General features: G+C 43.0%; 4 protein-coding genes across 6 annotated transcripts in view; 1 reads left to right on the top strand and 3 right to left on the bottom strand.

Moving 5' to 3' along the window:
- Window positions 1-55,893, bottom strand: part of FOXO1 (forkhead box O1) — a 61,573-nt gene extending 5,680 nt beyond the window's left edge. Inside the window, exons 1-2 of the mRNA XM_036379835.2 lie at window positions 55,098-55,893; window positions 1-311 (exon numbers count right to left, since the gene is read on the bottom strand). The exon at window positions 1-311 is cut by the window's left edge and continues 1,040 nt beyond it. Of these exons, the coding sequence (XP_036235728.1) occupies window positions 1-311; window positions 55,098-55,703 (917 nt within the window). The 5' untranslated portion in view covers window positions 55,704-55,893. The remainder of the gene's footprint in view (window positions 312-55,097) is intronic.
- A 26,574-nt stretch (window positions 55,894-82,467) lies between these two features.
- Window positions 82,468-102,351, bottom strand: MRPS31 (mitochondrial ribosomal protein S31). Its single transcript, XM_036386789.2, has 7 exons — window positions 102,228-102,351; window positions 99,747-100,034; window positions 98,924-99,073; window positions 94,369-94,512; window positions 92,080-92,153; window positions 87,702-87,845; window positions 82,468-82,792 (listed from the first exon to the last, which is right to left on the bottom strand). The coding sequence occupies exons 1-7, from the start codon at window positions 102,302-102,304 to the stop codon at window positions 82,581-82,583; spliced, it is 1,089 nt and encodes a 362-aa protein (XP_036242682.2). The 5' UTR covers window positions 102,305-102,351; the 3' UTR covers window positions 82,468-82,580.
- A 3,654-nt stretch (window positions 102,352-106,005) lies between these two features.
- Window positions 106,006-119,084, top strand: SLC25A15 (solute carrier family 25 member 15). 2 transcript variants are annotated; one of them, XM_036383508.2, is made up of 8 exons: window positions 106,006-106,087; window positions 106,635-106,740; window positions 108,429-108,556; window positions 111,463-111,721; window positions 114,003-114,140; window positions 114,468-114,637; window positions 115,682-115,840; window positions 116,740-119,084. In XM_036383508.2, exons 3-8 carry the CDS (start codon window positions 108,502-108,504, stop codon window positions 116,862-116,864), a joined length of 906 nt encoding a protein of 301 aa, XP_036239401.1. In that variant the 5' UTR covers window positions 106,006-106,087; window positions 106,635-106,740; window positions 108,429-108,501; the 3' UTR covers window positions 116,865-119,084. The 2 variants fall into 2 exon arrangements, with proteins under 2 accessions (XP_036239401.1, XP_036239392.1); XM_036383499.2 differs by lacking the exon at window positions 106,006-106,087 and having other exon boundaries at window positions 106,265-106,740.
- A 1,698-nt stretch (window positions 119,085-120,782) lies between these two features.
- Window positions 120,783-140,699, bottom strand: LOC118686929 (phosphatidylinositol 3,4,5-trisphosphate 3-phosphatase TPTE2-like). Of its 2 annotated transcripts, none has more exons than XM_036383483.1 (19): window positions 140,614-140,699; window positions 139,917-139,996; window positions 137,778-137,855; window positions 135,600-135,647; window positions 134,729-134,887; window positions 134,203-134,322; window positions 131,322-131,421; window positions 130,457-130,520; window positions 129,864-129,928; window positions 129,240-129,300; window positions 128,900-128,981; window positions 128,729-128,817; window positions 126,164-126,225; window positions 125,144-125,224; window positions 124,078-124,183; window positions 123,329-123,426; window positions 122,857-122,952; window positions 122,316-122,386; window positions 120,783-121,052 (listed from the first exon to the last, which is right to left on the bottom strand). In XM_036383483.1, the coding sequence occupies exons 2-19, from the start codon at window positions 139,964-139,966 to the stop codon at window positions 120,950-120,952; spliced, it is 1,533 nt and encodes a 510-aa protein (XP_036239376.1). In that variant the 5' UTR covers window positions 139,967-139,996; window positions 140,614-140,699; the 3' UTR covers window positions 120,783-120,949. The 2 variants fall into 2 exon arrangements, with proteins under 2 accessions (XP_036239376.1, XP_054369972.1); XM_054513997.1 differs by lacking the exon at window positions 140,614-140,699 and adding an exon at window positions 140,448-140,542.
- Between the last annotated feature and the right edge of the window lie 3,480 nt (window positions 140,700-144,179).

Below are 144,179 nucleotides of genomic sequence, written 5' to 3'. Positions count from 1 at the left end.
CGAAATGTACTCCAGTTATCAAAGTCATCGTTACTGTGAGAGCTGGGACTTGCAGGCCACTTTGAGAACTGTGATCCGGGGCTGTCACCATTTCCTTCTTGACCAGACTGAAGGGATGCTTTTTTCTTGGCAGCTCTGCCTCTGCTTTTGGCAAACTTGCTGTTGTTATCCATGGATGCTGCTCGCCTCCTAGGAGATTTGCCACTCTTCCCTCCTTCAGGATTGAGCATCCACCAGGAACTCTTCCCTGTTCCTTCATTCTGCACTCTGATGAACTTGCTGTGCAGAGACAGGTTGTGACGGATTGAATTCTGAAAAACAGAATAGCATGTAAGAAATGGAGAAGACATGCATCTTTTATGGCATACTAACACCTGCTTTTGTAAGCATACTCTCATTTTGTTAGAAAACACAGGGGTAATCATTAAATAAGAAAACATGCCAGCCTGGAAACCTCTTTTATCTCCTCATCGCTCTGAACTGGCTGAAACAAGCTTGCAAAGAGTCGCCATGTCAATTTGTCTGTCATCTGCCTCCATCGCATCTGACATTATAAAAGGTTCAATAAAACTGCAGGAACCATTCTGAAATAAAAATTCCACATAAAGGAGAAAAAATAAGCCAGAAGATCAAGAAGATGACTGAAGTGAGTCATCTAATGAGTGAACTTAACTGTATTTATGGATTTTTTTTAATTATTATTTTATGCAAAGTTCAGGAATGTTAGATCCTGTTGTATGGTCCTTGTAATGGATTTTCATCCTGCACATCCTGAAACCCTACAGAGATGAAACACACAAACTGTCACTATTGCCACTGAGCATTAGTGAGGTTTATATAGCTTGTGTTATATAGGAAAATACATATAGAAAACCAGTTGAGGATTAAGTTCTAATTTTTATAAGTAAACATCATTAATTACCTAAGAAATCATAGAAGATAAAGGCATGTAAAGAACATAGACGAATTTGTAATGAAACCCTTAGTCTTAAAATCATCGTTCTCTTTCAAAATCCACATTTTAATATGGAAAATTGACTCTTCAAATACCTGAGGGCATCAAATATCTTGCGCCAAGAATGGCTGGAGGTACTGGACCTTTTTTTGACCTCCTCAGCCATGAGTAATGTTTCATGTTTTGTTCTTAAATACAGACAAATAAAATTTTAAAAAATCCAAAATGGAAGGCCACAGGCTGACCTGTTAACAAGAGACTAATCTTTGCACTACCAAGCTGTAAAAAAACCTATTTTGCTCCTATAATTTTCTGCTGAGCACATGTAAAAAACATTGTATCAACAGAAAAGTTTTCCTGCATCTTGACACAATTGCTAACAAAAGGCCACAAGTTCAAAGAGTGCTGAAATAGGCAGCCATCGATGTTAATAGAAGGGTAAGACAGTACCATGGTCTATGCAAGGACTGCAATTCATCCAGAACAAGGAGAAGGGAACCACAAAACAACACATGAAATAAATGTTTAAAACCAGAATAGACCTCAGTGGTAGAGAAATCAGTAATTCACTATCTGCCTTCCATTCAGAGTAATTTTCAGCAACTTGTCTAAAGATCTTAAGTAGGCATTTCACGCACGAACAGTCATCTCACGGCTTAAACCAGAGACAACAGGTCAAATTCCCTGCAAGAGCCATGATATGCTTTGGACCATGGAAAGCAGAACAGACAAAGCAGGACTGGCTTTCTGCTGAGCTCAGCAGAAGTGGTTACTCTGGGATCACAGAGGAGACTTTCAGTAGATGAGGGCAGCAAGGAGGTGTTACAGTCCTCCAACACCTTACAGATGCTACTGATTTGAGACTATGCCCCCATAGCACAGCTTCACCCCAAACAGGGGCACAAGTCACTCCCTAACACCAGAAGATGGCAGAGCATGGCCTCAAGGCACTGACTGTTCAACCAGCACAGCGCTGAGTCAAACTACATGCCTGAACTCAGAAGCCTTTCCAACCTCTCCTCCAAAGAACCATCTTTACAAGTTATCCCAGTTAAACAGACACCATCAAAAACTCCCCATCCCTGGCAGTATTTGAGGCCAGGCTGGATGGGGCTTGGAGCCAGCTGGTCTAGTAGAAGGTACCCTGCCCATGGCAGGAGGGTTGGAATTAGATGGTCTTTAAGGCCTCCTTCAACCCAAAGCATTCTATGACGACTCTGATTTGAGTGTTTCCTTACTCAATTTCAAAAGGAAGCCCTTCTAGAAACTGTAAAGACCATATTTCTTCACTTCAGGTCATCTTACAACCAAAATACTATCTCTGATCTAGCAACAGGGTACTAGGGAAGGCCTTGGAATTTTATTTGCACCAGGTGCAGCTAACACATAGGGAGGGAAAGCCTGAAAGTCCATCTTTGGACTTGCCCGCACCCCAGGGGCTGGCCGGGAAGCCTTGTGAGGCCGGCCTGGCGCAGCCCCTTGTTTTCACTCAAGGGCCACAGACCAATCTGTGGCTGACACAAGTCCAGCTCTACAAATGTCGCAAGAAAGTTGCTCTGTTGATTAAAAAACCTCCTGCACCAGTTCATTTTTTTTTACTGTATTTTGTAAACATACCCAGTTGGCTCAGGATCACTGTTTACTATCAAAATAGTCATACCAAACACACAAAACATCGGGCAGGGAAAACACCGTGATAAGTCTCAGTTCCCTCTTCTCTGCTACACAAGTGTTAAATATTTAAGAAATCGCTGCTATTCCTTAGTCATCAAAAATGTTATAATCTGGTATTATTATACCGAGGACATTTGAGGTCGCTCTTTGAGTAACAGAGCTGTCTCCTAACTCTGCCAGCAATGAAAAAAAAATTTTCCTAACAGGAAAAGGTTTGCGGCCCAGAGCTTGTTACATAAATTCCTGTTTTTCACGCAGCCAGCAGGACATTAAAGAAGCTATGATTTACTAACTTGGAAAAAGTGTTGAAGAGGTAATTCTTGTGAAAATATGCACTGCTGTTAATGATGTTGTGTCTACAAATCCTTGCCAGATGCAAACATGACCTGATAAAAAAGTATAGTTTCAGCAGTGGATCTTGGCTGCTGGAGGAATGGCGCAGCTGTTAGTGGCTGGGGCATGTGGCGGCACCACCAGCTCCAGCACGCAGGGGAGATGCCTTCAGCCATGGGCTTCACCTGGACGTTGAAGCAAAGCCTCCGAAAACCTGGCCTGAATGACTTCAAAAGCAAGTGTCTGCATTTTGAAGCGGGTCTTTGCGCAGCAGCAGTTCACGCCAGATCGCGCTGAGCGTAACTGCACTGGAATTTTATCAAAATCTGGGTCAGGATGGCAGCAGGGCTGCTGCCACCTGTGGAGAGCTTCCTGGGATTGAGTTTTTGCCTCTGAGACAAAGTAAACTTACTTCAGCATTCAGACCAGGAACTGTGGATATGCTTATTGCTACTTTCTGATTTAAGACTCAAAATATGCAAAACCAGTATCAGCTACATGCCATGTGAAGAGCACATCCCAGCTAATAAAACTCATGAAGCCCAAGATAATTATTCCCTTGAATCTACATATTTATATAATTCAGCTGTACTTCTGACATTTCCAACAGCACTACCAATATCCAATACTGCATTTAAACACAAGATATAAATAGCAAAACATGCAACTTAAGTTAAACTTGACTAATTGCTGAGAAAAATTATGTCCCTATCCCAACTGAAGTTGAGGTATTTAATTAAATTTTTCAGTAAATTGTGTTGGTGTTTCACTAAATACCTGAAAACTCAGCTGCTCTGTTAAACTTGACAACATTGTGCTTACTGAAGTGAGATCATATAGTGACTATTGGCCATCTTTCTTCCACCCCAGACCTTGGAGCACCAAAAGCAGAGGGAAGCAGAGCTCCTCTTTAACCCAGCTGCAAACCTCTGCAAGCAGGACCTAGCTGTGGATTTGTGATTATCTGGGGTGCTTCAAGACCCCAAATTTGTAAAAGCACCTACAAGTGATCAAGGTCTCTCCCGCCCTCATACTTTCATCCATGGGCACAGGCAGCTCACATCCCACCAGAGTGCCATGAGAGCGACCAAAAGGGAGAGTGAGGAATGGAGAGTCAATACACTTTACAAAAACAAGCGCATTGGCTATCAAAGTGCATATGCTGACAGCACTGCGACAAGGCATGACATGGCATCTCAGGGAGATGTAACAACATGCAACAAAGGGAGGAAGGAGTTGGCCTCTGGAAGATGCAATCATAACAAACTGGGAGGCCACAGGAGCAGCACTGCTTCTATCACACATAGGTCTAGGATTTCCATTAAAATTAACAGTCTAATGACTGCCCACTAAGTTTTCATTCAGACGACATCCCAGGAGTCCACTGCTTTCTACACTTCTTCCAAGGGGATGGTCTGCACCAGTTGCCAGCTTGTTCTACCATCAGCTGTGGTACCACATCCTATTAATGACAGCTTACAGCAGGTTTCTGAGCCAGCACAATCTCCTTGTGGTGACAACACCACAGCAAAAGTTTTGCAGCAAAGAAGTGGAGAACCCCTCCCCCCAGGATTTCCATATGCTTTTACAGAAGACATTCAACCTGTCTCTCTAGGTCTTTGTATAGGAGCTCTACAGCAGGTCCAGATGTTCACATCACCCTCCTCCTGGAGCCTCAGTGGCAAGCGCCACTCTAGGAAGAAGTCATTAACTCTCCTACAAAAGTGTGCAGAGGCCAGGAAGTTCTCCAGCACACTTGCTCACAGCTCAGCCAGCATTAACAGCTGGACAGCAGCAGCAGGGGCTGACCATGGCAAGTGGCACCATGTGGCATCTCTCCAAGGCTAAGTTAGATCATGCCTGGCAAAACAGGCAGGTTTGCCTGCAATAGCTACACCACCTGCACCCATTTTTCTGTGGTTTCCAACTGCGCTGCCAGGCTTATGGCACTTGGATGAAGAGCCCAAGGAGGAAAGAAAACATTGGTAACTCCAGACCTACCAGAATTTCCTTTGGTACAACAGTCTGGTGTAAGGCAATCCTGTTTGTCTTACCTAGTAACTATGAGATACACAAAGTTCAGATGATGATGCTACACATGGAACTTGGATTTGCCTCAAGAGCTAGTGCTGGACAGTCTTAAGCACTTGGTCTACAGACAGCAGACATTTTCTGACCCTACAATGTTCACCAACACAACCACACTGCAGTGTCAGAGGCCTCAAACACTAATGAAACAGCTAATTTTGCCACCCAATTGTGGTATTTTTTTTATTACAGCTCAGAAACCTTTTCTGGTGTCCAATAAAAGTATGGACAGAAAGCATGTCACTTAGCCTCAGGTCAAAGAGTCATATTTAGAAGATGCTGGAAACTTGCCACCTGCAGCTGCATGAAGGTGGAAGGGCAGGATTTCCTCCCAAACAGGTTATGCTTTTTTGGATCCTTTGTTCCTGGGGAGGTGCTTTTGTTTGACTTCATTTTTCCTCCTGCACTGTTAAACAGTTAAGAAATATCAGCTGGAAAAAGTGAGGAAATACTTCTCTCTTCCTAGGGGGACCTTGCACTGTTTCTCTGTGCTTTCCATTACATGTGGTGGCATAGTGAGAGTCTTTCCCAGACCCCTACCTATGAAAAACACCACCTCCAAACACGGAGACACTTCCATAAACTGTTCCATGTGGTAAGATTTCAGCAATGCATCCCTTTTTCCATGAATGAATGTACAAGAACAGGAGGGAGTGTGTGTTACTGCTATATGGTTGTTATCCATGTGTCCTGAACACAAAGGGGCTTCCTGTGACCACATGTCAGTGGCATTAATCTAAGTCCTGCACATTCTGCATTCAAGTTCACAGATTTATACTATCCTGTGATTCCTTCTCATAGCTGTCAACGACTAAAAAACTTTGAACACTGAAGGTGGTTGCATCCTGCTGCCACCGGGGACTGGAGGGGATTTCTCAACCACTAGAGTGTTCTTCTCTGGATCATGGTAACATGTAGGAACAGAAAATGCATACCCAGCTTCAGACATTGATGTTTAAGACTCGGCTGTCCATGCCTACATGTCAGAGCAGGCAACTCTGTTGACACATATTTGAGTATTTCCCAATACACCCTATATCCTCTTCCTCATCCTAGGTAGACTCCTTGAAAGCACTTTACCATAATGGCAGCTTGGACATTTATAATGAGGTGATAACACTGCCTACTCTCCCTACACAGGCATTTAGGAAGAATGAAAGTAAAAACCACAAGCAAGGTTCACATTATGCCAAGTGTGCACACAGGGCAAGCACACACCTGGATACTGTTCCACACATGATGACCCCAACCAAAACTTTTAATCACTCCTATGTTTTCTGTACCTCCAAGAGAGAGAAAAGTACAGAAAATGAGATTTTAAAATGAATTTTGTTGAATGCACCTTCATCCCTCTGGTAAAATCAGCTGGGGAACCAAGACAGCCGACAGGTTTGTCTAAAATCTATCCACTTTCAAAGATGAAAGAAAAGCAACAATAAGAAGGCACTACAGTGTCATTACAAAAAAAAAAAAAAAAAAAAACAAAAAAAAACAAATAGCCATCAGGATAAATGATGGCTTCATTTATCAATTTCATTTATCATAGCATTAAAAGTTGTGAAGTGTAGAAAAATAAATATCAGATTAAAAAATGCAAAGATAGCAAGGATAACTATTTTTCGTGATTCAGATAAATTTTAATACTGCCTTTACAAAACTGATGCTGCAAGCTTTCTATTCCAACAGATGGAAAACAAGTGTTTGACAAATATAAGGGTTCCATATTTGTAAATAAACATTTCTATTTTTCCACAAATATGAAACATATATATGGATATATACAGCTCATGATGAAGCAAGTTCACCAGTGAGACAGGAGGCCAACAAGGAGACCTCACTGAAGAGGAATATTTCAAAGTCAGAATGCCCATCAAACTAGAGCTTCTTCTCTGCTCTCCTTAAGCACTCTCAGGCCTTCACAAGCAGCCTGTGCAATTACATCAGTAACACAAAACCAGCAAAGCAGGAGGACTTGTGAATAACCTGAGAGACCAGGCTCTATCACACAAAAGCTGGTAAAGGACTCAATAAAACATCAGAGGTCAGGGAAATAATCAGTCTTTCAAACCAGTCCCACAAAATATTGCCATTGCACGTACAAAAGCCTGCATCTTTTGTTCAGGAAAGGTGAGGGAACGAACACCTGCATTATGCCAACACCAGATGGAATGAACAACAGTGCAGTCTAGGTGAGCACCATGCACCACTGCTAAGGTGTGGCCTGCCCTTCAAAGGGGTTAAAAGCATTGGAATCACCTGTAGTCCATCAAGCCCTGAGGAAGGCTGCTGTGATCCGTGGTGGGCAGATAGCCCTTTCACAATTATTCACTGTGGGCTCTAATGCAGTGACCAGGAATGTGACTCTGCAGGGACACAGGCAACACACAGCCATAGCGGTCTGAGGAAAAGCTGTCCTCAAATGCAGAGTAAAAGCAGGTTATTGAAAGGCAAACATGAAATCACAGTTATAGGCAAAGTTCACTGAACTAAAAAAAAAAAAAAAGTAATAATGTAGTAGTTCATCCATACAATGTCAGAATGACTAATAGCTCAAAATTTTGATCTGCAGCTATAGTAAAGAGAGACTAAGCAGTGTTTATTTTTTTTTCAGCCAGTGGGAATAATTATGATCAGTAGGACAAAAAATGTTAATCACTCGTTTCCTGTTTAACAGACAGCCTGTTTCACCTCTGCCACTCTCCACTGTTATACCCAATTCATCACAAAGACTACAGCACTCTTTATAGAAATCTTTCCCCCCAGCTCTTTTTCTTTCTCAAACTAAAGTGTCTTTTATTGACATTTGTTAGCTCTAATGAAGAGGTACAAAAGTGTATACATGCTAAATATATCAATGCTAATTAGACTAGCAGATCATCTTAAAAGCAACACTGGAAATATGCTCTCACCAATTAGAAGCAATAAGGTCAGAAGTAGGCCAAGGTCTTAAATGCAAACTACAGAGGTGAAAACACGTTGTAGTAGAAAATAGGGTTGATTTTTTGCATTGGCCTTTGAGAGGACACAGAGAACTTCCAAGAAAAAAAGCACAGTCAAAAACCCCAGATAGGACTACTCAAAGAGCTTTAACTGGTTAAGTGAAACAACTGTAAAGATCCCTGCTTGAGAAGCCACATAAGTTTTACAGACTAAAATCTCTTCATTATTAAAGCAGATCTCTGCCAGTTGTCTAGGTAAAGGCACAAGCAAACCTAGACCTGTATGTTTGGTTTCAGCTGGATACTTTGCTAGGGAGCCACAGATCTTCATTTTCATTAATTAAGGCTATTTGCTTCCACAAAACCACTGAGAGCCTAAAAGGTTGGAATTATTGTCAAGACCTGATGGATTTACAAGCAAACAGTTGAAAATGTGTTAAAATTGAGGCAGGTAACACAAAGCAGGATGTACTGGGGACACGGGCTAAGTTCAGGACATTTGCCCCATCCACAGTGCTGCCCATGGGCTGGCCATGCCTGGAGAAGCTCGAGGGCTGTCTGTATTTCTTACCTTGAGAAGCAACATATTAAAGGGATGTAGAGATCCAAGAGTATAAAAAGTTCTGTTGACTGAGCCTTTGCGTAGAATACAAAAAATTAAATATATCTCCTAATTATACTTGCATTAGCATAGCAGAGGCAGTCTTTTCATTTAGCAAGCAAAGGACTACAGGACTCACATTCTGTGGTCATGGATGTCACTGAGTATCAGTTTTTCAGAAACAGAGTCAATGAAAGCAGCAAGCTTCCTCTGCAGCAGGGTTAGCTGTGCCCCACAGGAAATCCCTGGCTTGAGGAAGCAGCAAGGCTTGTGAAAAGAAGGGCCAAACCTTTTATTTACAGGCTGAATGATATCTTAGGCTACATCTCACCATGCATTTGATCTTTATTTTGACTATAACAAGTGCAAGGATATACTAGCAAAATTTTATACAGTCCCTATACAGACTTATACAGTCCCTTACAGACTACTAAAAGAAAACTAAAAGTTAAGTGGAATTTTTTGTTTGGCTTAGGTCATCTTTAGAAACTATTTAGTGCATCTAATGGTTAAGATGCTGAATTTGTAAGGGGACAGTGTCAGCTTAAAAACAGCAACCACACCATGAATTTCACCTAGTGCTGTAAATATCTGATGCTGATGTAGTAAACAGGAGAAACTGAGGAAAGAAGAAAGTGACATTTATCTTTCCCTTAGTTTCTTTTGCATCTGAATGCAGTCAAGTACATAGTCACTGTTTTACTATTTATGTTTCCTCTAGTCAATTTACCCTTTATCTGTCTTATACATGAAAATATAATACAATTTTCCTGATAACAAAGCAGTAGCAGAAAAGAATTTATTTCTTACATTTTTGTTAATAGCTTAAATAGGATCATATTTAAGTTCTCTTTAAACTCCAGCATATCTGCAAATATGTAAAGGATATTGCTTTATACAGTCAATATTTGTTCATTTCTCTTTGTGTTTTGATACCCCAAATACACAAGAAGCAATTATATATCTTCAACTACTCCTCTTTCTACATCCCAAAGAGGCACCATATGAACTAGGTATTATGTTTCTCCTCAGCTTCTTAGAACACAGTTTGCCTTGATACTTATTTTCCCCCACCACAGAAGCAGGTCAGACCACCAGCACACTCTCTACAGGAGAGCTCTTTGCAATTGAAGTTTGCTCCCACAGCCTAGCAGATTTTATAAAACACAATTTACTACTCCAAAGCCAGCAAAACGCTCTCATCCGAATTTCAGGGCAGCCTTTTGGCTATAATCCAGCGTGCACTGCCCCCCTCCACTGTCTGGCCACTTGCAGCCACCCTCTTGCAAAAGGTGAGGTTAATACTTCAAAGAGATTTTAGCTGATTTCCTTGGGACACAGAGGACTCCTGCTGGGTGGCTGCACTGTTCATGCCAGTGTCTTCCTCTCAGATGCTGCTTTCTGTGATGTTCTTTGGGCTGCAGTTCAAGAATCGCTGGCACTCCTCACTGGGTTTTATGACATCTGCTCAGTATTATAAAGCCAGAGTCGTCCAATCTTGCAAAACATGTACCACCAACTCTGAACAGTTACCCCCAGACAGGCTCAAAATTTTCAGTGGGCTATGGGAGAGCAGTATTTCTCAGACAAGATGGGCACTCAGAGGAGAGAAATCTAAAGGCCAATTTCTTCCCTCACACCCATTTTGGAAGCATTCCTAGTCCCTCACTACAGTAGGCTGTGCTCTGTACTTAAGAGACCCTTATTAAATCAAAGAACTATTTACAATCTACATACTGGCAAGTCCACATTCCCATAGAATGTCATCTGGCAACAGTGACTTAAATCATCAGCTCTGTATTTATTTGCCTTCCTCCTTCACAAACAAGAAAAGTAAAAAGGCTAAGAAAAAGCCATGTTTTAAATGACAAGAATGGAATTAACAGAGTAAAGCCCAAGAGCTCTGAAGCACCAGCACTCATCGCTATACCCAAACATCCTTTCTTTCTTTTTTTTTAAGCAGTAAAATATTACAGTGAGGACAATGAAAAGGAAGATTAGCAGCACCATTGTGGCTTGAGATCTTTTACGTACACACCTGCTGCTAGAGGTGCAGGACCCCAAATAAGAGGTGGACACAAAATAAGACAGCTTCCAGAGTGGGACACTTGTGCAAAAACGAGCTTTGTTAGACATTTTGGGTGCTAGATTTCTACTACCAACTAGGTCTAATAAATTACCCCTCATTACTATATCTTTCCATTTGAAATACACAAGGAAACTGGCCTTACCACAGCTGCTCAGAGATGAGACCTCATTCAGTCTCCCATTCCCCTGGACAGAGCCTGACACAGGGCAGCTCTGGGCACAAGGTGCCTTTTACCAGGTGGAACAGGAGATGTCCCAGGGAGGACATTGTATCACTCTTATCAGTTCAGAAAAGAAAACATTAAGCCTCCTCTCCTCTGTGGTAATCCCTCAAACCCAAAAAGCTCTTATCAACTTCCAGATTAAGCTTCCTTCTCCTAGAGGTCACAGTCTTCACATGGTGCAAGCTTCACCATCATCACCACAATCACCCTCAAAGAAAAGCCCACGTGTAACTGGGCGGCCCGAGCCTGCCAGCCTCGATATTCAGATTTAAGGACTGCAACAGTCACATTCCCAATCACACAGCCTGCCAGGGGCCTCCCATCCTTTTGCCCAAAGATGAAGAAAGCAGTGGAACTTCCCTCCAGCTTTCCCCACACATGTGTTGAAGCATATTAAGGCAAAAGCACAGCTGACCCTGGGAGCTAAAACGCCATAAATCAATTCAAAGGGGTGCAAGAAAGAAGTTTTAAGTTACTCTAGAGGGACTTGCTCAGTATTTGTATCCTGACAGCTTTTGCTTCTTTCAAGTACTTCTGCCTCTTGCAGACAGAGAAGCAACACAGCCCCCTGTGCAGCTCCAAAGATGTGCAAACTCTTTAACTGAGCTCGTCAGAATGGGACACTTGTTTCAAATAAATAAATAAATAAATAAATAAAATTTACAGGACATTAACTTACATCTGATTAAAAATAGCAGGAATGTCAGCAGAAGGAGCTGTCATTTGTAATAGCTATCAAGAAACAGGAAGTTATTTATTCTGCAGGTCACAAAATGCCCTCTTTAAAAACAAGGATGAAACAAGAAAAAAAGAAAACATGTTTACTGAAGCCTGTTTTCCAATATTAGCTAGCCAACGTTGTTTATGAAATTTTATAATGATTTGTCATTGATATATATTTGGGTTTATGTCCACAGATCTGTTAAACTGCTGGCCACTGCAGGAAACACTGAAGTTCTTGCTGCTCATGCTTAATTTTTGGATATTTTTCAGTTTTGAAGATATTGCAGGGAATTTTTGCACATTTTCATTTGGTTTTAAAAAGAAATTAAGGTCTTCCCCCAGAAAGTCAGGCGTTATCAAGTATTCTGTTCATTGATTATTCATGCAATCATAAATTACGCAGAGTATTTGGCAGGCCATGCCTTTCTCTGTTAAAACATTTGTTTTTACTTTTTCAGTTGTTGTTTAGATCCCGGTCATAACATGCTCCAGGTTGTTTTGAACAGCAAAGAGGAAATAAGCAATATTTTAACTTATATCACACTGTAACAACATTAAATGCCTACGCAGCAATATGCTGCCTATTCAGTATTTTCCACTTTCTTCCTGTCCGCTGCCGCCTTACAACAGCAAGATAATTCACAATTTTACAGTTTTGCAACCTGTAAAACACAAGGCTCACAAGCATGCTCAGAGCAAAACACAAAAAGGAGCAAGAAATAGGACGTAAAGAAAAGAAAAAAAGAAAAAGAAAAAAAGAGGGGCAGAATATAAAGCAAACATATTTGCTGAAGGCTGGTTTTGAAATCATAGGAAAGCCAACAAAGCTCTTCTGAAGTCAGCTCACATGTACCCAGGTGACACAGTTGGACGAGGCAGAGCCCCAGCAAGGCACTGTTTGCCTACATTCACCCTGACACCAAGGCAGAGAGTTGGGAAAGAGACTTTGAACTACGTGCCATCACTGCTGCTCAGCAGGATCACGGCCCGCAGTGGATGTGATTACCAAACTCATCGTGACCCCTAGAAAATGCCCTATGGATTAGAAAAGAGAGAGGCAACGTTCCAAACACCACACAGTTCACACAAAACAGTCTATGTGACAAAGTAGAAATAACAGAGCTACATATCAAAAGTTTCTCAAGGATTTTTTTCTATGGTTTAAGTTGAACATTGTATTTCAAGTAGTCAGTTATCATGGAGAAGATTTCCATCTCTCCTCTGTTAGCTAAGTCTTAAGAATTTGTCGTTTACCTAAGAAGGAGAGGGAGATGAAGAACAGAACATTTCTTCCAAGACTGGCTTTGTAAAAAATACTTCAAAACTCAGTTTTGGAGCAATGAGTGAAGGATCTGGATGTAGTACCTTGAAGATATCTACATACCAACTACAACTTTAAGAAAGTTTATCAGCTCTTGGACACTCTTTTTAATACAATTCTCAAGGCATCAGAGAAGTTTAGGACCTACCATTTCAAAACACATTCCTCAAATAATGGAATCCGGCAAAGCAGCCATGGGCTTAATCCTCCTTTTTCCTCCTCTGTCAATTATTCAAGGACCCCACATTCACTCATCCACTGCTGTCTACTTCCTTCACTGCCAAGCATTTCTGGGGCATCTGATAAGGAAGTGCAGCATTATCTTGCTCAAAGTTTTTGTAACAACAGCAGCTATCCCACACACACACATTAATATATTCAACATATTTGACTCATTTTTCAAGGAGAGTAGTAGCTAATTTTGACAAAAAAAAAGTAAAAATCTCTGTGTTCCACAGCTCCTTAAAAAAAAGAAGTAATATTTCAAACTTGAAAGATTGGGGCTTTTCCTAATTCTTACCTCTTTCTATTTTTGTGTTAAGTTTTTAAGCATGAAAACATTCAAGAAAAAACATTATCAAGCAAAATATTAAGATACATATTCACCTCTAAGGAGAACTGAAGAGAAGCCTGTGATTTGTACAAATCCCCTGGCTGCAGTGTTTTCTGTGCAGTATAGTTGGCTAACAAACACCAGAGAAATCTGTGAAAAGCAGATTTAAAGGCATTTTTACCTTAAGAAAGAACTTGCCAGAGAGCAGCAGTGAGTGACAAGGCACTTGCTTCCTGGCACAGCTAAGGGCACACCACAACTTTTGCATCAGCTTGCTTGATTCCTCTACACTGCCACAGAGGCTGCCCACAACTCAAATAGCCCTAACCATGTGGATTTCTAATTTTTTTTAATCAAAGTCTATTGATAAACTCACAGCCTTTCTATTGTAGCTGTTTTCAGCTTGTAGCCCACATACTCTTAGGGGCTCCAAAATACTTCGAAAATCCCTCAGAAGGCAGCCAGGGGAGGTAGTGGCAGTCAAATGTCCTCTGTCTGTTTGCACTGGGCTTTCCTGTAATCCTGGCTTAAACACACGTGCACCACAGGAAGAAAACAGACAATTTTAAGTTGCTGACTCTAGAAAAAAGAGCAAGAACCATCTAAGATTAAACCTGGCCCCCAGACTTCGTCAAAAGGCTGACTTAAAGGATAAGGCTAAAGAAGATTAACTCAAGTACGATGTCAAAGTACACTCAAACAGCAACAACTTCTTGACAAACACTGAGGGGTTGTAAAAACCAGAACATTTAAGAGGAGGATTCATAACCCTGCAGTCTGTGCCTGAAGGAAAGTTCTCCCAGTCCAAGTTCTGGCTCCTGGTAAACTCCAGCAAATGGTTCTGGCTGTAATGATGCAGCACAACTCACTGAGTCCATATCCAGAAATACAGACAACCCAGACTACTTCAGAGTACAAAAATCCTCTGAAAGAGACACACTGTCCAAGGGAGAAGGTGACACGGCCATTCTTCCCGGCCCTATGGGACCAGCCAGTTTTCCTTTCATCTGACAGCAGTCAGTGAGAGATGCAGTAGCAAAGAAGTGCACAGTTCTTCCATTAGCAATATTAGCAAGGTACAGGGGAAAGAGACAGATGCTTTGGCTGCCTCCTCTCACTCCTGCTATGAGGGGCAAAAGGCTTTTGGAATTACTTCTATAAAAAACCTATCAGCTCCTCACACTGAGGGACAAAACAAGAACAGGTCACAGGTCTAGAAGATCTACCAGTTTGTGGTTGTCTTTCCAAAAGACTGAAAAGACATGATGAAAATAGTCTCCACTAACACTGTCAACAGAGAAGAGCAGGGCTTTAAAGACCATGGCTTGTGTTGTGCAGCGGTTTCACCACAGCTGCTTGACAAGCCACAGCAGATACCAGTCACTCTTGGTGGGAAGGAGTATTGGCTGCCAGACCTGGAAATGCTTCCCTGAGCACTCTGGGTCATCCAGCTCCTCTGAGGCAGTCATAGGTTTACAGGGTGATAGGAGCACCTGCCTCTAGTAGGGGGTCTGTTGCTCAAGTTAAGCTGCTTCTGCTCCAGATGCAATAAGGAACTTGTAACCTCAGGAGCTGCTTGAAAATAGGAAAGCTACAGCTTCCAACAGATGACCAGAGAGTAGCCCATGAGTACTTCAGCCCTACACAACCCCAATTCCCAAGCACCACCCACTAAGGAACTCAGCCAATGCAAGGACAGTTTCCCCATACACAAGATACTGCCCCACACCACAGAGGCCATCCCCTGAATCTGCACACTACTTGACTCAATCTCATCACTGACAAAAATTTTCCTCCTCTTTCTCCTCCTGCCCATACCAAATTTACCTTATTTCTACTGGAATGATGACAGCCCCAACATGAAGAGTGAACACTGGCACTTTCCTCAGTGAAAGAACAAATTTCCCGCACCAAAAAGCTACCAGTAAACAGGTTTCAATGACACAATATACAGACAAAACTTCCCCGACTCAAGTCAAAAGAAACTTAACATTTCTCTATGTTTGACACACATTTTTCTATTGATGGCATTAAAATACTAAAATTACACTGCTAGTTAGAAAAGGCTCTAGGGAGGCCTCACTGAAGCCTTTTAGTACTTAAAGGGAGCTTTTAAAAAAATGTGTAGAGTGACATTCTACGCAAGCAGATAGTGGTAAAACAAGGGGGAACAGTTTTAAACTAAGAGGAGAGATTTAGATTAGATGTTAGGAAGAAATTCTTTACCCAGAGGGTGGTAAGGCTCTAGAACAGGTAGCTCAGGAAAATTGTGGATGCCCATCCCTGAAGTGTTCAAGGCCAGACTGAATGGTGTCCTGGGCAACCTGATCCAGTGAGAAGCACTCCTGCTGATGGCAGGGGTGGCTGGAACTATAGGATCATTAAGGTCCCTGCCAACCATTCTATGACAGCTCTTCCATACGAAGATCTTCTCTGCTTTGGTGCAATTTTTCCTTTGTCTACATTATGTTGAAATCTTCTTGTTTCCTTTTTTTTTTCCTGAAAATTAGTTTATTATCCATTCTACAAACCCCAAGGTAAGAGAAAAGGCAGTAAAAGCAATATAAAGAGTACCTGTGAAGATTAAAGACCATAATGACAATGGGAAGTCACACACACAGAGGAGGCTGACACCCTCACTGGTGTTTTGGTTTCCCTCCCAGCTGCAGCTCACCACGATGAGTCGAAACACAAAAACCTGTGAGAAAAAGTAAGTTGCCCTCTCTTATCTACAGCACCACTAGAAACAGGCAGTCCCACCAGCCTGGTGCCTGCTTGAGGCTGGAAAGCTTGAAGGAGAAGAGGAGGGAGACAATGGTGCATGGCACCTTCGTTTGAGGTTGGGAAAGCCCCGTTTTCTCTGGGGCAGAGAAGGAAGCAAACAGCAAGCGCCATCCCTCAGCCATGGCAGCACGCACGCACATGCACACGCATTTCCTGCGGCTTGGCGAAAACAATGAAGTGTGGGGAGCCTGGCTCTCATATGAAGCACACACTGGCTATATATAAAGTAAGGAAAGCAGCTGCTTCAAAAGCTCAGTCACGCTTTTATCAACAAGGCTTTAATTAGTACCCATCTGCTTCCTGTTTTATACTACAGAACTGACTTTCACCTGTTTCAGCAAAACACCCCTTCCCCCAAATGGAAGTGTGCACACACACACACATGAACACACACAAAAAGTTCACAAACACTTTATGCTTAAGTAGTTAACATCTGAAATCCTTGTTCTGAGTGTGTGGGCTATGTAATTGCTTTTAAAAAAAATTAGGCTTTGTCAGAGCTATCAGATTTCACAGTCAACACCTTTAAATCACACACCTTACCAATGTTTCACCATTGATTTCACTGGCACTTGGGGACCAAAGAACTCTGGAGCCCTGTTGTACTGGCACTGCACTACAGAGAGGCTGTCCAGAGGGCTCACAGTGGAAGTGTGGGCTTTTCCTGAGGTCCGTCACACACATGAAAGGCTTTAAATAAACAATGGCAAGGCTGATAGTTTGAATCCATTCTTAACTCACCCCATTGTTTGAAGAGAAGAAACAACACGTAGAAGAAAAATATTACTGAGGGAGGAAATAGCTTCACCTTTGAATTTCCTGACATTTTTCCTCCCACGCTTTTCCCGTTCACTCGTCAATTATTTATTTCTTTTGCAAGGAGAAGACAAGTGAAAGTTAAGCACACCAGCAGAGCTACGTGCGGTCAGACCTGCCCACCTCTCCTGCACAAAGCAGCTACAAGCACTCGAAAGCTCGCCAGGAGCAAGGTATCCAGAGAGCAAAACAAGAGGAAGCAAAGCACTAGGAGAATTAATTCCTTGCCAGTGACTGCGACAGGAGCACCACTTGCCCTGCTCCTAGGCAGAGTTAGAGGAATGGGAAGAGGGGCAAGTGCCAAAAGGAGCACTGTTCATAAGGTCTCCACGTGAATTTTTTTGGTTATGCAAAGCCTTCTCAAGCTCAAAGTTGCTCATCACAGGAAAGTGCTTTTCTTAACACACCTTTAGCATCAGCCACCACCTACAATGCTTATTTTGCCAAAATAAACCTGGCAACCACACGACTCATGCTCCAGTTTTGGAGTGGGAGGAGATTATTCTCTCTTTACAGTTAGAAGCCTCATCTGCAACAGCTTTCCCAGGTGCACAAAGCTGACCTAACTCAATTACAGTTTTCTCCCATAGTATCTTGGAGCTGCTTCCAGTTTTTGGATCCATCTGTAAGCAGGGTTCATGAGATTCACCAAAGACTGAAAAGCAAGACAAAAAGTAATTCCAGTAAACGGAATTACAGCAGTTACCCCTTTGATGTAGTTACTCATGGTGGTAGCAAGAGCAACCAGTCTACAACATCCTCCTGTGCCTCCTATATCATCACCCACAGGGATATCACAGTGCTGGCAACACCAGAAGGGGAAAATACCAACACCAAATACTTGACTGTAAGACTCAGTATTCATGGGAGCCTACAAGAAAGATGGGGAAAGTTGATTTACAAGGCTATGTAGTGACAGGACAAAGGGGAATAGCTTCAAATTGACTAAAAGTAGGTTTACATTAGTTATTAGGAAGAAATTCCTTACTGTGATGGTGGTGTGGCACTGGAACACATTGCTCAGAGGAGTTGTAGAAGCCTCATCCCTGGCAGTGCTCAAGGCCAGGTTGGATGAGGCTCTCAGCAACTTGGTCTTGTGGAAAGTGTCCATGACCATGGCAAGTGCTTTGGAACTGGATGATCTTTATGGTCCTTCCAACGCAAACCATTCTATGACTCTGAATGGGTAACCTAGGAAACATGTGTAGCATACTGCCATTTGTTATTGACACAGCACACCAAAGTACCATCTATCTCTGTATACATTAAGAGATTTGTGCAGCATCACACAAATCTGATAAAGAATAAGAACTGCCATTAAAAAGTAAAGATCAAACTTTGTTTTCAAATCTCCAACATCTAGAAGTTCCAACAACTCTTCTGCTATCTCACTGTCTAGCGAAAAGCAGGATTTTTTACACACACTAAAGGAGATATTAGTGAAGGGAAGGAGCTCTGTTGCTAGAGGAAAAAAATCAAATGAAAACACACAGGCATCCAAGCACAATGAATGCTCTGAGTATGTGAAATAGGTGAGAAGGGATGGAGCCAAATGAGCCTCAAATGTGAGAACGCCAAATATTTCTCAGAAAAGTAAAGATGGCTCACTTCTAACTCAATCGCTTCATAGACAGAAAAAATAGATGCACTAATCTCTTGGGTTGTGTTTTATTTTGTTGTTTCATTTACAGACTTTATGAATTGATAAACCTGAATAATCAATTTTTTCCTTAAAAAAAGGAAAAAATTCTTAACCTTGTGTTTTCACCTAGAAGATTACACCACCACTTAGATATTTTTCCATGGTATCTCAAGCAACATATTACAAAACTTCATCCAGGACTGAAACAACAGATTGTCTCAAGAGCAAATGACAAAATATTTGTACCAGAAATCCTGGCAATGTTGCATGCAGATGGGTTTCTGAAAAATGGGGTTCCAAGAATAAGTCACCCATGGTTCCAAAAATAAGAGTTAAATTCAAACAAAAACTGGATGTTCACTTTGCAGGGTACTGCAGGCCCTCTCCAGGGTCCCACCCTTGCCACACACTAGACACTTGTTAACCACAAGCCTCTGAAGTCTGAACTTCAGCTAAACACACGAGGCTGGGGAAACGCAACCAAGGCCAACGTCCTGGATGCACAACCCAGAAATTACACGGTCAGCCACCCCACTGCCAAAGGACTTTGACCAGAGTACTGGGGCAGCCCCGAAATCCATGGCCACCATCCGTGGGTGTCTGAGCTACAGCAGGAGAAGGATCATCTGATCATGCAGGGCCAGGAACATCTCTGCCTGCAGCTGGAATGTGGGCACGCTGGTTGGGTCTCTCGGGCTGCCAAGGCACAGCTCAGACGTGACCCTCCCCGGGGGGAGCCCATGTGTGCGGAGGCACAGAGACGCGTCAAGCTTCAGCGGGGGGCACCGGAGCATGACCATACCACAGCAGAAACAGATGTCTGACACTGCTCCCATAAACAGCGATGGAGAAACTTGAAACCTGCACGCTATTGCTCCACCTCGCCTTTTATAAGGGGAATCAAAAGCAAAGTTCATTGGACGGTAGTGACCTTTTTTAAAGTGATTCCTGGGCTTTGGGACACACTGCTTCCACACTGCTTTTTTTTTTTATTTTGATAATCTTACTCAGCTAGACATCCATGTTTACTGTATTTTTTTGTTGTTTTTATGGTCAATACATACTGACCTGACAGGGAATCCCAGGATATTCTGCACTGAGAAAGAAAACAGGTCCTTGATTTAAAAGACATATTTAGTCAATATATTTCCAATCCCTGCAATCTAGAGCCTTCAACAAACTTTTCACCATAACTCATCTTCCCTAGCAATGGCCAACTTCATACAGATTAACTGCTGTTCATAAAGGCTATGCAAAACTAGTGGTGTTTGGCAGGAGACAGGCACACATTAACAGTTCTAGCCTGAGAAGAAAAAGCTAATATAATTTTTTTGAAATTTGGCACTCATCTGAGACCAAACTTTTCCGTTAAGGTGACTAAATAACTGGTTTGAAGTGATTTGCATAAAAGGCTTTAAAAAATGTAATATGGATATGGTGGAAGGAGAAGTGAAACAAGAATGGGATAATGACATTTCATGATAACAGAGAGCATTACAGTCCAGTGCATGTAAGAAAACAGTGTCCTTCCTTTCCTTTCTTCCCTTCCGCATTTCTCTCTATGTATGAAATTAACGAAACTTTCTTTAAGCATAAAAATCAGAGCTTAAACTTAAAGCTCAGTCAATCACAATAGTCCAAAGGAATAGAAAACAAACTCAGAACCTCATAACATCAGCAGATACAGTACACATATATATTTTTAATAATTACAAAGCCACACATTGAACTTTGTTCATTCTCTGACATAGCATAAACTTCCAACTGACAATCTTGAGTTTTCCAGAAAAATCAAAGCTGGTGATGTTACCAGAGCAGCTATATAGAGTATACACAGTTCTCAACCTATAATTAGTTGAAATGGCAATTACACCAAAACTTGTTTGCTTTTTGGGGTTCAGAAAGTAAGCCATCAAGCTGATGACTTTCGAAATTCAATCACTTTCCCGCATTTAACTTGCCCTCCATCATATTCGTCTTACTTCAACTAAATACGTTTACTTGTGTTGGACAGTCATGTGCCATTTTTGTTGCTTCAACACATTTAAGACTTTTCTAAGCCATGGTGAAAATGTGTCTTTAAAAAAGACACACACAAGAAGGCTTGAATTAATACTCATCCAATATATATTTGTTTTGAGTAGGCCAAATCATGGGGCACCTAGGCATTGTAATAAGAATAAAAAAGAATAAGAACAAACACAGTTCTCAGAAATTCCAGCTTTTTAAAAATACTAAATATATTAAAACTAGAATTTCAGAGCCATCAGTGTAACAGTAATCTCAATTATGAAATACTACTAATTGTCAGTTCAGTTATTCCATTTTGGAGAACACCCCTTAAAAAAGGGCTCAGATATTCAAAGCCAGCATTTAACTGTCGCTGTGTCCCTATGACTGCTAATGTATCCAAAAGTTTGATTTACTGTTTGTAAAAATCAAGCACAGCTGTGATGAGACAACTTTCTGCATCCAATTATAAAGATAAGATTATTTTTAAATGGATTCATTTAACTTCGGTGTCATTTACTTCTCTACTATCTTAATCGTGGCAAAAACATGCTTCTGCTTTAGGCCACAGACAGATGTCACATTATAAGAACGAAAAGTAATCTTCTGTATTAATGCATCAAGACCTCTCACTTTTTTCTATGTAGTGATGTTACCTATATAACATATATAACATCTCAAAAGGGGGAAAAAGCATGTTCTAGAAACTTTATAACAGCAGTCACTGGACTTACAGCCACCAAATCTTGCCCACTGGTGGCTTCTTTGCATTACAAACACAACCACAAACAGGACAGGGTAACAGCAGTGGTGCCCAGATTAGGCTGGTCATGTCACCAAAGCCAACAGGACCACACCAACCCACCAGCAACTACATCACTTCTCTCTGCCTCCAACCCAACCACCAGCAGCTTCTTGCCACCACAAGCACAAGGATGATTTGGGCAGTGTATTGCCCAAAAACCAGGGATGGAGTACACTGGAATAGAGACACGGGGAGTTACGCCAAAATTCTCAGGAACCAAACTTGTTCCAGTTTATTTTCTTTGGGCTTCATCTGGTGCTGATCTTTCTCAATAACCCTGCCTAAAGTGATGCACAGCAGCTTTGCAAAAAAGAAATTGCCACCCAATCATTATCCCCACACACAAACCAAGCCCAAGCTATTTAAGAGTTCAGACCTCTTCATCTAACAAAGCTCATCTTACAAGACTACTTAAGATTTTTCTGTTATCTCCTTTTATGTTTTCATTTTAGTACTTAAACCTGACTGCACCTTTTGGACCACAGAGTTCCCTGTACAAGGGAGCTGTTCATCCAAGTTCACCCACATAACAAATCAGATCTCAACCTCATAGATCCACTATCATTTTCTTGTGTTGTGGATTATCCTGTCAACCCAGGGATTGCATCCCATTCTAGTAGGCCTTCTGCAGAGGGGGAAAACCAGCAGCCTCTCAGTCATGATGCTACAATCTAACAGAGCAGAATAAAGGAACAGACAAGCAGTGATATGGGAGAAGTATAACACTGAACCAGTAAGGGAACATCCATCTGCAATGGAATAGCTTGAGCACATAAGCAGCCCTGCCCATCACCAAGGTCTTTAAAACACTACAAAGAGCTGAAATAGGCTTTTGAATGAGGATAATGAAGCAGTGTTGTAGAAGGTTTCTCTCCAACAGGAGACCACTGAAATAGGTTTTGTACAGGTGCATCAAGTAGGCAATGGAAACGGATAATTGCAGGCACACTAGAGGCTGGTGTGAACATTACAGGAGTGAGTAAAAGTGGAAAGGAAAACAACAGTAGGTTTAATGAGGCCCTGAAAGTGAATATGAACCATTGAGATCAGATGTGACAGGGGAGGGTGGAGGAGGTGGTTACGAAGGATGTGGCCCAGTTAGGGATATGGGGTGTTAACTCTGCAACCACACTGTGAATGGATACAAGCATGGTGCTTTTCTCATGGTCAGAGGCAGAGTTCAAACAAAAAACAGCTTCTTACTTCTCAACAGTGATCTCCAATTTGATTGAAATATGCTTCATATCCCTTAGCAAAATAGAAAGCAGTCATCTGCTTTCATAACAGCACCTCACCAGGTCTCCAGCAGTATCTCCAATTTTCCCTAGGGATGATCATTTCCATGCTGTAAGAAACACCTTTACTGTGATGGTGGTCAAGCAGTGGCAAAAGTTGCTCAGAGAGGCTGTGGAGCCTCCACCCTTGGAGATATTCAGAACCCAGCTGGATCTGGTCCTGAGCACAGCCTTGGCAGATCCAGTTGTGGACAAGGGCCTGAACTAGACAATCTTCCAGAGGTACCTTCCTGCCTCCACTACCCTTTAATTCTTTGCTCTCTCTCTTAGCCTGTTTCCACTGCTGGTCATCTTATACAGCCTGGAGGCCCTACACTGCCACAGGAGGGAGGGCCATTTCCCCTGTCTTACACATCACTTGGATCCACACTGCCTTTCTGCTCTTTTGACAACTTGGTCCACAGCAATTCCAAAGGAGTTGCACTCAATATGCACTCAAAAGCATAAAATATTTTCAAATATTAAATGGAAGATTACAAGCAGCCTCATGTTCCCAAACCACCTTGGACACTGACTCATCACTGCTGGAGGTTTCCAAAACCATGTCACTGTTGCTCCAATGTACTCTATCCATCCCTTGAAACAGAGCTGGCACAGCAAAACTTTGGTTTACACTGCTCTGGAGCAGTGGAGATTTTGGTGAGACAGTGGAATTTCCCTGTAGAATATAGTATAGAAATAATGATTTCTCTTCATTATAGAAATAAAGAAATAGAAATAATGAATGTCTCTCTAGAGAACAGGATGGATGGAAGAACAGATGGATTAAGGAGATATCAGTGCTTCTCTGCTTTGGAGAACAAAGTTCAGACGCAGTCACTGCAAGCTGTATTTCAGCTGCTGTATGTTTAAATCACCCTTAGCACGCCCAGAGCACGCATCTGAGGAGCTCTGCTCCAACCAGCAGCAAGCCTCTCCTCACTGCCTTGGTGCCCCAGGGATAGCCATCAGCTCTAAGGCTACTCTGAAAGGATCTGTGGCGTCCAACTCTTCCAGCTTCAGCCTGCAAGAATGGTGTTGGGAGGTACCTGGAGGCTGGGTGACAATGCTCATGGTACTCTGGAGCTGCAGGGCAGCTTTATGGTCAGAGGCTCTCATTCTGGCAAAAAAAGGCTGCAGAGAAAGGAATACTCAGGTCAAAGAGATTTTTAAGTCATTGGCAAAGCAACTAGTGCTTTGAGTAAGGGAAGGTCACCTTAAACTGCATCAAAGATTGCAAGTATTAATTTTCTTGATATCTATACTTTTAAACTTCTATTGGCCTGTGAAATTCTCTCTCCTGAAAAAATTACACAGGCAGAACAAACACAATTATTACAAAGTAATATCCATCAATAAAGACAGCTAAGCAGTTTTCTTGAAATTTATTTGCATTAAGCATTCCAAAAGCATTTCTTTTACTGAAGAAAATGTTCAGTATAAATTCTAATTCATTTTCAGCTCATTACCTCCTGATGCATCCAAATGCCATCGACAAATAAAGACGTAAGAGAAGAAATATCATCTCTCTCTTCTCTCATTTATCATTATGGAAGTTTGGTACAAAGTCTGTCCTTACAGAAATAAAAAAAAAAAGGAGGGGGGAAGAAAAAAGGGGAATCAAACTCCACAAGCTGTAGCAGTCCCCCAGAACATAATACAATTCTTAATGAAAAGAATACAAATAGCTGCCCTAGTGGACAGCTTTCACAGGGGACTAATTTATTAATTTATTCTTAAAACAAGAGCATAGGAGAGGAAAAAAATTCAGCCATGAAATGAATCTATATATCATTTTGATGAACCACGGCTAAGACTGTGCAGTATTGCTGCAGATATTCTGAAATAAAATTCCAAGCATGTACACAAAAATCAGACTATTTTGATTTTTTGCCAAACAGGCTACCTTCCAAGAATAAAAGTCTGGGAAAAAATGCTAGTACAGTAATAGAAAAACATCCTTACTTCTCATTCCCGAAAAAGAGACAATCTGAAGACAAAATGAAAAGATTGACAACTACTTGGTGGATCTTAAAGCTCAAGTATTCCAGGAACCAAGGTGTGATAGTAAGTGATGTCATCTGGAGAAAGAGGACGAAAAGATGAAAAAAAATGCCTAAAAAAGCACCAGGATTTTCCTGAGTGTGTATCAGTGGCAAATACTAGAAGTAGTCAAATTTATTGGTAAAGGCATTTTTCTGTTAATTACTGAGAGAAAAAGTACTGATAAACTTTAAACCATCGTTTTGTTGCCAAGCATTTTTTTTTTGTTGTGGGGAGGCTCTGATAAGTTTACTTCTCCCATATTGTTTTTTCCCCATGGTCAATGCAGAGACATCTTTAATATGCAAACTATGCAGGTTCCACTGACCTACACGAAACGTTTTTAAGTGTAATCAAATTAACACGGTCTCAAGCATATCAAGTCCATAAATTTTGATTCTGCTATAAAGCAAGAGGCACTTAATGCAAGTTTCTGTTTGTAAGGAACCGGGCAGTGCTCGATGGTGCAAACACAGCCACCTGTCTCTCCCCAGAGCCTTCACGCACCGCGCGAGAGCCAGCGCGAACATTTGTTCGCCTAAAACGCTCGGCATATGGTTGAGCTGACAATTTAATAATATCTTGATAAGGACACTGCCAGATTTTTGGCGGGAGATAAGCATGTTTTATCATTAAATATTTGTACTGCAGTAGCACCCGGAGACCTTGAGCAGAAAGGGCCTCATTGTGCCAGGAGCAGAGGTAACCGAGTCAGTGACCCACAGAGCTGACAACCCAGCACAACCAGGCTGCAAAAAGAGACTGAGCAGAGCATGTGCCACATGTACTACGCTGGAAACAAGTCCTCCCAAATTCACCTACACCTCCTTGCTAATGCTTCTCCCACAAGTCATAATTGAGCCTCCTCAAATTGGGAAGATCTTCTCTGCAGCAACTTCCCACCATGCTGGGAAACCACAGTGACATTCATAGGGGAGAGGACTTGTTTATTTGCAAAAACCAGGATTTTGAGGCAAAATCCAAGTGTGCATTAGTTTTCTGGACATAACAGCTAAAGACTTCATTAACAGCACTGCACACTGAAGTTTTGCTCCCCACATAGTTTCCTTCAAAGAGCAGCATGTAAACATTGCTGTCCTATTGCAGATGATTCCATCTGCAAAATTTATAGCTTACTCTTACCTGTCATCCAGCTAAAATCCTCTTCCTACCTACAATTCCATGTATGCTTTTTTTGTTGTTTTCAGAATATCTTCTATCCTTAACAACCAAGTGAATAGAGGAAATGGATTATGCACAAAATCAGGTCTTGGGATACCTTCACTCCATTCACTGCTAAAGTTGAGATAGTTATGCAGACATTACCAGAAGAAGTTTCTGCAGGGTGCACATTAAACCTAGTGGTAAAAACAAAAGAAATCCCCTGTATGCCACAGCTGTTTAAATCTTATCCTTCAACCAGTATTTCCTACGCAGTTACTTCCTATACTAAATGGGCTTTATGTGCCATGTATGTGCTGGGAGAATCAAAATGACTATGACCCGTGGTACAGAGAAAATGAGAGAAACAGAAGTTTCTTTTAAAAAATAAACTGTATATAGAAACCAAGCAGGCCAATTCAAGTAAGACTACAACAATGGAAGACCTCATTACAATCAGAAATGTCTCATGTCTGAGTCACCTTAATCTTTGGACAATGGCACAACACATTTGCTTCAGCTTCCAAACCACCTCATGAAAACAACTGCTGCAGAAATAGGATTTGAGCACATAGGTGCATCTTCCTTTGCAGCAGCAGCATTATTTGTGTTTTGGCCATTTTACATGGTTCTGTTTTTTTAAATATAGACACATCATACATAAGACAGCAACAGAAACACTACTTTTAAAATAGCTAATTTTATAGGTAGGTATAATATATATATATATATGTATATATATATATATATATATTCATATATTTATAATCCTTACATGTTAAGATGAGGCAACCCTCATGTAAATGTAATGTAAGATGAGGCAGTCTTACGTTGCACAACAGCTGGTAACACCTCCTTTTCCACAGCTCCACTCCCAAAGGAATAAGCGAGGCAGGCTCACATAACTTTCATTCAAGGCTCATACCAACACACAGATTCTTGAATATTTTTGCCGGGCATGTGTTTTCAATTGCTTTTTGTGTATCACATTTGCCCTGACTTCAGATTTAACCAGAGGTTTAACTTAAATAACCCCTAGTATTTTAATGTGTCTTTACAAGCCCCATTCACAGCTGACAGTGAACTCTGTCCTAACTGCTATTTTCAGACATGTCTGTACATGCCAGGCAGCCTCACTCTGCCTTCTTACTTCTAGGACTTGGGGTAGTATGCAAAAGACATTTCCAAGAAGGCTCACAATGATTTTAATGAAAGTTGTTCAAAAAGACCAGAGAGTCTCACTACATTTTTCTAGGGCAGTCAATAGGATTCACATTTTTATTCAGTAACTTTTTTGTTTCTGTCTCCTAGCACGAAATATGACCAAAAACTTCAACAGTAAGTACCTTCTTGATGACAATTCTGAGCTTGCAAAATTTAACAAGTATTTTATGCACACAATTAACAGTAATACTACATCGTATTTTAGGAGCTGATGTGACAACAACAACATTATTTCTTTATAATTTAACGTGACAAATTAAAAAAATAAAAATGTACTGTTTATGAAGATATATGCACAACTTGAAAATTCAGTGTTCCAGTTATCAATCTACTTTAAGTCACAGCTACACGCTTTCAACAAAATTAATTCAAAACCCTTGCTTGAACTGGATGGATACATGCCTTCTTGCACTTCAATTAGAATAGATCCCAGGCAGAAAAAAGACTGGAGCAGAAGGATCTTGGGCCTTACTCCCAAAAGGCCACTTTTATATTCTGAAATTCGCTTTTAAAACAACATTTGACTGCGGCCGGGTAATGAAAAGAGCCTGCAGGCAGTGCTAAGCACATTCATATTAATTGGTTTTAATCCTGACATTAGGCCTGACAGGTCAAATATCCCCTGTTCTTGCCAGCTACATCTCATGGATCCCCTGCCATGGGGTACTGCCTGCTTCCTCCCAGTCCATCCTCCTTCCCCAGAGGGTAAGAACGCACAGATTTCCCTGGACAGATAGCAACACTAAGGGGGGAGAAATCCTTTTACAACTGGAGCTCCTCCCCACTCCTTCCTCCCTGCCTTCACTATCATTGTGCTGTAAAACAAACTGGAAGGGAGATGTCGGGATAACAATCACAGGAAGAGGGTTTGTGACAGCCTGGCCGCAGAGTTATGGTGCCCCGAGACGGGAGGGCAAAGGTTCAAGCAGGAAACGATGCCGAGACCAGGACCCTGCCCCAGCTGCCAACAGGCCTCCCAGGGCTAGCTCTGGGAGAAGGAAATGTATTTTGCTCTTTACCATTTTAAAGTGCCACTGTACAGTACAGGCTGCAGGATGTTTGCATTTACAGAAGATCTCAAGGATTTGCACTTAGGGAAGCCCGCTCTGCACTGCAGCACACGCCGCAGCATTTGAGCACCATGCAAGGAATTCAAGCATCTCTCTCACTCAAGTTGGGAAAAATTTCAGCATCTCCTCCCAGAGAAGAAGGACTTCTCTGGATCCCAAGATGCCTTCCAACAGTGGCAACAAGTTATTCTGTTAAAGAAAAGCATCTGCCAAACCAAAGCACAGACTTGAGGCTTCCAAGGGACTCGGGTGCATTTGAGAGCTGCTGCAGCTTCCATTAAACACTGACTACAACAGAAATTACGTGTTAAGGAGCTAAAACATGTCTTTGAAAAATATTTTAGATGATTCAGAGTATTGTGTGCTCTAAATTAAAAAACTCCCTGTGAAAGGACTTCAGATTACACTAAACCAAGTTATACTCCCTTCTTTCTAGCGGCTCCCCCCTCACCTTCTGATGGAGTGGAAACAACATCACATGCTGCACTGCAGGTCTGGGACAGGATAGATGTTCATAAACACTCGGTCATGTGTCTATCCTGTTTTCCATGTTTGTAACTTCATGCCATTTATTTATGTTTTGAAATTCCAATATAAACACAAGTTTAAGATCCCCTAAAAGCTGCCTGTTCTGGCAATAGCAGATTTTCTAATTTGTTTACCTAGATATATATACTGAATAAAAATAAAACTTTCACTTGTGTTTCTCTACCTCATTTCAGTCAAAATTCCCATTTGGCCATTCACAGCAGAAACACTGGGCTTCGGCTGTGCATATTCTCATACAGCTTCCCTTATATTTCACAGCCCCACTAGTGTGTTACTGCAGCCAGTGACTCCAGGGCTGTTTTTTGAACTCAGCCTCCCCACATAAATGCCTCTTTTAGAAGCTCTAGCCTGGCACCAGTTTCATGCTGATGCATGTGATAGAGGCCAAAGTCTCAGAGCTATAAAACCCGGCAAGTTCAATCACCCACGGGAGCATGAGGCACAGCATTCTGCCCACACACTGCTGGAGAAAAAAGCATACCCAGACGTCCTGATCCGATTAGCAATTCTGGCACCAAATCCTCACCCAGACAAAATACGTGTGACTGATACTTGCCTAGGACCAGCTCAAGGTTTCTCAACAGCGTAGGCAAAACTGAATCTGGTGGCATTACCAGGTTTGTAAGTGGGAAGCTGAGAACAGCCCCAAAAAGTTGTTTCCCACTCCCTGCATCGTGACCTCCTCCATCCATCTACCTCATACACACTCCCACTGCAGCACACCCATCCTCTATCTTCTCAAACTCAGACTCAACTAACCAGATCCATCCGAGCCTCATTCCTTCTACAAAAGCTATTAATCCTCCACCTTGTTGTGCTGCAATCCTTAATCATGGTCAGGCAAATTCCAGGCTGCTGCAAAAGGGAAGAAACCAGGTAGGGGTTTTCTTTGCCTTGGGGAGAGGCAGTGGAATGGGGCAAAAGTACACAGAAGGAGAGTTGGGCTTTCTTCTTTCACCACAGTCCTACAAAGCTAGAGTGATGACTGATGCTGCTGAAGGGGCTTCCCTCCCACAAAAATGTGGACTGCTCCTCCCAGTGCAGCAGAGAGCTGTATGAAGGGGAAGCCATGTGAGTACCACATCAGTCCTCGCAGCCTCTGGTCCAAACAGCACTGGCAGCCATCACCCTGACAGTTTCACACACACCATAAAATTCCTCAACACCTTCACATGACATGCACAAAGGCTGGAGCTCAAGGATGCAGGGAGATGTGCTCACCGCAGCTCTACAGAAACCATCCTCAGAAGGTCTGTTCCCCATAGGTGTAAAGAAAAAGCCACTAGACGCCATGCAGAACACCTTTCTGGGAGCAGCTATTTTGTAATAGAGGGAACTGTAAAAAGGAAGAATAAACCATTTTAAAATGTAAAAACCAAAAGGCATAGGACCCAGTTGTACAAACCAATGGAGACCAAGAAACTGTGTGTGCAGGTAATGCACTTTAAAAAAAGCATTTTTTCCACCTCTCAGAAACTAAAAAGACTCAAAACCACACCTAAATACTTCCGACAATGCAACAGCTTAAAACTTCTTTGTTGCCTTCTCTGATTTTCCATGGTTATTACCTTGGGACACAGAGGCTTCTTGGCCAGATACTTAGTGGTAGGGTCACAAAGGCAGCAACGGCTCAAAGAAATGAGATGAGCAGAGACCCAGAGGCATAAGGATCACACCATGGTTTCTGACATGCTATGGAATAGGTTTTCTCTGCACTGTGAGCTTACTATCATCTTTTAAATGAAATAACATGCTTCCTAGAAAGACCCCTGCTATTAAATATTTGGGTTAACTACCACAAATAGGCTCTAGCAGAATACTTCTCACAAAAGTTTTTTAGTGTCTATGTATGTAGAGCAAATTTAGAAGTTGTCCAATTATAAGTACTTGGTCTTCAAGAAAAAACTCAAATTTTTACTAGTGCATGTTCTCAATTTTTTCTCAGAAATTTAGAATAAAATATACACATATATCCAGCTGCAGTTTTTCAACAAAAATTCTCATTGTAGAGCAAATGATGAGGGAGGCACACATACTTGAGCTTAATAGAAATCTAGCTTGATAAATTGATGGAAATAGGGGGTTAGTAGGATTTAATTCATTCTTAGCCTTAAACCATTCTTTGATAATAAGTGTGAAGCTAATAATACTAAATAAGTGTAGTAGAAAGATGCTTAACACGTGTAGAGTTAATCACCTGTACATTCCTGGTTTATGATTACAAAGATGCTCATTATCCAGCATTGTGCATCGAAGGGGACATGCAACAACTCTATGTTTCTTTACTAACCTGGATGTAAGTACCTAGAATTTAGTCCTGCAACTCTCACTTTTATTTCATCACTTTTTCTCCCATGTGCAGCTACATCTTTTCTATTCCATAAATAATTATTTGCCTGAGACTTTTTAAGTTTAAAGGAAAGGATGAAGCAGAAAACTCTCTCAGCTGGAGATCTGGCTTGCCTAGAAAAAGGCTTGTGTTAACTACAACCTAATGCAGTGCTACCACCAGACCAAGTAACGACAGCAGAGAAAGTACACAGCACTTTGACAACACAAAAATCTCACTTTAAAAAGCCACCTTCTAACTCCCAAGGAACAGCTACTTATACCTTCTCTGTTCATAGACATATAAAGGCAATTTCTACTTTAAATTACCAGGCAGCTTATCCTACTTACACAGTCACATGGCCCCAGTGAAAGCAGCGATCGACTACACTCCTATCTCCAAACCTGCTACCCATCTCGCCCCAGGAGCTCCAGGGCCATTCACACGTTAAGCCTGTTCTGGGAGAAGCTCTCTGGTTCTGCAAACAACATAGTCAAAGTCTGTTCAAAACCTGTGCCTTCCAGTTTTCCTTTGAACACAAGTTCAGGCCAGATTGAAAACAAAAACAAAACAAAAACCAGTCATTAAAGGAACATGGTCTATATGATAAATAAGGGGTTCATAATACAAATTTACCCTTGGACTTACATTGTCTTTTAACTTCCATATTTTGCACAACTTTTTTACCTACTGTTACTTTTCAGATTAGATATCTCTGTATTTAGCCCAAAATCTTTTATTTTCTCTGCATCTTGGAAGAGCTGTGCAGACCTATGAGAGCTGACAAGCCTACAGAAAACCAGGTACAATTCTGAATCCTTGAACGATTTAAGGAGAACTACTTAATTCAACTTTGGTTGAATACTTTAGTTTTTTCTAAATGCAAATATGCAAAGATTTATGAAGATGCAGGTTAACATATAGACAGCAAGTTACAAAGCCTGGCATTAACATTTACTTATTAACAAAACTGCATGTGCACCATCAGGTTTTTTTCCCAGAAGGTCTATGCCTTCAGCCATCATACATTCTGTGCACACCCTGGAGCTTCAGCACAGCTGGTGAAGTTCCTGGGCTCCTACAATGAACCACTTGTAAGCCAAATTTTGCCATTTCCAAAGAGCCTGAAGCCATGAGACTCTCTCTACTAAGTTTTAAACCGTGCTTTCTTACATCCTGACTATGACAACACATTAAGCAACACACGCTCCCTAAAGGTGATAAAAAAAAAAAAACCCAAGCAAAATTTGCTATGCAAACAGTTTTTAGAAACAGTTTTTGTGATCCCTTGCTCAAATCACTCTGCACAGCTAAGTCAGCAACCTGCACTGGGGTAAAGAAACCGATTATTCCAACTCTTATCAAGTATCAGATTTTGAAAAGATGCAATATTGCAAGACAGAAATGACACAACACTGGTGTACTTTCTGAGCAACCAGGGAGAAATGAAAACAATGAAATATATGTTGAATAGAGGAGCAAGCTTCAAGAAGACAATGATGAGTAGTCCCCTTAGCAAGAAGAGGTGGGTATTTGAATCTAAAGGGCAGTTTAAGAGTGGATCATGCTAACTTCTTTGGGAGTATAAATGGCAAAAAGCTAGCTCTTGTATGAATAGGAAGAGTAATGGAATCTTGACTTAGTATTTGTACTTAAATATGTACTCAGTATCTGGCAACAAAAAGATTATATATATTATACAAAAGATTAACTCAACAGCAAACCTCAGCATAAGCTTAACTCTGAGGTTAACTTCTCCATCTTCCTCATAAAAAAGCAATTCAACTCTTTTGCACCCCACAGAAAATCAAGAGACCAAGATCTTCAGCCGTTCTGCCCTTGATTCTTCCAAGTAACTTTTGCGTGTGTTAAATGTGAAGGGGCACATCTGAATCACACTCCATTTGTCACCCTCTGACAAAAATCAAGTCAACACAAGGGTCTATCAGCTATGCAGCTGGTAAGTAAGAGTTATGCAGCTCTATTTAGCCAGATTTCAGAATAAACCAAATCACCAGCACAAACCAACCTACAGAATCACCAGTGACCTCCACTCTCAGGAGCACAAGACCTCTGCTGTTGGAGGAAAGAGCAATGAAATACTGTCAGAGCTCCTGTGTGTGGAAGGAGCTGCAGTCCTCACCTGCAAGCAGGACTGGCCCCTCTCACTGAGTAAGCCAGCTTTCCTCCCAGAGTGGGGAGATAAGGCCATCAGAACACCAATGTCCCAGAGAGCAGGGCACTGCCTACGCTCCTATTTTTAAAGACTGTCAAAGCAGACATGATTTTCTGACCTAGCTTTCTGCTTCTCTGATTTACTCTGATTTACTCTGTACATTTGTGGGTTTGAGCAGACTGGAGACATCCAGCCATGGGTTGCCTTCTGTGTTGCTTATCAAAGAGCAAGAGACCATTGTGCTTAAATAGCTACATGGGAGGAGTCTCAGCTCATCCACTAAAGAAGATCTCAATATTCCCTTCTCAGTCATTTTTCAACACCCAGCTACCTTACATGGCTCTGAATTTCACAGATGCCCTCATTTATCAGTAAATGCAATAAATAGGCTCTTACTGAAAAAGTAGAGTACAAGATGATGTCACACATCATAGTAAAAGGAGAATTGTAGGAGTTGGCTTGGCCAATCAAACACCCAAATTCTGGTTGTTTTTATTCTCCGGCCATACACAAGCATCAAAGACAAAGAATATTTACAAATGCAAAGAATGAAAGCCAGGACTTACCACCCAAAAATGAACCCAAGCATTTCTCAGGCTATGCACAAGTGCAAGGTTAAAGCCGCTCACCCCATGGCAAAATACAGTTACCTCTAAGGTGTGATGAAGCAGCGACTTCACTTCAACACCACAAGATTGCTTACAAGAAGGGAAATGAAGTCAACTTCTCCAGGTGAAGCTGCAGAGGAATTCAAGGCAGCCAGAAAGTAATTATTCAGCTGGAGTTTAGCCAGGACGCTGGAGTTAGCACTGCTGCTCTCAAAGACTGTGTCAGGGGAGTGTGCAGTGACCACCAGCACTGTCTATTGTCATCAATGCTGCTTCCCACAGAACCCAGGTTCTCCTTGGAAAGCTCCCATTTCTGGATTGAACAAGCCCAGCCCGAGTCAGTTTGGGAACAACGTAGGACAAGGAGGAAGGGTGAGAAGTGTAACTATTAGTGTCACTTTCAAGAGCAGTAAATTTTACATGGATTAAAGGGATGAAATCTTTATATATAGCAAAAAGGATAATTATAATGAAGGCATCTGTCTAGCTGGCACCACCTACAGCAAGACCTGCAAGCAGTAATTGTACAATAACAACGTGATGTTTAGTGTGAGGTTTAGGACATTCTGCCAGAAAACTTAAAGTATCCAGGTTGTAAAACAGTGTAATAAGTAGGTAATCCCCAGCCTGGCGTCCAAGTTACTGCCCTAACCTGTTCCTTATGATTATAAAACGTCTCGGTGTCAGCAGGTTCACTGTGAGTCAGAGCTGAAATAATAAATGGCTTATTCTCCATCCTGATGGAGGAAATACATCATGGCTCATTGTGGCTCACTAACTGAGGCATTTTTTTTTCAAACAGGAAAATGTAAAAATAACCAACTCATTCTGCCTTATTGCACTTATTTTTGATTAACAAGGCCCTTATTACAATCAAATTAGAAAAGAAAAAACAGTGTGTTTTCAATATGGCCTGCAAAAACAATACCTTAGGAAAAAATACCGATGAAAAATACTGCACAAACAACTGAAGAACACAAAATTTGTGACAAATAGTCTCTTTGCCAAAGTGATTCCAGCACTTGGCTCTTGTAAACAACAGGTTGCCTGAGCTGAGGTGAAGGTCTAGGCTGTAACCCTGAGGCACTTCTGCTCCCAAAAAGCTGTCTTTAGTCAGGTCCCCGTGTTCACAACATGATGACAACTCAACTCCTGAGTGTTTGCACACTCAGGACCTCTAGCTGTGAGCTCCAGAAGAAAGGTGCCATCTCTTGCTTCGCACATTGCTGGCAAGCAAACAGTGCCCCACTTCTGTCATGTCTGCCCCAACACCACACATAAACCACACAAAATGTCCTCCTTGGAAGCTCTTAAGAGACCCATGAAACCCCAGCAACTCAAAAAAACTCATCCTTTACTTAGCACAGATATATATAACAGAAGGATCATTGTAAGCAAGGTGCAGTCAGTCCTCCACACTGTTTGCAAACTGAAAGAACAGTAACAAGTGGAAGAAAATAAGCATCATTATTTTATGGACTTTGACAAAAAGTGCAGATATATTAAGATGATTATTTCAAGCTCAAATTTGGAGGACATGTATTTTTATACACACACAGAGTGGCCTAAATATGTAGATTACTTTAAAAAACAGAGTAATATATAAAATCCAGAACAATACAGAAAAATGTATAAGCAAATTTTTAAATTTTTAATAACATCCATTCTCAAAAAAAGAAATGAAAGTACCTAAAACAGTAGAAAATACAAATAGAGAGCATTTTCAGAAATAATCAAGGAAAAAAAAAAGTGAGTAAATATCACAAAGACAGCCCCAGTTGTTTTCAGAGAAATATCTGTCCAAAAGGATTTCAAGTTCTATGACTCTGCATATTTGAAAGACACAATAATTTATATTAGACTTACAAAGAATACAAAATTCTTTGAATTAAAATAACATGCACAAAGAAAATAAAATTTCTCCAATATTTTATTGTAGAAAAAAAATATCCTCACATTTTTCTGCATTATATGTTGAATAAAAAATTATAAATTAATAATTTGGACTGGAGTATGAAAAAACAAATGTTAATTCCCAGAGTACTACTGCTAATAAGCTGGTAATCGATAACTAAGTTATTTATGACCAACAAATAATGATGTTATTTATTGATATGTTTTATGATATCCATTTATTTATATGGTTTATATCCATAATATACCAAAAATGCAAATTAAAGTACAAAATTAATGTTAGAGTGGTGTCCCTTTACTGAAAGTTTTTTAAATGTACAGTTTAAGTGTACCGATGAACTATTTCATTCTTGCATATCCTTTCTGCTGCTTCTTGTGCACACTTTGGCAACTCGATTTTATGATGACCTTTAAAACATCAGCATCCTATGGGCAGTAGCAGTGGCCAGGGCTCAGAGCTATGACTGCAGCAGGGCAGGCATTTTCACCCTGTGCACGTTTTGCCACGCCAGAGCTCGCCTGTGAGACACTGCCGTGCTGGGTTCCACCCCACGCTGTTTTCTAGCTGAAAACCCCGAATAATTTGAGTTCTGTTCTGGTGCTATCCATCAGCCCTAATTCTTGGCAGCTACTTAAAAGGGCTAATGATCTTGCAACGGAGTCATGGGACTTTGAGTCATGGTCCCAGCCCCAGCTCCAGGTTCCACCACCAGCCCCACAGGGCTCCAGGCCCGTGCTCCTTCTCAGCTGCCCCACCATGGCCAGCGAGGACACAGGAATGTCTCTTTCTCTTCCTGGGCCTGTCTCTAGGCTCCACAGGATTTTGTGACAGCTTCTGATACATTCAAGGTTGTTCCCCTTGCATCCTCTCGTCTCCTCTCCACTGCCCTCAACAAAAATGCATGCCAAAGTGAGTGAAAATACTGGCGTGTGAAAGGTGGATACACTGAAGCTATGCAAGCACAACAAATCATGTCACGCTCTCCTGCAAATTAACCCACACCGTCACCTCCCCTACCACATATTCCACAACTTCCCATGGGCAGAATCTGAATCCCACAATCTGCACCCCCTCTCCAACTTCACTACTTTCACTCCTTTATCTTTAGCAGCCCCCAAATACCACAAGCCCCAGTGAAAGGCCTTCAAACTCCACAGCATCCTTCAGGTCCTCCTAAACAACCCTCCTTAGAGCATCCACCAGGTCCATAAAAGAGCTTGGACTGGCCAGCAAGCTGCTACCCACCAGGAAGAAAATGGCAGTCCCAAGCATGGTTACTTAACTCTTGAACTGAACCTTTTTTTTTAAATAATGTTTTATGAGATCCATAATAATGAATATTCCAGTGATGAGCTGGACTCATTATTGCCTTGTGACTCATTAAGGGTTTTTTCTAAACTGAGCAAAGTTTCCATATTTTTTGGGCCACATCTCACATGAGAGGTACACTGCAAGGAAGTGTTACAAATCAAAACAACTTCAATGACAACACTACAAAGAAGAACAAAACCTCAGCATTTGGAATGGCAAGAAATTGGGATTTATATATATCCCCCAGATAAATTTAGATTTATTAATCCCTTTCACCCTTTGGACTACAACCCTTTAAAATGCAGGAAGAATGGTTCATTTTAAGCCTCTGGACTTTTTTCCTTTAATTGCATTTCTGTTTTGGCTTGTGATGTGAACAGATCTGTTCCATGACATTATACAGCAGTGCTTTAGAAAGCAAAAGTCTGCTCTTTTCTATCCTACATCAGTAAGAGAGAAAAAATTTCGTCCTTCTGACCCAAAAATCACAGAAAAGAATCTATTTGTCTAAAGACAAGATTTGCAGATAGTTGTCATACCTTGCACTGAACAGCAAAGTTGGACAAAGCACACAAGGTTTGTATTACACAAGCTCTTCCTTTAACTCTTTTTATTAATTTTTTGAATGGGTATATTTACTTCCTAACGTACAACTCATAGCACGTTATCTTCCTTATTAATTGCAGCTTGTTTTTGACACTCATTTAATTTTGTATCTTTTTCTTTTATTCTCATCTGTATTTACAATGTTAATGAACAGTTCATGCTTCCAGGTAAAGATTGTTTTTTTTAACTGATAGGAAACCCTATAAGGTCTTACGGTTGCAGTTTTTCTCCATAACAAACCCTTCCATTACGTTGGAGATTTCATACCTTAAAGATATTCCTTTTCTTTGTGACACATATTGTCTTCTCTTTAGAAAGTAAAACTTTCCTAACTAAGCCTCAATGACAGAAAGTAGGATTTTACAGAGAAAAAAACCATAAAAACACAACAACTCATTGTACTCGCGATTTAACTCACATTTCAAAGACTTTCTCATTTCCTCTCTTGCCTTTTCTTACAAACACCACAACCAAAACAATTTGTTTGCTTTGATTTTCAAAACTCTACTGTTTCCAAAGACAAGAAAATTTCTCTGCAACCCGCTGAGCTTACCAGCATGTTACAGCTTTTGTTCCTATATGAAGACCATGCAGCCTTTGCAGACTTTCTAGAAAGCACAGAACAACTTGTAGTTCAGACATGCCCTACATCTGTCCTGGGAGGGGGCAAGCCCCCTGACTGATGGATGTCATGGCCATCTCTGGCTCAAAGAACATATCTCATCATATGCAACTCAGACACATCACACTGCTGAGTACCCCTGGTCTTTTTCAAAAGGGAAAAGGGTGACAATCCTCTTGGACTGCACATACATGGAAGTCATGCTGTTTATCTGAAAAGAGATACCTCTTCTGTGTGTAAATTGTGTGGTTGTGCTCAGTATTTAGGAGACCAGAGTTAAGACTTCCCAGCGCTGGAGGGCAGGGAGTTAGGTGTGGGCTAAACCCATGTATGGCTGTCACCTTTCTAACTCCTTGGAGGAGCAGGTAGTTACTACCACAACTGAAATCTGTGATTTCTCTACAGACTTGAAAATACTTGCTTGTTTTACTCCTTCTTACAGAACCTTTTTTCCAGTCCTTTAGCGGCCACTGTGGTATGGGCAAGAAGATACTCAGATCTTGGTTTCCAAATCACTTGGCCAAACTATAGCCTGTACAGAAAAAACCTCAGAGGTTCCTGAACTCTCAGTGTCTGGAAAACATGGCAAATTGGGCCAGTCCCCTGTGGAGTCAAAATGCGAAGTCTTCACATGAGGTAGAAACAACATGGTCCAAGATTATCATCTTAGTTCCATGCACTTGGAACTACAGGCCTGAATTTGATGAGGTTATTTTGTCAACACTTGAAGCTGTCCTTGGCCTCTCCCCTAAACTAATAATTTGAGTCTAAAAAGACCTCTATGGAAGGTCACAAGGGCTGCCTCCTTTCTCAGGAATTACTGTGCCTGATGAAGTTATTCCTTGTGAACTGATGAAGTTTTTCCTTGTGAACACTTAGAACAGGAACCTATTCCTCTCCACCAACTACCAATCCCATACAGACCAGCCTTCTAAGCTAAAAGCACACTATGTAACCCTCTTCATCTCTATCTTCTTTCCCTTATACAGCTACCCAAGGGCTTTCCCTGCAACATCAACAGGTTCTTTGAATCACAAAAGTCAACAAATGGATAGGAACCACCAGGCTTGAATAAAGGTTCCTCTGAGGTAGGAAGGAACCTGCAGGAAACCTCACACAATTTCAGAAGAAGACTGTGCTTTCCACACCAGCTAATCAGCCAGGGAAGCTTTGCTGCTGCAGGGAAACTTCAGAACCTTACTGGACTCTCTCACAACTGGTTTGCATCAGCAGTTACACACCTGACCTTTAGGTTACCAGTACAAGATGAAGTAAAACCTTAAACAATAAGCAAGCTCTATTTTTCTTACTGGTGTTGCCTGTGTGAACATTAACACAGGATTTACATGGCAGAGGAAAACAGGTGTTAATGAGGAGAGGTAATATTAAGTAGAGATATTCTTTGCTACTCTATTTCTCTTCCTCATGTAACAAAATTTAGTATAAGTGGTACTCAAGCAAGTCATCAGCATTAGCAATAAACCTGGTCAGAAGTTTCTGACTATAAAAGCATTCCAGCCTCTAGGTTTTTTCCTTAAATTTGGAAGGTTCAATATTTCAGTATAATTCAGTCCATGTTCAAGACATTTCTAGGAAAAGGCACATATCCTACAGCAAAGGTAATTTAACAGTCACTTACCAGCAACAAACTTAAAGCCTTTATTGGCAATTTCAGCTTCTGCTCTGCATGATTCATTTATCCCTGGGATAAGCCTGAGCAAGGGATTCCTCCAGCAAAAGACAGACTAATCATATTATTTCAAGTCAGTCAGGTATTCACTTTATGCCATCCGGCCCCGATGGCAAAATTGCTTGCAATAGCAGATCTCCCAATGTTAGAGGAAAAAATACTTTCACTGGCTTAATCAAAGCCAAAAGACAAAGCTCCTACAGTCTGAAACACATAAATGTTACCACTGTCTCCTTCTCGCTCGTAACCTTTCACGCTGTGCTGGGAAGTGGCTTCTACACAGATTCGTAAAGGTCTTTTCCAGCTGAACAATTCTGTGTTTCTATGGCACGCACCCTCATTTCAGACACGCATTAGACAGAACACAAAATTACCCTCACAAGGCAGCACTGCTACATTGCATCCCAGTGGCTGGCATAGAGAGGACTGATCTTTGCAAGATGCTGAAAGATCTCAGTACTGAGAAACAAACTTGAAAAGGCTTGAGGTTTTCCATCCCACTTTCTGGGGGAGTTGTATGCCATGCATCCAGCAGGTGCTGGTACTTTCACACATCATGCCTAGCTAAAGATGCCTAACCTGGTAAGATTTTTGGTGTCAGTTATTTCTTACCTCTGTCTCACCCTGGATGATAACTTGATAACTTGATAATTAAGAGGTTTGGTGCACTTTCATTCCAGGCTGGTTACTGAAGGACAGGCTGCAGCACCTACACAGCACAGCATGGCAGCTAGCTGGCAATGGAAAGTACAGGAAATACCAGCTCTTGTCCCAGGAGTAGACAGGAAACATGGGTAAAAGATAAGCAATTATACCAGTAACTATGCAGGTTTTTCTTTTCCTCTGCTTCTACCAACCTCCCTAAACTCCAACAGCTTTCATCGCTCTCACTTAGGAGAGCCATTCAGGCTCCTACCCTCCTGGTGCCCCTGCTCTACACCTGCCAATGATGTTCTTGCTCTCATCATCTTTGAAAATGGAACTATTTCTTCTCAACCATACAGTTTTTGATGTTGACAGCTTTTATTTCACACAGGAAGAGCTTCCTGCACACCTGAAAGTTTGCCAGTCTTTTTCCCATGGCTCTAAGAAAAGGCACTGCCTCCTTGAAGAGCATCATCAGGCCACCACCACCACCCCTATTCCCTATGTTCTCAAATCCAACACAGAGGGCAGTCACATGCTTCTGTTTATACATCCCATAATACAAAGCTGCAATTTATCAATAAATGCCTTGAGGTGCAGAGGAAAGCCCAAGCTAATAAAAATCTGCTGGGATTATCTGCTGGTGTTTCACATCAGCAGCACAGGGGCCAGGGAAAACTGAAGGGAAATTAAGGATGTGGCAGAGAGCATACTAAGAGCAAAAGAAAGGGATGCTGCAGGTATTTGAAGAGTTGGGGATTAAAGATGGAAGGAAGACAACAGAAGTAGAGGCCCAACCTTTTTTCTTTTTCTTTTCCTTTTTTATTTTAAACTTGAATCCAAGGCATTCAAGAATGACTTAAGTATATGGGCAAACAGATATTCACTATGTTTTGCTCAATAAATAACTAACCATTGGAACCCATGCCTGCAGGATAACTGTTGGAAAAATGACTAGCAGTGATTAAAAAAGGATTAAATGGGTTTTATAAGCAACAGTATCTGTTGTTAAACATACTAAAATAAAATTACAAGAGTTAATAATCTGTTTGCTTCAGGGCATAAACTAATCCTCATCTAAGGGTAGCAGAGATCTGCTTGCATGTCAGCTCGATATCTGGTGCAACAACTCCTCTCCATTGGCAAGCAGTCCTTGCTTTTGATTCCTGGCATTTTAAAATTGTCTTTCTTGCCTGAAAAAGAGAGCATGCTATTGCTCAAGCCTTCAACTGACCTCACATAATTAAGAGGAGTTTACCAGACGTATCATTCCCTTGAGGAGCGGGGGTGAAATGTTTGAAAAGGGAAGAAAACAGTTTAATTGCTCCACATTTCAATATTCTGCTCTCAGTTTCTTTAAATACAGTTGTCAGGGCACTAATACCAAGCACATGAGTTGAAACTGTTGGAAAAAGCTTAAAGACATGAACAAAGCACGCAATCTATTCGTACTTTGCAAATGGTTCATCAGCCAAATCATTTCATGAGAAAATAAGATCTTTGGGACTGCCAGCAAGGGAAGATTTTTAACATATTAGAACAGAAGAATTTACTCTGCCTGGTAATAGTTAAAGCATTATCTAATATCACAGCCTGGTTCTCAAAGATGGAATAGAGTTGACACACAAACTCCTCGAGATTATGATCCCAGCCCTCTCCAAACCCAAACCCATGAACCTTACTAACAGATTGGCTAGTGTCCCAAATAATTGCTTCTGGACAAAACACAACACAGAACACAGTGACACATCCAATGTGGTTATGAACTTTTCGTTTCAAGCACCAGTTTGCACATTCTCACAGGTAGGACAGCTGCCTGTGAGAATGTGCAAACTGGGACAATCCTCCACTGGCTCAGGACAGCTCCTACAGAAGAAATCTTGAACACGAGCCATACAGAACTCATTCCACAAGCAATCTTTCCTTCCAAACTCTCAGGCTAAACCCCCCAGTTCTACTGCTCTACAGATTTTATATTATTATCTTTTATTTTAAGAGGGGTGCAAATTCCAGCTGGTCCAGTTTGGCAACCCAAATGCTCAACATTTAAGCTGTGTTTTCAGAGAAGGACTTTGCAATGCTCCACATTAACTCACTAGCAATTCAGATCATGTCCAGAGTGCTTCTGCAAAGTTTAGCAGAGAGCACCCAACAGATCAGTATCAGTGCTAGAGCCCAATGTTAAACTCATAGCCAAAGCAAGAAATATAGAAAGCCTGGTAGGGAAAAAAAAAACAAAAAAAAAACCAAAAAAAAACAAAACAAAAAAAAAAAAAACCCACACAACCAAAAAATCAAAAAAAAAAAACCAAGAAAAAAACCTCTGACACTTAAATGAGTTTTACAGAGAATACAAACATACTGTTTCAAACCACTGTATGTATGTATTCCCTCTCCTCCCCTACTGCTGAAACAGCAAAGTATGCATGGCAGATGGCATGATTCATCTGAAAATTACTCTAGCAGCACTCTATTAGCCTCTAAGGAGTAAACTAGGATAAAAATATACTGAATGTTAACTAAAAGTAAGCAGTTGTCATGAGGAGTCGTCAGGTCAGTCTACTTGCTTAGTTTGCAGAATTTTCCTTTCAATCAGCAAGAAGCACTACACATGAAGATAACATCACTTACTTGTTCTACCTACAAGGAATTATTGCAGAAGAGAAGCAACTGGGACACAAAAAGGTTTATTTTCCCACACCTGAGTAAAAATGTAGCAGCCACAGTCAGGCCAAGAGTGACAGGACATCACATTAACAATGGCCTCAGCTACTTCGGGTGAGATGGGAGAGATTCAGCTTCTTAGAGACTGCACATCTTAGCTGGAAGAACAACTTTCCACATGCCCAGTAGCTGAATGCAGATCTGCTCAGTGGAAAACACAGAAGAAGGGACCTCAGGAAGTCTGTCCTTGCCCCAAGATATCAGTAATTACACCCATCAGCCCACATGGCACACAGAGTAACTTGCCAGGGAAGTGACAAAATGAATGCCTGCATCACATTCAGCGTTAGGGCAGCCTTACCAAGCAGCCTGACTCAAAAATGCAGGAAAAGCACCATGCCACGAGTCCCCCTGCTTCACATAAAAGACAGGAGTCAGCAGTGCAGCATGTCTTCTTCCAGAGAAATTAAAAAGTATAGGAAAGCAAGGAATTGGGTTGCCAGATGTAAGCAATGCTGAGCACTCGCTCAGTGACCTCCTGGACTACCACAGGATGCCTCCAAGTGAAACACCATCACTTAGTTGAAAATAAGAAATGAAACACGTTCTTAGGTGGTTCAGATTATGCTGACAGTAAAAAACTCACTACAGTGCAGCCCACTGCCCCAGGCCCAAGTAGTCTAATTGTCCCGGTTCTGTGCCCCAAGCTAAAAAATTCCTTCCCAAATAAACAGTCCACAAGAACTGACTTTTTTGCTCCATCAACAATAATCCTCAGTCAAGAGAAGCTGAGTATTTGGTGTGTGTTATATATGCAGGTTAACCAGGTGAAGCCAGTAATGCAGTTACCCTCATCCTTGGGGAGAAGGTGGTGAAACTGTGCTCAATGTAGTATCTTCAAAAAGGCACTTTCTACATATGTATACGCTACCACGTCAGCCTCGTTGCATAACCAGGTTGTGCAATCATTGCAAATTCATTTACATCTTCTGTTCCAGCACTCCAGAAGTGGGAAGGAGGGATTGCTGTCAAGGGAAAATGTTGATTTTGCAGGAGTGGTCTCCTTGGCCACAGGAGGATGGTCTGAAGAGAGGTCACTGGTAGTGGGGAGGGCAGCAGGACTCCATCCCTAATGCCTCTACTGCTCACTAGAGCAGACATTTGGAACAGAGTTTTAGTTGGAAACCTCAAAGCAAAGAATGACTTCATAGCATCAGGGGATGACTAGCGTTGGCTTGGGCTGCAAGCAGGGAAGATTATGGTTTCTCCTTTAAATGCTTATGACTATGTCATTGCCACAGAACTGTAAAGAAGAAATCAGCAAGAGTGCAGTATCAGGTTTTCATAGACTGTACAAACTGGATTATTCAAGAGTGACTCAAGTTCCTAACAAGCATAGAGAAGTCTGCATTAAGATAGCATCTCTTGATTTTTCCCAAAATCAATTGCAACAGGCTGTACTTAAAAATACTGCTTTAAACTCCTGTCCTTGTTTGTATTTCAAGGCAGCATTGAGTGAATTTAGTACATTTCTGCATAAGGAGGGCACAAAACACAAACACTACTGGGGACCAGACATTAGATCAGCATTAAAAGCCCACCAGCCAGAATATACACTCACACAAGCTCAGGAGAGATGCTCAGCTCTTGCCACAAAGGTAAGCTCTCAGCCATAAAAACCTGACACCATAGCTTTACTCGGAGGCTGCACATATTGATCAAGGAAAAAGGAGAAAAAGGCAATAAAATTACTCCCCCAATTTAAGCCAAAAGAGAAAGCTCCTGGTTCAGCCCTCTCCATCCATCTCTGAGGTTTCCAAGCATTTAAAACACTGAACTGCCTTCCAGGTCTGCCTTAATACCATCCCAATGATGCCAGGGCCAAGATACCATAAAAACTATGAAAAATTAAAGCTGCTCTAAGTTAAACATGCAGCCACTCTGGGTTTTCACATAGGGAAAAAAAAAAGAAAAAGTTGTGGGGTTTTTTTTGTTCTTCTCCACTATAGATTTCTAGATATTAATCAAAATCTAAATATGTCTAGCTACATAGAAGTGTGTAGAGCATTTTTATTTATGTTTAACTTATGTACTACAATTTGATTAGATCACACATGAGGCTGCATCCTCATCCTGAATTTCAAATAGCTTCTGGTTTGAGCTGCAGATCCATCAGCTCATCTCAAAGAAGCAGGGGTGAAGCAGGACAAGTATAGCAGCAACTGCAAATATCTAAGCCTGACCCGATTCTGGTAACTTAACCTCCTTTAACACCACATAATTTAAAAATATCAGTAGTAGTAATAATCAATCTAAAAAAAATTAGTAGTAAAAATAATTAATCTAATCAATAAACATTATATACCTTGAAACAACATCTCATAGATTCATAAAATGGTTTGGGTTGGAAGGGACCTTCAAAATAATCAGGTTCCAACCCCACCACCACAGGCAGGGACACTTTCCACTCGACCATGTCGCTCAAAGTCCCTGGCCTTGAACACTTCCAAGGATGGGGCACCCACGACTTCTCTTGGCAAACTGTGCCAGTGCCTCACCATCCTCACAGTACAAAATTTCTTCCCAGTTATCTGATCTAAATGTTATCTCACTTATCTCTTTCAGTTTAAATCTTCCAAGTTAGCACAAGCATTTCTTCCCTCACCTGCACCTGCAGAGACATTGAAAGATCTTACTGAGGAGCAAAGGCAGCAGCATGGTATCCTCTGGAGATGCCAAGGGACGTACCTTAACTGATCTAAGTAGTGACAAATCTACTCAGTGAATCACTGCAGACTTCCCTGGGAACTGCAAAGAGGAGAGAGGATTCCTTTCCCTGACCTCTCTGCACACCTGAGCAGTAAGCAGCAGAGTACCCACACAGGGGCAGACAAAGCATTTTGGCAGGACTGCGCCGGTGGGCTCTGCTCCTGCGCCAGGCAGCTGCCCGGTCACGGCTGGAACACTCCCTGAAATGCGCACAGCAGCACCCTGCCAGCACTGGGGCAAAGCCAGGCTCCAGGCTCTCCCACGCAGCCCTGTGCTCACACCTCCCCACACCCGTACCCACAGCCAGGGGCACTGGGAGCAGCCCTCAGCCCCACAGTGCTGGGACACTGGAGCCTGGCAGCGCAGTCCTGCAGGGGAACAGAGCCAAGGGGCGAGGAAAGAGAGGGTCCAACCAAACAGGCCTGAATTACACCTGCGTACTGCACTTTCCCACGTGTAGACAACAACAGCACATATAATCTCTCTTGCCCCAGAGCACCACCAGCATGCCTTCAGAGAGCCAGGTTTTCTGGGAGAAGGGGTTGGGGGCTGGCAAATAATTACATTTAATCTGAAGGTTCAGATTTGAGGAGCGTATTTTTGGAAAGAGAAATCAACACGTTTAACAGTGAGCAGGAGCACAGAGCACAATCCTTTCACATCCTGACAGGGTAGAACTGCGGAGGCCTGCTATGAAGCATGTCTGAATAACAGCATCTTCATTTTTTGAATATCTAATTAGGAGTTTCTATATATTGCAAAGCATTGCTATAAGATATAATTTAGTTGGCAAACACTAAAGATCTCAGTCTGTAAGTATGCTTTTGGCAATCAAAATTCAAATCTGGATATATATCCAAGATATGTATGGCACCGGTACCTTTTTTTTTAATTCTAACAATTACAATCAAATTAGCAGATTAACTCATATCAGTTTTAAGCAAATGCAAGCTACAAGCAAATGAGCCTACACCACCACCACCACAACAGTGTATTTTTGGATTGCTAGTATCCTCACTGCCATTAGCGACTTCACATATATTTAACACATATTAAAGGGCAGTAAAAATCTAAGAAGGCTACGGATGCCAGAACTTAGCACTGACTTAGAACTCACATATGCCAAAAAACATTTGCAACTGTGCTAATTCCAACTGTGGGAACTGAAAGGCAGATTCATATAACACAATGGGCAACAAATCTATTCCTTTAATTTCAGTCGCCAAATTTTAATTAATTTCCATCCAAGCAAACACCAAGCATTTCTGCTGATCTTGCAGGATGTAAGCTCATTTGCACAATAAATGCGGTTTAACAAGTCACCACATTTATAGCAAGTTGCTTCAGTCTTATCTAACTGCACAGTTTGAAAAGTCAGTGATGGGTAAGTGAAACCCCACCCACGTCGCAGTTTCTGGAGTTAAGCACAAGAAAACTGAAGAAGTTGCCACCTTGCCATTACAAGTGAGACTGCCAACAGTAAATTGACAGTTAGAGTCCACATTCTGAATTATGTGTATACCCCTTATTCAGGAAGGGAAAAATTAATGGCTATACTCTAGTGCTCCAGAGTTCCCCTTCCAAAAAAGTGCAAAGACCTTCTCTGCTGTGTAAATTTGAACAGGTCACATATAAACAAATCCTGGGAGGCACAAAGCACTGCAGCACTAAAGCAGCCTTATGCACTTTCAACTTTCTCCAGAACCCCAGTTTCCATGGACAGCACAAAGGCTGCTCACACGCATCACTCCTACACATATGCACACCACTTATTTCATTAAAAAAGGGTTTCATTTCCTGATTTCTGTATGTGATGAAATTTCATTCTGGTAGCAGCTAAATTAAAGGAGGGGCATTTCTAAAATTTTCTAAAGAGAGACACCAACATGCAAGAAGCAGAGCCCTCCCAGCTTCATCATTTTACATCATGGTGCAGAAGCACCACAGAGGCCTGGCACTAAGTGGCCTCTGAGAAAGAAAAACCAAAAAAAAAATTAAGATGCTAATAAAATAAGAATTCTCACATATTACAGAGCACAGACAGAAGATATAATTTAGTAGCAAGTATTATGGTTAAGGGCACCTCTACTTGCAAGCACGTTTCTGGTACTCAGTCCAAATTTAAGTCTGAATATAAACTATTTCAGAGACCATGTTCCCAGCACATTCTCTCAACTACACATGTGCCAGGCCCCAGAAGCTACACCCCACAGACCTACATAGCAATAGCCCTGAAAAAGCTATAAAGGAGTCCCACATTCTCACATCAACATGAGCCTACATTGGACACACCAGCAAAGCACTTGGAGAAACACAGGCTGCTTAGAAATGCAATCACAGCCATCCCTGGCACGCTCTCTTGAAGCAGCAACAGAACTGAACACACTTCCAACTGCATGGATTCTCAGAATTCCCAAAAACTAGGTTTCTAAGACTAGAACAAAAGACGATGTGTACCTTTAAGTTTAATCAACTCTAGAATAAGACATATGTTCAAACAGAACTAGATCATTGATACTGATGCAAGGTGCCTTTAACAGCTCAGTAAGTCATCTGAGCAAACTGAGTGCTACCCTCCACTCCTCCAGTAATTCCTAATCTCTGTCTGATGCAGAAGCTGTCAGAGTCCCAGGAGGTTTTGAGTGACTACATTTATAAAGGTAGAGCCACTTCTGGTCCCATCTACCACAAACCAAAGCATTGCTAAGCCTTCACCATTCATTACAGAAGTGTTTCAAAACTTAACACGTGCCTCTTTAGGCATCATTTTAAGCAATCTAGTAAAGACCAGCGTCCACTATCAAAATCTAGAGCAAGAATGAGGCTTAATGAAGATCTTAGAAGATGATAACCAATCCTGTAAAAGTACCTTAATTCTTTTTATCCCTCCTCCGTTAGGAATGGAGACCTACCAAGAAACCTCATGATGCTGCACTGCTCACTTAAGACATCTGCATATCACAAATGACAGTGCAGGAATGATGCACCTCTGTTTGATAAACACACATGATTAACGTTTACTAAGTATATTTAGAAATAATACTTAAACATGAATAGCACTTATCTTCACAGATCAATTCAACTCATGCTGAAGCTCACTATGGAGCAGCAGAAATGCTGTTCTTCAAAATGTGACTCTTTCCAATGCACTTAATTTCTAAAGCACAACCTATCATCACCAAGAGCAGTGTTTCCCCAATATTTAAAACCCATTTTAGCAACCAGACTGACAAACAAAATGCTACAAAATTCATTAAAATATTAGTATGCACTACCATATGCTTAACTATAAGTATCTGCAGCCAGCACCAGCAAATTTGAAGTTCCTTTCTCACAAGAGTTGACAATGAAGTAAATATATCCATCTTTTACATATTTCTGAAAGAGGAAAACAGTAAACTGTATTTCAGGTTATCTTCACTTAGTTTATTATTCATTACTCAAGGTTTTAAAATCATTTCCATCAGAAATCCTTGTTTCATATATGAATTTCTTCCCAAAACAGAAGGGGCTGAGAATTGAATTTCTGTAGCCACAACCCTACATATTTCACAAATCTGTGGCTGCAAAATATATCTGCATTTTTATTCCAGAAGCCAAGCACTTATTTTACAAAATGATTCACCAGTTGAGTAAACAGAGACGCGCGTATTTAGGCAGCATCATGCTTTGGAAACCAAAAAGATATGAGCAGACATCTCAGGACTACACAATTCCTGGTGCCTTACTGAAAAACCCAACCACCAAAAGTATTGCCTATTTGATTAAAAAGAAATAAGGAAAAAGAGAAAAAGAAAACAACCTCACATACCTCACCTAAAAATCTTTATCTCCTTGCACCACACTGCTTCCCCTTTCCATCACGAGCAGCAAAGGCTCCAGTTCCCCAAACAATTTCACCAACTACTTGTAAAACCATGTGATACAAAAATAATGATAATAAGGAAGCAGCTGAGGGTGTCATAAAAAATACAGTGGCAGAGAGCTGTTACTTTGTCTTTGTATTGAAGTTCTTTAAAGGCACTTAAGGAAAATTTAGTTCATTATGTCACTACACAAAACCACTCACACATTTCACTTTGGTGTTTAGTCTTACCTATAATCATACAAGTAACTGAACAGATACCACAGCAAACAGAAAACAGGCAAAGAAAATTAAGAGAAAATTAAAGCATTATTCAAGGCCCTGATGGGAAGCTCAAAAGCACTGACACCACTCAGCCAGGAGTTATTCAGACACAGGTGAGGAGAGCACCTTGCACTTGCAAAAATTAAGCTGAACTTTCACACCTGGAACTAAGCAAAATGCAAGCTGGGGACTGACAGACAATAAGCTGCTACACGAGGCACTGCAGTGGCAGTGAGCAGGTATGCGAGACACCAAAGAGTTTTCTCACAACAGGGTGGGCTGAGGCCAGGTGTCATGGCAGAGCAGACCCAACTGCAGCTGCCAGCTCTTGAGGCTATTTGCCACATGTATTGTAAAAGGTGTGACTGTATAGCATTGACCTTGACAGAATCCACAAACAGAAAGCCAAACATACACACCTCTACCTGCATTTGCCTGTGTGTGCTCAATTAATGAACATCACGCTGGGGGGGGCCACAGATCACCTGGGGAAGCATCTTAAGGGACAGAGGTAAAAGCCCACAGTACTGAGGGAATACACAGCCTGAGTTAAAGGCAATCTTCAATTGTGATTTTTCCCACAAAAAAAAAATCATAAGAAAAACCTCACAAAAATGATCTTTAAGCTCCCTTCCAATCCAAACTATTCTGTGACTCTATGATTCTATGTACTCAATTTAAATAAATCATCTAAATGTCAACAATTTAAACTGTTTGCTGATCTAGGTTCAAAAGCTTTGAAAAAATTCAGTGAAATTTATTCTTGATTTTTCAGTCTTTCTAATATTTTTTACTCCCTGTGATTTACAAACCAAATACGACAGAACCAGAACAACCCAGAATTCATTTTGCATGGGGACCAAATCACTACAGAATAGTGCTGACCGTAGAGAGCTCCTATGATAAGGCCACCCAAAGCACCTGTCCCATGCCTGTTTGGTCCTCAGGCTTTCAGGCTTACAACCATTCATCCCTCTGCAGCTAGATATCTATCCTCATTCCTTCAACAATGGCAGCAAATGAATTTAGGTGAACAAGCTCCCTTGGGACTAGAAGTCAAGAAGGTGTATGTGCCTGTGGGACCTTAACACTTGCCACCAAGAAAAATCAAGAACACAACCACCTCCAGATGAGCGAACCAAAATTCCATGTTTCCTGTTCAAAAACATTACAGGGTTTTATTTGAACCCATTTTCAAAAGCAGACTGAAGGGATGAGACCATTCAAGGAAGCTTAACTGCGACAGCTCCTTTACAATAAATCTCAACACTTGCCATAAAGCAAAGACATGAAATATGCACATCACAGAGATTTTTTTTATATTTTATGTATGATGATTAGCCAAAAAGCTATCATATTTGTGTCAAAAAATAGTTATCTAAGCTGCAGTAGAATTCTTGCCTCTTCTGTTTTAAGCCTTGTGTCTTCCACTCTCACAGGCAAGGCATAATGTTGCTTTTACTCAAGTACTACACTAGGAGAAAAGTCTCCTTCTTCCATGTAACTTTCACAACAATTTCTTTGTTATCTTTGCAGCAGATCTTGTTCTTGCTTCGCTTTCTCTGAGCAACACAGGTCACTATCAGCACACATTCACAACCAACAATGCAGCAAGTCTGGCAGAGCACATCCCAAGTGCTTCATTCAAGGCAGCCACCCCATGAAGACTTTGCTTCCTTAGAGCTCAACAGGGATTTGTTTATAAAGCAGAGTTTATGACAAGAAAATCGGGAATAAACTACTGTGTATGTATAATGGAGAACAATTTACCTACTTAAATAATTTTATGTTACTGATAATTTTATGTTAATATATTATTTTGGCTTATACCCCCTTATTTAAAAAGGCATTTTTATTTTAATGTTTTTATTCAGAAGAGCCTAGATGCTGTTTTGAGCTGCTACCAGATAATGTTGACACCTCTGAACTTTCCTCAGTGAAAAACTGAGAAGAAGCTGGACATCATGTATTAAATCGGGGCAGTACATATTCACAAGCACTAGAGCAGTCAGCCTCCAACTTCTGCCTGAGAAACACCACCTTGCCTCTATGCAGAAAGTGCACATTCTTTTTCGGTTCTTGTGTGTTCATACACTTTGTGAAGAATTTGAAAGGTGCTTTAGTGCACTCACAGACACTCAAACCCCAACAAGACAAAGCATCTCGAAGTTTTACTTAAGGGGGGAAAAAAAACCACCCCCCATTTCCCAGCCTGCGTCAGCAGTGCACAATGTACTCCCAGCCCTCGGTCAGTGCCAGGCTCTGAGGCGAACCCGCGCTCCCTCTGTCAGCAGAAAAGTCAGTCGCTAATCTGTGCTCATCTCTGGAGCGATGCTCCTCCTCTGCAGGGCCTCGGCTGAGTCAGGCTCCGCTCCCAGCCCCACGCCTACAGCAGGTCCCCAGACCACGGGCAAACCAACGGCTCCCAAAGTGGAAAAACATAAAAGTAATCCTCGGTCACGCTGAGCCGTGGAGAATTGGTGATAAACAAGGCAAACGAGCTGCACGCCTCAGCCAGGCCAGTTACAGAGTTGACACCCAGTGGCTGCTGGTAACTCAACTTGAAAGTGTGCTTAAGAAACTCTGCATTTCCTTGGCTTAAGTGGTAAAACCTGCAAGCATGCAACTTTCAGAGCAGCCTGGCAGTTATGCAGCCAAAGGGATGGGGGCAACACGTGTCCCATGCATAACACGGTGACTATTTAACTGTAGAAGGAGAGCCCATGTGTATTTACCCACCAGCAGTGGCAGGCTATATACCGCACTCTACCAGAGGGTACTGCAGCCAAAAATCCTACCAGGAGCAGCTTTCCCTGTCACAGCAGAGGTATGTGGGCATAGGATGTGCTCAATCTGTTAGAGGGAGGTGTGTGAGACTTCTTCCCTGCTGGAGCACCACGGGACAAGCAGCAATAAAATAGGAAGCGCCGAGTAAGTTACACAGCTATCAGTGTTTCTTACTTGCTCGCCTGAACTTGGGAGCTATTTGGTTTTATTTTGGTTTGTTTGGCTTTTAGTTCTCTTCTACTCAATTCTGAAAAGGCACTTAAGGAGACTAAAATACCACTGGAAAAAAAAGCAGCACTTTCAAGTGACAAGTTACCTTATTTAAAAGCTGTCAACTATCAATCACTTCACTCCTATTAAAGTTTTTCATGACAGATGTCTTCAGACAATTATCCTTTAAATTTTTTAGTCAAACACATCAATAGAAACTAACAAACTACTTTCAAAAGCCCTAAAAACTTTCAGCTAAAACTGAATTACAGATTAATCTGCATTTCCTTAGCAGGAAACTTACTGCTAAAAACTAGAAATTTACGAAAAGCTTACTTCTAAAAAATAGAAATTTACGAAAAGCCGATGTAACAAACATTCCTAGTGGCGCAATTAAAAATACATAAATGCAGGATTTGAGTTGACACTTTTTTAAAAAAAGAGATAGATAATACAAATACTAGAAAGTGAAGCAGAGAGCTTGATTGGCCCTAAGTGGAACTAAGTCCCGAACACACCAGAGTGCGCTGATGCCGTGCTAGGTGCTCGCACCTCACACATAAATTTTCTGCCATCATTTAATCCCTCGCAGGGCGGAGGAGGCTCTGCCCGTACGCAGACGGCACAAGCTCGTCCTGACAAGGCTCCCAACGCAACAGTGTCACAAAACTCGGCGCTGCCTCCGCCGCGCACGGGGACACGGGTGGGTGACACTTTCTCGACGGAAGCCCCGGAGAGGGAGGATTCACTGGCAGCAGCGCTAAGCCTTTATCACCCACGGGGAGGCAAAGCTGGAGGGTACCATGCGCCTGGCGCTGCCACCGGGGCCGCACAGCCCCAAGCGCAGCTTCGCTGGCTCGCCCCGCAGCTGTCCGGGGGGCAGCCGGTGCCCGAGGGTCCCGCGGAACCTGGCGAGCGGGTCCCTCGGAGATCCCACCGTGGGATGCGGGCAGCACCGGCCGCGGCGCCGGCCGGCGCGGGGCTGAGCACAAATCCCAACAGGTTGCTCCCAGCGCTCCGCTCAGACGGCAGGGACTGCGCTGCGGGAGAGAGGGAAGGAGGGAGCTCCGTCCCACCACGTAACACAAGAAAAGCGCTCCCGCAACTCAAGTTTAACAAAGCCATCAGGTCAAATACTGCGGCTTACTCATTAAACACACGGTATTTCTGCAACTCTTGTTCTGCCGCCGCTCTTCCCCCATCCCTGTTTGCCTCTGTCCCCGCTCCACCGCCCGACGGCAAAGCCCTGCAGCGCCAGGGCGGACGGCGGCACGGACCGGCCGCGTCCCGGGGCTGGGCAGCGCCGGAGCTGCCGCGGCACCCCTGGCACACGGGGGCTCTCCCCGGGCCCCCCCGGCCGCCCCCGGGCAGCAGGAGGCGGCGCCGCTCCTGCCGGCTTTGCCCGGGGACGGCGCCGTGACACCGCGTGAACTTTTGCTTTCGGCGGGGCAGGGCTGGGGGAGGCGGAGAGCGGGGGGGCGGCCCCGGTCCCTCCAGCGTCCCAGCGCCCGCGTTCTAGCGGGAGGGCTGGAACGCTTTTCTCCCTCAGGAGTTCTCCCTTTGGAAAGGTGAAAAAAAGTAGAAATGTGAGGTCAAACTGAAAGCGCGGAGCCGGAGCACTGCAGGCTGCGCAGCGGGCATCGTGCAGCCGGGGAGGGCGGCGTGCCCAGCCGCCTGCAGCGCCGCGGCTGTGCCCGGGGGCGGCGGAGCCTCCCGGGACCCCCCTCCGACGGGGCGTCCCCCACCACCCGCCGCTTACCTTCCAGCCGGCCGAGCTGTTGCTGTCGCCCTTATCCTTGAAATAGGGGACGCTCTTGACCATCCACTCGTAGATCTGGGAGAGGGTGAGCCGCTTCTCGGGGGAGCTCTCAATGGCCTTGGTGATGAGGTCTGCGTAGGACAGGTTGCCCCACGCGTTGCGCCGCGACGAGCTGCTCTTGCGGGGCTGTCCGGGCACGGGGCCCGGTGACAGACCGGCCACAGGCGGGGGCACCGGAGGCACCGGCGGCGGTCCCGGCGGGTGGAGGCGGCAGCCGGCCTCGGGCGCCGGGAAGTCCCCGCAGCGGCAGGCGGCAGCCTCCGGCGGGGCGGCGGCGGGGGGCAGCGGCGCGAAGTCCTCGCTCTCCTCTAGCAGGCTGAGGTTGCTGATGAAGTCGGCGCTCAGCGCTCCCGAGGCGGCGGCCCCGGCCCCGGCCGCGGCTCCGGCCGCCCCATCGGGCTGCCCGCCGCACGACGGTGCCGGGCTAGAAGTGGCCGAGCTGGGGGGGTTGAACTCCGGCCGCGGCAGAGGCCAGGTGCAGGAGCGGGGCCGCGGCAGCGGCTCGAAGTCGGGGTCGATGTCCACCAGCTGCGGTGCTTCGGCCATGGCGGGGCCGGGGCGGGAGCGCGGCGGGAGCGGGATGGCTTGGGCTCAGCGCCGCCGCCCCATGCAGGCTCCGGACGCGGATCGGCGCGGCACCGACGGCGCGATCGCCAACTCTCCTGGCCCCGCCGCCCTAGACCTCCGGCCTGACCTCCCGGCCCCGCCGCCCTAAACCCTGCCCCTGCCCGGCTCCCTGATCCCTGCCCTCCGCGGCAACTGCAACAGCAGCGACCCGGCCGCCCGGCGCGCACCGACTGGAGCGACCGCCCCGCGCGGGCCCGCCTCCAGCCTCCCTCCTCCTCCTCCTCCTCCTCCCGGCGGGGAGGGACGGCCCCGCCGCGCCAATGGCAGCGCCGCGCCGCCGCCCGCCTCCCGCCGCGGGGCTGCTCCGGCAGGAGGGTGCCCGTGCCCCCCGTGCTGCTTCTGGGTGGTTTTTGTTTCCCGGCGGCGCAGCGGGGAGAGAAGGGGCGAGCGGGCAGGCGGCGGTGCCCCCCGCGGCCGGGGCTGCCCGAAGGCAGTAAGTGCTCGCACGGCGAGCCGCGGGGGGGTGGCCACGCAAAATTCCCCCGCGAGTGTTTCTGCCTCAGTCGCTGCCGGCGGGGTCCTGCCTCCCGCATCGACGGGCCCGGTGCCGGGGATGAGCGGGGAGCCGGGAGCATCCCTCGGCTGCAGCGGGGCGGCTGCGGGAGCGGGGGGCGGCTCCCCGCTCCCACCGGCATCCCGGCAGCGCCGGCTCCGTGCGGGCGCTGCTGCCGCCGGCTGCCCCTGGCAGCCCCGCACGCCGCACCGGGGGTGCGACAGCTGCCCTGCCTCGCTCCCCCCGCCCTCCTCCTTCCCTGGCCGGCTCCTCGCCAAAAAGTGTCTGCACCTCCCGAAGTGATGAATCTCCCCTTCGGCTGAGCATGTTTTTGATACAGTTAGCGTGTGTTTTATTCCGTGAGCGTGCACGGAGCACGGGATGATTTCATCCTAAATCAACTATTGAACATACTTTATATTTTTCCCGGCAAACCCTAGGGCTACTCAATTCATTAAGGTTTGTATTCTCCCCTTTCAATGAGGCAGCAGTCACAGGACACATCGCCTCTGCCTCCCCTGCCCATCAACATACAAAGATACATACATACACACACACACACACACACACACACACATATATATATATATATGTTTGACTTAACACAGAAGTGTTATTCTGTTTAAATCTAAAAAGAGGACATTTGCTTAAGCTAGGGAAATAATCCCAAGAATGAGACATGACTCAATACCTTGCTCAAACTGGCAAACCCTGCATTTTAGAAAATCTGTTTTGTTTTCAGTAGGAGGAGTGCTTTTAAAAAACATACTTCAGACATGGCTTCGCAAGTCACAAAATTCACAACCAGCCATGGCATTTGACGTTGCATGTCAATGAACCACCCGAGCTGGGTAACTGTCAAAGCTGAGCCAGAAAACCTGTTACCCTCCCCTCCTCTCTGCATCAAGGCAGAAAGTGTTAATGTTATTTAAATGCAGTTCATTGTTCCTATAAAAATATTTTCTGAAAATGAATAACAATAATGAAGGGGAGAGAATACAAGGCTGGATTTAGGCCATGGTATGGAATTTAGTGTCAGCTCATACATCTAGATACTCACACTGTCTATTATGAAAACGCTTTTTAAGATACGTGGTGACACCTCACTATACAGTTTGTGCAAAATATACATAAGTGCAGAGTAACTGATCACATTTTAAAGCACTGGTTTTGTCATGTTCATTTTATCAAATGGCAAAGGTGATTTTACCTTATTATAGGTTGGCTGCTCATCAGATTTCAGACCTGCTTTGCTTTTAAGTCATTTCTATGTTTTGTCAATCCTTTAAAGGATTCAACCCACAAATTTATATAGTTTAGCCCACGGATTTTAGAAAACACCTTTCTTTTTCAGGCTTTTTTTCTTCCAGTTTAAGAAAAAAAAAAAAAAAAGAAAATAAAAGAAAGTAAAGTAGTCCCAGTTCAACCTAATAACTTGCATGCCACGTTTCAGCCTGGAACAGCTTTATGTGGCAGTGTTACACAACTCGGCTGCAGTAGTTGCCCTGCAATAAGGGAGAGCACCCTGCCTTGGAGAAGCAGAGGTTATATAATGGTGAGACGCAGCCAGGGACGCGCAGCGAATGGATGTGTTTAAATGGGAGCCAAAACAAAAGAAGTGCTTGAGAACACAGAAACATTTTCTTTTTCTTTCCTTGGTGTCTGAAAAAAAATAAAAGGGGGGTCTAAGAGCCAGATTGGCGCCCATCCTGCTAAAGGAAGTGGATTTATTACCCAGGCTTTCTTCTAAGGAGTTTTTTTAAATCTTGCAGTCCTTGCTCTTCTATTTTGTCCAAAGTAGGGATGCTATTCCCTGAACTCAATTGGTATATGCAGATGTTGAAAAAAAGAAAGCTTCCCTTTGTCAGATGCCAACTGTGAAAACTGGGAAGAAAGCTACTGTTGAGGGATTTTAGGAAGCCCTGGTGTATTTGTAGTTCAGCTCAGGCCATTCTGCAGGATAGAGGTTGTATTCCCCTTCCTTGGCCCTACATGACATTTCTGTCGCTCCCTTCACCTTCTCGGCAGGGCTCTGCCACCATTGTGCCCCATGTCACTGACGTTCTTGCAGCTCAAAAGTTAGCAGTGCATACAGAGAGTGCAGACAGCAGTTTGCAGTGAGATGTGAGGGACATGCAGGTGGAAAAGATAATACCAGAACCTTCCAAATGCTACGTTTGCTCAGCAAGCGGGGCCCTGTGACTCACAATGCAACAGGCAGAGCTGAGCTGCAGAGATTTTGGCTATTGCATGCCAAAAGGTCTGCTGAAGGTTGGAGGAAGGATGAAGGCCAATGAGACAATGCTGTGCACTTTCCTGGGATGAGTAATTGGGGTAGTCTGCTCTGACTTTGGCAGAGCCACCCAGGTGAGTGAGTTCTTCTGTAGGGCCACAGTCCACACACATGTGATCTACCACTTTTCTTTTTAGAATTTATTCTCTCCGTCAAGAACTTGGGGATTGAATCAACAGACTTTAGAGTCAAAGCAACACATGCCATGCCCAATGAAAGTGTCTAACCCTGTCTGCACTGCTCTCCTAGTGCACTCCAGCACTGCTGACTACCCTTAGGCAATGTCATGTGGACAAACCCACCCATTCAGCTGCTGAGGGGAGCTTCCTGCTCCTCAAACAGCTCAGCACAGTGATGGCTCAGTACAAGAAATTTTACTGCATCTACAAATGATAGCATTAGGTTTATCTCATCTCCCACAATGCTGAAATGCTGATGGATGCACCACAATTCATTTTCTACTCCCACCCTCCTCCTACACTCCACCTTTTCATTTCTCTACTCCTACTCCTGCTCCCATTTTCTACTCCTCTACAATACAATATCTCCTATCAACCTTAGCATCAGCTTGTATTTTTTTTCACATTTAAGGCCTGAAGATTGCCTTTTATCATCACTGAAATAAAGCACAGCCTTCTATTCATATTCTGGGTTTGAAGCAGCCAAAATAAAGGATCTGTGCTGTCTTTTTACTACTGTCTGTATAACTCACGTTCTGAGGTTTTGATCAAATTCAGCAGGAGATTACATGAAGTTGAAAGCACTCGTACTCTATGTACAGCTCTTTTTTTCTACACGTATGTGCGTAGTGAGAGAGTACAAATGTTTCTACAGCATAAAAAGCAACAGTGAAACACCCAGTTTAACTGGGAGAAATCCTATTTTCACCCAGAGCTGGGAGAAATCCTATTTTCTGAGGAAGAATGAGGAAGTTCAGCACCCTCAGTTTCCTCCCCTGAGCCTCAGAGGGGCCATGATTTGCAGTGCATGTTTCTGAGCAGCCTAAGGTACCGGAAGGCTGGCACGGCACCTCAGCCACCTCCCCTCCCAGCCAGGGCAGCTGAGGGCTGCCCCACACAGAAGGGTTTGGGCACAGCCTGGCTGAACAAGGCATTCACACTGCCCTGCCAAGGGAGTTCAAAGGGTCTGAGACTTCTTCCAGAGCCACTGGAGAAAGGCAGTCCCTCTTGCACGGCATTTTATGGCAGGAGCTTTACTGCTGTGAGTTATTTCCTGGGGCTGCGCATCTTTCCCCACCGACCGCACAAACCACAGATGGAATTTAAAGATCTGCTGATCCCTCACCACAGCTTGGTGAGCCCACTCCCTTTCCACCTGCCCTTTGCCTCCCACCTCAGACAGCAGCACCCACAGGCAAGTCAGGGTCTGTCTGGCCCAGGGAGAGGTGGGTGTCACATTTAGGGTCACTCCGTGGTCAGTGGGGAGAAATGTGTTCTTCCCATGGGTGATTCACCACCCCAGATGGTGGAGCTGATCGGACATTGAGGTGCCAGGCTCTTACTCCACGTGGTTCACACTTTCAGACAGCTGACTTTAGGCCAGCAAATCCCACTCATCCCACTTTATAGTGCATGGAAATACACAATCTTTGACCCCTCTGCCATTGCATCAACAGTGAGAAAAAGGCTGTGCACACAACGGCTCACAGGCTAACAAGGTGCTGCAGAGAGATGGCAAAACAAAGGCAAAATGGCTTGTCCTTCTTTGCAGGGGGGAAAGCTGCCCACTATGAATTCACATGATGTGCAGAGGACCTCATGGGTGAGGCATAGGCAGGGGCCAACTTTGGTCCAGGTCCTTAAAATAAAAAAATTCACACCACAGAGGTGTCAGGGTTCTTGCTGGTGAGGGATTTGAAGTTATCTTGGTTTAGGTCCATCTCCTTCTACACATGGGGAAAAATCCTGAATGCTCCCATAGAGGCAGCAAGGCTCTTCTGGATTTACATCCATGTGGCTGGAACTGGGGCCACGTGCTGACTGCACTGCTTGCCCACCCTTCTGGACATACTTCAGAGTTGAGAGCCGACAGATCTTCGCACAATGTGGTGCAACTCCAGCCTCCAGAAGGCCTTCAGGCAGCCCACCCCCTCTTTTCAGAGGAGATGGGGAGCTGTGGTTGGTGATGGCAGAGCTGCCCAAACAGCCAACGCCTCACCCTTCATCTCCCCATGGACTGCTGCAGGGAGCAGGAGTGGTTCACACAGCCATGGCCGCATCCTCCTGCTCCTTCTTCTCCTCACCCTCCTTCTTCTCCTCCTCCTCCTCTTCCTCTTCTTCACCAACAGCAACTGACAGTGGCTCTTCAAACCAGACAGCCACAAGACACAGACAATTTCCTCCCCCAGTTTCTCTGTAGCAGCTTTGGTGGCAGAGAGTGGCCAGAGGGCTTGCCAGGCACTGCTGCCAGGAGGAAGGGTAAAAAGGACTTGTCAAGTGGGACAAAGGTGGGGTTGTGCTTCCCAGGCTAGGAGATGGAGCTGCTGGGTGTTGGGCTACCAAAATCTAAAGGCCGCTGATGTTGGACCACCCTGGCTTAAAAGAAGTGCTGCAATAAATATTTACTGTGTGTTTTTGAACAGTTTCCTTTGTTGTTGTTCATACCTCATTTGTTCTCAATATCTGCAAAAATGTAAACAAAAAAGATTTGAGGGCAAAGTTTCATGGAACCATTTCTAAGTGGCAACTTTATAAGGAATCATAATTTAATTTTAAATTCTCTCATGCCAGCGCTTATGCCAGAAGTACTTGCATGCTTTTCCAATCAAAGAAAAGAAATAATAAGACAACTTTACTGGTTGGTGCAATTAATGCAGCTCAAATTCCTTCTAAGCGTGATTCTTAATATTTGGACAAAAGCATATTCGCGGAATGAGCTCAAATGAGGCATAAGTTACTGGGAACCAGAGTCTGCTGTCACAGTTTGTAAACAGAAGCTAAACAGAAGAAAATATTTCCCACAAGCTCTTCTCTCAACTCCCAATCCAGGCACAAGACCTCCCATTTAAACATATATCCTCTGGCACCACACACACACACACCCATAAGTGAAAGACTGAAGTGCAGCATGGCCAAGGAATGATCCTTGATTGATACAAAAAATACCAAAGGTAGTGCCTGCATAGCGGTATCTGCTCCCAATGTGTCATGTGCAATCACTGGCTGTGATGTAAAAACAGAAGGCAAGAGTTTATCAGGTTTCAGATTCAGCTGAATCACCCGGCCCACCCCTATGCAAAGGCCAATGTGCCTGGAAGTAAACACAGTTCAAGTGCTCTGTGTGTTTTCCAGGGTGTTGAGTTTCTGTTTTGTCGTAAATATGATCTATTACAATATTCTCCAACGTTCTACTGTCAATGTTTCACCATTTTCAGGTGTGTTTCTCACTCCTTGTTTTCCTCCATATATTGCTGGCTCTGCATGATAGCTTTTGTATATTAAATAATTTTATTGTGTTTGAGCAACAAACTAAAAACAGGACGCTTGACAGTTGCAATATAATTCAGTGGTTTCTTTTCAGCCTGTAGGAAGGAAAATTCATGGCATGGTACAATGCAAAGCTTGACAACTATTTCATCTTCTCTTCTTTTGTTTCCCTGGAAAACTGATAGCTACCTGTTATCAACAAGAAAAATCATTCATAGGCAGAATCAGCATGAAGGCATAATAAAGGCTTACTTTTAAAAGCAAATATTTTTTCCATTGTTGAATTCGGGCTTGAAAAGTGTATTTACTTATGGATAAAACTATATTTGCATACAAAGAGGTGATTATGTATATGCTACACAAATACATATGCATGACAACATTATATGCATTTTATGCTAGATTTATATAGATGCAAACTTGCCTAGACAATGATAGGAAGACAGTATTTTGACACCTATGCATATGTTCCTACACTGCTGGTGATTAGCACACCACAGAAGGCAAATCTTGGGGAGGACACTCAGGGGTTAAGGTCGGTAGTGAGCAAATCCTGTCCATAAGGTAAATACCCACAGCCCATGGATGGCAACCCAGGCAGCTTCACTCTTCCACCTCTCCATAAAACAGGTGTAAAAAATGTCTACCCATTGCAGCCCTGATGGTTAACTGAGTGCTCTGAGATCTGCTGCTGCAAACACAACCCTTGCTTGTTCCTGGCCTGTGAGGGAGGAGAGCACACTGATGAAACCGAAACCAGCATGGTCCCAGCAGCGGCAGGTTCTGCCTAGAGGCAGAGGCACACCACGCCGGCCTGCGCACAGATAACAGCAGCAAGCAGTGGTTTCAATTTTACAGGTACATCTGCCAGGCCCCAAAGAGTGAACCTCAACCACGACCAGAGAAGTTCCTGCCACAAGATCAATAATGGGGAGGCACATGCTGGACAGCAGTTTGGTGGTTTCTCTTTTTATCCCTAGAGCAGATGGGGATCTCCAATAAGATTTAGGAGGGGGACTGAGGCAGAGAAAGGCATGGGGTGCAGAGGAGAAAATGGTGGGGCTATTCAGATCCATCCACCCACACATTACAGAAACACTGCTCCAGCTGCACAGAACTCTGCAGTAGCTCCCTGAGAGCCACCCACTTTCACTCTTCGCTCCCATTGTGGCTATGAACCTTGCTGGCTGATGAAGCATCTTGCAACAAAAATCCATCCAAAACCTCAAAAACAAACAAACAAAAAAAAAAAGCATAAGCAAACAAAAAAGATGAGTCTAAGACAGAAGCTGGACTCTCTAGCATGATTTTGCTAGGGTGAGGAGCTCTTAATTGAGGCATTCACAGGGAATACACTTTCCAATGGGTACCAGAGCTTACCAGAGCTCCTGGAGAACAGGAAATATAATGAAGGGAAAGAGTGAGAACAGAGGGAAAAGGGAAGAAGGAAAGGGTGGAGGAAGATAAGAAAATCACAAAAATAATTCACAATGAAGGAAAAAAACTATCAAAAAAGAAAAGGAAAAAATAGGATGAAAATGAGCATGGAACAAGGAGAGAAATGTCCATTGTATGAAGAAAGAGGATGTGTATCAGAGCACCACAAATTGAAACTTTTGCAAAACAAAAAGCCCACTTAAAAGACCACTTAAAAGACACTGAAGCGCTGTCATTCCAGAACTCCAAGGGACAATAGACAGCCTCCCTAGGTGTCCAGGGCAGGTCTGCATGAGTGTCCCACAGAGGGCTCTCCCAAGCCACCTTCATGTCCCCACCACGGCGTACATTATAACTTAGTGGGCAAATGGAACCAGAGCTTCTGCCCTTGGTACAGTCAGAATTTTTCTTTTCCAAAGTCTACACTGCAGTGAAGTTCACTTGGTCCAGTGTGTGCTGGGAAGCTGGCCCTGCCTCTCTTTCTGCCATGCAAGAGCCAGTCAGTATTTCCTGTCCTTTTAATCCTGAGGCATGGCTGCCATTGCCCTACAGCACTCACAAGTCTGGAGTAAGCACCCCCAGGCTACAATTCCCTGTGGTGTTCCAGCAAAGTCAGACAGTGCTGCAAGAAGAGGCAAGATCTGGAGCTGGCAAAGGAGTCCTTGCCCAGAGAGGCTCCATCTTAGGCACAGGGCACAGCTCTTCAATCAGGGGGTCTCAGGGACTGACAGCTCTTGATGAAGTGTTGTATCAGGCAGCCAGCTGCTCCCTCCTTGACCCACCTGAATAAATGCCGAGGCACCCTCAACAATTCTTGCAATCCATCCACGCAGGACCCAGCAGAGATGGTCACTGTATGCGGATACACACTTGAAAAAGAACTCAAGAGTCAAAATAAAAATAGACAAGGGATGAAACTGAATTTTTAAGAATTCCTTAACATATATGCATTTGTTAAAAACTTGAGCCTTTCATAGTTCTGTTGTACAATGAATTTTTACATTACAGGAAATGAGTGCAGAAAAGCAGGACTCCTTTTTTACTTCCCAGACCTGTGAGATGTGTTTTCTTTTCAGATGATAAATTCCTATAATTTTTTTTAAGTGAAACCTTTTCCATTTTTCCTACTTGCACTCCTCATCTTACTCTCTGTAAAATGTCTGTGACGCAGTCACTTCACAAACAAGCGAGAAGGACACTTTTCTCACAAGCCTCAAAAAGCATTGTCCTCTCTACACATCATGTTTCCTGCAAAATCAGACCTCTATAATGAAAAACAAGAAATGCAATTCTAGATGCTGAAGGTGTTTAGGCTTTAACAGAGCCAGGCAGAGCTGCCTTCTCCGTTGTTCCTGAGCAAGCCTTTCCAGCCACTCGTGATGTCAGAGGCGCCATTCAGACAAATAACTGCAACCCACATCTCTGTGGATTTTCCTCAGCCTCCATAAATAGACACTTTCTTTGCTGCTCCATCATGTGAATCTAATGAGTGGGGGTTTTTGACATTGGAACTAAATCAGGAGTGCAAACACAGGCACCAGTCTGACTGTGTCTGGACCCTTCCTCCCCAAACCCCTGTTAGCAGAGGGGCACCCAGATCACGAAGCAGATGTCCAGCCTCCTCCAGAGAAACACCCAAAATCCCACCCGGCAGTGTGTAACCCACTGAAAGTCAGTTCCCCAAACCAGCAGGACTCCAAGCCTCAGCCTGCTGGAAAGCACAGAGGAAAGGAAAGGACTTACAGAGCTCCAAAGCTGTGGAGAAGGAAGCTGCAGAGGCAGAAGCCCAAGGCTGGGAGATGACTTGGATTGTCACCAACAGTTTCCAGGTTTTTCATCCTGAAGACTGACCAATGGACAATAACTGTGTCTTACACCTCTTCTGTTATGGTACATCATCTAGAACCTTCCAGGGCATCAACTTCAACCAGTGAGCTGGTGGCTTGAAGACCTGAAGAAGGTGGTTTTCTATCATCTTGTAGAAGTCTCTGTGAAGGGTGGCAAGGACAAGAAAAGGAGAAGACAAGAAAGAGAGAGGGCAATGGCAAAGAAGCTCAAAACAACATCATCATGTACCAAAATGTGGTAGCTGAGTGGGAAAAAAAAATTACAATTGTAAAACTCACAACTGAGTACACTGAATTTCTCTGCAGCTGACTGCTTATCAAGGGTTGTAGTTTGAAGACAGTCATGACCAAATATTTCTGACTCACCAGAACAGCTTAGTTTTATTTGCTTTTCTGACAGGTCTTCAGGAATGTGTCTTTGTCCTCCTGCAGTTTTGCAGCATTACAGATTTGCATTATAACCTTTCATTTCAACAATTCTTGTTTCTTCAGAGACAAGACAGTATTCTGTGGCCCAACATAGCCCAGAAAAAAGCCTCTGCAGAAAGAGTCACCCAGATCATTTTCATCCCCTCTTTGTCCTCAGCTTGATCCAGCTGCAGGTGAGAAAGAAGACTCAGTGGTTGCTGGGGGTGTGAAATCAGCAGCCAGGGTAGCTCAGTGGCCAGATGGGTGGTTTGCAAAACAGGAGCTGGGGATCACCGGCACGCTGGTTACCCAACTCCTCATCCCACACACCACTGTTACACCATGGGTAGTGCTCCTCCTCCACCATCAAGGTTTTCTTACAGTGGTCAGAAAAAAACATCTATTTGAGCAACAACTGTGAAGTCATGCAAACGGGTCTACAAAAACACCTACACCACTAGATCTTTCTTTTGATATTTTAATCCAACTCGTGTGCCAATGTCAGATGAAATCAGCGCATCTCTTCCTCAGCGGGGTTACGGCCTAGCTGACAGATTGCTGCGTGTGCAGCGGCGTCTGAGCCAGCCAAGGAGATCTGCAGCTGAGTGAGGAAGTGGGTAATGCCATGGAGGTAAACACAAGGTCAAGAAAATGGCTAGAGACAGAGTGCAAAGTGCTAAGCAGAGCAGTGACAGGCATCCAGAAGGGATTTTTCACAGGCGTGCTGGCACGCTGTGCTGCACAGCTTGCTCTGCTCCGTAGGTTTCAAGCAAAAGCAGACTGTGACAAATATTTTGAGAGTGCTTCGCGGAAATGGAAGCTGCGAGATGTTGAATCTGCACTGGCAGAGACAAGCAAAAAGTGGCGAGTGAACTTTTTCCTACACAGATTGCACCACGGAATAAGCTCCCTGATTTGCAGAGACTTTTTTACACTTCTTGTCATAGGCAGCCCTGCTGTGAGAAAGTTTCTGGAAACCTCTTCTGCAACCACCATGGTGGCATATCTTGTTTGAATCAGCTGGGGTGAAAAACAGGTCAAAAATTTTGAATATGGTTTCGTATTATGGATCCACATTAGAGAGCTGCTGAATGCTCACGTTGGGCATCGCCTTGCAGCAGACGAGGGGAGCAGCCTGGCAGCTGCCACGCTCAGCACGGCAGCGGAGCCGCATTGTTCCCTTGTGGATGATTCACAAGGGCCTGGTGGGGGAAGCAGGCAATTCGTGACAGGAATTTCTTCTAATGCAGTGTGTTTAGCTAGAAACCAAAAGAGCAACCCAGGCCATTGGAAACAATTCAGATGTGAGATTTTCCTTTTGAGAAGACAGCAGCTTTTGCTAGCCGTATCACTGCGGCACAGCAAGAACGTGGGAGAAAAGCCCTGTTTCTCAGTATAGTGCATGTGGCTTACACAAAACCTTTGCTCAGCTAAGCTGGGGGGAAAATGGAGTTAATTAACTTTTTATGGCATTAAAATGGGCCTCTGCTGCCTTCTAACAATATCTCCAGGCAAAGGGGAAAGTACCTGCAATCTTCCCAGTCATAAGGTGGAAGAGCATCTTTCAAGTTCTTTTTCTGCTGTCCAAGGCTTCCGGGGAGATGGGCATTTAAGAAGCTGTGTGTGGCTTTATTTAGCAGTGGGTAAGGCTCACCTGCCATGACTCAAGCATTGAAAACTTACAGTTTTAGTCCTTGCTAATCACCTTTAACTCCATTTGTAGCTGAGGAAGAAAAACACGCAGAGAAAATTCATTTATCCCAAGCCTGGCCTGGGAGACATGAGAGCTGAGTAGTCCTCTGTTTTGTTTTCACAGAATCATGGAATGGTATGGATACGTCTGGACATGAGATGTCGTCTAGTTCCAACCCCCCTGCTGTGGGCAAGGAAGGACACCTTCTACCAGACCAGGTTGCTCTAAACCCCATCCAAGCTGGTCTTGAGCACATCCAGGGACAAGGCATTCACAGCTTCTCTGGACAACCTGTTTCAGTGCCTCACCACCTTCACAGTAAAAAATTTCTTCCTAATACCCAATCCAAATCTACCCCCTTTCATTTTAAAGGCATTACCTCTTTTCCTACCATTCCATGCCCCTGTTCAGTGTCCCTTTCCAGCTCTCCTGTAGCCCCTCTCAGGTACTGGAAGGTGTTCTAGAGTCTCCCTGAAGCCTTCTCTTCTCCAGGCTGAACAGCCCCCACTCTCAGCCTGTCTGCTTAGGAGAGGTGCTCCTGCTCTAATCACCTTCATGGCCCTCCTCTGGACTCACTCCAACAGATCCCCATCCTACTTGGGCTGAGGACCCCAGAGCTGGATGCAGCACTCCAGGTAGGGTCTCCTGAGAGTGAAGTAGAGGGGCAGAATCACCTCCCTTGACCTATAGTAAAAGACTGAAAATAGTATTTTAATTAATATCATCATTACTATTAATTACACAGTACTACCAAACACACAAATTTACATTTAATGTGAGTTTACAGGATCTTTAAGGTCCCTTTCAATGCAAACCAATCTATGACTCTATATTTTAAAGCCATCTTTGTGTTTCACTTTGATAAAAGCTACATAAATTAGTAATCTGTTAGTGTTGTTCAATCTCTGCTACTGAATTTACTTTAAAATGCCATGCCAGTGTTGAAGTCTTAATAGCAACTTAAAAATGAGTATGTTGACCTGAAAATGGGCTGGGAAAGGGAGAGAAGACTGATAAGGACTTTAAAGTATGTATGGATTATAGTCAGAATTACCAATGGCCTCTAGAACACCAGAATATTCTTGTTTGGAAGAGCTGCAGATGGAGTCAGCTGGTATTGGCCCTGCTGGAGGTAGGTTTCCCCCCTCTCAGATTGTTCCCTTTGCCTGATAACCTGTTATTTTAACAAAGAATTGTTTTCATCAGCCACTCTGCAGGGCTCACCTTACCTAGCAGCAGGGAATGCTGATTTCACATCGGAAGTGGAGGCAGGGCAAAGAGCAATGGTGAGGCAGGGCAAGGGATAGAGAGGGAACCCTGTGGCAGGAACCAGGGATTCCAGGGTGTTGAAGCACCTTGGGAATGTGAGAGGATTTTTGTCTTTTCTTGAAGGTAGGAAGAACTAATTTAAGGCAATGTGTGCAGAAATGGGATGCTGAGAGTCCAGGGAGAAACCAGTAAGAGGCACCAAGGATGACCTTACAGAAAACAGCATGGAAGTCTGTCAAAGGCATGGAAAGGCACACACACTATCAGTGTCTGATTCTCCAAAGATCTGTTGCACTTAGAAGAGAGAAAACCTTTTCACAAGAGTCTTCAGACCAAGGTTTCTAGTACTTACTGAGAAGCAGAGCATGTACAACCTGCACAGCAAGAAAGAGAAATATTACACAGCAGCAGCAGAGACTTTTCAGGAGACAGCTATGTCCAGTGCCACAAATATCACCTTGACTAGGAATGGGACTCTTCACCATTAGAAGTGAGACACTTACTTGGAAAGCAATGCTTGACTGAGGGGCAGCATGAAAGGACTTGAAGAACAGACCTGAGTTTGCTGAACACAGCTTCTCGTGCTCAGCTGAGAGTTACAGGATCATTCCAGCAGTGAGCTACTGCTTAGAAAAGCAGAACACAGCCTTGTACATGCAAACTGTGGAAATGGTCACAGGAGCAGAGGAGCAGTGCTAAGGTCACATGCCAGGTTTCTCCCACGGAAGGGATATGCTGGGACAAAGCTTGTGAAGGTAAGAACAAACCTGAAGCCTCTCAGGCAGCCATCCAGGTAACCTGGGATGAAAGCCAGGGATGAGTATCCTCTGCAACCTAATAAGTGCCAGCTGAGGGTAAAAATGGGGGAATACTTACAAAAACTATGAAAAAAATGAAACAGAGCAGGCTCTGTGATACCCCATGAGCTGCTGGCACATGCAGAACCTTGTACACATTTGTAGGGATGGACTGTAGGCTCCAGAAACATTGAGCTCATTAAGTGCTTGTGGAGGCAGTCCTGAGTGCTCTCAGGGAGTATCAAATCCAAGCAGACCTACTAGGGAGACATCCCAAGGACTTACAATAGGAGGAAGATGAACAGCCTCCATGGCCAGCTAACCCTTTTGCCTTGTTAAAATCTTCTGTCTTGAATCAGCTGCAGCCCATGTTGGCCTGTCAGTCCAAGTATCCTGATACCATGAGAAATCACCACAAAAAATAGGACAGAAATACAGGGGTCCTTTTCTCCTCTCACTACTTCCTTCCTTCTCAAATGTTTGCTTAGCCATTGTTCTGCAGAAGGCACAATGATCAGTCCAGGTCACCATTGCCTCCTTCACCAGCACCACCAGCAAGGAGTGGTTTCAGGTGACTTTTGGCCAGAGCCAGAGGGCTGGCATGTAATGCCTGGAGCCACTGGCTGAGTGGAGGAGCAGGGTGAACCCACCCAGAGCGCTGGCCCACAGCAGAGCAATCCTCCCACACAGGGACTCAGGATGAAGCCAAAGCCACTCTTCATTAAAGCACACCTCCCTAATTCCTGTCACGAAGCAGCAATTGCATCAAGAAGTGCTGCTTTGCTTTGCAGCAACACCCTTTGGGGAGATAGGGTGCACTGGATCTGGGTCACCTCCCCTAGCCTGTGCTGGGATACAGGAACATCCTAAGCAGGTGTTGGCACCTCTTCAGGGTCTCTTTCAGTGGCTGCAAACCCCACACGAGCTGGTGGTGCTCTCAGTGCTGCACACACAGCGTGGGTGCCATTTATTGCAGCACAGGAGCTGGAGAGGATGGTGACTCCAAAAGGGCATTTGGGGGGCAGCTCCTGTGGTGCACAGCTTTCCTTACAATGGGCACCATCCTCACCATCAGCTCTGCCACATGGGGAGAGCTGCACAAAGCTGTCATGCTGCCAGGGTGTTCATGGGCCAGGATAATCTCCCCTCCAAACAGGAAAGAGGCACAAAGTGGGTGTAGGTGGGGAGGATTCCAGAACACGACAAACAGGTATTCACCGCTCAGCAATTACACCACTGCTCTCCCAGGTGCCGCTGTCTCTGGGCACATCTTCTGCCTCCCACCCAGAGCAGGTGGGAGACATTCCCATCTGTGTCCCAGGGGGCATGGCAGCTGGGGGATGGGTCATCTGGGACTTAATTTTCTCTCTTTTGGTGGGTCCTGATGAGGGTAAAACACAGGGATATTATAAAAGTCTTCTCTTGTGCAGGCCAAGGTCACGCCAGTGCAGTGGGCATAGAAGATGTCCTGTTCTGGCTTTGAAGTGCTCAATTTCTCTTATATCCCACCAACTACACCAGCCTTTCTGGGCTACTGAGGAGACAGATGAAGGATTATATTTTAGGGGCCTTCCTCAGATGCTGTCAGCATCATTTGTCAGCAACATGCTCGGGTACATCCATTACCCTCTGCTCCCAGACAGTGATGGTGACAGTGGGCTTCTGGCACAGCACATCTTGTCACCGCCCTCTGCAGTGCCAGGAGAGCCATCTCCACCCTGCAACCGGGAAACACCCTCTGGGGTGTAATTCCTTCTTTTCTCCCAAAAAAGAGAGCAAATGACCTCTGGAAATTATGCATTTGAGTGCCATGGAGTTATGACCCTTATAAACAGCATGAAGTTGAGGAACAAGTAAAATATTGTGGACTAGAAAAAATAATTATCCTTTGTATTTTCGGAGGAGGCTATTGAAACACTGAATACTGTCCAAGAGACTTCTTAAACTTCAAAATATTTCTGCAATGTATGTAAAAAAGCATTAAGATGGAGCTCCCTGTTCACATTTGGGGTGGAAAGTGTAGCTTCTTGACGTGTCTAGCAACCATAGCCCCAGCAGTTAAGCACAGGAAATGAAGAAGAATACCACAGACATTTTTTCTTGTGAAAAGTTAACTAGTCTGTATTTTACCTGAATAAGGGTGTGACTAATCTGTAGGGTGTAACAACCTACAGTGTTCCTTCTTTCTCTGGGATAAAGGTCTTCAGTCCTCCTGTGAAAATATCATCCAGGATGGAAAAGCCATTTATCAGGACACTGGTTCAAGGGAAAACCTTGCAACATGCTGGGTGGGAGGGGGGATGAGAGGCACAGTGCTGGGCTGGCACTGGGAACTGCAGTACCACTTGTGTGCAATTTCACATCCATCAACACAACGTCGGGAGAGATTCCAGAGCTTTAATCACTCCTATTGATTGTGATTAGCAATGATTTGTTGTGGTGGTTTGCAGTGTATTTCCTTATAGTCCAGTTTAAGTATAAATCTGCCTTGCAACTTTCTGGATAATTCAGATAGCCTGTAAGAATTGTTCCTGTGGGAGTAAAAGCCTGGATATCATAACTCCAATTTCCATCATAAGATGCTTTTTAAATAAATCAAAACAATTGTTTGCACTCAGGTCTTTGCACTGAACTGGCATATATATCTTGCCCAGCTGCTGAAGACTGATTCCATTTTTTAGAAAGCCTACTGTGACAATAAAATTGATACATAAACTTTAAAGGAATGAGTGCTGACCAGCTTGTCATACCACAACATTCATAACACCTTCGGGGAGCAGAAGAAACAGTTAAAAGGAAAGTTAGCTGACTCATTTAGTGAGTAGCTGGTGTTACTCGTAGCAGCTTGGAAGTTAACAGATAAAAATGTTATCACAGCCAGCAGCAATATAGCCCTAACGACAGCAGACAGACTGATGTATGATATAAGTCCAATTAACTGTCTTAAACATGGGTGCAACTTGGATTTGGCATTAATATTCCAGTAGTATGCTGGAGACCGATTGACTGCTGTAGTATGCTTTGGAAGACAAGTCTTGCATTTCCGCGTATTCTGCTGGAGAATAATTTTATTTAAAGACATACAGAGACTTTAAAGTGCTGCTCCTTTTGGGTAACTAGGCCAAATTTTTTTATTCAGTCACACCAGCATAACTTCAGTTTACAGTAACTCCATTGACTTCATCAGCACAATTAAGCCCTGCAACAATTTACTTAGTCATGCTGTGGACTCTCCATCACTGGAAACCATTAAGTCACAAATTTTTGGCTTGTTTACTTGGGTTTTTTTCTGAAAGAAAGAAAAAGGGAAAAAATTCTCTAGTTGAAATTAATAAACCACCCAGCTTGCACTGCATACATATCAGATTAGAGAGTTATGTTGCCTCCCTTTGATTTCGTGATGCATGAATCACGGGTCTTGTTCACCTGGGAGACTCAGGAGCTCCAGGGTGGCATGGCATGGCACAGGCAGCCTTACTGCCCTGCAAGCATCTTGGTGCAACACAGCTATCTCTGTGCTGGACCATTTTGATGGGAAGGGACACACACTCATCCCAGAGACAAATCCTTGTCAGGGACCTTTGAACTGACCTAGCCCTGGATGTCCTAGATTCAAATCTTTATCTGCACTGCTGTGAGAAGGCAGAGCATGCACCCTGACAGTCACAGCTCATTTGTCACGACCAAAACCCAGCATGCAAGTGTCTTCCTGTAAGTGTCTCAGCAATTAATCACCCACGTCACCTGGATTATCAGGGACCACGAGTTAGTTGTTGATTTGTTGGTTTTGGCTTCTGTGCACTAAAATCATGTGTCACTGTCTGTGGAGGTGAGCAGGTCTAGAAAATGGTTCACAAAAGGGCAATGCCTTTCCATAGCCCAATTAAAAATCAGGGACTGCTGCTAAAAAGGCTGTCTGAGGGGAGCCACAGAAACTACTTAAATTAGTAGCTGCTCTGTCTGACCTAATTATAAGAGTCAAAGAGAGGAGGGGTGGGTTAACAGCTACATTTAATTTTTTTATTGCATTTACTTGACAGTCACCAGAGTCATTTACTCCTGGGCAGGGTCATGCTGCCAGGGAAGAGGAGTGTGTTCATCCCACATCACAGTTATACTAGACCACAGCAAAGTAAGGAGATTGCATTCTAAATAGGGCAGGTTGTGAGCCCACAGCCTGAGGTGAACACTTGTGGAAGGCCCCAAGCCCCTCAACTTCTTCTTTTTAACCATAGAGAGAGCAAAAGAAGTAGGGCAAGCTTGCCACAGGATTGTAATTTCTTCCCATTTTATGCCTGATTCTGCATCCTTTCACAGTAGTAACCACTCCTCCCAGCTTGGGTACATGATGGTGACAACCTCAGGCCACAGACAGGACACAGGTGTGCTCATTCAGTGCCCCTGACCATTCCCACACACTGCAGATGCAAGTCATGGCCATTACCCTGGAGCTGCTGCCACAAGTGACCCTCTCCAGGACCAGCACATCCTGTTTGGTGCCCAGACTCATCCCATCTGTAAGCAAAGGCTGATTTTCCTTCTCCAAAAAGCTCTCATCCCACACCAGACGTCACACAAAACCAGGCAGGGGCTGTATTCCCTCTGCCAGGTTCACTCTTGCCCAGCTGCCTGCCCCCTCTGCCCACCACCCTGGCACATGCTCCTGGTGCTTTTTGCCAAGAAATTGGTTTAATGTTTGGGTTTTTATTTGCCAAGCATTAACACAGGCTCACCTCCATTTTTCTGTGCTGCTCCACCCTTTGTTTTTTTAAATACCAAGCTCAACTCTCGTTTGTGTGAGGCATGTAGGAGTGCTCACAAAAGTGAGAATGGCAAAACCATGAAAAAAAACCAAAACAAACAAAAAATAAACCCACAAGAATTTAGCTCTTTCTTACCAGTTTAACACCATCTTCTTTCTTACCAGTTTAACGCCATCTTCTTTCCTGAGCAATGGCCGAAGCGACCTTCTCTGCCTGGGAAGAGCTGTGACAAGTAAAAAAAAAATAAATGTTATAAATAACACCCAGCAACACCCCTGACACAACCACAGGTGGGACAGATTTTTCTCTGGGTTGCCTTCCCAGTTTCTCCTGTACTGTTACTGTGTGAGTCAGGAACAGCTGTCCCTGCAGGTGTGGGTGCCACACTGCACACTGCCCCCCCAGCGTGCCCATTTCAGGCTTCAGCAGACTCCAGAGGGGTCACTGAGGGGAATCTCCATGCCCCAAGCCTCTCCTTTCTCCCTTTCCACACTCACTTTTCTCCTCCTCCTTTCTGCCAGCTGCAAGGCAGTGGAAAGTAAAGACAGCTTCTCTTTCCCATTGTGTCCAGGAGAAGAGGAATGAAGGTTTTTCCTTCCCCATTTCCATCTGGTGAGAGGAGGGAGAAGAACTGACTTATACGTCTCAGTGCTTTTCCCATGGCTGGGTGAGAGGGAAAACTGCAGCATTCACCCCCAGCTCTGGATGATGGCCAGAGATGATGCTGCTGGGTCTCAAGGCACTGGGTATCCTGGAGAAGAGCAGGGATGTGCCCCTCAGCCTCCTGACCAGGTAATAGCTCAGTTTTGGCCTCCTCAGCCATGCCCAAGTCTGCTCCTGTTACCAACACAGTGCTTTGGCAACTGAAGGAGATGTGGGATGGCTCCAGGAGGGATAAAGAACCCACCCTTGCACTGCAGTATGATGGAAATATTTCAGTGGTGGTGATTAAAGAGGTGAAACCTGTCTGCTCCCTACCTTGGATTCTGATAAACACCCATTTGGAGGATGTGCTGCAGAAAAAGAGACAAAGAACAAGTTATTGCTAACGTCCATGGAGACTTGGGAATGAGCCTTGCATGGCCTCATTCAAACTCCAAATAATACTACTGCCAAGACAGAAATCCAAGTTTCTTTTAAAATTTTGGGACATTTGGGGCATAAGGAGCTGCAAGAACTTCAGCCCTGAGCCTGTGGGAGTGCAGCTGGGCACACCATGGCTCAGGGATCAGGGGCTGTGGGCTGAGCATCAGCCAACCAAGCCCACCTCCCGGGCTATCTGATGCCAAACTGAAATGAGCCCCCTCAAAAGCACAGGGTCTGCTCCCTCCCCTCTTATCCATCACTTTTCCATGATGAAAATGATCTGACACAGCCCAGGCCAAGGCTTTGGAAAGCCAGCCATTCCCAGCCCCTTGGTTCACAGAGGCCAAACATCCCAGCTGGCTGTTTAAGCTACAGTTTTGGTCAGTCCTATTATCACCACGTTGCAGAAAAACTGTCTGGGGTGTCGGTTAGGTTGGCACCAAAGCCACAGATTGCAGGGTACACACGTACCCAGGGACTCAGTGCAGCCTGGGAGAAGGCACAGCCCATCCAACATCTCTCCTTGGCAGATGCCACAGGGTCTCCTCCAGTAGGGATCTACCTGCAGGGGGCCCAGCCTGAGGTTCCAAACAAGGGTACTGGCCTTGTCTTCCATGGGAGTTGGTGCTGGAATCATTGCTGGTGCAGTAACATTAACAGCAAAGCTCCTGTGGCAGCCAGAATGCAGGGTCACTCCGTGGCTCCCATCAGGGAGGGATAACCAGCAGCACTGCGCTCTAGGCAAGCAGAAGAGGCACAGCAGGAACCTAGAGGAACAGCCAAGCTTGTTTCACCAAATTTTAAAAAATTATGAGGCAGGGGAAGCAGCCTTAGCTTCATTTTTCACGTTTGCAAACGCCCATGGGATTATGATCCTTTCTTTGTGGAGGGGGAGAACAGAAGCTAGAAAACTTAACAGCGGCTTTTGAAGCACCTGCAGAAGGCCCTTAGCGATGAGCAGGAGATGTTCCAGGTCTGGAGCAGAGGGAAGCAGACAGTGGCCACTGCAGAGCACTGGGTAGTCCCTCTTCTCCCCACTGTATCCAGCAGGACCCATGGCAGCCACCAGCCACAGGGGAGCCGTGAGCAGCCTTAGGAAGCCTCCATCCCTCTCTGCCACCCCGTGAGTGCCACAGCTTGCAGTGACACAGGAACCAGTTCGGCTGCAGCCCTGGATTCAGGCAGGCACCTTTCCCGTGCCTGGCAGCTGCTCCTGGTTTTGAAGCAATCGGAAACTCGGATTTACACCCCCGTGACACCGGCACAATCCGTGTCTGGATATCGCCGCTCGGTATCGCTGCCAATCTGTTAGAGCACTGCCACACTCAGGCCTGGATATCTTGTGAATACCCTAAAACAACCTTTCTCAAAAAAAAAAAAAAAAAAAGCAAGCAACATAAGGTTGCTTTCAAGAGAGAAAGGGGGGGAAAGTAACTTCAAGTAATTTCATTAGAACAATGTTTCCCACGGTATTAAGCTCAATATAATGGCCTTTTGAGCAGATCACACTGATAACAGCATTGGAGAAATGTTGATTTTCAACTTAAAATTAGGCTAAATTTTAAAAATGCCTTCTATTTTATTTTCCACCTTTTCCTATTATTTTCTCACTTTTCTTTTTATAACTTGTGGGATTTTAAATCCAGTTTTATAAAATAATTTTGCACCTGCTGCTACCATATGTAATATATATATAAAGGACTAAGCCCTAGTCTAAGAGTCTGGGAGGCTTTTAGGAGCAGCTGTTGGTGTGTGTCTCCAGTTCCATTCTTCCCACTGGAAGGCACTAAGAAAATATCTCCACACCACACAGGCTTATGGTGAGTTCAGAGTAAAGCCTTGTCAGGTTTAAAATGACAACTTGCTTGAGCAATCCCATTGATTTCAGGGGGTAATCACCAACCTGAGGAACAAGATCACAGCTTTGCTGTGATTTTTTTAAGATTCACTTAAATCTCAGTGGCTGTTCTGTTCGCACCTTTTTCCCTTATCCAGTGTGGCTGCTGTGGTTCTGAGCAACAGGATCCATTTTACTTTTAAAATTATCTCAAAAGATAAGATTATCCCATCTTTGAAAACTGCCCAGCTTTGCAGAGCATCCTGGGCAGCCCAAGAGCCCATGCCTGCCAGGAACAAGCAGCAGGCAGAGTCCAGCCCTTGAACAGGCAAAATTCCTTGGCCATCAAAAAAATAAGAATAATTCTCCAGTGAGGCCAAGGGTCAAGTGGAGCCCCACAGGTGCTGCAGCATAGAAGGCAGGAAATCACGAGTGTCTCCTCAGGAGGCCCCTGACCCCAGAGAGTCATCTCAGTCACCCCCGGGGTGAGCTGAGAGGACACACCAAGGAAAGAGGGAGTTTGCATCCCCATCCCTACCTGATCTGCACAACACAAATGCTAGGAGTGGCTGCCATCCCACTCAAATTTAGGAGGGCGAATGCTTGCCCACACGGAAGATGAAGCGCTGCTTTCGCCACCCCCTGGTTACGAGGCACTCTGGGACAGGGGCTGAGCGCCGCAGTGGTCTCCCTCCCTGCCTCCCCACTTCCCCAATGAAATCTGAAACGTGGCTATTTCTGCCACCGCTGACAAACACCGTCACCTTTCGCTCCCTCCCTGGCGGGTGACAGGGTGCAGCGCCCGGGACCGCAATGAATCATCCATCGCCCGGCGGCTCCCGAGCCCTCCGGGGACAGCGGGGCCACCCACGCCAGCCCTGGCTCTGGGGCGGGGGACCGCAGCCCCGGCTGCAAGGAGAGGCGGGCGGGCTGCATTGCATTTAGCTTTTATCGGGAAAATGGGAACAAAACACCAGGCACTCAAAGGAGAAGAGCTGGCTGGCTCTCAAACACCCCTATGCTACACCTGGGACGGCTGTGCAGAAGAGGTAGAAGGTCAAGGGGAACTCCCTTCGGCTGGATGCTGTGTACCAGTCTCTGCAGGATCACAGCTCGTTGGACATTGCAAGTCTGCTTTTCCTATGGAAAGAAAGCAAGTAAGCTTTGGATACCCCCCAGGCAGCAGTTACACTTCTCCAATATGTGACTTGATCCAACCATCCTCACATCCTTCCTGCCACCCTGGATGGCCCTTCTAGATTTTCTTCAGGCTTGCAGCTCTTCTTTGAGTACAATATAGAGCACTTTATTGCACGAGTGCATCTGCAGCTTGTCCCCAAGGGAATAAGGGCACGCCGATGTGAGCAAAGCGTTGCCAGTTTCAGCCAAGAGCTCTGCTCCCATTTCAGGGTGACACTCACCCTCCTCCCTCGATGCCAGCGCTGGCCGCTTCAATCTTCCACAGGCAACACGTTCCAGAGCACAATCAAACCTATTGTGCAGCTTTAGAACAGTTTTTGCTTTAATCTGTTAGAGGGAACAGCACAAGGATTTTTATATCTAATCCAATAAATCTACACTGACATCTTGTGGAGATCCTGAGACCAAAATGCCACAGCCACTGGGCAGGGTGGGATTTATACCCTCGCCATGTCCTGCTGGACACTAGCACAGAGGCAGCTGGACTTTCAAAGCAGCTGCAGCTGTGCCTGTAGTGAAAACCAGATCCTGCAGCCTCAGAAGTCATTGTTCTCTGTTCACAAACATAATTTTAAGTGATCCTCACAAGCTCAACTAAACCAAGACGATTTACTCTTAAAACCCTACTAAAAGCAATACTGTGGCCATTCTTACATAACTGCTGCTTCAGGATTCTCAAAGCACAAGCTTCTGATGAAGACTTATTTTCGTGCTGAAATTTTATTATCGCTGTAAGTGCTGAAAAAAAATGGACCTAAGCAGCACTCAAGGACTCCTTTGATGCTCCTTTTCATCTAAAAATACATGCATGGGTAAAGAAAAAACTGCCTGCAGTTTGGGAACCTGTGCAAGATTTTCCCCCATATTCACCCCATTCATTTCATCCCCTCTTGCCAAGTCCAAAGGGTTTAATTAAGCTACTGCCCACTTTCTTCCAGCGCTCAGGTAAGTGTTCAAGGAGTACAAGCCTCCTGTTAGGCACAGGCCTCAGTAATGCTGCAGTGAAATCCTTAGCGGGGTTAACACCAAGAGCTAGAATCCCAGCACAGATAATCTCACAATCCAACCACACAACTGTTCCTCCAGCTTTTTCTTACTACCATCTAATAGCAAATGCTCCATCTCCTCCAAGATGGCTAGAGACCCTCTGGAATTGCTGGGGTAGCACCAGACAGGCGGAAAATGGAGACTACTTGGACATAACAGAAAGCAGGGAAAAAGACTTCTCACAGTGCAGCATGCAGGCTGGGGAAGCCATGACTGTCATTCACAGTCTGACAACAGCCACTCCAGCAATGAACCTCTTAAGCCTTTGCCTACAACTTCCCAGTAACGCAGCCATCTCCACTCAACAAAAATCCTCCTGCTATGCACCCATTGAGTCACCTCAGAGGAAGAACTGTCACCCCAAAATTGCACATGGACAATGTGCCCCACAATTATGGCTCTGGGCCAGTCTGCTCCGTCTTCTTGCTCTTCTCAGGGCAGCGTTAATCCCAGCTCCCCACCAAAGCCAGACAACTTTCCTTTCCAAGGAGGCACAGCATTAGCAGCACATTACAAGACTTCAGCTTCATGCATAAAGATGGAAATGGAAGAGTGCAGAATGTAACAAATGCTATTTTACTGGCACAGATGCTAATGCTAAACACATTAAGTTACCACCTAACCAGTTACAAGAGAGGGGAAAACCAATCACCCCAAGAAAAGCCCAAATGACTCCAGAGTGGGAATCACCAGCTGCAACACTGGCTCCACTCTGAACAGCAGACAGCTTTTATCCTTTGGGATTCAAAAGAAATGGGGCATTTTCATGCTTGAAAGTGACTAATCTGTAAGCAATGCTTGAAAAGGCAGCAAAGCCTATTACCAAGCAGTGTACACCCCAAAAATCCCCACACATAAAAGTCCTGCCACTTGGGCTCTCATAATTTGCCTTGAGCAGTCCCAGAAGCCTCGATACATATGGGGAGCTAGGTCTGATTATTCAAATCCTGTTGCCTAGTATTAACACTCAAATCTATATTTAAGCACCTAAGTAAGAATAACTACAGCTTTCTAAAGACCCTAAGCATCAAGAGCTCTTGTTAAGAGCTTACCCAAGTACTGACCTCCTAATGAATCTGTCTAAACGATAACATTCACTTCATTCCCAGTGCGGTGAAATTCAGTACGTTCATGCACTCCTGAACCTCTTCCAGCAAGAGCTGAGCTTGTGAGTGTCCTGTCTTTCACATCAAAACACAGACTACAGGCAAATACACAAGAGGAGCTATTTCTAAAATCCTCCACTGACTTCAAAGTCACTACACCTTGTTTTAGAAAAGGCTTGAAAACAGGAGGACTCAGGCTGTGCGCTACAGTTTGGTAGAAATTTGGGAACAGTGTTTTTTAAGCAAAACATATCTGGGCATTGAACCAAAAATTAAAACTATTATAGTATCATAGTACCAAATGGAGATATTTTGATATAATTCTCACTCTCTCCATTCCAAAGCCAGAAACCTCTAAAAATTTCTGCAAAACTTGAATCTTGCTGTTCTTACAGTCAGAAAGTCAAAAAGTTGCTTTTCCTTTCCAGAACCTGAGCCTTTCCCTTTGCCAGAAGGGCAAACTCACATCCTGGAGATGAGCAGAACACAGCAACAATACTCCAACTCATAGAAAAAGGCCAACTCTTCATTTTTCATTCTCTTTCATGCAATTCTCATTTTAAAAATCAATTTGCATACAAAGCTGGTGTTCTACCTTCAATCTATAACAAATTTTGTATTAATCCTCCTTCCTGCTTGAGTTACAAGGAAATGTGAGAAACAGACAGGAGTGTATTTATAGGGCCAATAGTTGCTAATGTGATTGGGGAGAACAAGGAAGAACACAGTATGCAGGGCTGGAAATGCTCAGCAAATTTAAGCAGCAAGATGATCGCTCAGAATCCTGAATTATGAGTGAATAGTTCTGGATGAAAATTTAGCAAGGGATAACTGAAGTAAAATATTTTGCAATAGTTCAATCCATACACATTTAATTGGAATAAAGGATTATCTAGAAAATATGAAGCTGCTTCAGCAGCATCACAGGACTAGACAGAAAATAGCAGTGGCATCATGCAATCTCTGTAGGCAACAACTCTCCTTGTCAGGAATGCCAAGAACTCTTTCTAGTCCTGCAGATGCAGAAGTTAAGGTCTCAGCTCCAAGCCAAGTCATCAAAAAACTGCTTGCTCTAATGAAACACCACTTTATGGGTTACCTGACATTCAGACTCTTTTTTTAAACAATACTGATGCAAAGTTAGCCAAAAGCCTCAGAATGGATGTATGGATGGCAGAAGAATAACTTTAGAATCATAGAATGGTTTGGGTTGGAGGGGATCTGAGAAATTATCTAGTTCCAACCCCTCTTCCATGGGCAGGGACATCTTTCACCAGACCAGGCTGCTCCAAATCCCATCCTATCTAGGCCTTGAACACTTCCAGGGACGGGGCATCCACAGCTTCTCTGGGAAACCTGTGCCAGTGCCTCACCACTCCCAAGGCAAAGAATTTCTCCCTTACATCTAATGTCAACCATACCTCTCAGAGTTTAAGGCCATTGTTGGTGGCGCCAGTCCCAACAGCAAACCCTAAGGAACATCACTCCCTTGTTATTTTCTGTAACTCACTAGTGTTATGCTGTGCACGCATTTCAGGAATACAACAGCCTTTCACTGAGCACATGAACCAAAAAGCATACCATTCAAATCACTTTGTCATTACCAAAAACTTCAAAATGAACCAATAATTATAGTGAGTGAAAAGGGGAAGAAAGGATTAATACCATCCAAACACCAGGGTGGCTCATAAATAAGCAAAATGAAAACATTTCAAGCTTTTGAAAATGGGAAAGATGATCCAACCTGTCAAGATACAGTCCAACTGTGAAGGGTGGAGGAAGTGGAATTAGACCTAGGATTTTGTACTGCTGAAAGACTAGTTTCAAATTTAGAAAACAACAGTTCCAATAAACTAAATTTTAAATGTGCATTCTACAAAAGCCATACTTTTCAGCTCCTTCTTTTGCTGCCAGAAGTATCCCCACACACACACACACACACACATACACAGACACACATGTAACAAAGACAACCTTTGAGTTTATTGTTTAAAATACAACTTTCAGGCCACATGATCACTATGCACTGACACATAACGATTCTTCATTTCAAGGGTAACCACTTTCCCAAATCTCAAATCTCTTGAAGAAGTTCCTTCTTTTCCTCAAAATACTTCTGAAACCACTCAATATGTTCAACCTTCTGCTTAACACTGAGGTATGGGTTTTTTGAAAGCCCACAGATGACTAGTTCCATGAAGTGGCGGATAGGTCCTTCCTTGGGAAAGCCTTCGAGGTGTTTGTCCAGAAAGATATGTTCATGAAATTCAGCATCATCCTCCATCCCTAGCAGAAAGAAAAAGCAAGAAAGACAAACTTGTTACTATAATATAATAGCAAGTTTAACAAAGTAAAAATAATATAGTTTGAAAATAATCTTAAATTAGTAAAATTAATGGTTCTGCTCACATTTCTAAGAATATGTAACATTTAAATCAAATTTCTGGCTTGAATTCTTGATGAAAGCCTGATGCTGGGGTGGAAGTAGGAGGAATAATTATAACCATAAATCAATCTTCCTGCTAAAATCCGGTTTGTTCAATACTTGAAAATTTTGATTCATCATTGGTACCACCTTTTAGACTGCAGGCACTTTCTTCATAAATTTTTAAGAGAACACTGATTGCTTAAAATTCTGCGGAGGATTAAAGAATACAAACTAGTCTTGAACAAATAAGGCAAACCTCATAAAGTATCTAATGAACAGCTAACATACACATGTCCTTGTAAGCCATGCTTTTAACATCCTATTGCTATCAAATGGACACAGAAATTTGTTTTCTGACATTTTCTGAATATGTGAGTGTATGATGATGCAAAAGTATTGTGTATCTCACCAGCTGCTTTTAAGTCATAGCCATCACCAAAGATGATGCACTCAAAAGCCTCCACAGGACACAGTACAAGGGATTAGTGGAGATAGGGCAAACGTTTGTTCTTCATCCTGTGGATTTTTTTGCTGTTGTTCATGCTATGATGGTAGAGACTCAGAACACAAATTCCTACATATAGAAAAAAGGCTGCTTTTGTTGTTGCTAATTTTAAGGGGCAAAAAACCAAAAGGCAATCTGGGATTTGTAATGAAAGATTTTTCTTCAGTTAGATATACATGACTTTTATTTGATACTAATTGGCTTGCACCCTTAAATAAAAATCTGTTATTAGAGAAAAATATTGCACTACTTCAAGATGACAAAAATGAGAAGCTTATACCACACACATGAGCATGGTGTACATGTTTTTCAAAATTATTTGATAAAATTAAATTAGGGGTATTAAAATTGAGGTAATTAAGCCACGTAAGTTGTAGGCTTCCTTCTTTGGTGGAGCTTCTACAGTTTCAGAAGAAATTATGTATATCCCTGCGATGGAGAAGTCACTAAAAAGTCACTTGCATTTCTTTTTTCCTGCTTTAAACTTAAGGTATTGCAATAGCTGAAGGAGTTGAGAAATACCTGTATTTTTCCTAGAAATGTGTGAGTGTATCAATACCACAGTTGCACACCACATTTTTCTCCGTGGGAAAAAAAAAAAAGCACATTTCCATCTTCAGAAGCTCTCTCCTTGTTCCTTTAGATTGCAAGTTAAAATAACAAAAACCAGGTAATGTCAGTTTCAGAAGGTGTATTTCTGCTGTGGTTGGAAAACTATGTCCACACACAGAAGCAGTGATGATCCTTCCACTACCCACCCATGCTGGCTTTCCCCCACCAAGGGGAGGTAGAATCTTACTGTACCTAGATGCTACTGGTTGCTTTTTCAAACAAACAACCTTTCCAGACTTCCTTACTTTCACTGGTCTCAAAAATCTAAGATAACTAAACCAAACAAAATCACTACTTAAAGAATCTGAATAATGCTGACAGTAAAATTTGACCTTCTGAATGCTCTTCTTCTGGGGATAGATACAGGGTATCAGGAAAGATTTTGTCTAATAAATAATTTCACTAATTTTCATCTTTAACCCAAAATAATTTAGAATCTCACAAAAATGCAGGTCTTAAGTAAATATTACATTATGTATTCTGCTTTCCTGTTTTTCAAAGACTGTACACGGTTTGTGGATGAAGTGTTAAGTCCAAATATTTCAGTTAGACCACGTATTTCAGTCCTCAAAAAAGTCAAGCATGCATCACAGAAAAGGAGACCACAACTGTCCAAAGCATCAGAGGCTGAAGCCTCTGGTGGGAACAGATTAGATGAGATAATGACTTCCCTCACCCCTAGCAAGCCCTCACTCCTGCTGCCAGCTTGTCCCTCAGCCTCTCTTGCATCGTCCTCAGAAACATAATTTGAAACAACATGCATGACAGAAGTCTAAATTAGAGAATTTTCTTTTTCAACATCAAAACAAGACACCTACTCTCAATCTCCTATTTCCAACCCCCTACATGCTACAAAACAGAAAGTCTGGGGAATTCCTCTAGCTAAAACACTAATCCTTCCAAGACATGACCAACCTTGTCTTAAAGATGTCAATCCAGACACAGATGTCCATCCCTTATAGCGAGCATTACTGACATGCTATAAAGATGACTGAGTATTCAGATATAGTGAAAAAATGTCCCTGTCCATGGCAAAGGGTTTGGACTACATAATCTTAAAGGTCCCTCTCAACACAAAGTATTCCATCCTTTTAGGATTTTTAGAATGACATCAATCATGCTCTTTAGAAGGTCCCTAGAACAGAGATAGTAAAGAAACCCCAATGCAATGGTTGTGTAACTCTACCAACTCCCTTGGCAAGATGATCCAACATTTCTCTGTTGGGAACAGCAGCTCAGCTAACCAGCAACTAGAACAGGACTTGGTGAACTTTTGCCTGCAGAAGCCAGCAGAGGCAACTGAGGAATTAATTTTCTGAGACCTTCCTATCACTTGTGCAGTAACAATTTCTGGCCCACCAAAAGCATTTGCTCCTCATAACGAGGTGCTAAGGCAAATTCTCACCTATAATCTGCTCTGTCCTTTCCAGCTTTTAGAGTCATTATGGTATAAATGCACAGAAATAATAAATGAGGCACAAATAATTGTCTTTCCCAACTTTTTGGCATGGCAATCATGGAGCAGCATTAAAGCTACTTAAAAGCAGGAGAGACAAGCAGAAAGAAGGACTGGTGAGAACAATGTTACCCAAGCTATACTAATGGTTTGCTAAACTGGTAAAAATTAATCAGAGGATGGAGAGATGGAGAGGGAAAAAAAAGGCAATTTTCTGCCTAACAGTGACTTCAACTGCATTGGACAAAGGCAAGGGCATGCAGGTAAAAGCAAACAACAGGGCAGTAAGGTGTGGGGGGGAAGACTGCTGCTGGCCACTGTAGCAAGCCAGTATGTCCAGCCACATCTCCAGATGTTGAGATAAAAATCATTTAAAAAACCATGACCTCGCCCTGGTGCCACACAGCACAGTACAGTGCCCAGGTGAAGCACTCTAATGAGAACACCAGAGATGCTCTGGAGCCAAGGAAAAGAGTCATAAGAGGTTGTCTTTCTTTTTTATATTTGGTTTAAAACCTTAAAAGATTTCATAATGCTGAAAGTTGAGTATACGTGCTTCCTCAACAGAAAATTTAATTGCATTTATATTTTTAAAACCACATGTTTTTGGCATAGAAGAATAATCACACATTTCTGGATATAGAACAAGCTGAAGTAATCTCCTCCTATTGAGGGAAATGGCTGTAACAAAACTGCACAATTAACAGCAGAAAGGAGCATCTTTCTTTTGCAGAGAAACTGAAATTACAGCATGTTGATATACTCAGAGCAAGGTTCTCGAGCTTTTAACTGTGCTTTGACACACCTGAGGTGGTTAACAGCCTGTGGCTGGCAGTCTGATCGGATGGATCTTACTGACTTGGTATTTCAGCCTGAGAGGTGACAGGTTTTGGAAGGCTCCACTGGAATTTTCCACATGACTAGTCTTTGTGGACAAATCAATCAAGATTCTTGTTTTAACTATATGTAAAGACTCTTTGTCCGCTGGCCACCCCATCCCAGACAGCGCGGTTCCAGCGGCACGGCTGCCACAGGGAAACCACGGCCCGCCAAAGACACACTGTCAGCTGAGGGCCCCAGACAGCAGGGTTCCAGCCACATTACAACAACACAAAAACCATTGGCCACAGTGGGTTTAAGCTTGCAAAAACATGACTAGAGTATACTCGGAATTCTACATGATGGAACAGATCAATCCTGGGAGCAGTGATTAAATTCTGTGAAGAAACTGCCAAATAGGATGAGAATAAACATTAAGAAACAATGAAGCACATTATTCAATTTGCAACTCAGTATAGGACAGATTTTCAAAGACTCCCAGCTTCAGATACTAACCTGTTTTGCTCTCAGTGACTGAATCATTACAAAGCAGTTTTGTTTGATGTCTTTAAAGTCTTTAAAAAAACCCCAAAACCCACAGCCAAGCTCTCCCTGAAGTTATGAAGTCCCCTTTCCTATACTGCACACTTTGTGTAGTTGTTCTTCACTTCCTTAACATTCACTCTCTCTGCTGGCAAAACTTCACACGGAGCTTTCTCTTTTTTTATGGTAATAAAAGAAAATACTGTGCACAAAGATGCCTAATTAACATAGATGCCCAGGGTGAGTGAATATTGTGACTGTTTATTCTTATGAAACAGACAGAACAAAGGGAGCAAACAACTGTTTAACACTCAGCTTGCCCAGATACAGAACTGGCAGATAGCTGGTTGGGATCTGGTGAGACACTTGGTCCAAGAGCCACACCAAAGAACACAATCAGCATTATAAAACACACACAGCAGTTTTAAGATTCCTCAAGTTCTGCTAGGAGCTTAATTTAGAGAAGATGCAGATTAAAAGGTATTATGTAAGAGACTTGAACAGCCTTTTGGTGTTAAACACATCAGGGGAGGAGGAGGGGGGGAGGGAAGGAGTCGTCCCCTTTTGGCAGCAGCCAGTTCTCAGATCAGCCAAACCACCTGCAAGACTCCTCAGATCAGCCAAACCACCTGTGAGACTTCACCTGAAGAGTGCCAGAATGAGTTCATCTGAAGCATCTTTGATCTGGGACAGTCAGGGAGTTATGTTTGTTTACTATCAAAAGCATGACTCACAGCTGAAACATTATGTTAAAATAGTCAAAGGTCAAACATGCTCTAAATTTCAGAAAAGATAAATTGAGACAAATAATAAAAGCTCATGGTGCACATACCAACTTCATTGTCAATTGGGAACTCCCACAGTATTCCTTCTTTTGTCCACTGGATCATCTCCTCAAAACCATTTCGGGGAGGCTGTGCAGTTACTGCTGCAACCTCCTTTGCAAACTCCAGATCCCAAATTGTTGGTGAAGATACTAAAAAATAAATTTTGTTAAGATCTGTAAGCAACCAAAGACTTCTCACTAGCTAAGACAAAGTCCTTTAACATCAATCTTTACAGAGACCAATAACTTCAGCCATGCAAATTTTTCTACCTTAGATACCAGCATCACCTTTCTCAAATAAGAATTCTCTGTTGACATGAAAGTTCATTAAGTTCTCAAATGTCTGATGAAAATCTATTCTGAACACCTAGGGGAATATTTATTTTTTTGTCTTTCACATAAAGCAATAATTTAATTTTTCCACAATCATTCTTTAGTTTTGTCTTTCAAAAAATGTGGACACAGCAAATTCTGAACTTGACTGGTGCTCTGTGCTAAAGAACCCTTACTTCTACAGGAGTTTTCAGGTTCTTCACAACTACATTCTCCTTTAGGGAAACAACTCAAATCTACAAGGGATAGCAATTCCTTCCCCAATGCTCCTAAGTGTGCCAGTTTTTGTTTCTCAAGCTGAGAAACCAGGATTTCTTATTCTTTTCACAAAGCTAAACAGTTCCTTTAGGGATATATCTTTTCTGATGCCTTTTTTTTTTTTTTTTTAAATCAAAGTACACTCATATTGCAGCAGTTACTCTCCATAAGGAGTTCCTGTCCCTCCACCCAGGAGAGCTGGTCACGAGCCCAGACTGAACCGCTTCGCTGAACTGAAGGGAACAAGCTGTTACCGCAGGACAGGGAGGGACCTCTGGGAGTGCCCTGGGCTGCTGTCGAGTGAGCTGGCCTAAGCTGCATTCCCCTTTGTTTTCCTGCCTCCCTCTGTTATCAATTCATCCTAAGATCCTTGGAACACAGATCTTCATGCGAATTCGAGTATTACAGTCCACTTGGAGTGGATTATAGCCAATAACCTATTATTTTACTACTTCTGAGTCTAAGTACTTGAGGCCAAGATATAATTTCATCTTCGGCTCAGTGGCTTACAAATCAACTGAACTTAAAAAAAAATCCCCCCCTCCTTTAAGAGAAAACACAATGAAAGGGCAAACAGTATTTTTACATTAAAAAAGTGTTTTCAGAGGGTTTTTTGTGTTAAATCAGAATATAATTATTCAAATTATTCCTTAAGAGGGAAACTTCCAGAACTATATTACCAGGCTGAGTACTTTGATTTGAGGGCAGGAGACAGGAATAAAATACAGCTACAAGACAACATGAGAAATCATACCAGAATGAAATTGTTGTCCACATCATAAAGAAACTAATAAATCCTCTAACAGAGGAAAGCAGTACCTCATTTTTCAAGCTTGCAGTAGAGGTGATAAAGATTATAATTTCACCTCATGAAGCAGAAAATAATACTGGCATTTTACATTAACAGTTATGAAGAGTATTTTCAGGATGACAATTTCCAGTTAACATTCAAGTTTTCAAAGTCAATATTCAATACTTAAACAAACTTGCTTTTCTGTTATGTATAAAAAAATTTAACCCATTATCTCCTGACATATGAACCAAGACAGTGAAAACAAATGAATCAAGGTATCAAGTATCACACTGGTATTTCCCAAGGTTAATGCCCAAAAAAATGTTTGTCATCAGGCTTAGTCAGTAAGCCAAGTAATCAGCTTCCTGGTCTAGAATATACTGTAGAGTTCCTCAAGGCTACCTGGAACCAAACAGGAAACACCAAACAAAAAGCTGAAAGAAGCTTACTAACTAACTTCTACTTACAAATACAATAAAGTCCACTTGCTCTCTGAAACAATTTGTACACATTCCAATTTTATGCTTAAAAAAAAAAGTGCATCTCAGTTTTTACCTGGGGTGACTACGATGAGCCACTGCGTCTGCATTCTGCTCATGAGAAAAAGAAATCTTATATTCTCACTCTTTTACCTGAGCAAATTTGATTCAACTCAAAATCCATTTTTTTCAACACCACTTTTGTTAAGACACTAAAAACAAACACTACATCAATCATTGTGGCTTTTACATGTAAAATGGACCGATTTTAATCATATTGGCAGTCTCAAAACACAGCAAACTGAAACCCATTCTAATAAACAGCTTTCATAGAGGTGGCTGTATTCAGAAAGTTCACAGCTGCTTGAAAATATGCAAATGGCACTATTTGACATTTTACTAAAAAAATTAAGCAATCAAATTAATATCTCCCTGTAGTTTCAAGTGTAAAAAAAAGATAAAAAACTACTCAGCTAGAATCTGGCAAAAAACTTTCAGTTCTACTCTTGAAACAGAAACAAATACTCATCATTTTGTAAGATTTTAGACAGGAGTACTATTTCTTCTGCGGCTACTAACTTTATGTAAAGGTCTAAGTCACTACAATGGAATAAAGTCTGTTTTTTAAAAGGGCCTCAGAATAGCTGAGGAAAACCAGCATTTTAAAGATCAATACTAACAATGCAGTCTCACCGTTCACAAAGAAAAGCGAGGGACAAAGTTCTTTACATGACTTGCCCATATTCACACACTCTTGGCCAAACCCAGCCTGTACTAAAGCCAAGTCCTTATGAGTGGAAGCTATCCCTGTTAAGACTGTTCCTGCACATCTGTGTCATGCAGTGAATATGAAGGTGTGTCACACATGTTTTGAATTTAGTTTTGGTATCTTTTATCTCACATGAGTTTTTGCATGTATAGTGGATAAGGAACTGGTTGGGTGGTCACATCCAGATGGTCCAGGGCTCATGGGGTCAATCCAGGCCATGCATTCAATGGTCAAAAGCTCAACGCCTGGATGGAGATCAGTGATAAAGTGGTGTTGCTCAGGAGTCCACACTGAGACCAGTATTGTTCAGTGTCTTCATCAACACCACACACAGTGGGGTTGAGTGCACCCTCAGCATATTTGCAGGTGATGCCAAGCTGAGTGGTGCAGCTGACACACGTGAAGGACAGGATGCCATCCAGAGGGCAAACTCAAGGAAGTGACCTCATGGAAACCTCATGAGGTTCAACAAGGCCAAGTGCAAGGTGCTGCACCTGGCTTGGGGCAACCTCCAGCATCTCCACAGGCTCATGAATGGACAGAGAGCAGTCCTGCCAAGAAAAATTTAAGGATACTGGTGGATAAAAAATTGGACATGAGCCAGCAATGTGCATTCACAGCCCAGAAAGCTAACTAGAATCATAAAACAAAGCATGGCCAACAGGTTGAGAGAAGAGATTCTTCCCCTCTGCTCTCCTGAGACCCCACCTAGAATGCTGCAACCAGCTCTGGGGTCCTCATCACAGGAGGGACATGGACCTCTTGGAGCAGGTCCACAGGAAGGCCATGAAGATGATTGGAGGGATGGAACATCGCCCCTAAGAGGAAAGGCTGAGAGAGCTGAGGTTGTTCCTCATGAGGAACAGAAGGCTCTGAGTTGACTTTATTCAATCTTCTCAATACTTAAGGGGAGCTTGAAAGAAAGATGAAGACAAAATTTTTTGTAGGGCCCACTGCAACAGGACAAGGAGTAGTGGCTTTAAACCAGAAGAGGGAGATTCAGACTAGACAAAAGGAATAAATTGTTTCCAATGAGGTGATGAAACAGGCTATCCAGAAGGGTGGTAGATGCCCCATCTCTGGAAACATTCAAAGTCAGGTTGGGTGGGGCTCTGAGCAACCTGATCTAGTGGAAGAAGTACCTGCTCATTGCAGGGGGGTTGGAACCAGATAACCTCTAAAGATCCCTTCCAACCCAAACTTTCTATGATTCTAAACAGATATGAAGCACTTTACAAGAGGTGAAGCAAGGTGTAATTTGTCAGCTGCCAATGGGATCTTTCCAGCTCCATCTGGAACACTAAACAAAAGAAGGCCACACAGCAATCCAGTGTGTAATCTTGGGTTGCTACTACCCAGCTTATACTTAGTCACCTGCAGGGCATGCCTGTTTCCTTGGGATCACAGCCCCACATTTCCTTGCAACTTGACCAAATAAGCTGGAGCCAACATACCCATCCTCCAGGCTGGCTTTACACTCACAGAATTAAGACTGACCTTGTGACAAAAAGCCAGTTATACCCTTCACGTTCACTAACACAGTGCCCTGATCAGCACAGAAAACATTTCATTACACTGCATGGAAGCTTCACTTGGTAAAAATCTGAGCTACATCAAAGTAGTAATTTCTTTTTATCAGGCTGAAAGCAGAAAGTGAGCAGGTCATGTCTCCTCATAAAAACAAATCTCTTGATATTCTAAAAATGCAGAATTTAGCCTCACTGCATATTTCATTACTGAATTTCCACTAACCTGTTTTCAGTGCATGCTCTGGTTCTGTAGAAGCCTTAGTGAATATATTAAGCCTCTTTCCTGCTTTGAGACTTCTATAAACAAAAAAAGAAAACCGATATTTAGTATTTCACAACACCTTACAACATTGCCAGATAACAAATTAAAAAGCACAAAATATTTTCATGAACTAACAGATCTCTGGAGACAAAAAAAAAAAAGATAGTGATTCTCACTAAATCTTCAGGCTTTTAATCAGACAGTGTTTATGGCTTTACTATTTGTAACAGAGCTTCTCAAAACATTTCCATGTGAAAGAAGGAGCATAAATCAAGCACTATATTTGCAGTCAATTTTAACTGGAATATTTAGGAATCTGAAAAAAGGTAAACAGCATCAAACCACAGTACTTAAGTGATTTTACAAAGTTGCGACTATCTGAAGACTTGGGTTTTTTCCCTGTAAAAAAAATATTGCACAATTCAGGAACAGAAAAGGCAACAGCTAAATCAAATAATTCCTGCTTTATGACATAAATAGCCCTTTTGGAAGATCACACAGCCACCTTCTCTGCCACAGGGCAAACAGTCAGAGTATAACCATATGATATGTTTTCAATAGAATCACCCTGGTGCTCACTCTTCTGAATATAAAAATATTTCACTCTGACCATCTATTTTCAATCACATTTATCATTACCACAAGCTTATATTAAAAAAAAAAAATTACAAGAGTTCAACATGTAGTCAAATTCTTATAGATGAAAACAAAAAAACCCCAATGTCTTTAGTATCAACTATGTTTTTAATCATATTATCTTCCAGGTTTCCACTGAAATTCTAACAGTTCTTTCATTTTGTTATTACATATGCACTGTTACCCTGGCAAGATTTATCATTTCTGACCTTAAAATTCTACCCTTCTGGATTTACTGGAGATTTCTAATGGCCTCAACTACTTCTGCAAACCTGCTCTTGTCATATTACTTTTTAGTGATGAAACTACCCTGGAGCTATTTCAGCACACAACAATCTAGTTACAGGGCCTTGAAAGAATGTTGATTCAGGATTATATTTTCCAATCTGTGTGTAACTCCCAATGACATTGGCCAAAGATACATTGCATGTGTTGGAAGAAAGTTTTTTTTTTAAATTACAAGTTTAAATTACTATAAAGCAACATCACTCGTTTCATTGCAACGTACTAACTTGACTTAAATTTAGGTATTCTTCCTAACCCATTATTTTCCTACTATCAGTTGATAAGCAAATACATGAGATATTCAGGTATGCAGGAGGGAACTCTGGCCTGAAACTGAAGAAAGTTTACTCACTACAGGGATTTAAAAAACTATTTTAAGGTGCTGTTTCTGAAGTTATATACCAAGCACAGTTCCACCACACAGAGAATACTGTACATCTACTCACCCATGAACTCACGCTTTTCTTTTCCTTGTTACCCAAATTCTGTCATCAACATGATCTATCTAAAAACAAATTATTCCCTCCATTTTCAGGCCCTAACCCCCAAAAGCAGAGATTAATTTACAAAGTAAATTAGATACAAGAGAAGTTAATCTTACTAAAAAACTGCTATGGAAAGAATACATGGAGAAGGAATGCAATGATGAGCTGCCATGGGAAAATCCAAAGATTACAGGCAAAAAAAGCCCAGCTTACAGGAGTAAACCAAAAATATAAGAGCATTCCTTAATTCACCAGAGTGGCCACATAATACAGCAGCAAAATAAAGTTAAGGAGTACCCTGAAATCACATGTAAATTATAAAGTTAATTTCATAAACAATTATCACAGATAACAAAGAAATCAATTAGAGAATGAAGTGGTAAATAAATAAATAAATAGACCAACTTTAATATGTCTTTAAAATCCCAACAGAATGGATGAAACTTCTCTAAACACAGAACATGGTCAAGTTTTGTAGAGGAGGAAAGCAAGCTTTCAAAACCTCCATTTACCAAGAAGTTAAGAAAATGACAAAATATTGTATTATGCATAGGTGAAAATAATTTAAACTAGTTAAAACAAGAACAAATACATTTCAGCACCAAGTATGTTTAATTATAAAATGTAATATTAAGAAAATGCACATTATTTGATTAGGTGGTTGCCATTAACTATCTTGTTCTCACAATTTATTTCAATGTTAACAGTACTTATCTTGAAAAATATTTAAGTAATTTCTTTAAGCTCTTCAGTATTGTTACACTAATATGTACAAGTAAATTTAAAGTATTATCCATTAGTAACTGCATGCTCCTTCTATTGGAGGTGAACAGCACAAAAGTACCTTCTGGAGTCCATCTGAGCTGATGACCTTTCAGGCCTTGTTCTTTGACCATCCTCCTCCAACTGCAAGGAAATGCGACCGGTTATCCTTGCACCCCACTGCTCTGGGGACTGCCTTTTAACTGTCATTTCTGAAATAACGTTGCTGAAATGAAAAACATTAAATGTAAAAACTCAACAGATCGACAAAGCAAGGAAGTTTGTCATATGTATTAACTAGAAACTCTATTCTCAATTGGTTTCATAAGCTTCTATGAGACAGAATTTTACATTCCTCACAAAAGACACCCATCTTTAATCCATCAAACATTCAAGGCTGTTGTTTTAAACCATTTGTTTATGTATAAAAGTGCTACTTTAGCCTATTAAATCTACAGTGAACACTTTAAATTATTTCGTTTTCAACTAAAAAAATCATATATCTGTATAATAATATTCACAGAGTGTACTAGGCATGTTTTGTTTAAGCAAATGGGGATACAAAAAATAGGTTTAAATAGGCAGATAAAAATCACCATTTTTTTGGACAGGAACCAATACTGCCCAGGGACAGAGCTGTGCTGCTGCAGACCAAAAGGAAGCTTGCTTTCACACATCAGCTGACATGGGCCAATCATGCCACCCTAATAAGTAGGTCACCTTTCCTGATCCACTGCAATCTGTTGCATTGCATAATCATATTACAGCATTAACAGACCACATCTTCCTTCGTCATTCTGGAGTGAAAATCATACGTGAAGAGCAAATGCTCTGATCTCCTCCAGCAGCATACACAGCTCGCTCTGATCACAAAGGGCAAATCACAGCCTCTTCTGCCCCTGCCCATGAGCTCCCTTCATAGGCAACTCCAGCGGCTGGGAAAGGCCAAGCTCGTAGCTCTTCCTCACAGCCTCCTCTCCACCCAACCACTTCCAGTCATACACAGTCATCCCAAATTGCAGCACTTAAGTTTCAAGACATAAATATGGGCTCAAAAAATAAAAATAGGCCAAGGCAAAAATACTGCATTACCCATTTTATGAAAATCCAAATGAAATTCAAACTATGCTCTTGGCAGCTTAAGTCAAAAGAGATTTTACTGACAAGAAAGAAATACTTCTGGAAAATTGTAAAAGCTAATTGCCACAGAAACACAGCATGATTTCTCTTCAGTCTTAGATGTGGTTTCAAATGGCAGAAAAAGCATAGCTCTTCCAGTACCTACTCTGAAATAAAGGCATCTAAAAACAAGTTTGAAATAATTTCATTTTCATTTTAAATAAAAAGCAATTTCAGATTAGTTGCATATCTCACATTAGAAATTACTCTGTGAAGTGGCTACTGGCATTAGTGAGCTGGTGTTGGGCCAGAGGCTTGACACACTTACAAGGGTCAAAGGGACATAATTCCTAAGGTCAGCCACACACAGCCCAGCCCAACAGCTTGACTCAGCTGTGACCTAAAAGACTGGTGTTTTCCCGTGCTTCAGGGAAGTCAGGATTGCTCAGAGCTGCTCTCTTTCCTGAATTACTTGCAGTTTTGCCCTGTAGATGTGGAAAGACTACACTATTGAGCTATCAGAACACACAGTCAGTGGTATCATGTTCCATGCTAGGAAATCCTAATGTCACCCCACCATCAGCATATGAACATTTCTGGCAGCAACATTCATCGCTCCATCGTGAAAAGTGCACTGTACTAACAAAAGTAGAACCACAAAGATTTTTTTAATGCCTTTTGAAACAAAAAATATTGGTTTAAAAAGTCACACTCCAACCCCAGTGTACCGATAGTGGTTAGATATTATGTATTCCCTCATTCCAACACATTAAAAACTGAAGTTCCTACATACACCTGCCTTCCAGAAATGGGAAGTGGTAGGACTTTTGTAATAACCACAGACTCTCTCTCTTTCCTCATTATCAGACAATAATTATAGTACTTAAAACGGAGACCTGAGGAGCTTTGGCTATATTCTAGCCAAAGCTCTGAATTACTACTCTTGCTCATCCAAAACAGGAGCTGAAATCGTAGAGCTGCAGATTTTATTTTGGTGCAGTGCTGTTGTGATTTCCATTTAGTGAAACTTCAGCTCACACTGAGGAAAATAAATTCCTCTATCGTTAATATTTTCCCCTCCTAGTGAATGCCCTGTCCCCGTGCTTTCTACAAGGCTATGACTGCATACAACAGTGACCTCTGGCGGTCTTGCCACAATCCAGGTAAAAAAAAATTTGTACAAAAGATCTGGACAACATTCAAGAAATTTCATATAATAAATCACAATAGCAGTATTCAGTTTTTTGCAGCTCAGCACTATGTAACTCTACTGCTTGTGAAAGTATCTTGCTTTTAAATATTGTAAATAACTGAGAAATATATATTGGCTTTTAAAATATGTAAGTATATTGAATGCAAAACCTTTACAGAAAAAAGGGGAAGTTAAATTGCATGTATTCTCTTACTGTCAAATAAAACTCAACACAAAATAATCATGCATGAACAAAAGTGAATGCTTTCTAATATATTAAAAACATCTTCACACATTGAGTGGGTTGAAGTAGCATGGAGCATAAATCACACCAAATCAGGTCTGAGGCTGCTGGGCTTTGTAAAATCAACATTTTTAAACACTAGTCAGAAACCCAAGAGTACTGTATCTCAAAGAACTAAGAGGTCCATAGTAACTCTAAAAGGTTACTATAACCAAGTTTTTTGTCATGAAAATCAGCACAAATTGCTGGTCTTTCTTGAAAACTCACCCACTGATAAAGAGTTTCTGCTACCTAACTCTTGAATAAGAAAACTAAAACTTTTCAGCAAATGGCGGCAGCAGGAGGAGTGTATTTGCTGGGAGAAACAAGCTAGGTCACAAAGCTGCCTCAGGGAATAGAACTTGCCAACTCAGAGAACAGCAAGCCAGCCATGACATTCCAAAAAGGCTGGTTCTGGCTGAGGAAAATGCATTTTTCTAATGATAGTGCTTCAAGCACTATCCACAAGCATGTCATAAAACATTGTAATACTACATCATAACCCACCAATCAAAAATATAGAGGCACTATATAGCTGCAGCTTTTAAATTTCTGAAGAATTTAAACTCTCTTTCAAGAGAAAAAACCATTTTTGCTTTGACAACGACTTCCTTAGTCACTGTCTTTCTTCCACTGCAGCCAGAGCTGGGTCAGTGCTTCAGGAAAAGTGCCGTAGGTGAGGAAAGAAAGAGAGCCTGTGGTGCCAGCAGGCAGAGAAACCACACCTAGACAAGAGCATGTGCACCCTAGGGAAGGGAGACCGGCACATTCCAGGCTGGGCACTGCATGTGTTAGCTCACCCCGTATTTCTGTGCTCCTCCAGCATCCTGGGTACTCAAGAAGGTTTGAATTACATTTAAGTTGGCCACCCACAGCCCATGGCACTGTTAAAGACATTTGTGTACTCTGCCCTTCTAAAGAACTCAGTGACAGAGAGTGAACAAACTCCCTGGTAATTAACAGTTTAATGAACATATCCTCTATATAAACAGTCCTTATATCTGAAGAACAGATATTTTGCTTAATGAAGTCATTCACTGAGCATTGTACACCCCAGTCTGTGCAATCACCTAACTCAACCTGTTTGCAAGCATCTATCTCTCTCTTCCTTAATTTCCACTCAGGCAGACATCAGCCACAGACACCATTAGCTCTTTTTGCAGAACACTGACAATCATTCCAGCAGATCCTTTACTGATACCTACAAGTAGAAATACATGTAACCTACAGATGATAATAGATGGGTCAAGCTTAGACACTCGGTTGGGGCAAATTCATTTTCATGGAATAAAACTAAGATAAGCAGCTTGCAGTTTGCACTGCAAACAGACATAAAGAAAGGTTTCATGTTCAATTTTGGTAAAGATCCAATTTTCTGTTGTTCAACATTTCACCTGGATTTAATGCCTTATTTTCTGAGCAGGTATTTGAATACTAGCTGAAAAAAAAAAGAAAAAAAATTTGCCTTTAACCATCATCCAAAAGAGCTGTATGCACAAGTGTTTGAGTTTCCAAACAAATGTTTCTCATCTGTTTGAAAGCCACACTGGAAACAGAGTTAAGCCAAGAGATGAGTTTCATGCGTTGACTGGAAAGTTTTGAAAGGAAGGGTGGGGCTATAAACAGAGCTCCTCTAGTTCAGTTCTGCAGAGCTGTCATGAAAATTCACCAGTCCAGACAGAACGTCTGAAACATCTACAAATCCATCCATTGTGTGAGAATTCTGGAAGCTTGTGGCAAAAAAAAACCACACCAAACTCACAAAAAGAGCTGTTATTTTGCTAGCCTGTCCAAGAAAGCAATGATCCTGGGCATGAAAACAATTCTGTTTCTGCAAAACCGCTTTAGAAGGATGATGGCAAATTTAGAGAGTTTGGTATAATCAGATCAATAATGTTACCAATATTCATTAATCCTAAGGATATACTTGTCCAAAGGTATCTTTCAGGGGCACCTTCCCAACAGAGAAGGCAGTCACCTTCAGGATGACATTGCAAAATAGGAATTTCTGACATAATTGAGAAAAACAATCAATACACAGACCGTATGTTAATAGTTCCCCCCTTCTTCTGTTTATCTGTGGTTTCTTCATGTCTTCTTAGCTGTGCAAGGAGCTCTGATTCTGTCTGTTTCTTGTTGCGTGGAAGGGAAGATGCAACTGCAGAAGCAGCCTTCACCAGTTCTGGATTTAAACTGTAAACAGAGACACAACAGATACAGAAACAAAACAAAACAAAAGCCTTTAATATATTAAAATTGTCATTTCTGTGCTGCCATTTTATATCTTAATAACTCAGAAGCTCGTCAGGTATTTTCCCAAGTGGGAGTGGCCACTGGGACAGGCAGGTTTGCCCTATATTGCCCTAATTATCAAATGCTGAAGGACTCTGACAAGCTCCTGCTCCCCAGCCTGGTGAAATGGCAGCCCTGTGCTACTGCACAGCCTGGAGACCACTGGCAGCACAGACCTGTGGGATGATAAATATGATGTAACACACTGTGGACAGGAGCAGCTCCAAAGACTCAACAATCATTATGCCATTCTTAATTTTTTTTCTTTTTCCTCATTTTTGCTGTATTTTTTCTGAACAGTATTTCCCTTCTCCCATTAAAATAACTTTCCACAGGCAGGTGCTAGTGCTACCTTTCCACAATCTCACTGTAGAAAAAGGCAGCATAAGGTTGACAGCATACAGCACCTTTTGCTCAGATTCTCCCCTGTGATTTACTCCAGTCTACATCTCTGCACCACACTCCATTACAAGATTCTTTTCTACTGTTGGAAATGGTTTATTTGTCCTAAATAACAAAAAAAGAAAGTTGAAATAAGGATAAAACAGGCTAAGAGAAGTTTCTTATACTTTACCGTTGGGTGTCTTCTGTAATTCCCTGAGGCACAGAACCTTCATTGTCCGGGCCTTCCAGCTTGTTCACAGCTTGCTTCTTGCTCTCACTGGCTTTTAATTGTTGGAGTTTCTTCCTGTAGCTCACCTCCACCTTCATATTACCAATAATGTCTAACAGCTGCTGCTTTGGTGTTTCTGCTCCATCCTCCTGCCTCTTTGCTGCCCCTTCAGGTGTGCTGTCTTTGGAAGCAGCAGATTTATCTTTGTCTTTAGAAAGCACACTGCTTGTGCTGAAGAGTTCCTGTTTGCTAGATGATACACAAAGTTAGGAAGCAGAAGTTAAAAATAGGGTCCAAGGCTGAATTTTGTAAACTTACCAAAAGCCCCAAAACAACAGTTACAACTGTCTAGGCCCAGCTGAGTGTAACCTGAGTACGTTCAATACATGTCAAACATGTACCTTTTGACTTTCGAGAAGGGCTGAGACACCATTTCAAACTCTTGATTACTTCTGATTTCCTCATCACAAACACAAAGTAAACAACTTTACACGCCATTTATTTGTGGAGGAAATAATACAGAGTTTGCATTTACTGGTACCTGATACTTAAATTCATTGGTACTATAGAAAACTCACCAAAACTCTTAATATGGGTCCGTAAAGAGATCACTCCCTGAAAAAAAGACTGTACACACACACGTTTCACAAACTTCACATGTTTTCACACTTGTGGCACTACTACAGATCATATTCCCCTACTCTACAACATGGATTCTGCTGCAAGTTAACCCAGAAACAAACAGGAAAGTTATTTGGGTTATAGCTCCTCTGCTTAGTTTAGCACATCACTGCAAGGAAGCTGAAACTGGCACAGTGCAGCTGAGGATGTGAAGCCAGGGACAGCAAGGAGCTGCTCAGGAGATTCTGCAATACAGACACAGCTGCATTCTCTAGAAAAACTATCATAAAATTCAAGAGCTGTTCTCTATAACATTCTAAAGTGCAGTGCTTAAACCTTTATATTCACACCTACTAACTTTGTTTAAAAAATCACCCTCAAGTTACAGAAATGAAAAAATTAATATTTATTCTGATTCAAAATAAAAAACTTCAATATATCTTAAAACACCTCCACAAATCTGAAAGAATTGTGGCATACCTCTCCTCACACACATCTCTCTCGGCTAAAAAAGGAAAATCTGCCAGTTTCAGCAGGCACTGCATGACACTTAGGTCATTCTGCACTTCATAAATTGTCAGCATTAAAACCTAAATTTCAATGCTGAGAAGCAACAGGAAAATTTAAGGAAAGCTTCAGAACCTTATTACTGAGAAGATGGTAGGAGCCCTGCTGTTTTACACTGCACTGTTCCCCACAGGTCCTTGACAAACTCCTTTTTTGTTAATTCAGGCTGCATGCTCCTTAAAACTATGTAACCATTCAGAAATCATAGAATGTTAAAGGGTTGGAAGGGACCTTAAAGATCCCCTAGGCCTAACATTCCCTGCCATAGGCAAGGTCACCTCCCACTAGACTGGGTCACTCAAGGCCTTGAACACTGCCAGGGCTGGGGCATCCACAACCTCCCTGGGCAACCTGTTCCAGCATCTCACAACCCTCAAGCACAAGCATTTCTTTGTAATACCAAACCTAAATTTCCCCTCTTTCCATTTGTACCCTTTACTCCTGATGTAATTTGTACTCATATTCCTGAAGAAAAGTCTCTCTCCAGCTTCCCTGTAGGCCTCCTTCAGACACTGGAAGGTTGCTATGAAATCTCCATGCAACCTTCTCTCCTCCAAGCTGAACAGCTACAACCTTCTCAGCCTTACCTTTGCCTACAGCAGCAGCAAAGTACAGCAAGGCTGAAAGCCTCAGGAACTCAAAGCCAGCAGCACACTGCAGTTTGCATCCCTGTAATTCACCTACCATCCAGTTTCCCTTCTGCTGGGGAGCTTGGCCTCAGAAAGCAAACACAGCTACCAAAGAACCCGAGCTGTTTTGTACACGAGGCCACATCACAGCACCGGTGATTGTTCAAAAATATGGAGGAGTTTTGAAATCAAAAAAATAAATGAATGCACAACTGAGCTGTCATTAAAAGCAGCTTAAAATATTTTAGTAAAAAGGAAGAACTCCCAAACACAGCTCTTAGCCCGTACTTTGTGCAGAAACACCACCACCCAGCAGGCAGCGCCGCTCTGCTGATACCGGGCGCAAAGCTCCGGTCAGGGCACACATGCGGATCATTCACACCGTTCCAAGATGGGAAGGACGGCAACGACAGCACCACGACAAACACGGCCCACGCCACTCCCCTCCACCCGCCTCCACTCCCCGCTGCCTTCTGCCCACTGGTGCCACGGCCACCCAGCCCCGGCAGGACAGGTGAGCCCCGTCCCTCCGAAGGCCGCGCCCCGAGGCACGGCCCGGCCTCACGGCAATGCCCGGCCGGCGCCGGCCCCGTCCGCCAGGTGAAGGTGCAGGGGAGGCCGGTACCTGCGGGCCCTGCCGTGGGCCGTGCCGAGCAGCCTTGCCGCCAGGCCGCCGCCGCCGGCCCGCACGCCGCCCCACATCCCGCACCGCCACCGCCGCCTGCGGCCCGCGCTCCCCGCCCGCCGGCCGGCCGGCAACAGCCACCGCGCACGGGCGTTCCGCGCAGCAGCGTTCCGGCCCGCCCCGCCCCGCTCCTGGCACAGCCGGCCCGGCCCGGCCGCACGTTCCCTCACGGCCTGGCCCTCGGCGCCGGGAGGTCGGGTCGTAGGCAGCACTGCCAGCAGGCCGGGGGAAGTGATCCTGCTCTGCTCAGCACTGCTGAGGCCACATCTGGAGTGCCGTGCACAGCTCCGGGCTCCTCTGTGCCCAGAGAGACATTAAGGCTCACATCTCACATCTTTCTGAAACATGCTTCAAAAATGTCCCCAAGCCTTCACTTCATCTACCTTGTGTGAAAAACGCCACCTGTTTTTAAAATTTTAAAAGTTTAATAGTAATAAAATGGTAGTAAAAATAGCAATATAATTAGAGTAATAAAAATTTCGGACGATTTGGATTAGGACAATATGAGGCAATAGAAACAAAGAGTTACGGACGTCCGGGTACCTCTTTCTGGGCAAAATAAGCCCAAAAAAGGACACCCGTTAACAGAGGATCAACCCTTAAAAGCAATAGCCTGCTGCATATTCATACACCTCATACATGATGCATAAATTCCATTCAAACAAAGGATGGTCAGTGTCAACTTCTTCCTCTTAATCCTAATGGATTCTTCATGGCTGAGCAAGGTGGGAAGAAGTTCGTTTTTTCTGATAAGAGAACAATAAATTATTTTTCTCTGAAAGATTTAAGTGTCCTGTGGCTGCTATCTCACTGCAAGTCCTTTCTTTAAAAAAAGTATCTTACATAGCATAGTTTCTATTTTAACATTATGTTATAACCTAAAATTGTATTTAACACACTACTAAAAAAATTAATACAGCATAACTTTCTAACATAACACACATAATATTCATTTTAATATTTGCGAAAAGCCAATCATAAAATATGCATTTTTCACACCTGGAAAGGTGAGCACTGTCCCATCTCCTGCAGCTGACTGCAGTACTTCAGTACACACACCAGTGTCACCTGTGGAAGGCCTGACCTGCAGAAGCCATCTCACTTTCCCTCCATGTGGAGCTGTCCTGCCTGACCCACCTCTCCAAACAGTGTGAACAGCGTCCACTGCAAGGTGCTGGGGGAGTTCTGATGTTCCTGCAGCTCTGGCTGCTATTCTGGGACAACACTTGCCAACAACTGCCATTCATGCTCCTGGACAATGAGGCTTTCCATGAGATTTAGGAAATGCCAACTGGCTTACAGGAGCAAATGGTTTGCCTGTGGTTGGCTGGAGATGCTGTAGGGCTCAGGAGATAGCTTTGGACTGCAGAATGGACAGAAACACAGCCTGCAAGGGAACCCTTTGCTCTCCCACATCAGACAAGTTTCCATGGCATCCCCCTGTCAGCTTCCCAGAGGTTACCCATCCCTCCATGCCAAAACACTCTGTTGAAGAGGAGTTGTGCCACTCTGTCACACATCACGTCTCAAAGCCAATCACACATCCCCAAGCCAGACCCCTTGAGTGCCAGAAAGCACTTCCACATTCCTGCAAAGCTCTTATGAGTTAAGGTCTCAGCACACATATCCCATTTCTGCCATACCTAAATCCTTTGAGGGGAAGCTTGAAGTTAAACTCCAAACAAATTGATACCTCATCTTAGGAGAGTGTCTCGGGAGTCATGGCAGTTCTTCCATGGTCTCCCTACACACACCAAGTGTTGTTACTTCAGGGTATGCAATTCCTACATAAATTCTTCCTTAAAACAAAACAAGTGTTGCACAGCAGCTCGGTGCATGGACAAAAAGCAGGGTTTGGCTGAGCAGCCGCGGGTGCAGGCAGCAGAAAAAGCCGCGTGGTGGCGATAGGCTCGTGGAAGTGCCGCATTCCAGGGCTATAAAATCTCCCAGGAAACATTACAGGCGCTGTCGCCGTCTCCACGTTTTCTACAGATAAGAGCAGATCAGGCCTGGTGGTGTACCCGAGGAAGGTGGCTATGAGGGGACACCCTGAGATGCTCAAGGCCTGATGTTCCAGCTGGCAAACGGTCATGGCAGGCAGAAGGTGGTTTAATGGCATCTTAAATGCAAGTTTCACTGCATTAGGGGCTTAGATGGCTTTCACCAGCTGGATCTTCCAACAGTGCTGCAGTCCTGCTAAACAAAAAGCCAGCACACAGGTCAAAATTCTTTGCAATGAAACAGTAATCCCTTAGTATTGCAGATTATTTGGGATGCAAAATTAGCGCAAAATCACTAATTACAACAGCAATTTTTTTACATTATAGGAATTACAATTCAATTTCTAAAACCATTTATAACCTAGGCTGTTCTTGCTTAACAATTGCCACACCTGGAGTGCTGCATCCAGGTCTGGGGTCATGAGCACAGGAAGGACATTGACGTGTTGGAACAAGTCCAGAGGAGGAACACCAAGTTGATCAGAGGGCTGGAGCATCTCCCCGACAAGGAAGGGAGGAGAGAATTTGGATTGTTCAGCCTGGAAAAGAGAAGGCTTCAGGGTGACCAAAACGCAGCCTTCCAGCACCTGAAGGGAGCCAACAAGAGAGCTGGAGAGTGGCTTCAAAGTGAGAGTAGGTTTAGATTAGTTTTTAGAAAGAAATTTGTCACTGTGAGGGTGGTGAGGCACTGGAGCAGGTTGCCCAGAGAAGCAGTGGATGCCCCATGCCAGGAAGTGTTCAAGGGTGGATTGGATGAAACTGAGCAACTCAGTCTAGTGAAAGGTGTCCCTGCCCATGGCAGGGGGTTTGGAACTAGATGGTCTTTAAGCTCCCTTCCAACCAATATGTTACATAAACATATGGGAAAATAAAATCTGCACCCTGCAATTAATTTAAAGTGATGGAAAAAAAGGATACATTTAAGTTTATAATTTTGTTTATGCTGTTTTTTCCTTGGTTTGAGCTGTGAAAATAGGAGCCATCGGTTTTATTTGGTGGAAAACACCATGGATCTAAGATGAAATATGTAGTTCTGCATGTCTCAACCCATGCAAACACATGTGCAGCTCAACAGGGATTATCGTGCCTCCCAGAAACACTGCCTGGTCTGGCAGAGCATCTCAAATATGACTGATCACTGGCACACATAATGGCTGCTGTTCATTTACCTTGCCACACACTGTAAAGTGTCCTACTGCTTTCAACCAGATATTGTTCCTGATAAGCCTTATTGCAAGCACTTCAGGTAACTGCAAATCAAAAGGGGGAAAAATCAAAAGGAAAAAAAAGAATGTGCTATGTAGTTTCAGCTGAGAAAAGCAGTATTAGGCCTCGCCATAGTGGCTGAGGTCATTGTATGCCACCTCAAAGTCCCGAAAAGACAGGATCATGAACGTGACATCTTAGGAGAGTGTCTTGGGACTCAGGGCAGTTCCTCTGTATACACAAACTGTTGCTGTTTCAGGATACACAATTCCTAAACAAATCCTTTAAAACAAAACAAAAAAAACCCCCAACAACAAAATCGCCAAACTAGAAGAAAAATAAACAGACATACATCTAAAAAAAAACCCCAAGAAAAAAAAAAAAAAATTTGTTTTAATTCATAAATTCGGTAGCATCCTGCTCAGTAAGCTGAAATACAGCCCAGCCCCAGCTTAAACAGAGCCCAGCCCCGCCGCCCCCCCGCCGCCTGCCCGGCCCTCGCCTTCCCTGGGGCCGCGGCGGGGCCGCGCCGCCTCCATCGCCGCCTCTTTCGGGGCACAGGCGGCGGGGCCGCTCGGGCGGGCGGCGGCTCCGGTGAGCGGGGGCAGCGGGCGGGGGCCGGCGGGGCGGGGGCGGTGGCAGCCGGCCCGGCGGTTCCCGCGCACAGGCCGGGATGCGCGGCGGGCTCGGGAAGCGCGGCCCCCGGGAAGCCGCGGCTGCGGTGCGGCTACCCGGGAGAGGCGCCGGGCCCGGGGCGGGCGGGCTCTGCCAGCGCGGGCCTCCGCCGAACGCAGGCCGGGGCTTCCCACTCCAAACGGGCGGGTGTTGGCGGAGCGGGAGTGCCCAGCCTTCCTCCCTGAGGAGGGCTGGAGCTCTCCCGTGCGCTCCCGCCGGCAGCACGTGTGACAGCGGCGGCGAGCCCCGCTGCTGCCCTGCCGCTGCTGCCGCCCCGTGCCGGCCTGCTGTGACCTTGGGGAGCGGAGCTACGGCCTGCCCACGCGGCTATTGCAAGGAGCAGCGCTGCCTTCTGCGTGCATCTCAGTCTTTGGAGACTGCATGGGCAGAGAGAAACATCTGGGGCTGAAATAACATCCAGACTCTGCAGGACCTGTCACACTAACCAATGCTTCTGTATTTCCAGGTTTGAGGTTTGGATTTGCTTTGGAAGTCACAGAGCAGTTCTACCGACCTCGTTCTACCGACATTCAACTTTTAATATAGTAGTATTGTTACAAACAGGAAAAAGGGTATGTACTAATATAATACTAATTTAGTTTTGACTAAGACTTAAATCTTCTGAAACTGACACTGGGCTGATATGGATCAGACAACTAAACTTCCTTGTCTCTTAAAAGGTCCATATTTTTATAGGCATATACTTTTTTCCTTCTGCTGCCAAGTTTTCTGTGGGTGATCTGGCATATGCTCCCTTTGAGGACTGGCACAAATCGATAAGCACTCAGCATGATGAAAGCAGTGTACATTTTACTGAACGCAGGAAATTGTTGCTTTCTAGTAATTCCTTTCATTCAAAGTCTGTCTCAATGATTTTTTTCTCCCCTAAATGAGGAGCAAAACTCAGAGTGCAGTGTGAACACTAATGAGACATATAGGATAATGCATAGTTTGGCCTTGGAGCTTCCATGTTGAAGTAACAAATGGTGTGCCATGCTGTCAGTAACAAAACAGTTCAAATCTGTTGTGAAATTACTTGTGTTAGTGCCATTTATTGCAAGAGCAATGTTTTATTTTGTTTTAAACTTATTTAGATTTATGTAACAGATTGGATGGGTGAAGGCCCTGAGTGACACTATTTGGCCTACTGGTGAATTTTTCTAATGTTCAAGAATAATAAATCTGTTTAGAGACAGGCTTTCTTAAAGCCTTGGTTGTATCCAAGTGTCTATGTTTCTTGTACGAAGGATGTGGTTTATACAATGTGTCTTTCTATGATTTTTTCAAGGTAGCCTACTGGGAATTATGTTTCCCATTCAAATTATTCCAAAATACATTTTGGGAGGTAACCGGCTTCAAAAGAAGCATTACAGTAGATAGAGAAGTGAAAATTGTTCTGTTTACTGATGTACTGTGCTTGAAGACAGGCTTAAAAGCCAGTGAGGCACTAATTCACATATGTATTTGTGTGGGTTTTAAGACTCATGCAGCTTTTTGACAGCACTGCCAGACAGCAGCACAGTTCTGAAACAGTGGGAGCTCTTTGGCTGAGTTATTTTACCCCAGATAAATAAGCTTGTTTTAACTGCTTGCCCAGTGAAAGTATCTTGATGAAAACTTGAGAACTGAATTCATTTGAATGTTTTATTTCAAAGTGTCATATTTGTATTTCTGCTTTCCAGCTGCCTTCCTCAGAGATGAGGTGTAATTCTTATTTATAATATTCTGTTGTGGGGGGGACTTGCACTAGGAACATGACAGCCAGACACAATTCAAGATGTTCATATTCATTCCCTTTCTACTCCTCTTCTGAAAGCCACCCAGTGTATCATCATGGGTAGAGTTTTCTTAGCTGTTCTTCACCACGAGGAGAGCAGATTCTGTTTTGCTTTATAGGTGAGGAGCTGAGACAAGCATGAAGTATTCCAGCCTTAGACACCTGAGGGAAGACTATGCGTCTATAATCAATATAAAAGTAACCTTCAGCACTGTTCCCTGGATGTACTCTTTAGCTTTCATTTGAGAGATCCAGGGAGATAAGAAGCTGGAAAGCCCAAGTAAGCTGAAGCTAGGCAGTGATACTCCAGGAGATCTGCCCAATGCAGCAAAATCAGTCAAAATACAAGTATGCTAAGTCTCGTTCGTGAGCACAACCATTTTCTGTCTCTAAATGGAAGAGTGGATCTGAGGGCGTTCCTGTAATGCTATTGCCTGTCAAGTTATTGTAAACTGTGTATGTTTTATCTTTCTCTTCCCTCAGGAGACAAGTATCTCCATACCTAACAGGAAACGGGAGACTTTGCTCTGAAATTATTGATAAACAAGTGTGAAACATGAGGATCAACTCTGCTGTTCAGGCTGCTATTGACCTCACAGCAGGTGCTGCAGGTAATGCTTAATTGCACAAAACTTCTGAGAGACAGGTTTAATGCCTTTGAAAAATATAAAAACAGTTTGCATTTGCTATAAAAAGCCTCACCCTCTGTGTTTTAAGGGTATAAGGAGAAGCAGTGACCTCAGCCAGTGTTGTAACTGTATCACTATTGCTCCTCCCTGGCGAAACCCCTGCCACACAGTGACGAAGACCTAACACTTTTCTCAGACTAATCATTTTCTATAAGGAGGTTTTAAGTTCTGCTTACATGAGTTTATGAATCAGTCAGAGTATCAGCAGAGTTTTGCAAGGAAGTCAGTGTGTAGTTGATTCAGGTGCTGCTTTTGTCACAGGAACCGTCCCTAAGTGAAAGGGACAAAAGGCTACCTGAAGGGTTTCTGGCTCAGACAACATCCTGGTGTGAATCTCTAAAACCTGTGAAGCTCAGTAGTAGAACTGATGATGAATTCGCATAACTGACTTCCACCTCAGTCTACTCTGTGCTGTAAAATTTTGCTGGACCAGTTGTGTGGAAATGGTTGCACTTTCTCACTGATATTGCCATGTTGGTAATGTCTGTGGCTCAGGGATGCAATTTTGAGCTCTGCCAGGGAAAAGGGGTCTTTTTGACACTTCTAACCTAACAGTGGTTATATGGAAAAGGTGGAAGATTTGTCTAATTTACTTTTGTAACTAGTTTAGACAATGTTAGTGATCTTTTTTTCTTTCCCACATAATAAATATTGCAGTCAGTCCTTTCATGGCAATGTTAATGCTGTGAATATGGCAGTATTAATGGTGTTAAGTGCATTCCATGGTAGTTATTGCAGTCATTTGTCAGAGTGGAGGTTAACAGTGCAATGAGAAAGAGGGGGTAACAGCACAGGTCCAGTGTGGCAATCTCTGCACTCTTTAGAAAATGTAATTAAGTAAGCAAACAGCTTGTTCGTCCAGAAAATGCATAACCTGATTTTACCTTCCTCTCCAGATACAGTCTTAACTAGCTGATAAGTAATGACATACTGAGGCAAGCAAATTCTGGACAAGAATAAATAAGTCATTTGGCTGTCTGTGGTCACAGTCCTTCGCCTAGGATCTAAGCTACCTCTAATACCTTCTTTGATTCAGTAGGACTCTTTTCCCCACCACTGCCACATTATTAGGACCACACTTGTCTGAATGTTCAAACAGATTTGAATTTCTGGGTTTCTGGTTTGTTTTAATTTCGTAGTTCAGTTGGGTTTTTTGTGACTCTTTACTGCTGGCTGGAAAATTTTCTTTTTTCCTCAATATTTCGGATAATAACTAGGACTCTTGGTCTTTATCTTGAGGCTTACAAAATTCATTGTTGCCGTTTACTAGGCTTTTTGAGCCAACTCCATTAACAGTCTTTTTGGAACAGTCATTCTGTCAGCTCCAAATTTTTCAGCTTTACATTTTCAAGAACATTCCTGGTTTCCCTGGACATCTTCCAACAGCCATTATTTTATTATAGGAACCTAGCATTTGTCCTGTAGATTAATATCTACCTGACTTCCTGCAAATAACACTGGCTGAGCCTTCCCAGCTCCATTTTTCATTTGAAGCTTACATGGGTGTTACTGGTCTGAGCCAGCTACTTTTCTCCTTGGTTATCCTTCCAGAGCAGGAAACTCTTCGTGCTTCCTTGCATGATTTGCTCTGAAGCTCTTAATGATCCATCTGGTTGGGAAGGAGGTTTTAAGGCAGCTAGATCCTGAGTTTCTCTCAAAGGCCTCGAGTACCTCTTTGCAGAGAAGCAAGAACAATGTTATACAAATGTGTTTGCAAAGAGTAAAATGGACTGCTAATAACGCTAGTTAAACAAATACTTACTCTTCTCCCCACTTAAAAGAAAAACAACTGATCTTAATTGGATGCACAAAATTGTTTCCACTTCAGTTGCTTTCCTATCTGAATTTACAGATAATTTAAGGTATGTGCATGTCAATTGTGCTTTGGTTAAAGATCAGCTTCTGTTTTAGTAAAGTTCTCTCTTGCTAAAAAACAAAACCATGAACCCTATATAAGGTACACCTTTCACGTGTTTCCTGTCAAGTATCTGCTTCTAATAGATTGCTATCGCTGTACACTGTTTCTTACTGAAAAAGTGTAACATCAGCTCTTCCTGAAGACTACAGAATTGAGTTAGATGTTGCAGAAGAACACTGCACTCTGAGATAAATGGTTATTGATGACATTGATGGAAATATCACACAAGTTTTCAGGGTATTGACCTTGCAGTTCAGTTTGGAAAAGATAACATGTTGAGAAACTTTGCCCTTTTGCCCTTTTTCAGCTTACACTTGACACTTCCAGTCTCTGGAAAGAAATGTGCTTAACAGCCACCTGGAGTTTTGAAGTAAAGGGTTTGAATCTTTGGTTATCAATTTATTATGTATGATCAGTTTAGCACTCTCAGCAGTGTTCCTCTTGTCCTGGAGGAATCACTTGATTACTAATCTTTCAGAGTTGAGATTTTTTTTTTGTTATTATTGGAATGTAAAATCAGAGATGCCTTCTGAACCACTGCATTATTGGGCAAAGGAAAATGTTATTTAACTCATTGACACAAGTGACTTGATTGCAGAACAATACCTCTAATTCAGTACAAGTTTCTGGAAGTGAGCTGATTCATTTAGATGCTTGCTTTTCATGAGATAAAAAAATATTTAATAAGAATCGTGATGTTACTGCTCCTTTGTCGGATTTTTTTTCTTAAGGTAACTAAATTCACCAGTGACAATTGACGCCATTGTGCTAAAATCAGTGCACTTGTCGTTTCCTACAGGGAATTAATTAATCTTTGCATTCTGTGTGATTTTCCTAATACTGGTGCTCCAGCATAGGTATTGCAGTTGTGATAACCTTCAGCCATTGTTAACTTCCACTGCTTGCCTAGGTGGGACAGCCTGTGTGGTGACTGGCCAGCCCTTTGACACTGCAAAGGTGAAGATGCAGACGTTCCCCAACATGTACAAAGGACTTGTTGACTGTTTTGTCAAAACCTATAAGCAAGTGGGATTTCGAGGCTTCTACAAGGGAACCTCACCAGCACTTGTAGCCAACATTGCAGAGAACTCCGTTCTGTTCATGTGCTATGGATTTTGCCAACAAATTGTGAGAAGAATTGTTGGAGTAGACAGGAAAACAAAGCTCAGGTTAGTAATAAATATCTGGTTTGTATTTTAAAATAAGTAAGTATGTAAAATTTCATGTAATTGCTATTTACCAATACTGTACTGTCAGGTGCAAGTGAGGTCCCAGGCTCTCCTCTGACAGTGTACAGTGTAGTAAATTTTGGAATATAGGCCTTAGTGTGACAATATAGTGTCTAATGTAACAGAGCTGTCTACTAATCAGTCACTGCAGCTGGCTGGTTTAGATGATCACAGCTTAACTGGAGTATTCAAGGCCTGGAACATTTTTACCAATAGGATGGAGCATTTCAACACCTGAAAGTTTGTATTGCTTTAATATCTAGGTTGTTCTGATTTTGCATGGGAGGTAGTGGCTTTTCTTACAAGGAGGCATACTAAGGGAGAAGGGCACTTTTCTAATATTGTCTTGCTTTTAAAAATGTATTTATTTAAGGTTCAAAAGCTTCCTCACCCTACAAACCCCTTACCTTTTCCTACCCTTAAAATGTAGGCGATAGGCCTACCAGCTGTATGTTTCACTTCTTCACTGTCTTTTGTGATCATGCTGAGAGGTAGACCACAGATGTGCAGATGTCCTAGGATCATCTCACATGACTGAAGCACCATGGTCATGCTGGATGTAGGGAAGGTAGTGCAGGAAACTGAAACAGTATATTGGTGTACTACTATGTCTTTGGAGTTGGATACAGAATGGGAATGTGCATATGTAGCAATAGCAAGCACCTTTGGCATCTGACAATCATTTCCGTGGTCAGGTTTTGGTGCTTTTCAGATCCAAGATGGCTCTTTAATGCCTTGTTGATTCAAGGTCAAATAGTGTGACTGCAGAGCTGTTCTAGGACAAAACATTAAAGAATTTAAGTTTACTTGGAAGATTGTCCCTTGGTGTTGTTTCCTTATTCTCTTCATCTGGATCATTGTGGGGGCACCTTATGAGGCACAGAGAATTGTATTGACATGGTCTTCAGCAGGGCCCTGATGAGAACATGTGGTCTGTGCAGGACATCCCCACCCATTGTTACTGTACTGTTACACCTTCAGAAAAGGACAAACTATAAAACATTTTTCAGTTAAAGGAAAACATATCACCAATGTATAAGTCACAACGAAAAGAGATGAAGAGAGAAATGCTAAATTCTGTTTATCTTTTAACATATGCTTAGTTTAACCAACAGATTTCATCATAAAGTCTAAAGTGAGACAACAAATTGGAAAGAGAAGTGCTAAATTCCATTTGCTGCTCTGCAGGCAGTTACTGATATTTTCCACTTTGAAAATTCTCACTACTGCCATATCTGAATGTCATGAGCTTTGATTCATGTTGTAACTTGAGTTTTGTGATGCTTCAAGGTGAAAAATTGTAGCTTTAATCTCTCATACTACAGATGAATCAGACTGCTGGGCACAAGGCAAGCATCTCCCTTGGATGGAAAGAATTTCTCTGCTGCAGTGAGATGAGTCTCAGCTGCGCTGACTCCCCAGTTCTGAATGAGGAGCTCCACTTCTATGCTATTATGCAGCTCCTGTCCAAAACACCAGTGTCTGTAGGAGCCTGTTTAAAATGCATCATAAAGCAGTGTTGCCCTCAAGTATTAGCCTTTTGAGTCCTGGCAGTTTAGCAGCCCAGAATCTGTGGTATGTGTAAAATCACCACAAAATAAGCCCCAGTTTTGGAACACTGAGTCACTGCAGATGATAGTGCTGTCTTGTTTGGTGATGTGATTTATATTTGTGCTGTCTCTGATTCACATGGTTGCATTCATCACAGCACAGCCATACAAAGATTACACTGATCCATTGTGCCTGCTTGCAGTTTTCTAGCATCCTCCACTGAAAGCCTTTATAAATACTGGTAAGGTGAATTTGAAAATACTGACATCTATCTATATGAGGTGATTATTGCTCCTATTCTCTTTGGGGAAGTAATAAGTAACCAAAAGTTTCTCAGTAAAACAAGTCTATGAAAATCTTCATAAATGCTATTAAATCTTCCCTTCCTGGCTTTTACTTTGCTCCAATTACTGAAGTATAGCAAAAAGGTTAGAGGTTGCAATATCTCTTTGGTGTCAAAAGGGTGTCTTTCAGTTGTATAAGAATATGGGATGAGCTAGGTTTTTCTTCCCTCTGGTTCGAGTAACTGCCCTTGCCCTTAAGAATCTTCCCCCAAGACTGCCAGTTTTTCTTGATGGTATTTAGGGTACAGGTGCAGGAAGCTGATTGCTGTGGCTCTACTGCACTGAAGGTCAGTGCCCAAATACCTTCTGCAGTTTCTTTCTTGCAGTGATCTACAGAATGCTGCTGCAGGCTCCTTTGCCTCTGCTTTTGCCACCCTTGTCCTCTGTCCCACAGAGCTGGTGAAGTGCCGGCTACAGGCCATGCATGAAATGCAGTTGTCAGGAAAGATAATCCAGGGACACAAGTAAGTATATACCCAGCTCAATATCCCTGAAATCTTTCCTTGTGTATTATTTCTTCAAATCCTGTACTGGCTCAGTGTCACATTTATAGTGCACTGCTAACCAGAGAAGAGTTGTGGCTGGGAGGGTCACAGCCTGCTGACCTTCTGGGTGATGGTAAAGCTGGATGCCAGTGAAGGGCTCCCAGCAGGATCTTGCTCTAAGTCTTACATGAATTCAATTGTTTGCACAATAGGTCTCACCATTAATTGTTGCTGCAGTTGCCTATTGGTCTGTAACTTCTCATTATCTGGCTAATAAGTATCACTAACTGGGTCAACCTCTCTCAGTACAGTTTGGTCAGTAGTGAAGGGTGTTATCCAAAAGGATGGTCCCCTTGGATTTTATCGTGGCCTGTCAAGCACTTTGCTGCGGGAAGTACCAGGCTATTTTTTCTTCTTTGGAGGGTATGAACTGAGCCGGACATTCTTTGCCTCTGGGAGATCAAAAGATGAATTAGGTATGGTGCCTTTTTACAGGTGGGTTTTAGCATGCTGTCATGGGGGACATAAAGGGGGGCATATCTTCTCTGAAGATATACTAATAATGTTGTGAAATACATGCAAATGAAGGAAATGAGGCATATTGAGGGCTAAATATGCCTCATTTCCTTCATTCCTAAATATGGGAGGCTGCATCTTATATATACACAGTAATAAATTATTGAAGTGACCATTTTCATCCTGCTTCATCCTGCAATGAAGCAGGATGTATCATAAATACAGAAATAACACAGTGAGCTAACACTACAAAACTGCTAAAATATCTGACCCCACAGTGTAACACAACTCTGAACTATTTCATTTCAGCTGCCATTCAGAGTGATTTTGAAGGATTTAGCTGCATTCTCTTGAACAGTGTATTCAAGTATATGCTGAATTGCATGCTGGCCATTAGATGTAGTTACAATGATAGTAAGAGAACACTGAGATTGAAAATTAGAAGGGAAAAAAACATGGTGATGCCAGAACAAAGATTGCCTGTCTCCTGTTAAAAGACTGAACCAGTCTTGCTTGGAGTCAGGATTTCAGCTGCATGCATTTTGGACATGTAACAAAATGTTTACAAACATCTGATCAGAAATAGAAAATCAGAGTGCATCATGAAAGAAATGACCGATTACAAAATAATTCTACCAAATTCTCTATATATGATTAGTAACACTATATGATGTTTCTCTAAACCATTTCACAGTTAACCTTGGAAAGTGATTACAAGTGTTAAAAAAAGTGAATTTAGTTAATACAATCAAAATTGAATTCTGAGTTATAGTTTTTTTAACACTGCCAATAATCTAAGAGGCACTCTTTATAATCTTTGAGTTTCTAGTTGACTTGAAATTTACCAGTGTCTTGAAATTGACTTAAAGGTTAATGAGAGAACAACAACTGCTCTTTTGTCATAAGCAGCTTCCTCTGTTCCCTTTGAATCCTGTAGATGAAGTAATATTATATTTGTGTTAGTGAATATTGTGGTGTATAAAAATGTATTTCTTAACTTTTAGGTCCCATCCCTTTGTTACTAAGTGGAGGTTTTGGAGGCAGCTGTCTGTGGATTGCTGTGTATCCTGTGGACTGTGTCAAATCTAGAATTCAGGTTCTTTCAATGGCTGGAAAACAGGCAGGCTTTATGGGAACATTTGTAACTGTTGTGAGAACTGAAGGTGAGTATCCAAGCAGATCAACTCAATCTATAGGGCTGCAGACTGAAATCTACACCCTCCAATACCCAAAATCATTTAAGAAACCTAGTCCAGTGATAGTGTATTAGAGACATACAATAACTGTTTCTAGCAAACGAATATCTATCTCATGTAGTGTGGAAAGCTTGGATTCTAGAAATTGTGACCTAATTCATCTTCCCTGCCTTTTGGTTCAGGAGATGACACACTTAAACCTAACAGAAGCTTACTATGGCTTAAAAGCAGATAAAGAAATGGGCTCTATTACTTGTGACCAAACCTATACATGAAAACTGAAGGGACTAGGTAAGATGCATGCAGAAGATATCTTCACCTCTAGAAGTTAATATATGGTTGAGGATTGATTTATCAAACAGCCCTATCCAGCCTGGAAACTTGAGGCATCTACCTCAGCATCTCCTCTCTGGAAAAGGCCTGTGTCAGGCACTTTGGAAGAGGGTGAATATACATGAGAGTATATACATGGCAGCAGACATGAATCCTGGCCCCATTGCTAGGTAGGATACTCATCAGAACTGGAGTCTGACCTGGGGCACAGCTCTAACATAGTCTTGCTGGCCCCTTGCCAGCTGTGGTACAGCCACTGTCACGTTATCTCAGCTGGCCAAGACCTTGTCATACCTGAAGTAAGCATCTAGCATAAGCCCTTACATGGCTAAACTCCTGTTACAACATTAGATACTCCCATATCAATATCCAGTACCACTGCAATCAGTAGCTACACCAGTGAGTTCAGCTCTCTGTGTTCATGCTCCTCTAAGAAGAAGCATTGCTTCAGTATCCTTCACAGGTAAGAGCAGAGTGGTTGATGCAGACAGCCACTTCAATAAATGGCTAACTGGCTCTGGTTTCATTTCTAGGCGTGCTTGCCTTGTATTCTGGACTGACACCAACTATGATCCGTGCATTCGTGGCCAACGGGGCGCTGTTCCTTGCCTACGAGTACAGCAGGAAACTTCTGATGAAACAAATAGATTCTTACTGATACCACCTGGCAGATGAAGAACAAGAGATTGCTCAAGGGTCATTTAAATAAATGATGAAAAACACATAGATCACATGATGGTCTGAGCAGAACCAAATCAGCGACCTAATTTTAGGAACTCAACTCCAGTTTAAGATTTGTAATCTTTTAAAATCAGGTGATTTTATGGAGGTGTGTATATATTGCTTGAATTGCACAAGCAGAACTATCTTCCTCTTACAGATTCTGCACTAGGTACACTGCATGTCATAAATATCTTTCCTGACCCGTACTGGTGCTAAAAATATTTACATTGACCTGTGGGGTCTAATGTAACATGCAAGAGTAGGTTGTGAGTTGTCTACAGCAAAGCACTGGTTTTAAAACTGTGCTGCAATTGTGACCTTTTGCAGTTGTTGCTGATGTCTTACTCAAAATAACATCAATTCTTGTCTAATCTTGTTGAGTATAGATGACTTGGAAATACTCCTCACCCAGACCTTTCCTCCTCTAGCTACACCCCCGTTCTGCTCTGTCTCCCTGCTGCTCTGTGACTTGCTAAGGTCATGGAAGAGGGTATCTGACTTACATACTCTATCCCAGTGAATGGGTTTATAAAAGTAGGAAACATTCACCCCTTACCTTATATGGGACTTAGAGCCCAAGATATGCCGACATTTTTGATAAAAGAAGCACAGTAACAACATTAAGGAGGCTATGCTGCATTCCATTGTTTCCTAAATCCTTTCAAGAAGTGCTGGAGTATGCTAAGCACCACTTAACGTAAGGGACACTGCTGAAAATAGCTGCTGCCTCTGAGTATGTAATTCTAACTTTGTGCAGGCTCCCATTTAGATCACCTTGGCATAAATAAGGTCACATGCTGGAAGGACAGGAAGCTGAAGAGGAACACAAAGCCAGAAGTGAGTTGTTAACTGACACCATGGTCTCTGACATAGCAGTCTTACTGGGGCTGCAGTCTTACCACTTGCTATGCCTCTTCAGCTGAGTGGAAAGAGCTCATATGATTGGATAGCTTGTATCACCTTCAGGCCTGGAGGGCATGGCCAGCTTGGTCATGTTATTTGATTAAACATGCAGTTAGTCAGTACTACCCAAAATGAAGCAGTGACACCTCTTTCCAGATGCCCCTTTTGTTCTTCAAGTAGAATGCTCTTTCTGTAAGCATGTTCTGCTCTGTAAGAAGCAGCTACTGCCTTATTCTGGAATAAGTCAAGCAGGTCTTAGAACAGCACAAACTTGTCCTGAGTTGTACAGAGATGCTGCCTGGGTGCTCTAACTGCAGCCCACCAGCGTGGGGGCAGTGGGGGGCACAGACAGAGCCCTCTAATTCACTGAGATCACCACAGCTACATGGAGATGAGCAGCTTGTCACAGCAGCAACCACATTTGTCAGAGATAGAGCTGGAACAACCTAGTTTTGCATGTTACAGCTTCCCTTTCAGATCCCAGAAACAGGAACAAGCTTTAGGCATAGATGAAATCACCTCAATACCTGCTGCCTCTTGCAGTGGAGCCAGGGTGCACTTAAACTGGCTCATTCCTTGCATTGTTGCAGCCTCTTTGATGGAAGGTGGTTGCTCCAGTTCCACAAAATCTTGTTCCTCCAGCCTCCAAGTGCAGAAAGAACAATTCATCTCCCTTTCATATACCATGAGAAAAGGCAGTTAAAGCAGGGCATGGCTGAAGATTCTTCAGTGTCTATTGCACCAATACAGCTTGACTGACTGGTACAATAGGGGCAGCACTACTCTGAATTGCCAGTACTTTAAAAGGAATTTATACCAAATGTTTAAATTATTCAGGCAGGAGGATGAGGCTTTAAGAGTTGTTAGACTTCCCCTTCTTTTCAAAGTTGTCTAGCCAAGATAAATAGTATATTTGTACATGTTTCTAATAGTTATGAAAAGGTGAGGACAGACTCCACCTCAGTGAAATACTTCAATCTATTCTTAGATTTGTCTTTGCTTTCATTTTTTAAAGCTCATGGTTGCAGTTTTTAATACAAAAATTGAAGCTTCAAGAGAAGCAGGGTATTTAAAACAACCTACAGCAAGAAACTGGTGGCATTTTTGAGAGCTTACCTTCTGAAGTTGTTGTAAGCAGTAATTTTTCCATTTGGAGCTGCTTAAGCTGTACACATGTATCAGTTGTTCAGCTAAAAACTTCATGAAGTTGGTATAAAAATTCACAGAAATAAAGTTTCATTTGATTAACTGAGTACTTGATGATTGTTTATGCTATTTAACAAGCTCATATAGCCGAGAAACAAAAAGGTTGAATTCAGCATCACCTCCTTTCTGGAATGAAAGAAAAAGACTTTATACAATCAATGAACACATAAAGCCCTCAAAACTGAGGGAAGGGGGGCAGCTAGAGTAAGGTGCTGTAAAAAACCTGATTTTACATCTATAGAAAATGAAACCCATACTTCAGCACTTGGCCTGTTGCTTTGTTAGTACCAAAGTCAGTTCTAGTATTAATGTTCACCTCAAATTTCAAGTTACTAGATTACCATGATACAGGCTGTCAGGTTTTCTGTCAGAAGAATGCTGGGAATCCAGCACAGGTCACGTAAATATCACAAATATAAGGGACAAATATCCACTACCCTGTGAAGGTCAGTGCAGCAAGGAGGCAGGGCCTATTGTTACCCTCTTCTGAGCAGTGGTGCCTGGATCTCCCAAGAGAAACACAGTATATCCCCTGTACAGCTATTTTGTTCCTCATTGCTGCTTTCACATTGGTTTTTACTTAACTGCATGTGCTTCAGCTGAGAAAATCTGACTTGCTGCTACAGCCTCTGCTGCTGCTGTCTGAGCAAACTGGCTTACTCCCTAAGCAGGACGATGGGTCACCTTAGGTGCCCTGCCAACTATATGACAGGGCATCCTAGGACAGTGGACAGATATCCAATTGCCTGAGCTAAGCCAAAATGAACTTGGGCATCAGCCACTTGGAGCTGCAATGAAGGGCAGCCTTTTTTAGCCCCTAGGCACATTCATGTGGACACTGAGGTAAATACATTGCAATAGCAGAAGTTGAGCTCACACATGATATACTTCATAGTATATAACTACCTTCAAGTGAGCACAGGGAGGTATGTGACCTCTCTGCTTATTTCATTAACTGTAAGTTATGTCATTTCCCTTGCACATTTTGGTTCCCAGGAAGAAAAAGAATAATGAAGCAGCAGACCTAAGAAGCTAACACCTCGACACATTTCACACAAATGAAGGCACAGTCTCCACAGAAGAGCTGCACTGCTGAAAATAGTTGGAAATAGAATAAGCATCCTGGAAAATTGTGCATTACAGGTCTTAGTACAACTCAAGAGGAACCAATGAGCATTTGCACTATTTGCTCAAATGAGCAGGTGCACAGATCAAACCCCTCATATGCAGGTATAAAGGCAGCCACACTAACTGATCCCAGGCAGCTGGAATGCTCAGGAGCTGATGAGTCTTAAGCCTTGGGGCAAGTGGCCAAGTGTACCCCCCACTTTGTGGGGAGGTACAGCAGTAGAAAAGCAGCTGTGCAGTCTCCAACCTCCACAGGCAGCTCCCAGGCCAGTGTTGCTCAAAGCACTACATCACTGATTACTTATGAAGAGCAGTTCAATACCAAGGCTTCTGCTCAAGAAGCAACAATCCAACAGAGGGAGATTAATATTTCTCCCTCAAAATTCCCATATTCTACTGATTTGTGGAAAACCCCAGTGCTGAGGGAATCATGTCAGGTTTTTCCAGTCTCATGCAGACTGCTGGTCTTCATCCACCATCATGGTAATGCTCATGCTTAAAGACAAGTAATTGTTTTTGATTACTCTAATAAGAATTAGCTGTATGCAGAGATATCTAAGCTCCAGGAATCCAACAGCCCATGATGTGTCAACTGACATTAAGTAACTCTTCAGAGTGTTTTAGCCCCGTGCAACAGAACTTCATGTAGCTTTATTTGAGTTGTACTTAGTGTGTTTCTGTGTAGATACATCCAAGTGACACAGCTTCACTTTATACTGAAACAGCAAGACATTCTCCAGGAAAGAGATGAATTTTACATGTTTTCCTTCTTTCAGATTTCCCTTATGCATCAATAAAGTTCACCTCCACAGCAAATGTCTCACTATAGATTTTCCATGTTTTAGACTTGTGAGGGTTATCCAGCTCATTCCTGGGAAGGTAGAGTCTGAAAGACAAAATTCAGGAGCATGTCTTACAGCCTAAGACATGCTTTTCCTTTCAGCCAGTTGAAAAATCTTCTAGCTCAGCCCTGGAATATTAAATCCAGCCCCAGACCTTGAATTTAAACAGACATCAGCCATGCCTGCACAGTGTTTTGTATCTTAAGTGATCTTGGAAACAAAGGCAACCTGATGGGTTTGTGGATTGGCTCCCCACCACCCTCCCAGAGCCCCACAGTGCAAGACAGAGAAATTATTACTGCATTCAGCTCAAGGCCTCCTGATATGATGCAAGTGCCAGGAATTTAATAACCAACCTTCCTAAAAGCAAGGATTTGATTCAGCACTCAAAAGGTAGCCTGGTGGGGCATCCTCCATAGTTCTGGAGGAAACAAAGCTCTTCAGCAAAACCTTTAAGATGGCAACATTGCAGGGCCATCAGACAGCTGGCACACATTTTTCCTGGCACTGGCTTGGTTTAATTGGTCTGCATTGAGACTGCAAGGTGCATTGCTGGCTGAGCATATTAAGTTAACTGTTACAAAGAGACTCATGGCTACCTCTCCTCAGGCTCTAACAGGACCAGTTAAGTAAAAACTGTCTTCTTTCTATTCCACTCATGGAGAACACAATAATTATATCTCCTATGCCAAGTTCACTGTTCCTCTACCTAAATCTGTCAAGCAAGGCAGACCAAAGATAAGGCTCTCTGGTCTCTGCATTTCTACATCATTCCCAATGCAAGGCAGACAAGCCCAACTTTCACCAGCTGTAGCTTCTCCAGGAGTTCCAGTGTCCACAAGCAAAATCACAGTAATTTCTAACTTTATCAAGAGTATGAGAAGCCATAAGAAGGCCTTTCTTTGTGATCCCAAGCATCAATACCTCTAACTGCAATCTGAACGTCTGCCTGCTAAGCTACTGAGCTCCTGCTTCTCAGGCAGCCATACTATAGAGGATGGCAGATTTGAATAGCTAGCATTACATTTTTAAATTCAAATTCATTAACAATGGTTAGAGAGCACCAAGGAAATAATCCAGTGTATTAAGTTAAGATAAAAAGCTCCCATATGTTTAAAATATTTGTCACAGCACGAGAAACTGCCAGCTCACAAGTGACAGCTGAGGATCAAAGACCAGTACCCACATGAAAGTTAGCTGGCTGATCAGGGCTGTCCTATCTCAGCTTTCAGTACTATGCTTATGATCTTTCAGCTCTATGCAGACACCAGAAGTTAGGATCTGAAGGCATTCACTAATATCCTTACCTGTTATTTTCAATAAAGGAAGTGTTGAACCAGAAAAAGAATGGGCAGCCATCATAGCCTTTTGGAAGAGCCTAAACAGAAACACCTTGTTTAAGGACTGTGTTACACAACAGAACTTTTGTTTGTAGAGCAAGGGTACCCACTTTTCTTCCCTAATTTGGTTTAAAAAGCTACAGTGTCAGAATCAGTACACTTGAAGAGCCCCATATCATACACAGATCACTATTTTCTCTGCAATTATTTCAGTACCAAGTCATTCAATACAATGAGGTGTTGTATGGTGCTCCCATGGTTAGGAGCAGCAGGTACCCAACTAAAATGCCTTGGTTGTACTGCTGTTTGAACAGCCAGGTGCCTCCCCTGCTTGCCTGGGCTGATATTGCACCACTTGCTGCATCCCTCACTGCACAGTGACACACAGCAGGAGTCACTGGGAAGTAATAGGTTCTGCCTGTGCTGCCCAGCCAGGCAGGACCCACTGCAGCTTGCACTGCAGCCTCTACCCATACCCAACTGAAGGTCTTCACACTGGTGTACTTACAGAATTGCATTCAAATCTGACTTTCACATCACCACTTAGAACAGGGCAGTCTTCCAAGCCAATGACTACAGTGTCACTTTCAGAATCTAAGAAAAGCTGGATAACAGAATAAAGAATTTGTTTCATGAAAGTTTCTGCAGCAAGACAAAGGACCAATTCATGACAAGACCTAACTACTCATTCATGGTGCACAAATACAACAGCAATGCTAGAATAACAGACAACAGTTTAAGCTGCTCAGGACAGAGAGAACTATTTGCATTTAAAGGACTCCCAGGGAAATCTTTCACTATCTCACCACTACATTCCTAAGATTTGGCAAAGTTTAGCTCTTTCATCCCCTTAGAATTTATACCATCCATTTAGTTAAGACTACGTAGAAATTGAATATTGGACAAAACTAAGACACTTTTAACCTATAAATCAGCTTTTAGCTTCTGTGACTCAACTTGTGTGTCTTCATAGTACTCACCCTGCAGTTTTTTTGATTGCCACATACACATTGTAGCACAATTCTCTTCCTTGTTATTATCTGCACCTTCATATCAGTTCCATTGCCTTTCCCAACTCCTAGGAACAAAGTGGTGCATTATACCAGAGGCACAAACATTAGCTGGAAACATAAGTAGTCATGAAAACCAAGTGCAATCCCATTCAAAACTGCATTCTTTCCAGAATGCCTTGCTCAAGACTCTAGAGAACTCAAAGGCTAAAGGTAAGCTAAAGGATTCAGTGGCTGAAAATTACATTTTGAAGTTCCCCCCACTAGGGGAACAGGTTAATGTAAAATCTAGTTCCGTTTTAGTTCCATTTACTGAACAATAACAGCAGTTTGAACTCCCCTGGAACTAGGAGTGATGAACTTCTAGCCTTTGATCAAGATTACCAGCACACATGTACTGTAACAGGCATGTATCTAAAGCTCAGAAACATTAGGGGATCCAGTTCCACACCAGGAGTTGGTCTCACTGAAAAAGTGATTCCCCTTCCAAAAAAGGGCAGGTTGTATGTGAGCCATCATTTGGTCAGACATCTAGAAAGCGACACAACACAGAGCAACTGACTACAAAATACTCTTCATTGTGTTCTGTGTCATTTAAATTCTCAAATCCCAATAAGTCTACATTCTGACCATGGGCTTAGCAAGAGAGACAGTTATCAGCTGCCTGTAATAGGAAACCATTACCAGATAGAGGAATGCCCAAATACAAGAGTTCTTACCATGTATAGTGTGGATTTTGATGTTTTTTATTTTGAGTTGTCTCTCTGGTGGGAGTTCCAAGTTATATTTGTTTTTCAGGATCTCATAATACCCAACATACCTACTCTGTAATGCAAAAAACCCAGACACATTATGCAGTTTCTGTACACACCACAGAATAATTCTAGGCAGAAGTAGGATTTAAATAGATTCTTTTACTCCAAGTTTTTAGCTCTTCAAAGTCCAAAGCTAAGAAGAAAGACAATTACTCCCCTTTCCCTGTAGAAACAATCTTCTAGACAAATTCAACATCTACATTTTTAAAGCGTTTAAATTTCATGTTTTAAGAGGAATTCTGTACTTTTTAGTTCAGCAAGAAGTGAGGATATTTTATATTGTAGCCTTACGAGGCCAAATGTTTAAACATACTAGAAACTTTTGGTTTTTTGAAGGACAGCTATACTTCTATTTTATACCAGCAATTTCAAGTACCCATCACAAGATTCACTTCCCAGCTCTGCATCACGCAGAACAGTAAATCAAGATGTGCAAAAATGTGGTCTGAGGCAGAAACTTGTGTAGTATTTCCCAGTGAATGCAGTCTGCAGAAGATGGATTTCTCCACCCAAGCCAAATCAGCGCCATGGCCCCGTCCCAGGCTCACTCCAGGCTGCTGTGCATCCTTGTTAGCAGTCCAATTGCCTCACAGAGTCACACTCCTGTGAGGGTGCCCAGACATGCTGTGGAATCATCTGTGCACATATTCTGGACCTGACCAGACACAGCTGTCCAGGTCACCCTGCTTGGATAGCGGGGTTGGACAGAAAGCTCTCCAGTCTCAAAAATTCTGTTATCCTAGATACTATACTTCAGATCAGAGAAAGGTGTAAGGGGAAGGGGAAAGATGCAGGGCAATCCTGTCAGCTTTTCATATTCCAACTGTGAAAGAAAGAGTACAGAAAGTTCAGGAGTTAAGCAGGTAATAGGAACCTACATCTCTGAAACAAGGCAGGCGAGGTAGGGCAGCATAAGCATTCACAAGGTTAGTATTGGCTTGACTACTTCTCTGAACCTGCATGAGCTTACCTGTGAGGGTGTTTCAACTCCTTGAAACTTGGTACTTGTGCTTCTATCAGTTCTCCTCTCCCCAAAGTAGTCCAAACTTTCCTACACAGAATGATAATTTCAAGGGTTAAGCTATCCATCCCACCACCACTCTCCTTCTTGAGAAGCAGACAGTAAACTAGAACTACACTACTCAAGTCCAGGAATGCAAGGAATGCAAATGGAAATACACAATCATTATTTTGGTACCTTCTAAAGGAGACTTTTAACTACAAGAAAAAAGTACTAATTAGGCGGTCAGACATATAAATCTGTCATTCATGAAAGAGTGAAGGAGAGCAATACAACTTTCAAGCAATTGATTTAGAACCATTTATATTTTTCAAGTGGTCTGGGGCAGACCAAGCTGAACACTAGCTCATAATCTTCACAAAGCAAACTCAGAGGAAAACAAGTGATTAAATGGATATACAGTCTGCCCAGACTACCTTGAGTGTCCTGGGCCTTCTGCATCCCCAGCCTCCAGCTGACATATCAGACCTGGGATACTAAAGCAGCATCAGCACCTGTCCTGGCTGGGACTTGATCTTTCTCCCTTTTCCTAGAAGAGCTTCCTTTTGTAATGCTGGCTGTCAAGACAAGACAATTCTTGATGCCTCACACTACTTGGAGGGAGACTAGGAAAAAATTGCTTAAAACCACTTAAAACTAGTGATACTATCTTTGGGAGAGTTTGCTCAGAAGTCATCTACAGCTTAAGTTGTTGCTCAAGACCCTAGACACATTATTCCTCCAAAAAAACCCCTTCAAGTTGGTGACCTGTTAAATGCTATTTTCTCACTCCTTTCAGATCACAAATAGTCTCCATCAGAATTTACACTGTAGCGAGACTTTCATGAACTTTTTTAAAACCAGACTTTTCAGAGAATCCTTTTTCTAGTATAGAATTTTTGCAGAGTATTAGTGCATTTCACCAATTCAGTAAATCCTAAGAGGACATTTTGAATACTAAACAAATTAAAAAAAAAACAGCAGTTTTACCTTTGCGCTCTCAAACTGGTCACTGTCTATGAGCCAAGTACAGACCATTGTTCCAGTCCTGCCTGTATTAGACATACAATGCAAGTTAAATTAGAGCAGTTCAAAGGTATTTGGGACTATTTTTGTGAAGTCATCTCCTGTTATCTATTTCAAGAGTTATAAGTGACAAACAAGTAGTCAAGTATTTCTGAGAAGAATGAGTTAAAGACAAGATACCACAGTATGTGGTATTGTTTACGGTATCAACTTGTTCCTTGTCCCCACATTTTCATTACTAGAGACACTTAGGCAGCTGGTCAGTATCTGCATACTCCAGCAGGAAATAGAGTCAAACTCTACTAAATGAGGCTATAAACAGAAACTTTTAAATGTTTATAGTTGTAAGTGAAATGCTGTAAGTGTCAAGAGCTGTTTCTCTGCCCCAACTGTTTTCCCTGCAACCCTATTAAGAAGTCATCAAGTCTGCTAGCATGAAGATGCCTATACAGTTTCAGTTCTTTATTTAAAAATCTCAGAGGTCAAGTCACCCTCCCCACACTTGTTTTTCAAGCTGGTTTTGACCTGCAGGTAATTTCAACATTCAGTTTTGCAAAACCTTTTAAGACAGAGCTCCACCTGGGGGCAACTATTTGATATTAAGTAACCACCTACTTTAAGCCAAGTATTCGCTGCAGTAGTAACCGCTGGTGGCTAAAGGTGTGGCAGATATTTGCAGGGAAACTTGGCTTACTTGCAGATATTTATGCATTTCAACAGCTCCCACACCACTGTTGGTTCAGGTAGCACCTGCAGGTTAGCTCATATGTTTGGTAGCTTTCACTATTCTTGTTTCCATAAAACTTCATTGTACTCTATCACCTAATATCATGTGTATCTTGACTTAAGATCCAGCAGTACCTGGAACATTCTAGAGGGGTAAAGTTATGGAGCAGATCATCTTGAGTCGTATCACACAACAAATACAGCACAACCAGGGATCAGGCCCAGCCAACATGGGTTTAGGAAGGGCAGGTCCATTATGAGATGGTGACCCACTTAATGGATGAGGGAAAGGCTGTGGATGTTGTCTACTTGGGCTTTAGCAAAGCCTTTGACACCATTTGCCACAGCATCCTCCCAGAGAAACTGGCTGCTCATGGCTTGGACAGGTGCACTCTTCACTGGGTAAAAACCAGTCTGGAGGCCAGGCCCAGAGAATCGAGGTGGATGCAGTTACATTCAGTTGGCAGCTGGTCACTAGTGGTGATCCCAGGGCACAGGATGGAGGCCAGTTCTGTTAAATACCTTTACTAACAATCTGGACAAGGGAACTGAGTGCATCCTCAGTCAGTTTGAAGATACCAAGTTGAGGGGGAATGTTGATCTACTGGAGGGCAGGGACAGGCTGGATCAATGGACCAAGGCCAACTGTACGAGGTTCAATAAAGTGAAGGGCTGGGACATGCACTTGGGTCACAACAACCCCACAGAGTGCTACAGGCTCAGGGAATATTGGCTGAAAAGCAGCCCACTGGAAAAAGACTTGAGGGGTACTGGTTGACAGCAACTGAACATGAATCAGAGTGTGGCCAGGAAGGCCAATGGCATCCTGGGCTGTATCAGCAATATTCTGGCCAGTAGGACCAAGGCAGTGATTGTCCCTCTATGCTTGTCAGTGGAGAGGCTGCACCTTGAATCCTGCATTAAGTTTTGGGTCCCTCACAGCAAGAAAGATATTGAGTGTGTCCAGAGAAGGGGAACAGAGCTGGGGAAAGGTCTGGAGCACAAGTCTTCAAGGAGCAGCTGAGAGAGCTGAGAGTGTTTAGCATAGAGAAAAGGAGGCTCAGAGGAGATCTTTTCATTGTAAAGGTAATAGTGAAGTGGGGTTGGTCTCTTCCACCAAGTAACAAGCAATAGGAGGAGAGGAAATGGCCTCAGGTTGTTCCAGAGAAGATTTAGATTGGATATTAAGAAAAATTTCTTCTCCAACAGGGTCATCAAGCTCAGGTCAAATAGGGTGCCCCGGAAAGTGGCCAAATCACCACTCCCAGAGGTATTCCTAGAGATGTGCAGATGTGGCACTGAGAGACACAGTTTAGGGGTGGATCTGGTAGTACTTGATTAACAGTTGGACTTGATCTTAAAGGTGTTTTTCCAGCCTAAACAATGGATAGTTTGAGCCATGTTACAGTGCACAATATTCAGCATGGGTGACTGGCTAACAGAAGCCAAAGCAGCAGCCTAACACTTTTATTAGTAACAATTTCAGTAGCCTCCCTATCCCCAGTCTCTCATGGGGGACTGCTGTCCCAGCTGCCAGAACACCAAAAAGTTATTGAAGAACATTTTAGGAGACATAATAGCAGCTTAGACTAAGAACCAGTTTAGACTACCTAAAAATGGGGTTGTTTTATACTAAACAGAGTACTGTAGTTGTGCGAGTCATCACAGTGTCTGCAGTATTTGTCAAATTTCATCACAAACCCATCTCATAGTATGGTTTAAGGGCAAACTTTTATCAAAGAAGCTACAATAACAAAGAAGCATGATTTGTAGCATACACAGATTGCACATGAGAAATCCTACCTTTGCCCCCTTTACAGTGAATTGCTATGACATTCTTCTCATCTTGACTCATCCATTCACGGACACTGGCAGTGAATTTCAGCATGTCCCTAAATAAGAGGAAAGTTAGTGGATCAAGGCAAATGCCTACATAGAACTATTACAATGTAAGTATTTCTTGACAAGACTCACTGTAGTGCTGGGACATTGTGGTCATCAATGAAGATCCTTTCCACCCTGTAGTGAAAGTACTTGGGGTCATAGCCTTGTTCACCTATGGGGAAAGATCTGAAGTTATGCCAGGAAGGAGAAGGATTGTAACAAAGAAAGTGGTTTGTAACACGCAAGGGTTGGTCTGAGCATGTACTAGTGTCTAAAATACAGCAGTGTTAATAGACAGATTAAAATGAAAAAAAAAAAAAAAAACAGAGGTAACTTGGCTAAAGCCATGCATGCTTAGCTTCTGGTTTCATACTTTTCACTTATACATTAAATTTTATCTCAAATATAGTCAGCAGCTAAACATACTTACTGCAGAGATTATAGACTTTATAGTGGCCAGGATGTTTGGTGTCCAAAAATCTTGCAACTTCCTAAGCAATAATGAGTTTAGAGTAGTTAGTGCTCTATTTGTTATTTCCACTGCCGCCTCAACCCCCCACCCCCCAGGTGGAATCAACAACTGCATTTATGAACAGCACTTGGAAAGCAGGCCTTTCCAACCTGACAGCTCAGGTTCTCATCCAGAATAAAAGTACTGCTGCAGCTATCTTCCTGGCCCTATGTATGTTTCTACAATATCAGGAAGCAGAGCTCTGAAAAGGATATTATGTATATGGACCTTTAAAGCAACTTTATTTAGGAATAGATTTTATCACCATTACTAGCCTGGGACAGAACCACCCTGATTCTTCAAAACATTCCCAAAGAACAGGAGCATCAAAGCACTGGTGTGTCCCCACTGTGAGAGAAAACCACTAGGTTTAGCTGAGACACCACAACAGAAGCAGGGCAGCAGAGTGCAGATCATCAGTCATTCCAACCAGCAAAGGCAGCAAAACTAGGACTGACATGATTTAGGCCACATATAAATTAGTGGGAACCTATAAAAGAAACAGGTTTCAGAAGCAGTGAATTTGGTAGGTAAGATTTTTACCTTTATGGGATTCCTGTAGAAAGACTGCTTCCCAGAAGATGGAAATGACATTGCAATAATTCGATCTGTTGAGAAGACAGCAATCACAAGTAACAGCAGGAAGCCCCCCTGCACGTAAGAACTACATGACTGAGAAACATCCTTATGAAGTGTCTTATTCTTACCCTAATTATAAGAACAATCTACCACTTCTGGTAGGCTTTCCTCTACATTTAGCATAGCTAGAGCAAGACAAATAATGCTTCCCAAAGCATCAGCCACCATCAAGTGTCAGTCTCCATAGAATCAGAAGCAAAAATACTGTACGTAAATAGTTTCCCAACACCGGGTCCCTAGGCCTAGGGAACTAGGATAAATTTCTATCATTACATACAGCAGGTACAACTCTCCCAGAAGACTAATTCTGGGGACTAGTGTCAGTCAGGAATCCATATTTCAAAATCCCACAGAAAAGGAGTAGGCCTGGTTTGACTTCATACTTAAATTTGATGAGTCTAAAATATTGTCTGTAATTCATGACAAGCTCTTATTAACTGTAAAACAGGTCTTCACAGGACATAACATGCTGCGAAGTGACATTTGTTTCCACAAACCAGTAATATAAGTGAGATCCAGATCAAAGCCATCTTTCACATAACGTCTTTTGTTTTCAGAGACCTGACAAAAAAAAAAAAAGAGAGCTAATCTTCCACAAGAATGCCAATGATCACCACCTGTTGCCTTTTACTAGGAAAATTCAACCATGTACACTCTCCTGTTAAGCTTGAGTAGCAGAGCCTCACTTCATTACAGCATTATCCAAGAGCAAATTCCTTGTATTAACTTCTAGGTAGAAGCACTGTATAGAATTTTCACCCTTAAATACCAAAATTTATTCTAGTACTCTGCAGATTCTGTGAATACTGCAGCATGAATCTGTCATTGTTATTTGACTGTTTGAAGACTGAAGGAAAAAAGAATAAAGTTAAGGATTGCTTCTTCCTAAACAATAGGACGTATTTGAAGCTTAAAGCACAACTTCAATGCCCCGAATGAAAATAAGAGGCATTGACAGTGGATAGGGCTTCAGCTAGATTGCTTTGTTTGTAGCCAAAATAAAGCATCAGACACATTAAAACTCTCATCTTCCCCCATGTGAGGGAAAAGAGTCTATGTGCCACACAAGCTAGAAACTGTCAGCTGAGACACACGGGGTGTTGCAATCACTTCGACATGCCAGCCTTCCAGGTCAAGTTGCTGCTTACTTGAACAAAGCCAAGAATGATAAGGCTTTACTGAGACTGGAGGCAAAGCCCCAAAGCCCTGTCAGGGACATGGAACAGATGTGCTGCTTGGGCAACACTAGCGATAGCACACCAATAGGCCATGGTCAGTCTTGCTACTTACCACTGATGCTGCCTGAACAAAGAGTTGAAAACTACTAATAAGTAGTCTAGATATGTTAAGAGGCCAACTTACCATTCTCCTGGTCACCCTTTCAAGTTGCTCCTTTTGTGAAGCCAGACGAAATATTCTTATCAAGATGACAATTCTCAGGATTCGGAGGAAAATAACCATTCTAGAGGACAGATTCAGCATGGAAGAAAATAGACACAAATAAACTTACAGGCAAAGATTAAAGCTGTTTAAAAGCTGTTTCAGGCAAAGTTTAAAATGCTGTTTCATATGTTGAACATCTCAGGCTGATTTTGGAACAAATACAATATAATGGGTTTATTGTTAAAGGTTTTCTGTGAGTACATGTTCTCAACAGCGAGCAGAACTAGGAAATCCCCACTTGCTCAAACAGACTTCCACAGGCACCTCTGGCTAGAAAGCAATACATTCCATTAACATTACTCATGTTATTATCACAAAGTTCCTTGAAGCTTATTTTCAATTATACATTTAAGTGTACACAGCCACACTAAAGCATATGTAGCCACCTGAAAAATCACTAAAAAAAACCTAGACAGGCTAAGTACATCATGACTTGATTAAGAAATCTGAGAACAAATCAGTATATATCCTGGGTTTAATCATTCAGCAACCTGAACACTTGGTTTGGTTTAAGGAACTTTGAACTATTGTTGAACTTTGAAGCAGGAAAGAAGCTTAGGTGAGCGGTTCTATCAAAACAACTGAACAGGAGCAGCTGCTTTCCCACACTCCTAGGGAGTTTGTCCTGGTTCAGGGCAAACTAACATTCAATTCATTCCTTAAGGAGGTAAATGAGCATACATTTTAGGCAGCACACACACATTCTAGGTTTTGATACATTTGTGTAAAAATGCTGGTGAATACCAACAGTAAGGGAGACAAAACTCCAGTTTTGCTCACAGTCTGCCCCCCACTGATATGGAGCTTAAAGTCAGCAAGGTAAGGTCGTCCTGAATACCTGGAGAAAAGTTTCAGTTTTTCCCTGAGCTTCTTCCAAATTCAGTATCACCCTCCTGTTTTCAAAACAGAATTTCCTTGGAGCTAGCAGCAAATGAGATGAACAAAAACTGGGGTGAAACCTCCATAACCCCTCTCCCCACAACTCTGAGAAGCAACTCTTCAAGATAAAAGGCCCTTAAAGAAGTCAGTCTGTTAAGCATTAGCTCCCAGACTGATATCCAGCTCTTAGCTCCCAGACTGATATCCAGCTCTCATTCCTCTAAGTCCTTTTATAGGTCAGACTTCAAGAAAACAGTTAAGTCACCCCTACACACACCCAGCTAGACCAGATTAGAAAGAGAAACCGTATTCCTCCCTCAGGGCACGTTATGGTCTGTCACTGAAATTTCACTTGTATATAAGCTCTTATCCACAAAAAATCTGCTCAAATTCTAATTCTTCTGAGATGTATCAGATGCTTTAAGATTACTGTTTACTTCTCGATGAAGGACTCAGGAAAGAAAAGTGATAAACCCTATTAAGGCTACTGGGAATTAATTGTATTTCGTGGACACCACTGCTGTGTTAGATGGGATGACCACCATCTCAAGATTTGGGATTTGGTCAGGTACTGTCCAAAATCTACTGTCAGGTAGCAATATTTTGGTCAGAACAGCCATTTTAGAGCCTTGAACAAGGGAAGCCTTACAGAAGGCCTCAAAAATTGAATGGGTAAGACGGTAGGCCCCAGCTGAGTGTCTTCTGAGAGCAGCAGTGTGAGGTCCTCTTCATGTGAGCCAAAAACCTATTCTACATTCCCATCAACTTCAGCAAGTCAGAATACAAAGAACTTGCACACACAGCTCTACAGCCAGTGTAGGATCAGGCCTACCGCTAGCATAGCCTGGTAGAGATAAGAGTGCAGATTACCCTGTCACACTGCTCTTTTCCCCTCCTTTATCTGGGTGCTGCTATAAGATGAAAGCTGTTTTAGAAAAATGTGGCCATAGAAATGGAAAGCAATAATTAAAAACTCCAATCACTGTTTAAGACAACCTAGGAGGAAACTAGGTTGCAAAAGCCACTCCTTTGACAGTTTTACTTCTTGATATCCAGGTTTAGCAAGCACTCTAAGAGAAAATTATTATTTACAGATATTTGTCCTACTCTGGATTCTTCAATAACTAAACTTTTTGTTTTCTTCTGGAATAATGTTCCAGAAGAAATGTTCCCCACTTATGCCCATTAGTCAGCTGAATTTGGAGCAGGGGGTGGCTTTTTTTTTTTTTAAAGAGCTCAACTTTTCCCTGGCTGATGTAAGAAAGTTTCTCTAAGTCAAATCTAGTGCAGATAAACTCATCTTTAAGTTGCAGTTCTGTCTCCATCAGGAATGGATTCATCTCACAGGTTATCATCCAATCAAGATACAGAAATCAGAAGGAAACAGGACTTGAAGCAGCTTATGCACATAAACAGCAAGTCTCCTCTCCCCAGAGCATGGCTGAAAAATTCAGCATTATATTACCATGAGGCTTTTGGGAAAGCAAAGCAAAGGAAACAAGACAGTTTGGCAACTCTTTCTATTGCAAGATCCTTTAGACAGAGATCTTCCCTTTGTTGTCCCTTCCATTTGCTACAATAATACAACTCTTCTTTCTGCCTTCTTCAGACCCTCCTCTCTATTAGGGCTACTGCACACCTTCCCCCAAAAAGTGCTTGAGTCAGAGCATTTGATGGCCCCCCTTTTAGTTACCTCAACTAGTATGTTCAGATCCCCTCTGCCTCTGAGGCAGGGACAGCCTACAGCATAACCACAGATCAAAGCTGTGTGTCTATCTTTCCTTGGTCTGTACCATGACACACTATCACAGTCCCATCTGTGATCTCAAATGCACAAATCTGGCTTAGAGGTGCCCAAGAAAATTCGTAGAAGAGTATCAAGAAAAGAGCTCACACTTACCAGCTGCCATACAACTCTTACCTTGGTATCTCCTTTGCTGCATCAACATCTAAGAAGCAGTATGTCAAATTAATTAACAGGGTGCCCACCACTATACATGCATCCAAAATATTCAGTTTGGACTGGAAATAGTTCCTGAAGCTGAAACCAAGGAGAGTTTTAGATAGATGCCATTATAGGTAGCAAAGACTGAAATATATCTCCAAGAAGAGAACAATCTATACAGAGTTACTGCTCGAGACAAGCTCTCCTGCGGTTTTTCTTAACACTAAGCACTGAAGTCTCACTAAGAAAGCAATCTTAGCCCTGATTTACACACAGGTTATGGCAAAGCTGTGTAGTTCCCAAGTGCTCACTTATACTGAAAATACTTAAAGGTTGTTTTATAGAAGGGTAGCCACCAACATACACAGACAAGAAAAGACATGGCTATTATCTATGACCAAACAATTAGCCTACAGAACACCAGGTTCATAGTTCAAGCTTGAAGTTCTGCTTCCTTGCTTGAGGACTTGTCTCATGGACTTAATTTTTGCCTATGTCTTACCCTTCAACAAACACCCTCAGGAGAACATCAATGAGAAAGAAGAGTGCTATTGCCAGGGAAACACCTTCAGGAATCTCTGTACCCTTCTTCCTCTCACTGATAGCCAGATCCAGAATCACAACTATAATGTCCACAATGATAAGTACAACTCCAAATACTCTGCAAAGAGAAAAATACAAGGGAGTTTGAGAGGTAGGAATGAACACTTATCAACTGGACAGCACAAACCCTGATTTCTAGGCTGTTCCAGCAAGAGTGTAATCTCTGACATAGATTGAAGCCTGCTTAATTAGAAGCTGAAGGTTTCCAACTGCATTTTTAAGTGATATGCACAGACACCATAATCTCTGTGGAACCATACATTTATCTCAGACACATCTGTAGTTATTAGTTTATGATTTCACATCAACATAGAAGCAGTGCAAACTTGAATGATTTAAGGCATAAAAGTATAATTTCTGCTTTCACCTTACTCAGCTTCCCTTCCTCTCATGACTTAATACAGTCCCTTAAAAATACCTGTCTTTAATGGCTTGCCTTGTCCCAGCACCTAGACTACACACAACTGACCAACTGTTTGCTCAAAGGCTGCCAGCAAGAATAAGCCATTAAAGAGGTTTTATCCAAGTCAATGGCATTTACAGCTCTGACTTTCAGCTCCTCTTGGAGAATGTAGTTTTAGAATGTGTTTAAGTCTTATTTTTCAATTCTAGTACTTTTCTCAAGTTACCTTCCTGGGGGTGACAAAGGATTCAATACTTTCACACAAAGCAAGCTGGAGTTACTGATGTTTAAGGAGTTCTTAAGTTCTTACTCCAGAAATGAGGACTATTTTTACCTTTCCCACATCAGTTCAAGCTCAAGTTTTTACCTGAATCCAAATGACATCACAAACGGTGCAATTTTTCTTCTAGTTGCACTGCAAGAGAAGAGAACTGACATCAAGACAAGTGACATTTTGCTACAGATATCAGCCACGAGGGCACTGTTATATTATTTTGTTCACATTCCTTTAGTTTTAGTATTCTGCATAGTAGTGGCTTCTCTAAAATGAGATTACTCAGTTGCATTCATGAACTATATAGGTTAAGAGAGTACTTGAAAACAGTGCTTTGATCACCTGTTAGAAAAAGTATTAATCAGCTTCCAGACCCTAGAAATACAGCAGTATGTACTTATTTCTAACATTATTCCATGTCACAATTCCAGTGACACTTGAACTCTGGCTTAGTAAGCTATAAGAAGTGGGTTTATATTGGTCAAGAGGAAGATTGGAAGACAAACATCTCTTAATATATTTCATTCCTTATATTAGCTTATTGTATCAGACAATTTTTTTTTTCCCAGGCCTGAAAAGAGCTGCACTTGTTAACAGCTCCCATGCCTTTGGAATAGAGGAATAGAAATCTCATTTCTACTTTAAAAAAGAAACATCAGTTTGGTTTTCAGATTAAAAATCCAAATAGTCTTTTAAGAAAAAGTGTTTCTGAAGCCAAGTTATTCCAGTTGTGAGAATTATCTTCAGTCCTGGCAAGGTCACAGCTCTTGTTTCCAATTACAGTAGATTTTGTTGCCTTTTTGGTATGCTTTAAGCCCTTTGGTTTAGAACAAAGCTTTTATGTAACTCTTTCTGGCTCAAAGCCTCTTTAGATTACACCAAGAACTAAGGTAGAAGTTCTTGGTGTAGAACCTGCAAAACTCCATTGCTGACAGTAAAAATCCCAAGATTACTTAACTACTGTAAGCATCAAATCTTTTCTTAGACACTTAGAAGAAAACACCTTTTTTCAAGCATATCACTAACAGCAGGACTTCCATGAGTCCTAACATACTGACAAAAAGTACTGATAGATTTATTTTGCACTGTTACAAGAAGTTTTTGTCAGCTCAGTAATGCACATTGCACCCCAGTGATCCTGTCCAAAATACCTTTTTCCTTTAGAACAACTTCAGCATTGCATTTAACTTGGTGCACTTCAATAACCCAGTTTAAGACAAGGCTAGGTACCTTTGAAGTGCTGAGGCAGCATCTTGCTGGGGTTACTGAATTAACCCACATTTTTCATTATTAGGTTCTTACTCTAAACTAAGGTACAAGGTCTAACCAGCAAACATTTGCATTCTTAAGCTGGAAGTACACACTATTCCTACAGAAGTCAAGTATGTAATACCATGTCTTGTCCTGAAGGCAGCTTAACATATAGAAGGGTTTTCCTGCTATTTATGAATGCCAAATATCTAAGGAAACACTGCAATAGTGACACTAATGGTTTCCTGGTCTATGTCTGTCCAGTCAAACTTCCAATTGTAGTGGGGACACCAAGACTTCAACTTCCACAGTCAATGGCCAAATACTTCTAACTAGGTACACTTGAGACCAAAATATATACACACACCACTTCAATTTGGCCTGCCAACATCTTAAATCAGTTGAAGGAAACATGGCACATTTGATTACATAATTAGCTTAGAGCTTTTGTGAAATACATTTGTAAATTCTGAAATCTAGAAAAACATGTTATCACACAGAATAACTGAAATAACAGGCTTAGGCTTATTGTTCTTGAGCTGCAGGACATGCCACTGACTCGACTAAGTTTACTGTAAGAGTAACAGTGAGGTAAACACTGTCAGGAAATAACTGCTTCAAGAACAGAGGTACCTGCTTGCAGGTTCAGACAACTTAGTCTTGATGTGTGCCACAATGTTTATTCTTATGCCCAGGTACTCATTCACCTCATTGTCTCACTAGCACTTGTTCTTCTGTGCTCCCACAAACTCATTCCTTTGGAAAAATGTAATCAATGTGGTTTGGACTACCCATTCTCCATAACATGATGGACTTGTGTTCTTGGGTTGGACTTTTATCTCTAGAGGGATAAAGAGGCTTCCACAATTTATTTGTCTTCACTAGTACTAGAAGAAATGTCAATATTAAGCATTTTACTGGGCTTATCTCTACTTCAACAAGCCACTTGCCTTCTTATTTTGCCTCATCAGATTCCACTTCTGGGGGTAAGCAAAGAAATTGAGTCTATCATTAGCTTACTTGGAACAGCTGTCTGGTCCATTACTCTCATCACGACCGTTATCAATCTTTACTGTGGCCTCTTCAGCTGTTGTAGAGCTGGCAAAGAAATAATACAAGTCACACACTGATAGAGGTGTCAACTCTGTATATTGCTAAGATTTGTTGTTCCAAAAAAAAGAATTAACTGTCAAGTGAACAGCAGCCTGAGCCAGAGCACAGGCCCAGCACAGACCTCCCCCATACTGGCACAGTGAACCCCTTGATTAGTGCTGATCTATTTCCTATTAGCAGCCCCTTTCTCAAAAGTTTTCCCTTTTCCCCTCCAAAAGAGACAGATGAGTTCAGCAGTAGGATAAAGGGCTTTGAAGCAGGGCATCCACGAGTCTGCTAAGGACTCAACAGTTCAGGCTCTAGAAGTGCCAGAAATATGCATATACAAAATGGCTTCAGAGCGTCCAAGTGACATTAATGCTGTTACAGTGACCTTCTTGTACAGAGAATTAATGTTTTCACCAGGAAAAGCCATACCATAGAGATGTTTTTGCACAGAGCAGGATACCAGACCGGAAACTGGAAGACCAGAGCAGCAGCTGAGCTAGTGCTAGAACAGCAGTTTTTTGGGGTAGTGGCTGCTTGCCATAACTTCCTTAAAAGGGTCTCTTCAGAGCAAGTTTTTGTTTTTTTGAAGGCCACATGACAATTTCAGAGAAAAAGTATAGCATCAAAACCCAGGAGCCTTATTTCAGTCTTCTCCACAGAAATACTGTGATGCATAATAGCACAGCCACAGTGTTTGCTGGAGCCCTGCCTCCGGTTTCACAGCTTTGTGGGCAGGAACAGCGACACACACATATTCAATATTGATGTTTCCATTCTGTTCTGAGGCAGCCTAGCATGTTTGAAGCATTAGTGTAATAATTTTGAGGATTCAAATATTCTTCATCCTCTGCAACAGACCCATGCACCAGCACTGCTGCTGCAGTCTGGGCTAACACCTTTTAAGCACAAAGTTTAATGATGCTTCTCCTAGCATCATTCCTAGCTCCTAGTTTCAGGAGCCAGTACTGATGCTTCACCACCTGCACTCAGTATCAGGCTCAGTAGAAGAATTATTCTGATGTACCAATTTTAACACTCAAGCCTCATTTCCTAGCTCCAGTGTTTCCAGTGAAACCTGCCTCATTTTGTTCCTAGAGCTGAAGCAAAGCTTTAGTGATGGATAGGCATTCAGGTTTGATTCCCAGGTATTCTTACAGAATATTCACTTGGGTGTTTACACTTACTGAACAGCAGAAATGCTTCACTTATTAAAGCCTACTACTGCTGCAGCAATTTTGCTGCAGGTCACTTGCTTATACTTGCAGACACATGAAGTGCACCAAATGCTACCTTCTTATCCTCTACTGTGATTAAAATATGCTACAAAAAGAATGAGAAACAAAAGTGTTTTCAGTTAGGAAGACAATCCTTAATACAAAGATAAAACAGAAGCCCAAGTACACTGTTTCCATAGTGCTCCCACACAAAAATTCAGTTCTAGATAATGCTTTCCTCAGAGGGAGTTTGTTTTGCTGATCATTCTACATCTACTTGTTGCCCAAGACAGAACAAGTGTTCAGGCACAAGCTATTACACTTAGGCTTTGACTATGGGGGTGGAAGAGAGCAAAAGGAGGACATAGTAGAAATTGTTTCCTTCACACATACACTCCATACAGAGCACAAGCTTTTCTGACTTAGCTCATAGCTAAAGGCAACCTCAGATTGGGGTGGCCTTTAGCAACTTTTAAAGCAACACAGAAAGAGCCTTGCTCTACAAGAGACCTTGACACTCTTATAAATCTCTTGACAGTCTGGATGCTAAAAGAGAACACACTTTAATGCCATGGACTTATTATATCAGGGATGGAGACCTTGTACTCACTAATCACTTACTAACTACTTACAAGAAGTGAATCAAAACAGCGTGTTTCTCCCAAAGATACCTCTCCTCTCAGACAACAGCACTGGTGGCAGAGGGGAGATAAAAAGACTATACTATATAACATTCAGACACTCCATCATTATTCCCTTTGTTGTATTTTAAACACTAAGAACCTAAAGACACACCACATATTCAATCCCAAACCCCCTTGCTGGCACAGTTCATTTCACTCACCCAGATGATTCTCTTGGCTGGGTCCCTTGTTCATACCTCACAGCTGTCATTTTGCTTGCTGTTGTTGTTGTTCTGCTGACCTGAAGAGAAGTGCACCGAGTTGAAGTGAGACAGTACAAGAAACTGTGAATAGCAGCATCCTGTAGTAGCCTCACAGTCCCAACAGCCAGGCTACTGCTTCATTTTCAACTATTTCCCCCTATGGTTGACAAAGCTCAATCTTTCAGCTGTAACACTGGTGAGAGTCAAGGCACTCAGCCCTCTGATGAAGGGGTTTTGACTACACCAAACATACCACAGCGATAACAGCATCTGTACCTCACCATGAAGCATTTCGCCCTGCTTCAAGCTCTGAAACACAGAGGAGCCCCAGCCGGCACCTCCGGGGGAGCTGCGGGCGCGGGCTGAGCCGCAGGGAGCCGCTCCGGGCGCTGCCTCCCGGCACACCCCAGCTGCCCGGACGGGAGGCCCGCACTTGCTCCCGCTGCATCCCGCTAGCTCAGAACCCCCGGAGCCCTCCCCCTACCTCACCTCGGCGCGGCCACCGGGCTCAAAGCCGAGCCTGGACACCGCCCCCGGCGCCCCGCGGACTCAGCGGAAAGTTGGGTTAAACTTCCTGAGAGCTGCATCCCGGCCGGCCAGCCCTCCGTCCCTCCCTCCCCGCCTCCGCGCCGCGCCGCCAGCCTGTCTCACCCACCGAGCTGTGGCGCGGAGTTCGAACACGCCTCACCGCCCCCGGGGTGCGGACAAGGGACTCGGCGGTGCTGTCCGGCTGCCCCTGGGCCGGGCCAGCCCGGTCCGGGCTGGGCTGGGCGGACCCGCCCGCTGCCATGATAACGGCCCCGGCGGCCCGCGCCGCCCCCGCACCGCCCGCACAGGCCGCACAGGCCGCGGGCGGGCAGCGGGGCTCCCCAGACCCCCGGCGGGGCGTTCGTGCGCCATACCCGGCTGGGTCGGAGTGCCCATCTGCTGCAGGGTGGGAAGGTCCTGGCGAGGCATCTGGACAGGCTGGAACGATGGGCTGAGACCCAACAGCATGACGTGCAACACGGCCAAATTCCAGGTCCTGCCCTTGGGTCGCAACCAGCCCAGGCAGCGCTGCAGGCTGGGGGCAGAGGGGCTGGAAAGCTGCCGGGCAGAAAAGGACCTGAGGGTGCTGGATGATAGCAGCTGGACGTGAGCCAGAGTGTGCCCAGGTGGCCAAGAAGGCCAATGCATCCTGGCCTGTACCAGCAATAGGGTGGCCAGCAGGACCAGGGCAGTGAGTTCAGCACTCGTGAGGCCACACCTCCGGTAATGCGTCCAGTTCTGGGCCCCTAAATTCAGGAACGACACTGAGGTGCTGGAGTGTGTCCAGAGAAGGCAACAGAGGTGGTGATGGGTCTGGAGCACAGGTCCTACAAGGTGCACCTGGGGTTATTTAGCCTGAACAGAAGGAGCTCAGGGGAGACATCGCTCTCAAGACTGCCTGAAAGGAGGGTGAAGCCAGGTGGGGGTCAGCCTCTTCTCCCAAGTGAATAGGGACAGGACAAGAAGATACAGTCTGAAGCTGGGAGGTTTAGGTTGGACATTAGGAAGAAACTCTTCACAGAAGGAGTAATTCGACATTGGAACAGGCTGCCCAGGGAGTTGGCGGATTCACCATCCCTGGAGGTGTTCAAGGAAAGGCTGGACATGGCACCTTGGTGCCATTGTCTAATTGACATGGGGGTGTTCAGACATAGGTTGGGCTTGATGATTGCTGAAGTATTTTCCAAGACTTTCCAAGTATTTTCTAATTGCTTCTGTAGCTCTGTGTGGGGCCACGTTGCCCCCAGCCCACCAGACCCCAGCCAGCCCCACCATCTACTTCTGAGTCCCAGCCTCACAGTTTTTGTGGTTTGATGCCTCTCAATGCCTTTTCCATGGCATGACAGCTTTGAGGGGCTGCACTCGAGGCAGGGCCAGCGCAGGTCGGGCAGGGGCTGCAGGCCAGCCAGTCCCCACAGCCTGGGGCAGTTCTTGCCATCATCCAGGGCAGAGCATCGCAATGACCACTTGGATTTTCACACGGCATTCGAGCACTTAGGTTTTCGCAGGATCGGAGCCTCCAGAATGTGATGTGTTACCCTGTGCTCTGCAGAGGCTTCACACCTACTTCGTTACCAACAAGCAAGTGAGGAGCAAGTGAGTCCCTGGGCATCCCGCGGTGCAGCAGTGCTGCTGTCGCTGCTGAGGCCAGGGTTGCTTTGCGCTGGGGAGGCTTTCTGCAGGGCGATGGACACCAGAGGGAGCCCAAAGCGAGCTTTTAGCGGCTGCTCCCAGGGCTGCTGGAGCTTGGCAGGGGAAAATGCGGTAACTGATGGCAGGAGCCTGCCCGGATGCTCCCTGCCCAAAAGAAAATCCTTAAGGTGAATGCTGAGAATAGGGAACATTTCTGAGCACTAGACTAAAGAGAAAGTTTTCCCTTCAAACATGTATAAGTACATAAATTTCTAGCACTGTAGTAGCAAGTAACAGAAATATAGAATCATAGAATGTCTGTAGTTGGAAGGATCAACAAGGATCATCAAAGTACAGCTGCTGCCTCACTCCTGACACTTCAAGTATCCTGAGAGTGTTGCCCACACATTTCTTGAGCTCTGTCACGCTTAGTGCTGTGACCACTTCCCTAGGGAGCCTGTCCAGTGCTCAGCCAGCCTCTAGGTGAAAAAACATTTTCCAATATCCAGCCTAGACCTTCTCAGATACCTTCAGATCATTCCCTCAGATCTGGTTACTGGGCATCACAGAGAAGAGATCAGTGCCTGCCCTTCCCCTTCCCCTCATGAGGAAGCTTAGACAGCATTGTGGTCTCCCCTCAGTTTCCTCCAGGCTGAACAGGCCAAGTGACCTCAGCCACCCCTCATGTGGCTTTCCCTCAAGGACCTTCACCATCCTCATTGCCCTTCTTTGGACACTCTCTAACAGCTTAATGTCTTGTTTATTTTGTGGCACCCAGAACTGCCCCCAGCACTCGAGGTGAGCTGCCCCAGCTCAGAGCAGAGAGGGACAATCCCTTCCCTTTCCTGGCTGGCAATGCTGTGCCTGATGCACCCAGGACAGGGTTGGCCCTCCTGGCTGCCAGGGCACTCCTGACTCAGATTCAGCTTGCCATCGACCAGGACCCCTCCCCTGCATAGACTCTGACAACTTGTCTTCGTTAAACTTCATGAGGTTGGTGCGAAGTATGTTTGGAATATTCTGATAATTATGTATTTGAGAAGCAGCTAAACAAGGATGGAAAATAAGTTTGATGATGAGAAAAAGCATTCAATTAATTTTTTTCTTAGTTATTTTAAAAAAATTACACGTGCAGTGTAGGGAGATAAAACAAAGGGATCTTTTGAGAGAACAAAGAGCATTTCGTTAGAGGAGACTCTTCAGTCAAGGCAGGAAAGATGTAACAAAGTTTGTGAAAATGTAACAAGGAGCAGGTGCACAGTAGTTTGTAGAAAGGACTGTTCCATAAGTGTTTATCTTTGAGAGAAAAGTCTGATGTTGCTATTAGGAACTTGATCATGAATATTACTTGTTAGCAAGCTTATTAATTATTATACTTTTGGCTATCCAGGCTCATACTATTCTAACTCAATGGTGAAAATATTATAGAAGCTATGTACACTTTAGTAAACATCTCTGGTTATACCATGATGGGGGACCGTGTTTCTCTCATGCATTTGCAGTGCAGGTTACTTAGGACAGGCTTGATCCCGTGGAGCAGGTGGGGATCCTGTGAGTTACTCTCAGCAGGAGTTTACACCTGTGGAGCATCTTCATGATGGAAATGGTGAGGGCAGGCCCACATCAGAGAACAGTGTAGAAATACAAAAGTCCAGTTTCCCCTGTCCTAGGCTCTGGAAGCATCAAGGTGTGAAGCCAGTTTAGGTATTGGACTTCTCACCAGACAACCTGTAAAAAACAGCCAAAGGAGAGGCTGGAGGTGGGAGGCTTCCAGTTTGGTACCTGGGCTGAATTCCAGGGCTGGCCAGCTAAAGGTGCACTTCAAAAGGAAGAGCAGCTCTTCCCAGTTTTCATCACATGGACAGATGCTGCATTGCCAGTGATACTGAGTTTCATGAGTTTCATGAGTTTCCTGGTGGTTGGTCTATTTTCTTAAGACCCTTACTTCTGGACTCAGATGACTAAATTAAAAACACCACATTTTTACTGATAAAATTAAATTTCTATCTCTCAGCTGGTAAAGCATAGGAACAAGATCCAAGGTTCATAAAGCCAAAATAA

The sequence above is a fragment of the Molothrus ater genome, chromosome 2 (assembly GCF_012460135.2).
Source record: "Molothrus ater isolate BHLD 08-10-18 breed brown headed cowbird chromosome 2, BPBGC_Mater_1.1, whole genome shotgun sequence".
Taxonomy (NCBI): domain Eukaryota; kingdom Metazoa; phylum Chordata; class Aves; order Passeriformes; family Icteridae; genus Molothrus; species Molothrus ater.
This window is presented reverse-complemented; position numbering and strand designations above follow the sequence as displayed.

Excerpts from the sequence above, each read along its gene's own strand:
- MRPS31 (XM_036386789.2), bottom strand. The coding sequence starts at position 102,304 with ATGTGGGGCGGCGTGCGGGCCGGCGGCGGCGGCCTGGCGGCAAGGCTG. Across the intron at positions 100,035-102,227 it reads GCCCACGGCAGGGCCCGCAG|CAAACAGGAACTCTTCAGCA; the intron begins GTACCGGCCTCC and ends TGTATCATCTAG. Across the intron at positions 99,074-99,746 it reads ATTACAGAAGACACCCAACG|TTTAAATCCAGAACTGGTGA; the intron begins GTAAAGTATAAG and ends CTCTGTTTACAG.
- LOC118686929 (XM_036383483.1), bottom strand. The coding sequence starts at position 139,966 with ATGACAGCTGTGAGGTATGAACAAGGGACCCAGCCAAGAGAATCATCT. Across the intron at positions 131,422-134,202 it reads GCAGCAAAGGAGATACCAAG|AATGGTTATTTTCCTCCGAA; the intron begins GTAAGAGTTGTA and ends TCTGTCCTCTAG. Across the intron at positions 129,301-129,863 it reads TCTACAGGAATCCCATAAAG|GAAGTTGCAAGATTTTTGGA; the intron begins GTAAAAATCTTA and ends ATTATTGCTTAG.
- SLC25A15 (XM_036383508.2), top strand. The coding sequence starts at position 108,502 with ATGAGGATCAACTCTGCTGTTCAGGCTGCTATTGACCTCACAGCAGGT. Across the intron at positions 108,557-111,462 it reads CCTCACAGCAGGTGCTGCAG|GTGGGACAGCCTGTGTGGTG; the intron begins GTAATGCTTAAT and ends CTGCTTGCCTAG. Across the intron at positions 114,141-114,467 it reads AAGATAATCCAGGGACACAA|TACAGTTTGGTCAGTAGTGA; the intron begins GTAAGTATATAC and ends AACCTCTCTCAG.